This window comes from Tetrao urogallus (assembly GCF_951394365.1).
Source record: "Tetrao urogallus genome assembly, chromosome: 1".
Taxonomy (NCBI): Eukaryota; Metazoa; Chordata; class Aves; order Galliformes; family Phasianidae; genus Tetrao; species Tetrao urogallus.
In genome coordinates this window covers 132,004,476-132,148,654 of record NC_136813.1, presented here as the reverse complement: position 1 = coordinate 132,148,654, position 144,179 = coordinate 132,004,476, and the positions used below count along the sequence as shown (strand labels likewise).

Genomic DNA, 144,179 nt, shown 5'->3' with positions numbered 1-144,179 from the left:
ATCAGTCACACACGTGCAGTGTTAGTGTGGTCATGAGTGCTTGTATCGCTAGCAGTGTCAGTGCTGAAGATGAAACCATTAACCAAGAGTTAAAAATGATATTCTCTGATTATCAAGAAAATGAGAATGCCTTAAAATTAGGTAGCTCTGTGTGGTGCTGCTTACTGACCTAAATTTCACTTTTTTTTTTTTTTCCCCTGCAGAATCTATAAATACTTTGGAAGGGAAAAGGGAGAGGCAGGAGAGGGAGGCAGGGAGGGAAGGAGGGGAATGAGAATGAAATAAAATAACAAAATAAAATAACATTCCTTTTTTTTTTTTTTTCCCCCTCTTCTTTTTTAAATGGAATGCTAACCAATCCCTTGGCAACAAAGCCCATGTTTATTTTTAATTAAAAAATAACATAGCTGGCTTGACTTCAGTTTTCCCAGCTGCTATTCTTCCATCACAACAGCTCTCTGGCCTGTTTTCCCTTGCTGATTTCTTTCATCATTTGCACTTAGCTTGTATGTGTTACATGGATTTTATGTAATATTTCCTACCATTGAAAATAAAGCTAGCAGTCTAAACAAGTAGCTGGAGCTCAGTTATCTAGATTCTCATCTACAATACCTGAGCATGCCCTTCCTTTTGGAAAAGTAACAGGTGTGACCAGGATAACAACTTTTTTTTTTTTTTTTTTAATGTGCACATTCCATGCTGTTTTATATGGCTGCCAAGTGAGGAAAGATTTAAACTGCATATTGAATTTATGAGTTGTAGTTCATTAAAATAAATGACTTGGGTTTGGCAAATTTCAGGTATCACTGAGCACACAGGTAGTTTTTGAAGACTGACAAGCAGCCTTGGTGGTTTTCGTTTGGGCAAGTGATTGCAAACTACCAGTTTTTGTGTTTAAGCATTAGCTGAGAAGGGAGAAAATAGGCATGCTTAACAGGCCTCATCCAAAAACTTAATCTCTTCCTCTTGTCAGGCAGAACAGGAAGAAGTCAGGATGATCCATTTCTCAGCATGTCAGGACAGAGCTGATGGTTTGTATAGTGAAGGTACTTTCTCTCTGTAAAAATCAGTCCAGTTTTCTTGAGTGAACTGAAATCTAAGATTTATGTGGACAGTTAGAGGTTTCTGAGTATTTAGGAGTATCTGGTGTTTTCTTTGAGTTAAGATAATTAAAGCTGAGATGGTAATGCTGTAGCATTAAAGGCTCACGCTGGAGTGCCAGCAGCAAAGGGAGCTGACAGCATCAAAGCTAGTGTTATTCCCAAACAGAAATACAGTTGCTGGAAAAAAAGCCGTGGTTTGTTGGGTCACTGAACCAAATCATGGAAGAAGACATAACTACATGTATTGATTGCCAACAATGTTGCTATCAGGACTGTCTTTTCAATGCATTATTTGCATTCTTTCCATATATAATATAGCCATTTAAAAGAACGAGTTATTTGCACTGGTTGTTCCAAAATAAGTGGCAGGCTTCTGATGTACTGTATTTTTCTTCTGTGAGCTCTGCTTACCTTGCCTTAGTTAGAATCCAGAAAGGCAAGGATGAATGTGAATAATTCTAATCTGAAGAAATACTGCTACCCACACATTTTTAAGATCCCAAGAGGAGTGAGATTGGAGATTTCTGGAAAAGGCTAATCTTTTGTTTTCTAAATTCCAATTTATGTTTTGGCATGTATTGCTTTTCCCTTCTAAAAGATGGTTTACTTTGGGTTAGTATTTAAAGATCTGATGGTAATTGAGTAAAATGCAATGCTTGTGGCCAGTTGAATGATTTGTCCCAAGTTCTCTATCATGGATCAGAGTAATAGTGAAATCATGTGTTTTGCACTGACTCTTACTAGGAGAGTACTAGAAGACTGTCTTAAGATGAAGGTGGTGTGGATTGGAAAAACGAAAGTAAAAGGTATCCGATACAAACCCAAAATAAATCCTGAAGCATGGAAAGTGGAACCATATGTTCCCCTCCACAGAGTTTGGGAACATTCATTCTTTGAGTTTCATTTTGGCTCATTATAGAAATGTTCCCCAAGGACTAACCTAGAAAACTTGAATCAATTCTTCTGCACTCCAGGGAGACCATCCTCCAGGGACTTTGTTATCCCATCTCCAGTGAAAAACCCATGTGAAGGAAAGCCACATAAAGAGGTTCACATGAACTTTCCCTGCTGAGGGAATGCCTTCATTTGCACAAAGCTCTTTTCTAAACTGCTTTATTTTTATGGGAGCTATGAGCTCCAGGATCTCCAAATAGTAACTTTTAGTGCTGGCACTAATCCTGTCAATCAGAATTCTAAAAAATGCCATTAGTTAGAATTCTCTGAAAAGTTTGCAACTTGCAGATTGTTCCCTGTAACTCCCTCTCTCCTACACCCATCCCAGCAGTATGTTCATTTTCGATAACTTCAAAAGACATAAAAGTGAAGAAAGTTGGAGCTTTCACAAGACACAAGCTTTTTGTTATTACAGATATTTTTTAGCTGTACTTCTGCAGTTCTTTACTTTTTTTGAGCAAATTCCTTCATTTGTCATGTTGAATGATGCTAGCAGCTGTCAAAATATACTTTAAATCAGTCAGTTTCCATTTGCTGTCTGTTGCAATATTTTTTTTTGAATTATTATGCAGTGATTTTTATGAATTATTAACATTTGGATCAGAGCTCTAGGCTTGCTGTAAACCTTCTCTAAATGTGACGATGAATATCACTCTTCTTGCAGTTCTTATGGCAGTTGATAGCAGACACTTCAAAAGCTTTGCAGCAGCCAGTTGAGTGTATATCTCGGGAGATGTAGATTTGCAGGGAATTTGAGAAGTCTTATCAGGAAATGTTTTCCTCTGACAGCATGCTATGTAGCAGACACGCCTGTGTGAACTGCCAGTGATGTAATGGAGCTCATGTTCAATCTCCAAATGATCAGAAAGGAACATGGTAGGCTTTGATTTTTAAATTTAAAAATGCTCATCCTTCCAGATCAAACTGAAAGGGAAAGACCTTGCCTAAATCAGCTTTTCCTTCCTGCACATGTTCCTTCTTTGTTGGTGGGACAGGCTTACATGAGAACAAATGTTCTGGAACAGATTTGGTCTATTCCTGCTGCCATTGATATCTATGTGACAGTAGCCCCTGTGTGAAACAAGCAAAGAGCACAAACCTCTGTTTATTCCTGTGCTTAGTAAGCCCTGAACAAAGCAGGAAGAGATGAGGACTCTGTTTTTTTTTTGCTCACGTGGATGCCCCTGCGGTTAGCAAATGGTTTTTGCTTAGTGCACACGGCCAAAGAAGGAAGCAAGTGCTATATTTGAGTAGCAGAGGATGATGTTCCAGCCCACATCTGCTCAGACGTACACATACTTTGCTTATTTTGAGGAATAACTATGCAAAGAACTTGAAGTTTACTTCCACTAGTTATGAGCTATATCTAGTCCTGCCTTTTGGTCATGTTTTACCTCAGTTCTTTTGTCTCACTCATGCCAGGCTATGTAAAACATAAGTCTGTATATTTGTATACATCAGTATATCTAAAAGCTGCTCACTTACACTAAGGGTATAATACTGTGTGTGGAACTGTGATTGTTCACCAGACTCTTAGGATATTCTACTGCTGTGATCTATGTAAGGAAAACTGGAATTTTAAGATGGTTGACAAGAAATATGCTATTTCCTGAAACCTTGTAGGTCAGATGAGTTGCTGTTGAAAGGACGTTAGCAGCTGGGCTGAAGGGAAAAGATTAATCTTTTTTCTTCATAGACTCTCTCACCTAATGTATGTTGCTGTCTGGCATTGTTTAAAAAAAAAACAATCATGATTATAAGCTCTGATTCAGACTGTAATAGAGAACGTTCATTGGGCAGCTTTCCCCATGGGATATGATATGCTCAGGTTCTCGCAGAGCCCTCTTCTGGCAAACAATTTTGTGTACTGCTATGCTCATAACATTGGGAGTGTTCAGCATTGAAAGTGTTCAGGAAGTTGAACTTCAAAGAGCAAGTGAATGTTAGACAAGGAATTCTTTCCTCTCTGCTCTTCAGATATCTGATATATTTTCCAGTTGGGCTGGAAGAGGCACTGCTGATAGCATGATTTTCCTTTTCTCTGACCTCCAGACCCTGAACACAACTGGACAACCAGGACCATCAGCCCTGTATGTTGCACAGCCTGTGTTGTTCCTAATCTAGAAATGAGAACTTACATTTTCAACCAGAAAATATAAGAGTGGGAAACTTTTTCCTGCAGCTCATGCTCTCCATATGTATCTGCACTTACTTCATCACCAAAATCCTCTTTACGTGAGGCTGCAGAAAGATAAAGTAATGGACTCAGGGCTTCATAACATTTAAAAACTGAGTGATAGATACATGGAGCTACATATTTAGAAGATGAAAATATTTCACTCAAAATCTGTCTTAATTATATTTTTTCTTTTTTTAACTGAGGTTAAGATAGCACTTGAACTTTTAACTTCTTTAATAATGTATTAATATAATAATATTATATTAAGTTCTCTGAGAATACTACAGGATCACAAATTTATAATGTGTAGTTTTGTCCTGCCTGTACTTGGATTATAAACTCTTTGGAGGTAAGAACTACGTTTTTGTCCTGTTGTCTTTATGATACCCAGAAAGTTGGGGCTTGGCAATACTACTGTGGTCATGGCTCCAACAGTAACAGAGAAACTGAGAACTTGAGGATGGCTGCTGCCTTCTTGGAAGTAAAGATCAGAGAGGGCTAAATTGCATTCAGGAGAACATGCAAGTGTGTACTTCGCCTGAAGACAATGAGCCTTAAGCATGACTTTAAAACTAATCTCTCACTTAAGTGTCTTGCTGCAAGTGACTTACTAGGCGTTTTTATTTACTTTGCTGATGTTATGTAGCGATAAGTTTTCAGAAGTGGTTAGGTGAGCCGTTTACAGGAGATAACACACCTCCCCATTCTAGCTCTTCCTGGAAAACAAATTCCTGGGGCATCTGTTTGCATAGTAATGGATGTGTATCAGATTTATTTTGCCCCTCTTCTGTTGACAATACTTATTTGCTAAATACTCTAATGAAAATCCACCTTTGTGCACTAGCATATAGTTCTCTCTGTGATTGTCTTCATAAGTAAATAAAGTATCTGTCAATCCTGAAACAAAAACCAAAAGGGGAAAAGGAGATCTGGAAGGAATGGATAAGCAAAGAAATACCTCATCTATATGATTTATTTAAACATGGTTTGCACAAGAGCCAGTGCTGTAATCTACAGACAAAGATTATGGCTGTAACTGGAATGAGATTCACATTTAACAGCTGCTTTCTGTCTTTTTGAGGGAATGAGGGGGGATGATGGCAAAAAAGATGGAACTAGATTATTCTCAGTGGTGCCCAGTTACACACCGTGGTGAATAGGACACAAATTAAAAACCAGAAGATAGCAGTTTGACATAATTCATATATATAACTTTAAATGATAAAGACTGGAAGAATTTGCCCATAGAGGCTGTGGAGTCTCCATCTTTTGAGATTCAAAACCCAATTGAACATGAACCCAGGCAAGCTGCTCAGAAAAAGGAGTTGGACTAAGTGATCTCCAGAGGTGTCTTACAAGCTAAACTGATGCAATACTATTTTTAAAGACCAAAGGAATCCTTTTATCTAATTGATTGCTAACGCATAGCCCATTAGACTGGGTTACTTCCTTTGTCCAAAGAAATTTTGGAGTCCACTCTCTGTAACTATAACGAATAGTTATTTTTATGGTGCTTCAAGTCTCTCCTACTGATGTTATTTCACTTTCCTAAATGATTAAATATGTAATTGGGACTGAAACCCAGATGTGCTATTTCCGTAACAGCTTATTAACTATGTTGCTATTGGGTAATTTGGGGTTGCTCCATTGTATGTGGTGCAATGAGGAATGCTTCCTATTTGGGTACCACAGCTAGCTGTGCATTAGGTGAGTGAACCTTCAGCTGGGAAGCGGCATAGCTGAGCCTAAGTGTCACTCTGGAGGTTTAATTACATGTCCAAAGTGAACTATATCTTCACACAGCATGTAATTATGTTGTGGGACACTCTGCTATGGGATTTTGCTGAATGTTTGCAGCTACTGGAAATAATAATGGAAAAACGCTGCCATGGAGAACTGTAAATACACAAATTCCACCTTTGACACAAACATTCTGGAGGTTGCCAGTTGTAAGCTGGAGGAATATTTGTGGGAATCATCATTCTGTCTTTTCCCTGTTCTTATGCTATACCGTAAAGATTTTATATGGGCCACTATCAGAGCTGATTGGGCCTTTACCGTGTTACAGCTTCTCCTATACTCTTAACACTCATGTTGACAGGAAAGGTCTGGAATGTACATCCAAGTGCTAAAGTGTTCTTTAGGAAGATGTAGGTTAAAATCCATCCTGGAAGAGATTTGATTCAAACCCTATTGTAACCCTAGCCATTGAGATATTGGAGAAAATGGAGCACCTGAAGAATATAGTTTTGGCTACTGAGATTGGTAATTTCATTTCTATTCAAGGCTACCCAGTGAAATGGAACTGACCTCATCAGTAAAGCAGGGAGGAATGAACATGAGGGTATAACAGTGTTTATTGCTGGGGGAATTCGGAGGACTGAAAAATTAGTATGAAGAAAAAAATCTGCCATTTTTACCACAGAAAACTACAGCCCCCCATTTTGTCCAAACCCTAGTGATATCTCTTGGATTGGAGAGCTTAGATTAACGAAGTCTGGTTTTTGAGCTCAACCTGAATTTCGTTCATGCTTAAAATCTATGGAAATGTCCTGTTTGTTTAAATGTTCTTAGGCCTTCATAGTAAGCTCACAGTAGAACTGTGGTGTAACAGATGTTCTTTCAGAAAACAAATAGTGAACAAATATATTTCAGCTATTTTATTGATAATAAAAATTCTGCTGAGTTTAATTCAGAAAAATGATGCTTTAGGATGGAGCAAGTTAAAGAAAAATAGCAGTAGAGGTCTTTGTGATTGTACATGAGCTGTCTCCATATTTTTTTTTATTTTGTTTATTTTTAATCTTGAAGAGTTTGGAAGAAAGCAAAGTCTGGAGCCGAAACAGCCTGTTGTAACCAGGACCCCATGTAACATATACCTTCACAACATTCAGACCATGTCTGATATCTTGCTGTGCATTAGGTGATGCATATTAAAAAAACAGAAATGAGTAAAAGTCAACTTTGCTAGTTGGTGAAAAAGTACAGGTGAATTCAGTGACTTGGAAGGGTTTTATGCTATACACAAGTTAGAACCCTGTAAGCTGATATAACACACACATTCTCTTGCTTGTAATTGTTATTAACTAGTGAGCTGATGGTGATTTGGAGCTCCTGGTTGTTCTTCTCAGACCTTGAGGGTTAGACATGTGCTCTTACTGTGCTGTGTTCTGCTGTGAGACACATGCTTTGTAACAGTAAGCATCAAAAGGGGATTCTGATCTCTTGATTCTAATATGGAAAGTTTTAATGAAATTAATCAAAATCTTGCTTTTGATCAACCTCAACATTTTCAGTGATACAAATCACAGACAAGTGGCTATAAAACTTAAGAGATCAGACTGTAAAATCATTTTTAAAAATTAATGAATAGCTATTTATATCAAGAATCCCACAGAGTCTGTGGGTTTCCTGTAAATAAGCAGACATTAATATGGTCCCACACTGTGAGCTTAAATTGCACCTCCTAACTCCACCATTTCTCGGGGCATCCGATCCAATGCCTAGGGAGGTCCACTGGAAACCTTTCTCTGTTGAGGCACCTCACTACTAGTGTGATGCTTTGCTTTGTATCTTATTTATCACAAAAGATAGTTTTGCTTAGCCTATATCAGCTTCACTTCTTTAAGAGGTTTTTGTGACATTGAGTGCTTTCGGGAGATCAGTCTGCTTTGTTAATTTGTAGCTTATAGAGCTGATACTGCATTTCATCTGTTGTGCAGAATTTTTTCCATTTTATTCTATTTTATTCTATATTAAAAAAAAAAAGGTTTTTGGGTTTTTACTGAGAAAGACCTTACCGAAGGTATATATTTTTCATATTTGCAATATGCTAAATGACATTCTTTACTTTCATTTCTCTACAGTGACCACCTCCAGTTCCTCGGCACTTTGATTTCGTCAGCATCTGGTTCATTACTGAAAGGTCCAGAATATTTCCACTGATTGCTTTCCTGTGAGTATGATTAAAGTATTTACCTCAGACTTCCTTGCCAGAGGAAATTCAATAGTGTTTCAGCACTTCTTTTTTATAATTATTTTAAAACTTTTGTCTCTCTACTTTTTTTCTTGTGTGCTTACCTGCTTTTTCAGGGGCTCATCCAAAGCTAGTAGGCAGATCTGCAATCAGGTCTTGAACATTTATTCATTTGGGGCCGCTGTTACCACAATCTGTTTTCAGAGTAGATGCTATAGGATTTTATTTTGAATTTTATCTTCAAGTCTGAATCTTTGAATTTTATAATACTCACTTTGTAGGCATTTGGCTGTTCTTCTAGTAGCTATTTTTATTTCTTCATTGGATTTCAGCAGGTTTTCTGCTTGCTGTGAGATTCTTACATTGTATTCAAATCAAATTCACTTGTCATTTTGGAGCAAGTGTGGGCTTTTAGGGGTCTTGAGATTCCAGGTAACCATGTTTTCTGACTATTCCCAATATGTGTATCTTAGCTCTATTTTTTTCTTCTTTATGTGTTTATGATGTGCATAAACTTCATCCCCTTGAATATATGGAAATTCTAGATTGAAGACATACAGATGACTGGCTCCAAATTTAAGCAGTGTCTATGACAGCAACCTGGTGGGATCACAGATATTGCACCAGGTCAAGGCAACTCCCTTAGGCACCACCATCTTTGTTAATTCAGGGTACAGAAAGCTTTTAAACCTCTCTGCTGGGTCCCATACTCTCTATTTGCCTATTCCACTCTACCTCTGCTCTGTTCCTCTTTTTTTTCTTTTTTTTTTTTTTTTTTTTTTTTTTGCAAGAGTGGTGAGGAGAGAAGCATGGCTGAAGACTGAAGACATGTTGTGTTTCCTTTCATCTCCAGCAGCCTCCCTCAATCAAGAATGCTGGGTCTGGGCCCCTTTTAGCTGTTTTTGTTGTTCTCCTTGGGGAAGCAAATTTAAGTTTGCATATGCTTCTGAGAAAGTTTGTGCAAGTGTTGAATGGACTGATAATTGTTGCAGGCTGTTCTCTGCTCTGATTGCTGTTTTGGAATTCTACATTACTTTTGAGACTTGGGGGGTATTCAAGGCTGAAGCCAGACATAAGGTGGGCTTTACAGTTTGTCAGAAGTTTTGATATTTGAGGTTGAGAAACTCTGATTCAGGACAGGACTAAATGTTCTATAATTTCCCAAGAAGCACTTCTTCCAGTGAGATTACTGAATGTATGTTGCCATGTCCCAAGGGATAGACTCTTTAGGAAGGTCTGTGGTGATAGAACAAGGGAAAATGGCTTCAAGCTTAAAGAGGGTAGATTTAGATTGGACGTAAGGGAAAAGTCTTTTGCAATGAGAGCAGTGAGGCACTGGAACAGGTTGCCTTGTGATGTGGTGGATGCTTTCAAGGTGAGGCTGAATCAAGTTCTGAACAACCTGATTTTGTTGTGCATGTCCCTGTTCATTGCAGGGGAGTTGGACTAGATGACCTTTAAAAATCCCTTCCAACTCTAGGGATTCTTTGATTCTGTGATTCTATTCTATGTGCTTTCTTGGGTGGTGCATTCATAAGTTATCTAAATTCCTTAAAATTTTGATCCAAGGACAGAGAAGCCATAGTTTCCACCCTCCAGAGTTTTTATGCCAGTTCAGCAGCTGGAGCTGTGTCTGTAGATACACCTGAGCATGAAGACTGTGGTATTGAAATAAGCACTTCAGTTGTTCAAAACTGAGACTTACTCTTCATTGTATTTCTGACCTGGTGTCTTACTTTGGTGCTTAAGTTGCATCTGAAAATATACTGTCCTTCAGTGAGCAATTCATCTGCTCCAAGTGGAGGATGCAAGAGGAGCCTCTTCTGTCGATGCACTTGTTCTGAACTTGTCAAAGTGCTTGGAGAATTCTGTCAAGAATAAAAAGCAAAACCTGATAGAAACTTCCACACTTAACCTTCTCTTCCAAATTGCAAATCTGTCCACATGGAAGGATGAACTCTAGGGGACATGGAAAATACCACAAAAAATGCAAGTAGTTGCCTTTAGAAAAATCATAGAAGAAGATGGTGTGGACCATTACAATAATTAGGAAAGGCAAAAACAAATATTACCTCACTAAAGTACTAGAAACAGGGCATATCTCCATATGTAGGTATGAAATACATCAGTATAGTTCAGTATACGTGTGGTGGATCTGTAACTCTCTTAATTATCACATAAAGGCAAATCTGACTTTGGAAGACAAACAGACATGCTTCTTCAAATTACTTTCAAAAAGAAGTGATACCATATAAGGTTAAGGTTCAAACACACTGGCTAGTGATGACTGGTTTTTATCTTTTTCATCTTCCTTGGAAATGTACATTTTGTTAAGACATTTGCCATTAGGAAAGATTGTGTAAGAAAGGTTTTATCCAGCCTTTCTCTTGATTATTCAGGACTGAAAGCATTTCTGTATAATCTCAAAAGATTAATTTTTTCTGAGGCTTTGCTGTGGTGAGTTACACAAAGATGAGTGGGTGGTCTCCTTTCTTTTATCCATTCTCCCTGCTGATTGGAAATGGATATGAAGCACCAAAACTAGGTGCGAGAACTTCAGGCAATCTCTACACATAGCTGGGGCATTTTTTTGGTATGGTGAGAACCTGGTAGTTTTTGTGCAACGTTGCATTTCTGAAAAGGCTTTAATGCCAATGGTTTGGAGTTTTGCTTGGTTTAAAACCAGGGAATCAAGCCTAGGGAATAATAGTGTCCTTTCTGATGCAGTTCACACAGCCATGAAAATCTGATGGCTGCCATTCAGTAGCTGCTGAGCCAAATTTGTGGGTGTCATTTTCTACAAGTCTTATCACTTGGAAGAAATTTGTAGCTAAGAGGCAGCTGAAACAAAACCAGAGCATCATTTTTGACGTAGAAAGTCATGCTGCATTTCAGGGTGACTCAAAACAAGTAAACCTGCTGTGACTTATCAAAAATTTTCAGTGAAGAACATTTTTTATTTTCCAGGAATTACACCACCTAAGAATTGTAAAACTGACACTGAGTAGCGAAAAAGAAATCTGCTTCTAATAAATTGTGCCTTGCAAGACAGAGGTTTAAGTACAGAGGAAAAAAACAAACTGAACAAGCTCAGGGATCGTATATAGGGGCAGATTCACTGCTGTGCTTGGAGTGAAGGGAGTGGAGTTGATTATCTGCAACTTCCCAGCAGGTAGGAAGCAGATATAGCTCGCTGGAGAGGATGTGGCAAGAGCATGCTGTGCGTTGGCTCTGTTAGCTGGCAAGGAGTCCATCACAAACCTGTGCCAAGCACAGCTTAGGCACAGCAGAAGCTGTATCTTACTGTCTTCTGTGCAGTATTAACCTTCTAAGGCAGGAAATGCATGCACTGAGGGAAAGATGGGAGCTGGGATTCCTCACTCTTCAACAACTGCCCTTTCTCAGTTCACTCACAATAAGATCTCCTGCCACTTTAGAAGCGCATTACAGATACTGCTGCTATGAAATTCCCAGGGATGTTGTTTGCTACAAGTACTTAGATGGGTCCCCTGTGTAAACTTTATCTCAGATACCTGGAGCCAATTGTTTGGAACCCAGATAATGGTACTACTGAACAGCATTGGGAAACAAAACTTCCAAAGCAGTATTTCTCTCTTCTGAGGATGTTGTGAGATTTTTCTTGTATACGTTTTGATGGTGTTTTTGCATCATGGGAAGAAAGAGGCTTGGTCCAGTAATTCTAGTTCATTGGGAAGCAGAAAGAATCTGAAGCCTCAAGAGAGTATCTCATCTAAAGAAAATGTTGTAGTCTCAGGTGCTGTGGAGGGTAGCCTCGGGAGTGCCCCAGCGCTGTTAGATGTTTATCTGAACTGAGCTTGAACTCCTTGTGTCTGGAAGCTCCTCTATGTCTATTTTCCAAGAATAGTCTGATCTTTGCAGCTCTTTCTCACAAGAGCACTGCAGGTTTGGAGCTGTTAAGGGCCTGAATCTCCCTTTCACGTGAGTCCCTTTGCACAGCTCAGGCATTCATCTTTGGGCATCTTAAAATGAGAGTGGATGACATTTAATACCATAAATGAGAAACAGCTCCCTTTAAAAGAAAAAAAAAGAAGAAGAAGAAAAAGGAAAAAAAGAACTAAAATTGGCCTCTCCTGAATTATTGAGTGCTGACCTTGAGAAAGCCCTTAAAGTCTTTGCAGGCAGACTGAAATATATTTAGGACAACAGATACCCCAAACGCAACAGATTACCTGAGGCAAAGTTGTTGGTTTTTTTTTAAAGAGATGTTTTTCCCCACTTTTTTCCACTCCACTTGGTACCCACATGTCTGTCTTAAGCTCTATTTATTTGTCACAGACCTGCAGAACCACTGGTGTAATTTTCTCACTCTTCTTCAGGAATTTTGACTTACCGATTTAATGTTAAACTTTTTTTTGCATATGCTCATTTTGTAAAACATAAAAGATTCCATCTATATTTTGAGAATTGGGGGTTTTTATGAGGGGCACTGTTTGGATATGTTTTGAGAAAGGGGAAGGCGAGAAAAGCTGTCATCCATCAACTGGTATTAAGTCTAACTTTGAAAGTTTGATACAAACTGGATCTGACTGTTAGCACAGACATGATACAAATTAGCTGTGACTTTATGATACCAGCTGTTTCTCTGTCAGGGTAAAAGGGCACATAACTAGAACAGCATCTTTTGTTGAAAGCAGTGTTTCTCTTTGTTAAACGTGGGAGCCTCAGGCAAAACATTGTAGTCCTTAGTTATGTGACATGTACAGTCTGCAACATGTTCGTGGAGCTCGAGGGGCTCTTTGCTGATGTTTTTCAAAGGCTGGGTTATCATAAGTGTTCTATTTTTGCTAGCTTTATCACCGAGAGACAAATCTCTGTCAAGTTTTTTCCTTGCGTTAAAATGGAAGATAATCTAAGTGCTGTTTTCTTTCCAAGCACGAAGAAAACACTGAACAGGAAACCCCAAGAAAAGTCTGAAAAAAAGAAATCACAAATCTCAAAGTCATATTTAGTTTCATTAATTATTTTCTATTCTTTGATTCCCACATTTATTTTTAACTTACCAGAATTTTCAGGTGTTTTTTTTTTGTTTTTTGTTTTTTTTTTTTTTTAATTTCAAACTAAGCCTAATACAGAGTTCTTTAACAAGCTAACAACCAACAGCTGGTTATTTGATAGCACAGACACCAGAGCCAGCTCTGTGCAAACACATCTTGGGTCTTAACTTATTTCTGGTGCTTAGTGGCTGCACGTAGCCTTCCTTGCACGTAGCCTTCCTTGCACGTCCAGAGCCAAAGCAGGGTGGGTGCTGGGAGCCCAGAGGATGGGAATGTGGTGCTGGGAGCCCAGAGGGTGGGAACGTGGTACTAGCAGCCCAGAGGATGGGAATGCGAAGCTGGGGAGCTCCGTGTGAAAGCAGCCTGGGCTTTCCTTGTTACCAGCACTCATAAAGCCCATTCATAAACCAAAACAGCTCTGAGCAAAGGCACTTGTGTGATTTCACATCACCGTACATCTGCGTCCCTGCTGTGTATCTCTGTATGACCTTAACATATCCTCTGAATACTTCAGGCAACATAAAATTGGCTGCTGTAGTAACTAAACTAAAATTCTGTGATTTATTAAGCGGCTGAATTAATCTTACTTCTGCCACTTGACTAAGAGCCAGTAAATCATTGGTAGGAGTTCAAAATGTAGTATTACAGATAGCAGACATGCTCCGTTTGAACAAATATGGGTAATATCAACAAGGGAGGCATGATATCAGTATGCTGGTGTCTAACTAGGAATACTAAGAGGGAACACATTTACACTCAAATTAGTAGGAGAAACAAAAATTGGCAGAGCATCTTACAGACTTTTTTGGACTGGTTACTGATGCCGGTGTTAAACTGTAACTTTAGGCCTATGAGCAATGTGAAGGAAATTGCTCCTTCCAAATTTTAAATTATTCTCCTCAAAGAAAAGATACCACTGCTGAGGTGAAAATGGGAAAATTCTCCATAGAGCATACATACTTTCAGGTGCATGTTAGAATGATTTGATTGTATTTTGTCTGTGGCAAAAATTGTCACACAAGTTCTGCATGAGCAGAGAAGCCTCTGTATAAATCCAGCATGAGATAGAACAGAGGACAAATGCAAATGCTACCAAAGTAGCAGTGAAAATACGATATGTGGATATAGAATTATAGCAGATGTGAATGAAAAAGTAAAGTTAAGGATGTTGCAAAATAGTTTTACTCATAAACTTATTGGAATACACTTGAATACATTTCCAAAGGAAAGCTTAGTATGTAATGGCTGTTGTATTTTTGATGTATTACTGGTGATAAAGTGAAGCACAACACTGAAAATTCCAAGTGCTAATAAACAGGTCTTAGCCATCTCTGTTGCAAACATGTACTTTTACTATATAGCATATGTTTCTGAAATTATATGAAGTATTTATTTAAAATCTGTGTTACCAAGATAGTCTATGCTACTAGAGAACGTCTTGTTTTCATGAACGTGTAGAGTCAACAAGGGTCCATCCATGACATTCAAATAACAAAACCCAGCCACAAGAAGTTCTAGAATATGAATTGATTTTTTGATAAGCTGAATGTGGGAGCAGATTGCTGGTTATGGAAACAATCGAAATAAAAATGGGTAGAAGATGCTGAAGGACATGTTTATCGCTAATGTGCTGCAACAATTCATAGGAAAAAAATATTGCATGGAAAATTAAAACCAGTTGCATTGTAGCAAGCAAACGATGCGCTATCTAATGTCTGTTAGCTGAAGATGCTTTTATCATGGTTGAATTTTATACCTGTGATGTCAGAACCATCATAGCACCTTTTACAATGTCGTATCCAGAGCATCGTATACTAGCTGCAGTAAGATGCTAACCTTCATCTTCCTATTTACTGTGTAAATAAATTATTTGTAATGAACTAGACTTTTCCCCTCATTTATACTCTGAACTGTTGAGTTTTATTGTTCTGAACTTCAGTAAAGTTTCCATATTTCACTACAAGATGGTCACAGTCAGTAGTGAATGATGTTGGCTCCTTTCAGTATTTGTGAAAGAGAAGATCATGTATTGTCCTTGGCTATGCCATCTGCCTCATGTCCTCTGAGGGGAGAGAAATTTCAAGAACTCGAGGACGACTGGGACTACAAGAGACCACTTTTCATTTCAAACGGCAGATATAAGAGTATTCTTCATGTATGGTTTATGATAAGGAAAGTCCCACTAAGTGCCCACTGTTTTGCAGAAGCTAATCATGCAAAATGACTCACAGCGTGTTCCATGCTGTAATTCCTCTGGGTAGCTCACCACTACCCTCATTTGTGTCTTATCTAAATTAACTCAGATGGGTCAGAAACTGTTTATTTTTCATGGTCGTTTAGTATCACATTCTTTTTTTTTTTGTCTCTTTGTCTCTTTGTAAGACTCTGCAGGCAAAAAAAAGGTAAATTTGTTCCTTGAAAAGGTAAATTTAATCCTTGAAAATGAGTAAATGCTAAGGACTTGATTCTTCCACACACATTGGTGCATTAAACATTAGATTAATCCTTATATACCCATGATCATAATCAATGTCATTTCCCCCCTCCCTTTTCCTTTCCCTTTCCTTCCTCCATCAAAACCAAAGCAAAATCTTCCTATCCTTCTAATTTAAAAACAAAATTAAATAATAATAATAAAAACAAACTAAGAAAATCTCCCAACTAATCAAACCAAGAAAAAACCTGAAAATCTCTCCCCCCCCTCCCCCCCCCCCCCCAAAAAAAAAAAGGAAGGATAGGATGCATATCTCAAAACAATCGGACTCCCTATTAAAACAGAGCTCACAGTGGTGGAAGAAACTGCTTATAACCAGTGAACTTGGACAGAGTATGGAAGCAGGCTCCAGAACCTACCATATCTAACCTTGTTTCTGCTTTAATAATTTGCTTGAGGAAACCAGCCTCTATTCAATGACTTCATTTTCAAGAAATATGAATCATACAACAACTGCAAAAGCTCTGGTTATAATATATTTTTCATACGCTTGTTCTTTATGCAGTGAGAAGCGAATACAGAACTGGAGGTCATTTGAGTTACAGCTACTTTGGGGGATTATTTTTTTTAACATTCCTTCTAACAAATGCGGTTTAAATGGGTTTGTTTATATGGCGTGGAATTGGAAAGGCCAAAACTAACCAGGCTTTACACAATGTGGCCTTCTTCCAAATTAATCTAAAATATTTTAATCCCTCTGGAGTTTCTTTATCCTCCGCATCTGTGCTGTAGTGGAGACACATTTTTAACATTTCTTTGAGGAAAATTACCTTTCTTTCCCTCCAACTGTATTCAGCAAGGTCAATGGAGCACTGTTATATGCTATTTAAACATCTGAGATTCATCATATCTCTGCACACCAGAAAGAATCATTATGAAAGGTCTAATGAATCCCGACTGCTAGCCAAGCAAGGGAGTCCCCTTAAGGATACTGGGCATTAGAAACAAAGCATATGTACAAAATGCAATTTTTACATTTCGTACAATTTAGGATTAAGCTGCCCCCAAAGAAGCAAGGAATATTTCTGACTCCTGAAACATTTTCAGTAAATCAAGCTGTTTGAGCCAAATTCAGAAGTCAGTATATAGACCAGGATCATTGCTGGATGTTGAGGGGACTGCTCGCCCTGTGGGACCAGCAGGATTTGAGCAGGAGTCAGAAGCTCCTCACTTGTGCAGGGAGAGATGTTTGGAGTCACCAGCAACTCCAAACCTGACCATTGCATTCTCTGGCTGTGTGCCTGTACTTGGTTTAAAGACCTTTTGTTTTCTAGTTCAGTAGCAAGTTTACATGGCTGAACTCATTTCACTACCCAGGAATGGAAATTCTGAAGAAGTAGATGTGGTGGTTTATTTTTTATTTTTTATTTATTTTTTATTTTTTTTTAAATTACAGTTTAATAAAAGGTATTTTCCAGGCATTTCAAAACCCAGTGCTCTTCTTACAGCTGCCAGTAGTCCCAATCATTCTGAAATGCCCATAGCAAACAGATACAACTCTGATCTTTTGAAGGTTTTCTCTGAAATGTTCTTGTAGGAGGTGTTTTTATCTGAAATATTACGTAACTTAAACTGTGCAGATTATACTAGGGCAGGTTTAATGCCAGAGTTTATTGTAGAATCATTCTTCCCATGAATACTGCTAGGTCATGAAGTTCAGATAGTTCCAACAAAGTTCAAATAAGCATTTGAACCTCTGAAGGAAAAATGATATGCGGAAGGCCTCAGTTCTGCGAATTCACAGGGTTTTACTGCAGATTTATTCTCGGCACTGAGGCCCTGCAAGGTCTGCAGAGAAACTGGATCTTCTCTGCCATCCTGTTGGAGGCTCATGTTGGCTTTGTCCTTAACCTGGGTGTGCTCTGCTTTTCCCAGCTGTAACACATGGTAATAGTGCAGGGTTTGGATTGTAGGGAGACATACCTGGATAATGATGGTGCAAATAAAATCATACATTCAGACCAATCACCTCAGGCTGTCCCTGCTTTTGAATGATGAACCATACCTACCCTAAACACACTTTTCCCATCTTTTCATATAGTTAGAGGTATTTTGGGACCACTGCAAGCCATATAGTAATGGAATAAATTCCAAATGCAGCAGGAGACCACATTGGAGGAAAAACTCTCTAAGTGCCAAGGGCATTTCTTTTACTTTTCTTACTGGGGCTGGAAAATATTCCCTAAATAATACATCTGGATGTAGTGGAACAGAGAGGGAAAAGATGAAAAACAATCCTTTAAATTCAGTAGGAGTCTACTTTAATGGCTTCTTTAATCTGCCAGCTGGCACACTGTTGACTTCTTGCTACACATACTTTAAGGAGACCTATGTAGTTCTTGGAACCAAGTTCATATTAAGTTGTAGAAACTTAAATATTAATCAATTGGCAGGACTACTTTTTGGTACTTAGAAATCAAGAAACTGCTTAGCCATCTTCAGAGATATTTGTCTCCCTTTTTAAAATATAAATGCTGTAATGAAGACATAAAGCAGGAGTATAGATAGCAAAAGTTCAGATCTGTCTCCTATATGTCACCTCTCTGAAGTAAGCGAACATCCTTTGGACATTGTGGTCACATGCATTCCCTATACAACACTTTTCTTTGGGCAGTTTTCCTAATGTCTTTTGTCACACCATTTGGTTTGAAAGAAATACATTACGAGGTTGTGCAAAGGAGCCTTGGCCAAGGAGAACTGGTGCCATCTTTGTGTGGATATTCATTTTCAGTATCTTGCAAGTGATAACATTTAACAGCCTTAAGGTATATTGTGCATGTATTTTATGGGCCTATAAATGTTCATGCATTTGTTTTTAACCTTGTTTTGTGTGAAGGTATGTGGTTGCAAACGTGAAGTACAGCTACATAGCTAGTATTTGTACTCTCTAAGTACTCCTAAAAAGCTGGGATATATCAAGAAGCATGTCTTGGGTTTTCAACTGCTTTCAGCATAGGAAAAGCAAGGGAGAAATGATTTAACCGCAGACCAACCTCTCTTTTATGTTTAGTGAATCCTTTAGTAACATCCAAAGTGACACATCTCAGTATTTACAAGTTGTGAAGGTTTGATTCAGCCCAGGTAAGCACTGAAAAATCTGGCTAATTTACTCATGTTATTAATGAACTCATAAATTTATACATTTTAGATATATTTTAATTTCTCTGTTCACCTTGAGGGTGCAAGTTATTTTGAGGATTTTTACGAGGAGTATGAATTGTAAAAATCCTCTATGTTTTCAAACGTGATGATATGAAGTTTAGGTTGATCCTTTTCTATATTCCTTTTCCAGGAATATTCTTTTTGGTTGGTTGGTTGTTTTGTTTTTTTTTTTTTTTAATTATTTTTTTCTCTTGTCCTTGCCTGTTGTTCCATTGACTTACTAGTTCTTCTTCCACATCTTGAATAGGGTGTCCTTACTGAGATTGTCTCTAGTTGTCTTCCACCTCTGCCACGCCATCAAGTCTCGTGAGTAGTGACGCATTCACTGAAGGGAGGCCTTCATACACATGTGCCTGTTGTTCTTCATGCCAAGCACAGTTGTGTTTCTACTTGCATCATTTTGAAGGTGGTGTAAAATTTGAAGGTGTAGGTCAACCAATCTTTTTCCTAGCAAGCCTGTAACTAAAGATGAAGTTACTGAGCTGTGAAAGATAATGTGCTTAGTAAACACAGGCTGCTTTCCTACTTATAGAACATTTATGACTGATTGGAAGTTGTCTTCCCTTCACTTTAACCCTTGTTTGGTTTTGGTTAACACTTTCTACGCATACTATCTGGCTTTGTCTCTTGGTGAAAAAGGTGCTGTGTGTGCATTCAGAGGTGCTTTTTCAGTGCTCAGAACTGTGACTGTGACTGACCATGTGTTCTCTGTCTCTCATTCCTTGCTGGATGGGCCTAACACCGCAATGAGAGAGGCTGGAGGAGCCCCATAGGGTTTTCAATTCCTATGGCAGAGGTCTTAAGGAAAAGTAGCAGATCATACAGAGATTTTTTTCTTTTTCTTTTTTTTTTTTAAGGAAAATCAAACATTTCCTTTCTGGACCACACAGATATTGTCTGAAGCGCTGCTTCTAAAAAAAAATGAAACAACTGTAAAATTTGTTGGCTTGATATAGGACTCAGGCATAACTTTCCTTCATCACCTTCCTACAAAATAAGCATATATCACAGAATCACAGAATGGCCAGGGTTGGAAGGGACTTCAAGGATCATGAATCTCCGACCCCCTGCCACATGCAGGGCCAACCTCCACGTTTAATGCTAAACCAGGCTGCCCAGGGCCCCATCCAACCTGGCCTTGAACACCTCCAGGGACGAAGCCACAACCTCTCTGGGCAGCCTGTTCCAGCACCTCATCACTCTCTGGGTAAAGAATTTCCCCCTGATGTCCGACCTAAATCTCCCCTCCCTCAACTGTATATGTCTGTCTGCTCCCAGCATTAAGTGTATAGGGTACTGTCAGGCCTCACCTGTCTTGTTTAATTGACTCAGAGCCAGGTTCTAGTGAAAGTTTTGTTGATGCTATTTCCCTGAGAAGCAACACACAGTTGCATAAAACATTATTGAGATGTCAGTGTACTGCTGCCACTATACTTGCTGGCAACAAGCATCTATGCATGAATGTCCAGATAGCAGTCAGATTGTTGTCAAGATTATTTAGCAGCTACTCTGTACAAGTCTTACAAGGAGAACTGGAAATATTGCAATTATGTTGTGTTGGATTTTATGCTGGTTTATGCACAGCATGTGGGTTTCGTCTTGCCCATCAGTTTTCTGTTGTACCGAAGTCTCACTGCTGTTGGCTCTCCTGGCTTGGTGGTGGTGTTATGTCATTGTTCCCTGGCTTTCAGCTAAACTCATAAAGATAGGCCTGTATAATATAAATTCTGTATGTAGGAAATGGTTCAGTGTGCTTCTATTTTGCAGTACCTTGTTTGACTTGTCCTGTCAAAAGACTTTGCATTTTTTGCTGCCCTGCTTTACCTCTTTGAAGCTGTTGCTGACATCATGCCTCAGCTGTTAACTGAAATGACACAGAATTGCTGTTTATTAGAGATAAATTACTGTAGTCACTTGGCTGGAACAATCTGTGTTTCATTTTTTAAGATGACTTTGAAAGTGTGAGCTGGAAAAGCCCACTAGAAAGCTCTGCAGCTGGATTAATTCCTAGTGGAATTCCACAAATTTCCATGATGTTCTGCCACTGACTAGCTGCACTCTTGGCTGCAATGTATCTATCATTTGGGGGCAGGCGCTATGTCTTTGCAAAGTAAACGTATAGAAATCAGGAGAGAAGATTAATTCATTAAAATAAAAGAGCAACAAGCAGAGGACATTCAGTATTTGTCTTTCATTTTTTCCAAGGAACTGTTTGGGTTCAAAATGCTTAGTATCACTGAAGGGGTAACAAGATCAGCAAAACAAAGAACTTAAGGTGTATTTCTTTTTTTCTTTTTCATTTAAAATTGCAGAGAATGACAACTAAACCTTGGTATTGCTGCTTATTGCTGGTTTAGTAAACCAAGAAACAGAGTCCTCAACCCTCATTAGAGTTTACGATGCGCAGCACTAGGCAGAGCTGGATCCTAGGGCTGCATGTTTTAACAGGAAGAGTACTTGAAAAAAGCAAAAACGAAGCCACAGTAAGCTGGCTGTATTTATCTTCATATTATTTTCTATTACATTTTTATGACTGGCTGTGTAGCTTAATATATCATGATTTTGTATTTTAAAGCGTTCCAGAAAACATGCGGAGTTTGCAGTCTGGCTGAGTGAATGTTTCTGTTGGAGCTTTACCTTAGACCTAGCTGGATATTTTATTATTTTTAACAGCATTACTTTAGCTTTCTAATTCAGGACCTGAGAGATGCAGAGAAAGAGTATGAACAGACTGCTGAAGTGCTCATAAAACATACTTGGGCACAAATAAGTTTACGCAGTGTTCTGTTGAAATACTGCATGTGGAGATGAAGATCAGCAGAGGTGGCATGAGGGTGGGACATGAGAAAAACACAAAATGAGAGAGACAGGAGCAGAGTGGGAGATGTCAGGGAGGCAGAGGTTGGTCATTCCCTATGTTACCAGTTGCTGGCCCAGATCAGCTCCTTGCTTGGGAAGGTATAACCTATCTTCCTAGCAGAAACATGCATGGAGAGCTGCACTGCTACTGCTGGCTTCTGAGCCAGGTCTGGTGCAGTAGAAATGCTCCCTCACTTGGACAGAGCAGCATCCTCCCTGGTGGATGCCTGATCAGATATTAGTCTAGGCCCTGTATGTATTACCACTGCATTTTCCATCTTCTGTATAGCCTTGGCCACCTGCTCTGGGCCTAATCCATTTCTTGGTGATGTTTGTCAGTTGTTTCCTGTTATTAAAAGACAAAAAAGGTTTTGGCTGGAAGGTATGGCTTTGGCCCATGTTTTTTGCTCTCAGAGATTTCAGTAGGAGATGGAGCTGGCTGACAGCCAGGGCATTGCCACAAGTTTCATCAGTCAGGCCACACATTTGTGGAAGAGGATGCAGGAGAGGACAATACATGATGTAGGCATTTTTGTGATAACATTAACATGATGAAGCTGAATGTCTTTGCTGATAAAAGTAGCTGAAAGATAAGGGTAGTGAGTGAACGATGCCCCCCAAACCCATCTCCCAGTGTTTAAATGCAGAGAAGCAGTGAGTATAAGTCTGAGTTTTTCTTGGTTCTAAACACTTTTACAAGCTGTTTTGTAGACGTAAAATGTCTCCTATTTTAGTGTTTTGTCCTTCTGGATTGGGTCTCATTATCATTCCTAGGCTATCTTAATTATCATGAAACAGTAGGAAAGGTCAGTGCACTTTTAAGCTGCCCTTTGTATCTGTAGCAAAGGTGATTTCCTCAGTGATGACAATGTGAATAAAAATATTCTTTTCTCACAAATAAGCATTGCAGGAATAAAAGAAAATCTGTCTTTGCATGCATACACGCAAGTGTACAAGAGGACAGCATAGCTATGTTGGCACAATCTGAGAGCACACCAGCTTCCAGCATGCATGGAAAGCTCACTGATCTTTTCTAACATGCATAACTGATAAACTTGGCCTGCTAGGATGGAATCCCGTTCTGACTGAGGTCTCTGGGAAATCTGCCAGGGACAGGACTGGGATTTCAACTCTAATCTGTATATGAATAATATTTCAGTGTCTTCAGACCTTTGGGGACAACATATTTGAAATATTTTGGAGGATATTTGATGGGGAGAGTCAAGGGTCAATTCTTCTAACGTGAGAACCAGTGGTTGTACCAGCAGCTTCCAGCTAAATGTTGTTTCTTCCTTTGTCTGCTAATGGGAAATGATAGACATGTCACTGAGGATTGGAGTGGAACCTGTATATGCAAATCTGGGAGTCAGGGCAAAGCTCTGCCTGGTCCTTATGTCAAAGTGTAGTAGGAAAAAGACAAGGAGTGGAAATGGCATATCCATACTCAATCTGCCTAAGAGAGTAAAGACAAATGGACACTTTGCATTGCAGCTGACTGATTCTGCCACTGCAAGTGTATTAGTGTGCTGCAGTGTTAGCAGCAGCAAGATAGATGTTTGCTGGCACATCCAAGACCACACAGCTCTGTAGTGTTCCTTTTGCAGTGCTGTGTGGATATGAGATACGGACCTAAACATGCATCTAAGTCTTCCAAGATTGTCTTAATGATTACCTGACCAGATGTGTTTAAAGATAGGAGTCTTTTATTTGCAATTCCAAATAGTGAACTCTGTGGTAGGGATAATGTCCTATAAAAAGCTCCATGACAGCATTTTCATATAGTTCACTCTGCAGCAGCAGGAATTGACATAGGGCCTGCCACCAGCAAAGAGATCAAGGGCCTGGATTGTGATGTGGTCTTGTGGGCTACCAGTGGACTTCCATCTAGTGTTCTTCAGGACTAAAAAGCAAGGTCAGATGAAACATAACACAGAATAGATTGGGATAAAATTGTATTCAATTAATTGAATTCTACCTTCTGACTTCAGTGAGGTTGTGCTTGGTGCTGAAAGATCTGAGCGGTGCTGGATGCTCCTAATACAAAATTAAAAGGGGAGTGGGGAAAATCATTTCCAAATGCTTTCTGACAGATATTCATAGAAAACAGATTTAGTTGTTTTGACGGGACATAGATTAAGGAACTTTAACTCTCTCAGATATGGCACTAGAATATTTGTCTTATCTGCATTTCATGGATGCCGAATTAAATAATTTGCACTGGGACGATGAGTGTTGCTCTTTGACTTGCTCTCAGCTACAAAAGGGGAATGAAATTCTATTTTCGTATTTGACAGGAAAGGCAGGAAAAAGATGGCACTGATTATCATGGAGACAGTGGATGTCATGGCATGTATCCAGCTGAAGCAACGTACTCTTCATACTTGTCACTGGCAGGTTTTTTACTGACATTTGAAAGAGCCACACCTCCAAGCCATGGATTTGGGACATTTGAAGTAGAGACAGATGGGAAAATAGGATATTTGACTTAATGGGGTGCAACTCACAAAGTTGTTTGCAGTCTCAAGTTTATGTAGAGACTTTATGAGACACTTGATCCTTTTTGTAAGAATACCAAAAAGAAAGAGAGTGATGACAGTGTAACTGAGTCTTGTATTACCACCTGATCCTGCAGTGAGGACAGGTTGGAAGACAGAATTTCAGCTGCATGCATGCAGAAAAACTGTGTAGTTGGGCTGGAATTCCTCCCTTTCTTAACCATCTGTAGGAAAAGCCCAAAAAATTCTCCTTTATCTGTAGGGTGTGGATTTTTTCAGTACTGATGTTACAGTTACACTTCTGTGACCAAAAGAAGGGCCTGGTTGTGCTTTAAGGAATTACAGAATCTTAGATGTTGGAAGGGACCTCTAGAGGTCATTGAGTCCAACCCCTTGCTACAGCTGCTTCCCTGCAACAGGTTGCACAGGAAGGTGTCTGACTGGATCTTGAGTATTGCTAGAGAAGGAGACTCCACAACTTCTCTGGGCAGGTTGTTCCAGTGTTCTGTCACTTCAGCATTCTGAAAGTGCACAAAGAGAATTTGCAGACAGCAGAGTTGATAGAAGGACTAACAGGCACAAATACTAAGGCTCAGTGTCCAAGGATGTAAAGTAAATCAGAGGTAGAACTGAGCAGAAGTATCCACAGTTGCTGGTACACCCTGAATGCTAGGCAGTGGACTGTGACACCTCATTACCTTCCCTATTCTGTATTATTTCTGTTCTTCTGGAAATCCTGCCTCATTCCTGTTTCCAGCTGCTCAGGACACAAAAAAGAGAGGATAGAAACTGGTCATGGTTTTTTTTAGGAAGACTCTGGGAATCATCCTTTTTACTAATCTAGCCCTTCTCTTTGTTTCCTTCTAAAAGCAATGGAGGATTGATCTGTTTTGTTTCCTCACTCCAGCCACTAGCATGAGGGGCATGTTGGGCTGTGGAAGGGAGGGGACTGTACGTGGTGTAGACAAGAAGGGAAATATAGCAGAAAATCTCTCCTGTTATAAAGGAACCTAAGGCCAAATCCCCTTGGTCCCATCCACCAATAAAGCTGTATTCTGCTCTCATGTTTTACTGAAGAATATGTCAACCTGCTGAGAGGGAAGTCCAGTGTGAGTACCTAACACTAACTCACATAGGTTGTAGTCACTTTGCCATCTGCCTAGCAGCTGTTTCTACGTGAAGGTTGCTCTGGGCAGTCCGAGTGGCAGAGCAGTGAGAACGATCCTGCTGTGAGGAAAGAGGCATGACTTTCAGGCAGTTTGTCTAAAGGCCACCAAGAGGAAATCTACAGTTGTTTCTTTGTGCTGGGAGGGAAGAAAGATGGCATGTGCTTGCACAGTGCTGTCACCAGACGTGGCTGACTTACAGCCCAGTGCAATGAGCAGCCGCACTATATTAGGGAATGTGCTCTGCCTTGATGTTTCTTGGCTCTACTAGGTTGAAGCTGTTGCACAGGCTTGGCATTAATATCATGGTTCAGCACTCATTCAGTGTAATGGAAAGGTGTGTGGCAGATCTTGAAAGAAAAGCCTCTCCATTGGTTAAAGACCTGACTAGCAATCTGCATTTTCACTTCTTGTTATGAGCCTGGCTTATCCATTTTTGAGGCCTACTGAATGCTGGGTTATCTGCATCACCAGTGCTGGGGAGAGAGTGTGAGGACAGTATTAAACCTCAGCCAGAGCAAGAGGTTATTTATCTCACTATACTGGCACTATATGGCTGTGTGGTTGTGTATGTATTTCCACTTAGCCAAATTATTGTTTGCCTTTGAAAAGTAGACTCCTGACAATTACCACTGAAGTATTTTGTCACGTAATTTACAATTCAATTTGCAATTTACAATTACTGTGTATTCCTCTGATTTACCACCTTGCTGAAAGCTGCAAGAAGGCAATATTTTAAACTCAGTCATGAGATGAGCCGTAAAGGGGAGAGGGATTTGCATGTGCATGTTTTGTACCAAAAAGGATTGAGTGTGTCTGTCCTCAAAGGAAGCATGCTTGAGCAAGACAGTGAAAAACTCAACACATTTTAGTAATAAACACTAGTCAAATGAATATCAAAGGCAATATGTGAAGCACACAGATGAAAAGGAGAGACATTTTGGTTTAGAAGAGTGTTTATGTATGGAGGTAGTATTATTTGCAGGGCACACACTTTGTTGTGAATCTGATTCAAATGATTTGGCAATAGTAAATGTTGTAGGTAAGCCACTTCATTTATCTGCCCCTTTTCAGTCTTCTCATCTCTTTAGGAAGACTGCAGAGTTCATAAAATGTCCTGTGTTCTAGGTTCCATTTCAGAATCAAAGATGGGGACTCTGAGGAGACCCACTGATACGAAAGTATGGAAAATCTGAGGTCCTGAGCAAGAATTACATTCAATAGCTTCTGGGAGGTATTAAAAAAACATAAATATATATATGTGTATAAATATATATATGTGTATATATATATACACATATATAAATATATATATGTGTATATATATATATTATAATAATTAAATTTAAATTAAATTAATATAAATTTAAATATTAATATAAATATAATATAAATATAATAAATAATAAATATAATATAAATTCAAATTAAATAATATAATTAAATTTAATTAAAAATTATATATATATATGTATGGAAAAAAAAGATCAATGTTTGTAGTATTTTTCCATAAGTACTTTCTGAGTCTGGTGGTAGAGAAGTCATAAGAATTCACTACGGATTCTTTCAGTGGTATTTCAATTATGTAAAGGTTGAAATGGTGCTAAGGGTTTTGTTTTGGTGCAAGAACAGCAAAATGACAGTTTCTGTGGTGCACCCTTTCACTATATGTGTAGCCTGTATTCTGGCAGTTTGTGTATGTACATGGATATCAGGGATGATGAAACAGGTGAAAAAGTTTCAGATAGCTTTTTCTATTTGCTGTAAAAAGATATCATTAAAATTTTATGACTTCTTGTTGAATTTGGAAACAAATCAGAGGAAAAAAAAGGCAATATCAAAATATTTTCCATCGTACTCCTGGAAGCAAAATTTATACATTTACAATACAAACAAAGTACTATTTTCTTAGGGATAGTTTTCCTCTTGTGAGAAAATGAATTTTTTTGTTTGATATCAAATTATTAAAAATATGTAACAGAAGAAAAAATGGATATAAAGAATAATAATAAAAAATATCTTTGCATACCTTTATCAGGACACGTGAGGCCCATTATTGTTTCTGTTCCAATACACCCTCTATATTTGGGAAGGTTACACAGAGATGTTTTCGCATTTGTCTCTGTAGGCAGGCCCTAGAGCTGTGTGGAATGTTATGCTTTGACCCAGGATGTTTTCACTCATGACCAATTTTCATTAAGAAAAAAAAAAAAAGAGCATAAAAATGTGTGCATTCCTCAAAATGATTTGTAGGAAATACTTCAAATAATTGGTACATCCATCTATAAGCAAAATGATTTTTGAGTTTTCTGAGAGGCTAGAACACTTTGAGAAACTATACTCCTTTTCAGCGGATACAGGAAACATTTTTAGAGAGATTAATTGAGATGAAGTTATTGTCTAGTAATTTACAAAGGCTGAAAGATAACAAATCATTTTGGGGAAGACAGTGAACAGCACTGAGTAGCTGACTTCTCCCAGGGGACCATCTGTCTATCTGATGACTCATCTTGCAGTGATGTAGCTTTGCTAACTAAAGGTTGGACTGATGACCTGACCTTAGTCTCCTGTGTATCTTCCTCATTTTTGAAAAAGTGATTTGGCTTGTGAGTCTGAATGCAATGAAGAGCCCTCAGTCCTTGGAGAGAAGGTAGCACACTTTAACAAACCTGAGACGTACTCCCAAGAGGTTAATTGATCTGAACTGTGTCAAAAAACAGGAAAGCACCCAGAAGATGGAGGAAGGTCATTGAACCAAAGATTATTACCCTGTGTAATCTCTCCTGCATCCCTGGGAATAGAAAAGAAGAGAATTAATTGAAACAGTTTGGTGTTGTTGTTCGTCCTCCTCAAGTTTCCTCATGAGGAAGACACCTGGAGCTTTTGGAGATGAGAGATGGTGCTGAGGCCATGTGGGAAGGGCCAGAAGTGTTTTGGGCTGGGACATATGAAGAGGGGATGTGAAGGGAACTGGGTACATAGTGCTGCATTTTTGGGGGAGAGAAGGAACATACCCTGGTCAGGAGAGGTGGAGAAAGGGAGGTACCTCACTGGGTTAGAAGGGATGAAGGTGCACATAAGTTAGATGCCAATGCATGTTTGCCTTGGCGACGGAGAGAGGAAGAAAAGTTTGGAACTCTCAGTTTCTAGCATGAGAGGTGTCAGCCTAGCAAGCAGCTCTGTTTTAAGGCCCCAGTGGTGACTGCCCTCCACAGAGCAAACACTGCTGTGTGATGCATGTTCACCTCCTGTAGGCTGCCCTCTGCACACAGAAACCAGGATCCTGATTGGAACTTGCTGTCTGCCATATTCCGCCCCCCCTCTGATCCTTGCCTTCCAGCTGGGAGAACCACATTGCTCCTGCAACATGTGTCCCTCTAGCAAGGGCTCTGGGGCAGAATTTAGCTGCATGAGTAGGCTAAGATGAAATGAAAGAATGGCAGATTTGGTGCTCTTTGCTCTTCAAGGTGTCCACGGTGCTAAGTGTAAATAAACACAAGATTAAAAAAAAAAAAGTCTTGTTGCAACCTGCTTTTTACATATATCATATAATTGTAAATTGAAAAAAAATAAGAAGAGCTGCAGACATTGTAAAGCCAGTATCAGATTTGCAAAATTAAAATTCCCTTTGAACCTCTGCAGAATAACCCCAGCCAGCCAAACACATAGAAACTAACAACAACAACATTTTATATCCCCCAATCCAGGAACAAATGAGAAAGAAAAACACCCCCAGGAAAAGTAAACTAATAAAATAATCTTCGCAAAACCCCTGCCCTCAGCAGTGTTTTAATCTGAAAAAGGGGGGCAGAGAAAGCCACAGATTCCCTTAAGTCATGGGAGGTTTTGCTAATGCCAGTGGTGGTTTTACGGGGAGTGCGCTTGGACACTGCACCGCTGGGCATGGTTCGAAAGCCGCAAGACAGATCCGTATCTGCAAACAGAGCGCTTCAAATAGTTCCCAAACGCACCTTGGCTTTGTCTCCCTGTAAACTGCAAGCAGTTATTAAGACCCCTTTGAAGGTCGGCCCGCATCTGCAGGCTGGCTGTGCGGCGTTCCGGCCAGCCCCATACTGCCGGGCTGGAAAATGGTGGGGGGGGGGTGTGGGGGGTGAGTGCAATGTGGAGGCTAGGATTGCAGAGGAAGCTGAGGCCTCCAGCCCTGCACAGGAAGCAATCTTAGAGCAGGCCTTAAATGCCAGATTCCAGGCAGAGTTTAACTAACCACTGACAGCTCTGTAAACAAAGCAGGGACAAAAAGAGAACAGCTTTCCCTTTTCTGGTAGTCATTTTTGGTTTGGGGGCTGCAGGGGAATTCTGTAATACTCGGCTTGATGGGATATAAACCAAGGCTGAAAAGGCTTTGTATATGAAGAACTGTAAAGGGGAAAATATTTCATGGACTAAATCATAAAGAAGAAGGTAGGGTATGGGGAAAATGCACGGATTAAACTACAAAAAGATATCGCTACTTTTGTTTTTTTGAGCAAGATTTATATATAGCTTGGCTCCTCCTGGGTGGTATCAAAAGCTCCGGCTTTCTTTCTTTTCTCTTTTATTTTCTTCTTTTTTTCTTTTGCTCTGTCCCCCCTTTCCCCTCCCCCCCCATCCCCACCCCCCGATTTTCTCAGTTTTTCCTCTTTTATTTTTCTTCTTTTTTTCTCCTTTTTTTTTCTTTTTCATTTATCTCTTCTTTTTTTTCTCTTCTTTTTTCTTCCTTCTTATTTTTTCTCTTTTCTTTTTCTTCCCCTTTCCCCCTTTTTCTTATTCTTTTTTCTTTTTTTTTTTCTTTTTCTTTTTTCTTTTTTCTTTTTTTCTTTTTCTTTTTCTTTTTCTTTTTCTTTTTCTTTTTCTTTTTCTTTTTCTTTTTCTTTTTCTTTTTCTTTTTCTTTTTCTTTTTCTTTTTCTTTTTCTTTTTCTTTTTCTTTTCTCTTCTTCTCCTTCCTTTTTTCTTTTTCCTTTTCTTTTTCCTTTCCTTTTTCTTTTTTGAAGGGGGGATAGGGACACAAGGACGGGGGCTAGCTTTTGAAAAACTTTTCATTATCTTTGCAATTAGAGAAAACAAGCAATCTCTTGTACAGCATTTTTACTGATTCCAGTAAAAACTGGAAGCTACAAGTTAAAATCCTGCTGAATTGTTGCTTTTGTTTGTAGGAAAAGACCTGTGACGTTACAAATAGCTGGTCTGCGGCTAGCAGATGTATACAGTCTTTACTTAAAGCATATTGATTTAATTTTAACTAGGAAACTAAGCTCAGGCATGGGCTATGTTTATCCTACAAGGCATTTCATTTATCTTGTTTATCTCAACAATACTGAGGAAGTTAAATTTTTTGATAGAAAAGGAAAATTGTTACAATGAAGTTCAGAAAGCAAAACAAAACTAAATGAACTCAGTTGTATAAATGCATTCATTGTGCTTTCTCTCTGATCTGAGTGGTCATCTCCCTTTTAGATTTGGATCATTCCAGAGCTCTGAACACTTGAGCACTCACCATGGATGACTTTGAACGCCGTAGAGAACTCAGGAGGCAAAAGCGTGAGGAAATGCGCCTTGAAGCAGAGAGGTGAGGTTGTATGGAAAATGGTGTCGGTGACTTGCCTTTTATTAGCAGTGGCTTTGAGGATTTTTCTTTTAAATTCAAAAGCTTGCTGCAGCTAACTGAAGAGTCCTTGCTAAAAATATGTGCCATAAAATGCCTTTATTTAATATCATGGGAGAAGCTGGACATCAGTGGTATCTGTTGCCTATATCCCTTAGGGCATTATAAACTGGCTTCCAGTTATTTTGCTGAATGGATGAACGTGAACAGTGAAGGTGAACTATGGTAATGTGAAACTACTGATAGGAAAACTCATGCTAAGATGCTATGTGAGGCAGTGTTTGCTGAATGGAACAGATTTTGTGTTTTTAGATGTTGAGCTAAAATTATAGGTTTTCAATTGAAAGCTGAGATACCCTTGGTGGATGTGGTATAGCATATCTGTGACTTGTGTGCCACTGCTTTGCAACTGGTACTATGTTTGTTGTGCCTGTCATTATTTATTTACAGCCACTGCATGTGGGCAATACAGACAGCATTTCCTATCAGTTATTGCAGATTACAGCTTTACTTTGGTGCAGTTGAGAACAGAACTTGTCATGGGCATGATGATGTCTATGAAAAGAAACAGCGTGAAAATATTAAGAATGATATTTGTTGAACTTCCATTTCATATTTATACAGATCCATTTGCTTTAATAGGATTTCCCGTGTTTTACAATGGAGTAAGTAGAGAGAAAGTCAGGCTCTATTGTTGTAATATTTATTTTGATATAAAGATTTGATGTAGTTTATTAACAACATTGTGATTTTAAAAAAATGAAACTTAGGTTTAAGCATATTTTGTTCCCACTTCTGTGTTTAATTTTGCATATGGACTTCTTTTTTTTTTTTTTTCTTGACTTTTCCATTCACTAGCAAAACTATGGTGTTTCAGGTTCTGTGTGCTTTAGACAAAATACTTTTTTTTCCTAAGCATTTTAAAATGAAATGAAATCAGAAGTCAGCAGAATGCAATACCAAATATATTTTGTAAGTCTGCACTGAGCTTTTTAATAAAGCCTTGCTTACATAGCAGAGCTCTTTGATGGACTCTGATAGTATCTAGGGTGAACTGCCAGACAGATGAGATGGAATAGTGACCTTTCTTTTGAAAGGAAATGTTGCCTTGCAGAACTGAGCTTCTGAGCTCTCATCAGGCTATAAGCAGAATCCATGAGCTCTGGAAGACAGCAGTGCTGCCTGCAGGTAAATAAACTTACATGGGGCATGGTGACCAAAGGGAAATGAGATAGTCTTCCTTTGCAAACCAGCATCACCTGGTTCGTGGCTAATCCCAACAGAAAGAGAAGCAAATGTGCCGTGTCACAAAGTGGCCTTCTTATCCCAGAAGGTTCTTCTCCAGACCAGTAGTAATATATTTTGGTTGGACAGAGTGGGAGGAATTTCAGAGCCTGTGCCAGTGCAAGCCTGGCCTGCTGGGTGAGCAGAGCTTCTGCTTCCAGCGGTATCTGGCTTGTGCTTCCTATTGCAGCATTTATTTAGGTAGAAATGAGATGAAATGAAGGAAGGTGTGTGATGTTACTGTTGATGTGGGCATAAATGCTGGGCATGTGCACCAACTGGAAAGAAGTCTGCTGTTTGTCTGAGAAGTCAAATAGCTCAGATATATTGCATGCTGGAAGTCCAGTCTGAGGCCCATTTCCACTGAATGTGCATTCACCACATGTACATTCATTTTAGCAGAGTTTTAACAGCATTGTATAATGAGAACATATAATATTCATATACTTCTACTACACTTCTACTCTACAAAAAACCACATGCTTTTAAAACAAAGGCTAAGAGTCTAAGGTTTATTGCTAATACTCAGATGCTGTTGAGGATTCTGGGATATGTAGTCTAAAAGGTATTTTCTACCCTGGAAAAAGTCATATGAATTTCTCTGTACAATCATTCAAACTCTACAAAAGTATGCTGAGACTGCTGAGTGATTTGGGTGCCAGTGATGTTGTGTGTCCATTTTGTGGATGTGGTGACAGTTGCAGGGGATAACGGGGTTGGCTCTTGCTGCCATAGAAATAGAAATCCAGTGTATCCAGCATGTCACTAAGCCACAGTGTAATACATAGGCTGAGCTGTCTCTGTTCATGCAGAGGGAAACTGGAGCTTTGAGGGGACAAAAGCTGCAATGAACAGCTCAGTGGTGGCCTTTGAAGGACCATACCTGGGAAGCCATGAGGGTTAATGTCTGTACCTCCCTTCCATGAACAGGAAGTCAAGCGGTTGGGGCAAGAGAGTGATGGCCTCTGAGGTGGGATACAGCCCCAATTTACCCACCCATGCATCCTTTTGGGAAGTATTTTTTGCAGTGCTTGGAGCCACTGTGCTGTTTTTTGTTGTTGTGGTGGTGGGGGGTGGGGGTTTGTGTGTGTGTGGTAACCTTTGTGGAGGAGACAAAATTGATGCAAGACTGGCTGGATGAGTAGGGCTTGGGTCTGTTTCCCTGTTTTCTGCTCAGTCGCTGCAGAAGCACTCCGTGCCCTTTCCCACACATTTGAAGACTTTCAGCAATAAATTGTTGTACGCTAAATCTTGCTGCACTCCCTGTGCTGCTGCCAACTTCAAGCATTCAAGTATTATGAGTCAGACCTCTTGAAAGTCACAAGACTGCTTTAAAAATCTTGAGATCTTAAAAATAATTTAGTCTGGCCTTTTTATTTTGGGTTTGCCATAACAATAACAGGGCCTGACTCTCAAGTTTGGATGTCTCTTGGAGCTGGGACTTCATGAAACCCACCCCAGCAGGGGCAAGGTCAGGGAGGAGCTGCGCATTGGTCCTTTCTGCGTAGCAAATGGAGCTGAGGGCCAGCAGGATTTAGGCATTTATTAGCAAATGAATATGAAACTCTGAGTTATGTGTAGTGAATTCACACTTCAGGGATTTGTGGATCATTCTCACCTTCAAAAATATGACTACAACATGTTTGCGTACCTGTCTGTTCTTCTGCCTTAAACCACAGCAATCTGCTAGCCAGACCTCCCTTGATCTGAATACTTTTGGGTCTTTTGTCAAGTAAGAATAGTGTGTTCCTGAAGAGCAGCATGGGGGCTGAAAATGCAGTGTTTGCTCTGAGCATTGGTACCTGATGTGTAGTCTGTATTTCCTAGGCCTCCCAGAAACAGTTTAGGCTTCTTTGTGTCAAACAGTAAACACAGAAATGAAAACACCATATGCAACAGCACTATTTGTAATTCAGTCAGCTGCAGTGATGCATTTTACCATTTCCTGGGTTAAAGGCACATGGAGGGTTTACCTTCTCATCCTGACAACCACACCCTCCAGAGATGGAGACGTGCAGATGGCTTTAAGTCTGTAAGGCCTCATGAACAGCATGCATGAGAGGGGGTGCCCTGAATACTGCCTCTTCTGCAGGGCCCAGAGGTTGCCTGAGGCCTGGTCAGGGTAAATGTACCATCAGCTTCCCAAGTGACCATCATGCTAGAGCCACTGTTGCCCAGCAACATATGCCTGATTTCTGGAGATGCTTATGGTGAGTGCAGTCCACGTGGGCTGATGTTTGGCTTTGTTGTTGTTGTTGTCATTCCCCTTCCTTGTTAGAAAGCTGATAGAAATGATGATGCTTTGTTGTGGTGGGTAGCTCTGCTGTTTTGGGTTGATATGCTCAGGAGTGATGATGAGCAAGCTACCTTTGTCTTTTAAAGACCAACAGAATGGTCCACTCTTGGCATGTGCTTTTAACGTTAGTTCATGCCATGGCAGCTCAGATATAAATTGCTACTGGTCCAGAAATCTCGTGTTTCATTAGCATTTTACACTCTTCTCATTTCAAGACATACTACGTCGTCTGGTTTTCCCATATACAGGCCTGTCATATCCACCCAGAATTAGCCTCAGCTGGATTTTTTTGGCTTTTTGTGTTTACCTGTTACTTCTGGAGGTTTATCATCTTTTCTGAAGTAGCACCACAGACCTGTCTAGGGGCATGTGTCCTAAAATGGAGGTGGGACCTGCCCCCAGTGTGTCAGATTTACTGCATGTGCTCGTGCTGCCAGAACTCTGCAAGACTTTCTAGACACAGGCTGGAACAAGGTACGGCACTGCTAACTGCTCCATTCTGGTAGCATTTTGTGTGTGGTTTCTACTACACAGCTGTGAGGGCAGGGAAAGTCAGACTCCACCAGCTATTTGGGTGACCTCTGGAACTATTATGTGGTGGAGCTGAGGATTCATCCTGATCCTTGGTGGCAGAGAGAGACCTGTGCATGGGCCCACACCGGCTGAAGTCACTTGGAAGCTTTCCATTTATTTCACTGGGCTCTGGGCTAGGCCCTACCTGAGTTATTCCAGCCAGATGATTTATGAGGCAATTTCAGCAGCAGCCTTGAAGGAGCTGGATGAACACTTTGCCTCCTAGTCACAGGGTACATACCGTGCTGCACAGGCAGGGCTGTCACAGAAATGGTTTGTGTTTACTGATGAAAAAAAATCCATCTGTAGCTGAAGCACAAGGGGCTGGCTTCTTTCAGCAAATGACACCTGCTTTTTTTTGCCTCTTCCTGGGCAATAAAAGATGTTCCATGGCCATCGGGTTTTGTCGTTTTGATGCTGTAGCTGACACTGGAAGAATTCAGCCTGGGGTTGGCTAGAGTGTGCATGAGTGAAGTATTGAGGTGAAACACGTCTTTAAGTGGGAGAAGATCTACTTCCATGACTTCAGAAAAAACTGCGAGTGAAGACTTACCCTTTGAATTCTTTGAAGAATAGCTCTCAGATTAATCTATTTAGCACATAAGCCATGAATTTATAATTGGCTGACTTGCCAATTCCCCTGCAAAGTATTTTCACCTTTCCCTGGTATCAGGACTCTTTAAAACATTATACTAGCAAGCAGGTTGAATTTGCTTCCTTGCCACACCATCACCACACAGAATACCGAAAAGTCCGAGGGTCGGTGTCAGACTGGTCTCTGTTTAGCTGATGCTTAACTGAATTTGAACCACAGCTTTGCTTTGTGTAATGCTCTTCCCCAAAGGACAGCAGGTAATTTCACAGTGAAGGGTGATCCTGGTATACAAATACAATGTAGAGAATTGGCTATCTAGCAGCAAATCTCAGGCCAGTAAAAAGGCTCTCTTTAATCATGATATTGCTGGCTATGTAGGATCTCCTGACAGGAGTTGTAGCAGTCTTAACTAAAGAACTCATCTCCTTGCAAATCAATAAGGTATTAATAAATATATGATAAGATTCAAGTGTCACCCGCATTTCTGCTGCAAATAATTACAAATGGAAGAACATTTCATGCCATTCAATGCACTTATTTTATCTTTTATTGCACTTGAATCAGTATTTACATCACAACAACTGTAGCAGGAAGCTGTCATTAGGGTATACACAGAAAGATTACCATTAAGCTTAATCGTTCATTATGTCATTAATTACTAAATGTAGTATGTAAGGATTTTTTCTTAACTATTTTTTAAAACATGTAACGGTTTAATTGCAAACTTTCTCCAGCTTATCATGTAAACAGTTTCATAAGGCAGTGTGGTTCCCATTTGTGAACATAGGTTAGGGAAATTTCACAGAAATAACCTTGCTTGTGGACTGTGGATAGAGGCAGCTTTCAGCTGGCTGGAAGTCTCCTGGAGTGTTCCTGTTGAGGCTGATGTAGCTCAGGAACTCAGGTAATCATAACAAGGGCTGAACCTACAAGTTAAGAAGGTAAGGACAGCAGAATCAGACAGTGTGTGTCCTTATAAGAGTTAATGAGAAGTGTCTTGCTTGTCTTCTCGACAAGTAAGACAGAAGATATTTGTTGCCTGGGTGTCTTAGTACATTTGTAGTGCAAGGAAAGTTCATCGCTGTGAGGCACAAAATAGGCAATTTCTGTGCTTCTGACTAAGACAGCTTAAGTGAGGATAAGTAAGTATTAATATTAGATCAACACTGAATGACCACAAGCAGCTTTTGAAACTGCTTCTTATTGTTGAAAGAGTTATCACTGAGATAGGGTATAGAGTGAGGAAAAATGTTAAACATTGTTCGAAGTTTAAAAATGAGCATAAATTGATACTTCTAAATTATCTCCTACGTTTTGAAACGTTAGGGATTGTCTATGCCTGGTTGCATTTTCATTAATGGTCTTCAGAGATTGTGCTTTGATTCAGATTTTTGTAACTGAATGAAGAGAATAATCTTAACAGAGTTTTCAAGGATGTTTAAACATATGAGAGGCTGACTGCATATACTTAACAAAGAATTTCCCAGTGTTCATGATTTATTTCAGAACAGTACTTCCAAAAACGTCACCCTCTGGCTTCCAGAGGACTGTGCTTTGTTTAATTCAGCCTTCTTTTCATACTAAAACACAAGCTACAGTGATTTTATCTCTTCATGTTCTCTTTATATATCCTCAAGTTTCAAGTTCAAGGGTATCTGCTTGTCTTTCTATAAAATACCTTCTACAAGAGCTGAGACGTGACATATTCTGCCCAGAAGTTAATTTTTTTTAAAAATGACTAAATAAGGTTAGAAGTGCATGAGGATTGAGCACAAATTGAAACGAAGTAGTCCAGCTGTTAATCTGTCTTCCCAGCTACCTTACATTTCAGGACTGACAGAAAATATTTGGATTGTCAAGGTGAATTTGGCCCTGCACATTATACTGATCACTGTTCCTGGAATTCTTGGAGCTCATTCTTAACACAGACAAAAAAACGTAATTGATTCAGTGCCTCCTTAAAGCCTGCCCTAATGTTGTCACTCTGAAGTGAGAGTGGATATTAGACAAATCTTTGCTTTGCTGGCATTTCAGATGCCCTGGAGATAATAACCAAACATACACAAACCTGAGTAGAGCCCTACCACTTAATTTTACAGTGACTGTGCATTTTGCAGGTTGTATTTTCTTTAAATGTCCTAATGGAGAAGTGTTTTATAAAAGAAGCCTTATTCTTCCAAATAATTAGACATGAAAACTATAGACTTTACTCCACTAACCCCCCTACAGTTCCTAAGCAGACAACAAAATGGGCTCCTTAATATTTCAGATATGAATCCCACATGTATGTTAAGATTTCTATAATCTCTATACTACATCTACCATAGCAGCTAAACTTTTAGGAGGAGAGCATCCAGGCAGCTGGCAAAATGCCATGTCTTTCACCTCTTTCAGCAAAGTGGCAAGTTTGCTTTAGAATCACCAAGGAGTGTTAGAAATTCTTGGGTGAAAAGCTCCCCTTCCCATCCTATAGCCAGCTAGCCCACCTATCCCCAAAATAAGTCTATCATTCTGTTTTCTACTGTATTTTTATTAGCTTAACTACTCTAAAGCCTTTGATGAACTGGATCTTATTTAAATGCCTACTAAATATGGGCATTGAGCCATGCCTTTTGGTGCTTGTTATTGACAATTTTTAGTATGCATATTTAAAAGGGTACCAGGAGTCGTAGGACAGTATGGTATTTCTTCATGGTTTTAAGAATTACTGAGGCATAGGCACTGCACGAAGGAAAACATGAGGCTGAAGGAATGTAGCTGGCATTGTACATATACGTCAATGGCTGCCCTGTCACATTTATGTGAAAAATAACATCTCTTTAGTATCTTACGTGCAAATCGGCAGAATGTAGTCAATTAAGCTAAGATAGTCTGTAATGTTCTTGCAGCTCTGTGAATCTGCCATTGTTTCTTCAGACACTGTAAATCATAACTAGCGTCAGAATTTTTTCATACAAATGACTTCAGAAATTCAAAATGCAAAAAGCTACATTAACTCAATATTAGCCTGAGGTTTGTGAAGGCTCAGAGACTTGGAACTTTCTGTAGCAGCCACAGATGAGCTGTGTGGTACCTCTGACTACAAATATCTCTTCCCCTTGTAGGCAGGCTGGCACCCTAGTGCCCCTGGCATTGTTTCCTGTCCTTTGGCAAGGAATCATAGAATCACATGAATGTATCAGAGTTCATCAGCCCTTCATGGAAATCACCTTCTACAAAAGCTCAGTTAACTCAGTATGGCTGTGGCTGTGGCTACTGTCCTAAAAAAAAAAAAAAAAAAAAAAAAAAAAAAAAAAAAAAGCCAGAATAAAGGACACTTGATTATTGGTTATTGGTTCCTGGGTCTACTTTCTGTCATACATTCTCTGATAGATGGGGAAATCTCCCATCTTCATTGATCTAGACAGTCAGTGTCAGTTGGCAAATGAAACTGCAGGAACCATTGCTAATGTTTATTAGATCCCCAGGCTTGTGCCTGTTCATAAATAAAAACAATTGATCTGTATTTTTGTTCTAGACAGTAAGTATGTGATCAAGCTCTCATCTGTGGTTACTTCCCACATGCCCAACACCTGCAACTAGTGAAGAGGAAGGGTCAATTTAGTTCACTGCCAGGCCATGGGATTGTTTATATCTTACGGCACAAATATATCTGCTTATAAGCAATTTGGCCAAAAATGCCCTGTGTGTGTGGTGACACAATATTGCATCTGAAAGAGGTGTTGAATATAGGCTACTGTGGATGGAGAGTGATGTTTAATTTGCTCTTTTCCTTTAAGCAGAAGAAAATAACTGAAAACAAGTCTCTAAAACTTCAAATTTCCAGACTGGTGTACAAATTATCTCTTAGCTGTTACATCACAATGCCTTCTTTTCAATGAATAAGAACATTGTTAAACTTGTTGCTTTATTCTGTGGCTATTCCTCAGGGCACACTGGACACAGGAAAGGAAAAGTTATAAGACACAAAAGAAACTGTAGTCATTACTCAACTATGATACTCTTTCAAGAGTGACATGAACATGACATGGGTTTAGCCAGTGGGTTTCTAGGAACATCTGCTTCTCAGTGTGAGTTAACGTTTTAATAACATCTTAATGAACTGATATCTGAAATTAAACTGGAAAATCAGATTTCCATTTAAAAAGCTGAAACCAATTTGTTTGCAGGGATAATAGAAATCAAATGCATTACATGAATAAGCATTGTATATAAGCACTATCAAATTGCTGGTAGCGTGGGCAAAGTTACCTTTTTACTGTTCATTGCAAAGAACTACAGAGGGAAAAATATGATGTGTAAATTATACTCCAAACTGATTTCAGCTTGCAGAAGCATCACATTTGGTTAATTAGATCCTGCATTTTGGCTTTGTGCCTTTAAACAAATATATCATTACTGAAGATAAACGCTTATAAGCAGCTTTATTTCTCTCATGATAACCTACTTATTAGCTTGCACTAAACAAAGAAAATCCTCCATGCCAGCAGATTGTCTTTGTGTGATCAAGCTCTTTCATGAGACATCAGGTGTATGAGTTTCTTGGGCAACTTAATTTATCAGCACACAGCTGCAGAAATATTCCTGCCAGAAATAAGATCAGTGGGCAACTATGCCATAGGAAAGAAGTCCGGTGACTGCAGTCTCTGTGGATGCTGGCACACAGAGTGAGGAGGGGCTGGTAACAGAAGTGGTACAGCTACACATGAGAAAGAGCAGTAGTTCTGTCAGCCTTGTGGTGGGGTCCTAATCTTCCTGGGAAGCTGTGAGGGTGATGAGAAGTGGAGAAGTAAGCAGGATGTTTCTCTATTAGTTTATTGGAAAGTATAAACTAATGGGTTGTGTATGTGGCAGTTAAAGGTCAGTCTCATTGAGAATGACATTAAGAAAATATAAATAGATGCTGTTTTTCTCTCTTTCATGTCAAAACCTGTGGGTGAGACCAAAACTTGCATATTAATAATCTTTTTTGGGTGGAATTTTGTTGGATAGGCCATTGAAAAATGGCCAGCAAAATTTGATACAAAAATCAAGGGAAGAATGTAACTCAGCAGCTAGTTGTGACTTTTTGTTTCAAAATGAACAAAGAAACCCAAAAATAACATTTTTATTTTTTAACCCAACATTTGCTGAATACATGCTTCAGTTTCCTTTAAGATAACTTGTGACCCATTTTTAATTGAGACAAAATCTAAAAGCCAGCATGGACTACTTTAGCGAGAGATTATGTTCTAGGTAGACAGTGTTCTTCTTGTGCTGAGGCTGTAAGAGTGTTGCTGAAAACTGGTACTGAAAAGCAGGGAGTCTTCAGTAATATTAAATTAATTCTCTATACTAGTGCTTTCCTCTTCCGCCAGTATGAGACAGCATTTTGTCTGCTGGTATTCGAACTGACTCAAACAAGTAATCCTTCTGTGAGCGCTCTTTGTATGATATAAACCTGATGCATATCATGCTAAATGTTTAAGTCAATTAAGTGCACACAGTGGAGAGTAACCACATGAATGTGGCTCAAGTTGCTGCTTGTCATCCAACTCTCTTGCAAGGGAGGTATCTTACTGTGAAACTGTGTGGCAGAGTGAGCTCTTTTATGTTTAAACTGAGAGGTTTGCACAGATTTAATTCACTTGAGGTAAACTTCTGCAACTTCTATGTACAGACAAGGCCTTCGTGACTGCAGAGAGGCATGTTGGTATTGGAGACCTCAATAAGGAACTTGTGTTGATCTTCAGGGTTGGCATTTTCCATACAAATCTGTCTCCTCTCATAGTCGCTTTTGTCTACTGGTAACATGAAGCTGCGGAGAAATGGGAGGTATGTGCCATGGATGCGGAGGCTCAGATAACTGACCTACTTCAGCCCCTTCCAGGAGAAGGCTGATATGAGATGGGTGAATGAGGTTTTATGCATATCCACCAATTGCTGCTGGCCTCATGTCAAGAAAAGCATCTCCAAGACTTGCTGTAAGCCACAATGGAGTTGGCAAATGCCTACAGCTATTCCTGGTCCTGCAGCAGGCTTCTTGCAGTAGCTTGGCCTGTCATTTCTAGCTGTTTCAGAGGGACATCCTGCAAAGACAGAGAGAGATACTAGAGAGAAAAATCATGATTTTGCTTTTAAAGTGAGAAAAGCAGTGCAGGAGTATCTGAGAACATATGTATTCACTTGTTCAAAAAACATAGTGCTTCTTACCACAAAAGGATTTCCTTTGCATAATAGCTTAATTCTTAGAAATGTCATTTTTTTAAATATATTTACTTCTTTTTAATGGAAGGAGGGATGCTTTTGTTAAGCAAAACCTTGACCTCAGTGAGCAGACAGTACTTCACAGGAGCAAACTGTTTTCATTTATAACATTGCCCTCAAGCAATACGAGCAAAATCACATGTCCTGTGTACCAATCCTGTGTATTTCTGAAAAGCATAATTATAACACGGTAGTGAGAAAAGATACAGGGTTGGAAGTTATCCGTAGAGCAGAACTGCTTCCTGATATAGAAAAAAAAACCTTTTTCACTTGCATTTTCTGAACAAAGGTAAAGAAGGAGATGCTATAAACAACTTTCAGTGAAGTGGAATTTTGATGAAATAAAAACAAACCTCACAAACTTATTTTTTTCAGCAGCCTTCATAGAAATTCAAAAAGTTTTCAGCAAAAAACAGCTGTCAGATTTTCACAAAAAAAGCTTATAGCTGTGAGGTTGACTACCAAGTAAGACTGTCTTCACTTCTCCTACTGCTTATCTTCTTGTGAGAGGTCCAGCATAAAGTGAAGACTTAGGAGGGTAGCCCTTCTGATCATCTTTATGTAGATGTTACTTGTAACTATACCACATCATGAGATGGTTATTCCATTGCATTCGTATGGTACATCATGCAATCCTTTGAGATAAAATTCTCAACTCCCAGTCTAGTTTTCTCCCCTTCCCCCCTGAAGAAAACTTTTCTAAAAAAAAAAATTGAAAGGAAGAAACTTGTGTGTGCTTTCACAGATAAAATGGCTGAACAGATATTTTCACAAGAGCACAGAGTCCTCAACAATAGCATTGCTACAGTTTGTTTGGAATAGGTTTCTTTTTGCTAACCTGCACCTGCTAAACTGAACAGTTCTTGTTGCTTTACCAGTTTATTGTCAGCCCATACAAAATGACAAGCTTTTTTAGGCACTACTGCTCAGAACATTCCCAAGATTCTCCAGCTGGCTATTAGTGCACTGTCTTAATAAGGCAGCGCAATAGTCACAAAAGACAAGGAGATGACTTTTCTAAACATTGGCTACACATGGATTCCTTTTATGGTCCAGCTTGTGCAGTGGGGTATTCCGCTGAAGGTCAGCGACATGGATAACAAAGTGCTTCCCACTGCAGCTTGCCTTTTGAGTGGAGGCATCACGGTGCCACATGTACAGCTTGCTCTGAGAGGGAGAGAAAGAAATAGCTGGTAGGCAAATGTAGAAAAAGGGCAAAAAAAAACTGTGGAGTGCTGTATATTTTGTATGGATGCTATTGCTTTGTTCATCATGGCTGCAGGATGAAGCTGTAAATGCTATGTGCAGAAGAAACGTGCATGTGTTGGGCTGCTATTTTATACAAAAAAAAAAAAAAAAAAAAAGCCCAGAAAAATTTCTCAGTAGGGTTTCAGAGTTCAGGTCATCCCTCAGGAACACCAAGGGCAAATTTTTATGTCATGCTCATGACTATGGCTTTTCATTCTTGCAACAGTATGGGATAGTGAGCTAATGACCTTTTCAAACCAGTGAGTTATGATGGCTGGAGGGGTTGTCTGTGCTGCAATGCCACAACATGAATTAATTTAAGCAAAAGGTTTTTTTTTAATTTTTTGAATTTTCCCTCCCACCTCTTTCTCTCCATACAAGCTAGTGAGTCTTGAGTCTTTTCCCTCATTAGCATTTAATTGTCTTACATTGGAAAGTTGAATAAGATCCTTGAGGGCTATTGTCTTATTTCTTACAAAAATATTTCAGGGAATGAGTGACTCATTTCAATGTTTCTGAAGAGAAAGGATATATTGGCTATTAATTTAATATGAGAAATCCCCTATTAAGTAATGAAAATCTACCTCATCTTGTTTTGTCAGGCCTGAATGTATGTACAGGATATACATAAATTGAATAGAAGAAAATATATCTTCAAGGCAAAACAGAAATGTTTAGGCATATTCAATAGGTCTGTAATCTAATTTTTCTTCTTCTGATTATTGTCAGATGGGCTAATACGATACCTAATAAACCATGTCAATGCAAGACTTTGTGTCATCAGCTCTGAAAGTGAGAAAGGAGAAGCACTTGAAGGTGTTTTGGTGACTCATCTCTTAGAAGTCAAACTTTCTTCATCTGTTTTGCTGTTCCTTCACTATCCCCATCCTGACTTCACCTATCACGCTCACAGTATATTTACAATGAAATCCTGATGCAGTGACTTCGTTATCATCATGTCTTGCATTTTTGTGGTTATGCTGGGTTTGAAAGGAATGTGACTTCTCAGTTTGTTGGCTTCTCAGTTTGTATGGTTTTACTGGGTATAATATCTCACGTGGAGAACATAAGGGATAAATGTGCAAGACTGGAGCAAAGATTACAAGACATGCAATTTGGTTAATGAGAGCTCCTAAACTCTTGTCAATGTCTGCTGATAACAAAAGAGATCTGAAATAGAAATGATTATTGAACAATACTTTTTAAGGCAGAAAAGAGCCAGGTTGGCCCTTAGTTAAACTCAGAGGGTGAATTTAGTAGGCTGCGTCATTCCTTCATAGCTGTTCCATGTTATATTGCATTCACTATTTTAAAACTTGCACTCACATGTTTCAGTCTGAATCCTGTTTTCAGTGGTTGTGAGTGTTTAGCAATTACTCTGAATTTAAGGAATTGGTATAACGGAGAACAGAGATCATTTGTCCTGTCGTCATTATACTGCTGGAAGAGAAAATATTGGTAAGATGTCTTGGTGACTAAGAATGACTTTTCCGTCACCAACCTGTCTTCCTTTATTTATTGGTTGTTCTTTCCTCTAGGGAAGAACTTGGGCTGTACCCTGTCATCAGTTTTTAAGCCAAATTCTTTATGGAAGTCAATAGGGAGTCCTGCGCAAAGGGAAATGACATAATGTTGCCCTTTAGTCCTACCTACCGAGAAGCAGACTTGGGAAACATACACATTTTCCTAATTACTGAGTACTGAATTTACAGCATATGTTCATTTTCTATCGACATCCGGCAGCTACCCAACATATTGTAAATTGGGCCATTTGTATTCAAAACAATTGTTTTTAATAAAAATATTCTGAATGTTGTCTTTATTTGGATTACACATGGTAAGTATTGAGGTCTTCACTGTTCTGAGGTGAAGAATGAGCCATTTTTATGAGAGACATTGACTGTTCTTAGCTAAAATGTCTCCTTGTCCTATTGGAGTACATGATGAGTTAGTAGGCTGCCATGCTTTACTCAAGCAATAAATGCATTTTGCTGAAGATGCATCTCTGTAGTTTGCAATGCACTTTTCATAGGAAAGTGTGAACGTATGCTGATACTATCTGAATTGTCAACTTTTACAGGAGAAATTCTTCAGGTTCTGTACCTAATGGCCTACTTTTACAGTGACATTAAGTTGCTCCTATGCAGGGCAGGATGAATAGAGTTTCAGAACGGTTTTAAAATTGAGACTTTTAAAATAAAATAATCAGTTTGCTTATTAAAATTCAGACTCTTTAAGTGCTTAAGTAGATGAAGGAAGTCTGTAAACATAAGGGATATAGATGAAACACAGCCCCTCAGGGAATGCTTCAAAGATACCTAGAGGAGACTCCTTATTTTGGGATTAAAACCATTATAACTATTTTTACCCCTTTCCTTTAGTGACGGATTGCGTTTGTTATGGCATAAGCTGTTTGTATATACTTCATAACCTTACGAACTGAGATCTAGACAATCTTTTTTTTCATCATCCAGTAACATGGTAATGCAATTCACTTAGCTTTGCTGAAGCGAGCTAAGAGCGATTCATTGTCACAGCCAAAAATCTAGCAGATGGGATGGATGAAACTTTTATTCTTGCCTGTTTATCTAATAGATTTTTCTCCAGCCTACAGCTGCAGAATTTTGAGAATGTGGAGAATCACCCAAACCAGAATTTTCAGCATCGGTATTTTGGTATTGGTCATTTCTAGAAGGCATGAAATATTGTCTTCCACAGTAGGCTGCAATAATCCACCTCCGTATGTTTTATGGTCTTTATGGCGGGATGGCCTGCATCTATTGATTACATTTAAGTAAAACTTCATGCACATTTTGTGGCGTGGAAAATTGGATGCAGACCCTTTGTTTATCTCTGCCACTCACAGCCTGTTGACTTCTGGATATTGATACGGAGATGTTACAGTGCATGTGGTGGTGACTTCTTGGGCTGACAGTCTGATAATGCTAGACTTGTTAAATGTTCTGTGCCAGGCACTGAGATGGCATGAGCTGTTTTGCACAGCCTGCAGTCTGTTTGTGGGACTGCCCTGCTCTTAATCTGTTAAATACTTACAAAGACTGGAGATGAGCAACCTCCTTGTAGCCCTTTTCCTCTGGATTTTATGAGTTTTCACATGATATGGCTTTTGTTTAAGGCAGTCAGAAATGTCTTTCAAGTGTCTACAAGCTTTAGAGGCACATCTTGAAAAGCCAGTTGATGGGGTACTTTAATGTATTACTGATTTGTCTGTGTGAGAGAACGATGTGGAAGACATCTGGAGACTTGTTCTGGCCAAGACTAACAAACACGATGCTGATTTTTTTGGGAAAGTAATCAGAAAATAGGGCAGAAATCATACCAGACCCTTTGACTGAAAGTACTTTTGTGCCATTTGTGAAGCGGATTCACCATCTGGGTTAGCAGCTATGGTCATATCAGATTATTATTTTTTTCCCTGATTTTGTTTTGCTTGTTTTATTTTCTTTTTTTTCTTTTCTTAAAGCACAATCATGTCCTCGTTTCTTGTAAATGTGCCTTTGTCATCATGGGTTTAGGCTGTCAGAATACATTTTTCCTCGAGCTCCATCTTTAATCACTTAGTGGCAGACGTGGGAATAGAGGCCATGCCTTAGAGACAGGACCGTCATCTCAGTAAGGCAGAGAACAGCTGTGAGCTTTCCTACAGAGCAGCCTGGTCTGCGCTTCACCTGCAAGCTGTTTCCAGCATCTCGTAAACTAGGACAAACATGGCTTCACCTTTTAATATACGGAAGTTTGTCTCAGAAGACATAGAACTGCTTGCAACCTTCACACAGAGAAAGGGAATAGGGCAGTTGAGCTTATATATCTAGTGAACATTGTGAACAAATAATAAATTAAGACTTAAAGGAAAAAAATAAGTCACTTATGTAACTCAATTCCCTTTGCTAGACTTCCTCCTCCCTAGCCATGCTCCCCATTATTTATCAATTAAATATGCTAGGAGTATTGAGCTGCTGACCACAGAATTTGGAAGGAGGTGGAATAATGGTTATTATACTGTTCTAAAAGCCATAATACTGAATACCAGAAAGAATGAGAGTCAGATGTAGATGATGCTGTTGAGTTGCCATTGGTAGAACAGAATGTACTGTACTATCCAGCAATGGTTGCTGCTTTGTGTAAAACCATATACTATGACTGAAATGTCATGTCAGTCTGTAGCACTTGTGTGGTTTATAGGCTTCTCATTACGTCGCTAAACTGTGTGCAATAGATTAAACTGCCATTAAAATTCCATGTCTCAAAACAGTTTATTTTGCTGTGCTAACTTCCCTCTGCTTCCACAGAAAGTTACGTGTAAGACTCTTAGCATTCAGGCAAAGGTTTCTGTTTGCTATTCCTTCTATGGACAAAATTCTTACTGATTTCATCCTTTTAAAAAAAAAAAAAAAGATAAAAAAAAAACGAAGGGATGGAAGTACATTGGTTTTTTTTTTCAGCAAGCCACGTAATAGTAGGAAATTTTGGTGTCTGGGAGATAGAAAAGAGTACTGAAAACTGGAAAAGCTATCTCAAACCCTTTTTTACGAATGAAAATGGGGGAGGAGGGAAAGTTCTCCATTTCCTGCAAGGTAACAATGAGCAACTCCAGTTTTCTCCAGGTGGAGAAAACTCTCTGAAGTGGTAAATTGTTCCATTAAGAAATATAGGTAGAGGCCTTGCATAGGAATATTGACTAACAGCATGTCCTGAGAGAGGGCAAAATGCTCTGTTTCTGGAGTAGAGGAAGGGATGATGTTATCACTGTGAAATATGTGCTGCTGCAACATGAATCACATCGGTGCTTGGGTTCTCTCTGTGTTAATTAAATCTTCCTTAGCAACCCCTCTTTTTCTGCTATACTTAATTTTACATCAGTGGTGTTTCATTACTAGCTATCTGGAGTCACAAGTTAGAAACCAGTACCAGAGATTTGAACTGAATCTGAACTTAAAATTAGTTTAAGCTGTTATTCTTTTCTTGAAATGAAACTCAGTCCAAATCATTAATTTAAAATGTCTCTTTTTAATTCAAATCTTAACTTGAATTGAAGGGACCCGACCCAAGACAAACCGAAGCTGAGCTTAAAAATATACATTACTTGAACTTCATCAAGTACTTATACCCCAAATTCCTACAGTGAAGAGAAGGCGTCTTGTCTGAAATTCTTGGAGAGTGAGTATGGCTGATGGAGAAGTGCTGAACATTCAGTAAGAGTGAGGCAATTACAAGTAACAACTCAGCTAATTAGCTGTGGAGTCATTAGCATATGTGCTCCAGGCACATTAAATATGGATTTCATAGGGAGATCTAAGAAGGGAGAAAACAGGATCTTTGATGCCTACCTTTGCACCCCAAGATACAACTGCTGGCCTAAGACTGGAGGTAGAAAAAAAAGATGTAATTCCTGGGAGAGTACACAGTGAGCTGATGGTCACACTGTTAGAGCCATCTGATGGGACACACACACTTTACTATATATGTGTGGTGAGGGCACTGGCCTTTTCCTCCATTCATATTACAGGTCTACACTGCCCGAGAAAGAACTTGGCAGTACCTACCCTCTGATACCATGAGGTATCTCTGCAAAATGTTCCATGGATTTCAACAGTATATTTCCAAATTAATTACTTTTTAAAAAGTGTTTAGACTGATTCAAATTTGAAGGCAAACAACACAGTAGGGATATATATCGGTGCTACTGGAAGTGATCTTTCTTTCAAGTGTTGCATGCCAACCCTATCTGCTTTGCTTCTCTCTGCTCCCATTCTATTCTGAATGTCAAATGCCTCAAAACAGGTTGAAGCTCTCCATGTGTGCCAGCAGTTGCTTACTTGCTGCACATGTGTCTTTTACTTTCTGAAGATGTATGGTGCTTTGTATTCCATTTTCTTTTAAACTTAAACAGGTTCCCCACATTTCCCAGTCATTCCAAAAGGCCAGCAGTAGTAGAAAAAAAAAGTCAAAGAATGGGAAACTGAATAAAGTTTTAAAGATTCTCCTGTCTGATGGGTTCCCAGCAAAGCCTGCCTGTGTCACTCTGCTCTGGGTAGTTTCCCAGCAGCTTGGGATTATATTCATGGCACATGGCTTGACTGGGAGTCCCAGCATGGTCTTTTCCTGGTTTGTCCCAGGCACCCTCTGCACTATTTCAGCTCTTCTTTGCAGGAACTCTGATGTTGGCCCTTTATGACAGTGGGTCTTTGGCTTGTGATAAATACAACTTTTTTTCCTTTCCCTCTCTTTAGTATTTAATGGCCAGTTGTCAGCATCCAGAAAAGCTGTGTTTAGATGGCATTGGAAACAGATACCAATATGGCTAGCTGACGCAAGAGTGGTTTATTTTCCATTTTAATAGTTCTTTAAACAGGTCGTGCATTGGTATACAGCTCCTTTGTTGGAATAAAAATCTTTGTCATAGGCTACAAGACAGCTAAAAATAGCTGTGGTGAGTATTTATGCTGAGGATAATCTCAAGAGAAGGTATTTTTAACTTTGCATGCTGTTTAGAATAGGAAATTCTTTTAATGCCCACATTTTCCATTCCCGGTGCCATTAGCTTTTCCCCACCCCCTTATGATGTGGGCCTTGCACTTTCTTCCTCCCTTTCATTTCTTTTAAGATTGAAGGTTAGAGCCAATCTGCTCCAGAGGCAGACTTGAGTTTATTATTATTTTTTAAAGAAAATGCTAACTTTGGCCTTTTGCGACTGCATGGGAATTCAGTTCATTTCATGGGTCTATCAGAATGTAAACGAGATATCTCACTAAGCTGTCAAATTGGGTAATGAATGAACACTTTATTTCTCTAGCACATGGAACTAATGCGCTTGTTAGAATAACAGTGGGCAATCTATTTTATACTCCCATGGAAAGTATTCCACTTTTTTTTGGCAAGTTTGTATGAGCTGCTACTTGTACCAATACTCAAGCTAATGCTGAAGGAGAGAGAGAGAAAAAAAAAAATAGTGTCAGGCTGAACCGTGCTTATAATTTTAAAATATGGCTCCCAGCAAAGCTCAATCCTACATGACTCAATAAATAACTGTGGTCTACCCAATAGTCAAATGTTGGTTGAGAGAAAGTGCTGTGTAGACTTAGGACCTAATTCAGTGCAGGTATAGGTTGACACAACTTACTGTGTAGCCTTTGAGAGGAGCTCATAGCTGAGCTGCGAGCAGTTGTGCAGCCAAGTTAGACTATATTTTTCCCTAAAAAGAAAAAATATGTACTGTTTTTAATCTTACAAGAGGCTAGAACCACACAGTTAATGGAAGTTAGGTAGCTTTGCAAGTGAAGCCAAAGGTGATCAGTATGAAGTTTCAGCTAATTACTCATTTCATGCTTGTAGTCATGTGAGATATGTCCTGTCCAGACAGGCAGATTTTTAAAGGTATTACAACAAACAGAAAAAGAGAGAAGTGCCTCATGATACTCTCTGAAACCTCTGTCAGTCTCTACAGGGGCTTTGCAGAAGCAGATCTGCATGTGTTCCTGACAGTGTCACCTGTGCTCTCTCCGACTGCTGTCAGCTGCAGAGCATCCTTTTGGCCTCTGGTTATTTTCTAGGTGAAAAATACGTTTCAAGGCTCTCCTCCTCCTCTGTGGAGGTGATGAGGACAGGTAGAGTCTGTGGCCTATGAACCGCCTGCCCTGTTTGACAAACAGTGCTGTTGGCTTTGTGGAAATAGTGTTTGTGTTTTTGACAGATGCATGTTGCTGTCAGGTTGGATACTGTGTTTGCAGTTGTTGCATCAATATGTAGGTAGATGTGTGCACATGCCCTGCAGTTCTGGAACTCTGACACCCCTGACAAAAGGGATGACAGCTGCACAGCCTGCCTGCAGTGCTGACAGTGTGAGAGAAGAAGCTTGGAGGATAGAAGAGCTTTTTAGCGCAGACTGCACCTTGGCTTGAAAGGCTTGCCAAGTGAGCAGTGTGACGTTCATAAAGATCACAGTTTAGTTTCCCATGTATAAAGCTGTTTCCCAGAAGATAAGAGGTTATTAAACATTACTGCTAAATAGAAAATACAACCTTCAAAACAGTTGTAAACGTTAGGGAAACATGCTGTCTACTTCCTAGCTCGAAAGAAGCCAGATAGGCCTTGCTGGAGAAAGTTTGGTAAACATCAAGTAGCCAGGCCAAAGGACCGAGGTCTCCTGCCCAGAGGTAGCTGATGATCTAACATAGGCAGGTTTCTGTAGTCCTGGGAGGTCTTTGCTGAAAGCCATCGACAAAACACATGGGGAAGAGCCTAGGGAGTAGAGCTGATGAGCATGCTATAAGCTCAGCTAACCTGGGGCGCTCTTGCCCTGAGTGGGCAAAATCTGTGGGGAACAGCAACCAGTGGACTCAGCTTTGTTTCTTGCTCCAGGATCAGCACTGGCCGTGATATTCCACCAGCGAGGCCAGAAACTGTCAGAATCAGCAAGGAGAAAGCTGGTGGACTGCAGCCATGCTGAATTCTCTCAAGAAAAAGGTGCAGGGAGCATCATGAAATTTTTCAGCATGTGCCATAGTCCTCACAGAGAGGCAGCTTTGCTGAGTTAGCTCTCAGGGGTGCCAGGTGTAATGTGTCCACTAAAATCTGGCTGGAGACCACCAAGTTTCTCACATTCTCACTTTATGGGATTTAGTCAAATGATTTCTTTTGCAGTTACCTTGCCTTTCTTATCTGATGAAGCTATGACTACATTAAATTTTAGGATTTTACTCCTTTCTCTGTTGTCTAGAATGTGACAAGATCAAATTTCCCCCTTCTCTCATGAGCATTAGTAGCTTAATTTTTTTTTTACATGAAGTTTTTCAACAGTAAAAATCCCTCCTAGCCAGCTGTTATATAATATTCAAGGTCACAGTAATCATAACAGAATCCATCTCACTTAGTAGTATGGCACTCGTGGAAATGAAAATGCCCCAGCAGGACTATTTTTTTGCAGAATTTTGCTACTGCATACATAATTTGTAAGACTTGATCCATGAATGATGAGTCTATTTTTAGGCCCATTGTATTGAGCTGTTTCTATCTTCCATTTTTTTTTACTTGCAAGATGGAAGCAAAAGGAATGTTGTTTTAAAGCGAGAGACAATATTGTAATGGCAAAATTTCTTTAATATTACTGTTTTGCATACATTCTTAGGGACTTTTAAACCAGAGCAGCGTGGAATTAAAAAGTAGCATATCTACAAGTGTGTAGGGCATAGGGTCTTCTGAGACGTTCTGTGCCTTCATTTCATGTGCTCCCTCTATTTTCTCCCCACTATCTCAGCCGCCCAGTCCTACATTTATAGTTTTCAGCCTTTATACCAGTAGTTACATCAGAAGAAAAGCTTTAATGTGACTTGACTTGCAGGAGAAGAATAGTAATCTTGGGAAAGCCATCAAACTGACTACCTCGCTAGCTGTGAAACATGACATTTTGTTCATATTTTTCTATATCTGGTAGTCCTTCGCCTCTATCCACAGAGCCTGGAAATGTGTTTTGTCTTTGAAAGTAGCAAGGTTGTGACTATTTACAGAGAATGCCAAACAACAACAGGACAACAAATTTAGTACAGTGTCAGTGAAAGACAATCCTGTTGCTAAAGGGACCTCCTGTTCAGGTGAGGCATAGTTCTCTGGACAAGATGACACAACTCAGTCTTCAGTATTGAAAAATACATTTCAAACAAAGAGCTATATCCACTCATCATGGAGGGCTACCCTCCAGGAACTGAATGCAGGATGTGATTGAATGGAGACATTGCCATCAGTGAAACTGCATAAAGATTAAATTTGGCTTGATCTTTCTCAGGGACATTGTTGTGTAGCTCTTCACTGAAGGAGATTTGAGCAGACATAGAAGACTGCAAAATACAGCCAGTGCATTATCAAAACTTCTGGTTAGAGTTCTTAGGAGCAATTAGGGCAAGTAATGGTCAATTTAACACATGGATAAGAATTTGTGTTACAGATATTCTCCTGTGCCTAGTCTGTAGGATGAAAGAGAAGTATTTTAATGGCTAATTTTAATTTTAGTTGTCTCTAGGATGATCTGTAATAGGTTGAGGAGCTATCTCTACAGTCCTTTCCATTCCATGCACAACATGCTGTCCTTGATTCCTTTAGCACTGTCTAGAACTCTGCTAGAAGTCTTCCACTGCTGCTCCTGATCCAAACTGAACTTCCTACTCATGTAAAAATACCAGCATTTTAATAGCAGTAGACATTTGCATCTTTGGATTGCAGTGTGTTGTGAAATGACAATATCATTACCACACTTTCCTTGGTGAAGGATGACTTCAGAATTTCTGTGACAGTTTCCAGCTGACTTATGCAGGCTATAGCACTTGAATGGCTGTCCACAGGATTTAAGCGGGGTTTTGAAGAGCTTTACTACAATGGAGGCTGAGTAGGTTTGTAATGTCACCTTGCATTTCTTCTGCAAGAGAGTAGAGTTAAATCTTAGCCTGTTCAGCCTGTTTTGATCAAGCTTGTCACAGTTTTAATTCCACTAATGCAAGTATAGGGGTCACATACATCATATATCCTATGAAGAAAGGTTGGGGGAACTGGGCTTGTTTAGCTTGGAGAAGAGAAGGTTCCAGGGAGACCTCATTGTGGCCTTCCAATATTTCAGGAGAGAGTATAAACAGGAGGGGGAACAACTGTTCACAAGTGTGGATAGTGACAGGACAAGGGAGAATGGTTTTAAACCGAGACAGGGGAGGTTGAGGTTAGATATTGGGAGGAAGTTTTTCACACAGAGAGTGGTGATGCACTGAAACAGGTTGCCCAAGGAGGTTGTGGATGCCTCATGCCTGTAGGCATTCAAGGCCAGGCTGGATGTGGCTCTGGGCAGCCTGGTCTGGTGGTTAGTGACCCTGCCTGTGGCAGGGGGGTTGAAACTAGACAATTGTTGTTGTCCTTTTCAACCAAGGCCATTCTATGATTCTATATGATTTCTAGCACTGCATGGAATTGCCAAAAGGGGTGTGGAGAGTCTTCTCTATAGTACAGCAAACTGATTGCTTGCTGTGAGATGGATGGAAGCTGATAGATTAGAAACACTGAAAAAGAAAAAGAAACTTTACTGACTGGTCTGTGTTGATGACAGCTGTGCCATCTGAATGCACAGGTGAGAGATTGCAAATTTCTCAAAATTCTGTGTTAAATTTTGAAAATATTATCTTGATGTCAATATTTTTTTTTTGTTGTTGTTGTTTTAAATGTTCAGTGTAATTTGATGGTAATTTAAAAATGGTTTTAAAATGTTTTACATCAGAGAAAATGCTTGTCTTTATTCTTCCTTTTAAACTTTTGCATAGCTCATGACTTTAAAATTCAATGCAGAATCTTATAGATAGAGACAAAGGTAAAGGCACAGTAGAGTATCACAGTAGCAGACTAAAGGATATACTAATAATGGTTAATTTTGAAGGAAGCATTGATTTCCTTTTCCTGTTTTTCAAGATATTTTATGTGTAGGAGAAATGCTTCTGCTGCATAAACATTTTTAAAATAATGGTTTTAAAGGGCACGACTGAATCCAAATGTTTTGCAAAGTACTTTGTTTAACTATTGCTTCCTTTTTTTTTTTTTTTTTTCTTTCTTTTTCTTTTTTCCTTTTTTTTCTTTTTTTTTCTCCTTTTTCTCCCAAGCTATAATATGACTGGAATCAAAATCAGTATAGGGCAGGTGTTGGAAAAAACATATAATATCTGCCTGTCCATCATAAACTGTTCTGTTTATCTGGCTAGTATTTTACCCAGAAAGAGAACCAAAATGACAAGGGGGAAGGCATAGTGGTCTCTGCTCTGCTTTTTGTATTGTCAACAGAGCTGTGGTTGTTACAGATGATTGTCTCCTTTCTGGTGCAGATACAAGAAAGGAAATGAACACAGCCATCAATTTGAGATGACAGGTTTGAGTGCACTTCTCAGAATATTTCTTCTGGGTACATTTATCATCCAGCTTCAGGAGTAACAATGTGTATGGGGGTGTGAGGGTGGGACAGGAGGGAACCCTAACATTTCTTCAGCTAGTAAACAGTCCAAATAAAATATTGTGTGTTGTGAGATGATTAGTTGTTGCTGTTTTACCTGCACTAGGTATGTTCTTGAAGGAGGCTGTTGACAGTTACAGAAGTGCACATGTAGGAATAGGGCATGACATCTTACTGGCAACCTGCTGTCACTCTGTGGAAAAGTGGATTAGAAATACAATCATCCAACTTATGATTTTAGAGAAGAGTCACACCATAGAACAGGGGACAGATGGTAATATGCTTTGATTTACTCAGCCAACGTCTTTTTCCAACCTATATTTGTAAGTAAGCTGTTCACAAGTGAAGAAAGATAAAACAGAGAGTTTTAAATACAACTCAATGTTTAGCCTGATTTTAAATAACGAGGCTGAATTTACTGAAAATAATTTCTGAATTCATATGACATGTCTCAGTCTCTTATGAGAAAGCCAATGGAGTGGTTCTTAACATATGGTACCAAAGATATGTCTGATTATGCTTATTGATTAGATCTTGGTCCTGTTTGTTTTAACCCTGCTTCAGCTGCATGATTACCACAGCTGAGGACCCACACAGGCAATGCTTAAGTCGCCTCTTCAATGCAGGAAATTGCCTGTAGAGTTCTCTTCTTGACTGACTATATGCAGCCAAGATCTTTGTGTTTACATGGATTCAAAAAGACAGGACTGTATAATGGCTTTTCTGATGCAGAGTTCCTAGTTATCTTACTTGGAGATTAAATGCTGCTGATTTAGGGTAACTTCTGTGAAAGAACTGCCTGACAGGACACTGCCATAGGAAGGCAACATATAGAGAAAAGGTCTCTGGCAATGAATTTCCGTTATCGTGATTCTAGTCCATCACACTGCTTACATCTGGATTCACCAGGTCACAAAGAACTGTAATGCACAGGCTCAACATTTAAAAATTAAGGATGCTTTGGGAATCTTATTTTGCCTTGTTGAAGCTGTACTCTTATCATACATAACATGCTTTTCTCCTTGACTCTATGCTTGATATTTGTAGGCAGTCATGTAGAATGGTATATTGCAGATTGACACAGAGTAATGTGTGTACACGAGATAGTATCACAAGCATGAATCATGTACACATGTGGGCAAAGAGTTTGTTATGTCTCTAGCCAGCCACACTATGGAATTTTAAAAACTATAAGGATCTGCCTTACCGTTTTACATACAAATTGTGTAGTCTATTTTTAGCTCTGTTTAAAAGCTGCCTTTATTTAGTATGAGAAAGCTCAAAATTGATAGTCTATTCTTTCTTTGGTTGTTTTGTAGGGCAGGGGCTGATTTTTTTTAAATTTTTTTTATTTTTTAAGAACTATCAATTTTATTTTTTTTTCCTGTAGAAAGTTTTGGACAGTCTTTTTATAAGCTCGAAGTCCTCCTAGAAGTCTTTCACTTCTAAGGGAGCTAAGAGCTTTTGGAAAATTTCACACAGGTAATTATCCTATTATACACTAGAGATAACAGGAGAGAAAGCTGGAAGTAACTTGCTGGAAGTGGTGCAGGTAGAGCATGGTGTAGGTTAGAAGTAAACCACAGTCCTCTCTCCAGGCCCTTCAGCTGCTGTTTACTTTTTATAATAATGTTTGCTCTTCCTTTTATTGTGGAATTTTGGCACATCATAGGGGAGGGAGCCACAATAATCACTACTTAATTTAGCAGCTTTACGTTGTAAACGGTAGCTTATAAGGTGATGGGATAGAAAATGTAGACTGTTGGTCCACTCTTCGATGGAACAGGGAACTCCTGAGAACAGAGCAATGGACCACTGCCTCTTTGATGTCAAGCATGTGGTTGGGATACTGCCTGGTCTTTACATAGAACATGCAAGATTAGGCAAGGCTCTGTCCACCCACTTCTTTAACTGCGCTTTTAAGGAAGGATCATGAAGCATCTGGCCCTCAGCTAGAAAGTCAGAACTCAGGAAATGCCTTTGCATGTAGCCTTTGCCAACTGCGGTTTCTGGTATGTTGGTGGGTGGGTTCTGAACATGGCCATCTTGATAAGAAAATGCCTAAAGCCAGTCCCTGTTCATGAAAGGATCGTTTTCATTATCTCTCATTTCAATTAAATGTAGAGTTTCTAAAAACAAAAACACACCGTACTCTTCTGAGAATCACATTTACCCTCTTAAGCTTTGTCATGTGCATCATGAGTAGCCAGGTCACAGTCAAGGATCAAGCTTATCTTCCGAGATGAATCAATTTCCCTTGACTTTCTCTGAAGAATTTTTTATCCCTGAAATTTTGAATGTTACATCTTAATAGAGATGATTTTGCTTTTTTTTCCCAGAAAGATTTTAGAGGAAAAAAAAAAAAAAAGCCATCAACAGAAAAGATTATAATGTTTCAAATAGCATTCCTATTTTGATTTTGTAAATTATAACAATGTAAATATAAAAATATTCTTCAGCCTGGGGATTATTAAGGCTCATATTTTCCTTCCTAAGGAAGAATGGAGAAAGAAAATACTATATAATTTGTGTTATTTGAGAGATATATTGTCTAAATTTTGTTTTTTGAGAATTGCATTTTCAAAAAATGAACTCGGGATTCAAATGTAAAAATGTGGATGAAGCTGGGTTTTGAAAAGGCATTATCTTTAGGAGGAACACGTTTAAATAATACCGATAAGGATAAAATACTGGTAAAGGATCATATGAAGTTTCTTCTTCTTTTTTTTTTTTTTTTTTTTAATTTCTTGCATTCTCTCCGAGAACGTCTGCTGTTTACTATTATTTGGATTCAAATCTAGCTTGGGCCAGATGTTTATTTATAGGATCCCCAGTGTTGCTGTTGTTCATTTAAATCCTATTAAGTGACGCTGAAGGAGTCTTTGAGTCTTTGCTCATGATGGTATTTGAATGAAGTAGAACCTGCTGTTGGTCCATTCCAACTTGATGGCTCCATCAGGGCAGGTTCAAGGCCCGTGGAGCCATGGCACGGGAAATGAAGCCCACACAGTTGGAAAAGAAGCCCACACAGCTGCACATTTCCCATTTGCCTTGGCTGCATAAATGCTGTGCTTCCCTTATAAGGGCTCAACATGTTGTTTTCCTTTTCCTTGGTCTGCATGTGCCACTGCCAGCTCCTCCTTGCACATACAGGAGGGTGGCTGGGATGCATGGTGGTTGAGGAGGAAGGGAGCAGGGTGTCCTTTGGGCAGCATTTCCTACTATGACCACCTAAGGCAGGCTGCCAGAGGCAGGGCAGAGCCACACAGAGTGAAGAAGGAGTTACTTTCCTGTTCTGAATCCTGTGCCAAGGCGGGAACCCATTAAGCACCCACCCAAGAACTGTTTGGCTTTGATTATGCAGTGTACTTTGCACAAGTATCGGTGTTCTTCGTGGTTTTAATGAGCATATCAGTAGTATGTATCTTGGCTCCCCTTCCTTTATCTAAACACACTGGGAAAGCCCAAAGATCCTTGATTGGTTTCAGAGCACTTCGGAGGGTTTAGAAGCCCTTGCTGAGATAGCATCTGTCTTATTAGAGTCTGAAACAGTCTTTTCAAGAGATTCAACATTAAAAAAGATCTAAGTTTTATCGCAGGACATCTTATCAATAGTTTGTTATCTTACTTGTTGGCAGAGTGTGACGAATTCAGTTTAATGCTTCCATTTGAATTTTAGGCATTCAGATTTTTTGGCATTTGAAGCTGATGGAATTTTCTGCTTTCTACTTGATCAAATCCTGAAGTCTTCCTTTGGTTTTAAGATCAGAGTTTCACAGCATTTTCAGAGCAAATGAATTAATGTTGATAGAAAATCTGCAAACCTTTTTTTTTTTTTTTTTTGGTGAAAAAAAGTTGTTCTCAAGTATTACAGATGTTTGAAACTCTGCCAAGTTTCTGAAAATACTTCCGATTTCTCTCTTTTATGTTCTCCTGAAATGTTTATTGGAAACATGATTTTAATAGTTCTCAAGAGCTTTAGAGAGTTAAAATTTCTAGTGGCCATTTTAGAGAGATTTGGTAATTATCTCTCTATAAAAAACTTCAAGTGTCAATCAAGTTTCTTCCCAGATTTTTTTTTTAAAGCACAAGATTGTCAATTCTGCTATTTTTTTTTCTCATTTTGATGAAGATGTTTTTTGTTTGAAACATTGGCACCAGCTGAGATGTATTTAAAACTGAAGTTTTGTCCCTTTGTAAATGCAAAGATGGTACTCTAAGAACTGGTTTGTCTCCAGTTGTCTGCACTTTGAAGTGACAGAAAACGTTCACTGTCAGAACGGATGTTATTTAAACTGGAAGGGTATGTTCCTGTTATAATTACTCATTCCAGAAAGGAGGTTATGGTACTGCATGAGCATTAATCCCTACAGAACATCTAAACCCCAGAAGAGCCCATGGAAAAGGAGCTCCTGGAGTCCTTCCCATGTCATAAAGTTTATTCATAAAACGTGATGTTCTGAAGCCATCTCTCAGTGCACAAAACATCACTGCGAAGCTATAGCTACAGCTTTAGAAATATGATTGCAGTTTTTTCAGATCTGAAGGAAGGTTTGCCATTAGAAAATGATCATGAGTTTTCTTTGTGGCCTGTGACTGACACTTCTCTCTGCAAGCTCTACTCCTGAATTTGCTTTTAAGGACTCTTTGGATAGCTGTGTTATTGAAATCTCCTTGAACACAGGTTTGTCAGCTGTTTTTGGGAAAATGTTAAGTTTCTGTTTTGTCATTTCTTGACAATTTTTCAGTCTTACTATCAGGAACAAAATGGGAAAGGGAGAATACTGGTGGGTGGCAGATTGTGTGGGTTGTAAGACTGTCCCATCCAGCAGGGACTGCCAGTGGCTTCCCTGAGTATAGTAATAGCAAAGGAACAGTTGAGGTTGAGATCCCTTCTCCACTTTCTTGCAGAAAAAAACTTCTCTGGCTAGTGTAAGTTTGTGGACGGTGTCTTTTCATACACAATGACTGCTGTGCAACAAGTGCTAACAAACACAGAAGAACACATTTGCTTTCCCTGCTCTCAAATCTCTAATCTCTTTTCTCATTTTATTACTTAGCTTCCTGAAAAACTTGCTTGGATGCTTAACTAGGAATGTGGTAAGCTTGTGTGTAACACCCACTGAAGAGGTGGGAATGTTGTCACCCCATTGTGGTTCAAGTGTTTCCAAGGTTACCCTCATCATATGACCTCAATTTCAACAGAACTCTTGAGTGTTGAGTTGATGGTTAGACTTTGAAGGAGGGGATGTGACCCTGATGTGTCAAGGAAACATGCTCATATTGCAGTCCTGCAGATAAAGGACTTCGCCTGCTACCTGCACAGTGCTGCCTCAGATTTTAACTGTGGGCACTGGTCTGGAGGAGAAGCTTGCCGAAGTCCATAAGCAATGATAAAGAATTGAGACAACCTCTGTTATAAGAGTACTGCCCAGATGTTTGTTTACAAATGCATTTCTTCATGGATGCCTTTACTTATAAAATTTTTACAAATGAAAACCAAAGCAGACATAGAAAATTAAGAAAACAAGCCCAGTAGAGTATGAGGGATTACAGCTCCTCTTCTGGGCCTGCCTATGGTGTGGCTCACCATTTTATGCTCTCCAGGGAAGCCAAGGCTATGAACACATCCAGTGGACTGAGCAGATCAGAGCTGTGTGGCTTTCCTCATGCTCTGCTACCTGACTGGCAAACAGCTCAGATGCTAACGCATTTTGGTCTATTATCCAGGACTTCCCATCCATGATGCTGACCAGCAACGATGTGCTGGGTGGTGCTGAGGAAAATACGCTTGTTTTTTTATTATACTGGACTTATTTAAGTCCCCAGATCATTACGTCCTGATGTGTAAGCTGTGATGCAAATAGTGAACGTTATGATGATTTCATTTTAGCTGCTTAGTGCCCTTTTATGTGTATTACCCTGCAACAAATTAGGTTTTTTTTTATTTTATTTTCAAGATCTCTGGAGTGCATGTGGCAGAGCCCCAGCTGCCTGCCTGCAGGAGGCTCAGAGGAATTTTACTGCGTAGAGAGAGCTTTTCTCAGTGGGCCAGGTGCAGTGTGATTTGCCTTTTTTTTTTTTCCCCCTACTGCTTTACTCTAAAACATTAGGCATGATCCATAGCTGGAGGCAAGAATCCAGCCTTGATGGAGTGCTGTCCTGACCTGATATGACAGGCCTTGTGGAAGAGTTCAGCCTTGACCCTTTGTTGCTTTCAAAAGGGAAATCCCATTAGATAACAATTGTACCGATGAGACTGGAAGCATTTGTATAGATTTCCTAAGACCTGAAGACAGTGAACAATTAAGTGGTTTTTTTTTACTCACCTCCTCCAAAAAAAAAGGAGAATTGTTGGAAAGATAGATGCTGGATGTACTTTGTTTCTTGAATAGTCCACAAAGTGTTATACTTCTAATATTGTTTCATTTCCTATTTGATTCCTTCCTGGAAGAAGATGGAAAGGCTTGCTGCACTGGGAGAATATGTTTCATGAGTTGCTAGGTCATCTTGGAAAGTGAAAATGGATTGGGACAGGATTGCTTATGAAGTTTATCAGACAGCAGGAGTCTTGTGTGAGTCAAGTTGGCCTCAAGGTTAGTGTGCTTGAGAAACCTCTTGTGAACCACAGCAGTGAATGGATAATGGAGATGGTTCAGATCCACTCCTTGCCAGTTTGCTGAAGCGGATTTGAATTGGAATTTAATGTATAACTAGCCCCTAATTTCCAAAGCATTTTTCTGTGGATTTAGCAATCTGATTCCTGTCAAACCCAATGACTGTCATATTGACGCAAATACCAGGCAATATTTAGAAAATTTGGGAAAGGTATTTTGCCAAGCAGGGAAAAAAAAAAACCCTGTCTTTTAACATTCCTATAGGAGTCAGAAATACAGAAGAGGAAAAAACCATACTGACGTATTGGCCATTCTAACAAAAATCATACCGTACTGGTCTTTTTTGGGAATGCTTTTTGAAGTTTTCCACTGGCTGGAGGCTTTTGAATGAAAGAAAAGACGCATCTTCTGTCTTCAATTAACTTTGTTAATGATTAACAGAGCAGTGCAGTATGTGTGGTGCATTTTAATTAAATCAGAGGAGACATGATTTGGACAAGATTTTAGTTTCACTTTGAAAGTTATTAAATAAACTGACACTGTTTGCTCTCTGAGGGTTCCTGGGAGCATCCGGTTAGTCGGTAATCCCCGTGCAGCTAGTGAAATAAAGTCCATTCCAAAACACCTAAGGGCCATTACCAGATATTAAAAATGAACAAGCCATCCAGCCAGGAATTTAACTGATTGTTAATCTGTGTGAAGCACAGTCCTGGTCTGAGGCTCCATCTTAATATATTTAAACTAAGTTCAGGGACAAGGAAGGCCCAGGCTGAATATTTTGAGTCTAAGCTTTTCATTTTAAATGCCTCTGAGTTGTTCAAGTGGCATAAGATGTTGAACAGTCAGTGGCTACAGTGGATAGCTTTGCTAGCAGAGTTTATTGGGTTGTTTGTGAAGCTGAGGTCTGGACCAGGGCTTGGATGCTGTTCACCAGTAAAATTTAGAGAATAAGACAGCAGCTCTTGGTACAGGAATGTCTCCATAAATTGGCCCAGCAGGAAATGCTCTTCCTTTTCCAGAGCTGTGTGTGTGTCTGCCTGTGCACTCATTTATATAAACTATTCCAGCAAAGAAGGACCAAACCCAAAGCTTGGACTCAGACCATGGCTTCAGACTGAAGTGAGACAGCAGATAATCTCACTGTGGTGACATACAAGAGTGAACAGGTCCTATGCTTCACCTTTCCCAGTTTTCTTGCTGTTTACTGGGACATCTGTTAAGGCATGTGCATCAACCCATCCCCACTCAGAAGAAGAGTGAGGGCTGTAAATTCCTTTGGCTAGACACATGAATACAGCATAGTCTGTATGCTTGTATCTTGTCTACCACACTGTGTCTCTTTCTGGGTTTTGTGGCTAATAAGGGATTAATACTGTTCAGAGCATGGCTGGTAGTGTATTAAAAATAAGGTGAATAATTTTAAATGCAACCTGTTCTTGAAAGTGTTATTGAAATTAAATATTGCCAGAAACAGTTGAGGTGAAGAAATCTCATATTGGCACTACTGACAGTTTTTTCAGCTTTCTGATTTGTGGACTCTGCAAGTATTATAATACATGGCTGCAAGCAGAAGTCCTACAAGACCAATCACAACTTTCTGAGATTTGAATATTATTCTTCTTCCTGTGAAAGCTGAAATTTATTAATAGTAGTTACTGCTCCAAGCACACTACAGTTCAGGTATAAATAAGAGCCAGCAAATTTTAAAATTTGCCAGCCAAAATAATGTTTGCTTTTTATCTCTGTGAGAATTGGCAGGCTTCCCTGAAACTTGGTAAAGCACAATGATATGGAAACGGAAGCGAGTAGGGAAACAGGCCCTGTCCTGCACTGCTGCTGGAGGCTGGAGCGAAATGGGATGGCTCAGGGATAGGGGACAGAGCCGGTCACTCAGGAGTGGCAGTACGGGAGCACTGGGAAAAGTTAAAGACAGCTCTGTGAATGCTTCCGTCACATGGATTCTAGATGGGTCTTCAGTACTTGGAAATATATTATTGCAAGTGTTTAACATTTCAGGGGCTTCAGGCTCTCACATTTTGATGTTCAGATTTATGTTTCCAATCCTGTAGAATTTGCCTATGCAGATAGTTCTATTGCCTGCTAAGTCATTAGCTACATGGTAATGTGTCTATGTGAGCATGCAAACTCTGTATGCATGTGCTTCCATGATTTGCACCTGCGTAGACCCAAAACCAAGACTACAAATTACAGTTTGAATATGCATTTGAATATATATATCTACTTTTGTGGCTAGGTTAAGTATTACTTGCAGTTTCCACTAAGTACATTCAAATTTCTGGCATTGCGGCAGTTTCCATAGGCATCCAGGTAGAAGTAATGACAATTTACCATTTGAAAAGAAAAAAAAAAGGAAATAGATGTCATAGCTGTAGTATGGCTTCTCATTACTGAACTCTGTAAGACTGCAGAAGTCTTCCCACTGAGAAATGCAGATTCTCCATTAATTGAGATATTTAAAACTGGACTGGAACGAACAACTGTAAAGAGACAATTCAGCATTATTTGATGATGAAAAGCATACTCTTATTTTTATGAGTACTCAGGAGATTTCCTCCAAGACCTTACGTATGGGTTGCCAGACTCTACCTACTGCCGATGGGTTAATATGCCAACTGTGGTTCATCTGTTAAGTTAAATCTCTACTCACATGCCAGTGTCCTAAAGTGAAGTCTTAGAGGAGGATGAATACAGATTCTTTTTGCCCTGTGAGATGCATACGCTGAGTTCCCTGCAGTAAACTGCTGGGGCATTTCAGAACAGACCTTAAAAAAGCCAACAGTTTTTCTGCTCCATGAGAACATGAAAGACACTGTGGCATCTTTCATTTTCCCAGAGAGGGAACAGTTAAAAATATTCTTTAAATGAGGAGCAGATGTTGATGTCATTAGAATGGATTTTCATGAAAAACAGAGTTCTGTTTCTCTTGCAAAATGCCAGTAGCTTTGCAAAGATCTCTGCAAGTCTACCTACTTATTTCAGGCTAGTGGCACAAAAGGAGGGATGTGCACGGTGAGCTGCTTACTGTCACTGAAACAAATCAGGTGTATTTCTGCAAGTTGTTGGCCTTCCTGTTTTAAAACTGCCTTGACTTGGGAAAGAACTAACACAGAGCTATAGAAACCTAGGAGCATTTGAGATACAGAACAAGAATAGTGGGCAGAGCAGTGAAAGACAGAATCCACTGTTAACAAACAGAAGCAGAGAGGAATAGGGATATGGGAATATGGGAAGTCATGGTCCGAGCTATGGATGTGCCTTTGTCAGATTCTAAATACATTCTAATCTCAGAAGAAATAGGGTTATTGAGATCAGCCCCCTGAAAACTCTGCCTCACATGCAAGAATGGTTAAAGTAAGAATAACAAACAAAATGTGAAGTGGCTCTCTGGATGACCTCTGGACATTCCTATTGTTAGTATGAGGAGATGTTGGAACTTCCCAGTAATAATTTCCTTTTGGAAAGCTCTCACATCTCCTTCCTCCTCCTCATTTTGCTAGGCTTAATGTTGACAAGCTATGAAAGGCCCTGTAGTTTGTTGTAACATATGAGCCCAGACTCTCACAGAGCTGTTTGACTTGAATTCACTGGTGTGAATGGCTCCTTTCAAGTGCCCTGGTTTTGTTTGTGTTTACCTTTTTTTTTCTTTCTGTTTTCTTGCTCAGGGATCTTAATGTTCTAGAGCAAGTAATCATCTCAGAAACATCAGAACATACAAAGAAAAAAGGTTGTGAGACATGCATGCCCTGTCACCATCATTTTTCATCCTTTAGATGCCCATGTGAATATTCAAAATGTTCTAAGGGAAGGTAATTTGCCTCTTGCTGCTCCATATGCAACGTGGGCAACGTCAAGGCCACAAGACAAATTATACATCCCTCTCAGTTAATTTACTGAAGAAAGTAAATAACAAATATTTGACTTTAATATAATGTAATGATTAAGTGCAAGGATCGACTCCTCCACCCCTTCTCTTAAAGGTGTTTGCAAGCATAGCAAAATCTTGGTTGAGTGTCAGTCTCTTTCAGGAGAACAAGTTCAGCATTGCTGTACATTTATAGAACTGTTTAGTCTGCACCCAACTGCATGTGTATGGTTAGTATTACATGTGTTGTCCGTGGTGATTGCTCCTTTGTACTGCAAAATGAATTACAAAATGTCCATGTTAAAACAGTGATGTTCCTCAGCTAAAAGGGCCTTACGACTTAAAACAAAGTGCACAACTCTGAGAATGGCTGAAGGTGAAGTCTCTTGGCCACTCACCATTTTGTTATGCCACTAAGCACAGGTTAGCCCAGCCACATTTGCCAGCATGCTCATGGCCTGTATGCAGTAGACTTAACAGGCATGTGTCTAGAATTGCATGCTGAGTCTTGAGACTTTGCACATGTGGTGAGTCTTGCTTATTGAATTTTCTGGGTGGAAAAAAATAATTGACACTAGTGCTGTTGAATTCAAAGCCAATACTTGGTATGCAAACCTGCAGAGTTTTTCAAGCACTTGCTGACAAGAGTACCTTTTACAAATGAATGCTACAACCAATTGGGCAGAGAGACTGCTACAGTTTGGGACTGGAGGTTTTCTCGCCTTATTATATTCAGTTTTTCTTCTGTAGGCAAAGGAGGCGCATAAGTTGAGGATACACTTATGTGATCAGCACTGATTGATTAAGAATTCAGTAGACAAAAGCCATCAGTTCTCAGTAGTGCTGTAGAGATGGAAACTATAAGCAAGGAGACCCAATTCTGTGTTAGAAGTCTTGCTTCAAGTCAAAAATAGGCTACGTAAATCACTGTGGTTCATCTAGACAGGAAGTGCTCCTCCAGACTTTTCTAATTCAAAACATTATTTGGGATTTTAATTGGAATTCTTTTGTCTGTGCTAGACTGAGGAGGGTTTAAAACCACTCTGGGGTTTACTACAAGTGCAAAAGTCTTCTCCTGCTCATAATGACCCAATAAATAGATTGGAATGCCACACATAGCCAGAATTTGCCTGGCAATAGTGACAGTGGGATGTTAAGACAAAGTATCTGGAACTGTTCATAGAATCACAGTGGTCGAGCTAGGGAGGGACTCCTGGAGGCCACCTGGTCCAACCCATTCTGAAGCAGGGCCACCTAGAGAAGGTTACTCATGCTCATGTCCAGTCAGGGAATATTTTTTCTTTGAAGAAGTACTGTAAGATTTTAGCAGATAATCAGTTTCCACTTATTTGTATCCCTTGTGAAAGCTGTTCTGTTTATGAGCCAAGTGCAGTAACCCCAATAATCCAGAGTGGATCGAAAAGTGTTTAGAACCCACTCAAAACAAAAATTTATCTGTTTCCATGACACATTAAATAGGTCCGTAAATACAGACCTCTATCTGAAATCTGTAGGGCTGCTTTGGAGCCCAGTCTGCAGTTTCATAAACATCATCTCTTGAATCTGGCATCTGATTAAAATGTATATTTTGGCAGAACAGTGATACAATCTCTATTTAACTAATGCACTTCTAGAGGGAAGAATTTTGCTTCTGTAATTCCCCAGTCTTGAAATGCCTTTTCCAGGAGTCTTCTCAGGAGAATCCCTTTTAACCATTATTTTACAACAACTCTACACTTTCACACTGCCTTACATGTCCTCCTTCCCTTGAGGACAAGGTAAAAGAATTGGAGTGGGATTGCCTGCTGTAATCTCATCTCATTTGCAGATCTCTCTACCACCACAAAAACAAAATTCATATTTTTCTCCATTTTCATTCAGCAGTGTAGGCTTTTTCTTACTTCAGCCCAGAATTCCTCTGGATTTTAAACACTGAAAGACAGATAAAGCAAGTTTTATTTTTAAACACTAGATCAAGAGTCTGAGTCTTCAGACAGTGTACATGAAATCACAGCCATTTCTTGGAGTATGGCAAACCTGTGCCTAAGTGTGTGAAAAAGCTGAGCTTTTGCATGAGAATCCTTTGCTTATTTGTAAAGCACAAAACTTCCTTTCTCCCAAAAGTAATCTCCGGGAAACTGTAGAGAAGTTTTTTGGGAAAAAAAAAGTACTAAAAATAAATTGGCTGCACTACTTGAGCATCAGTGCCCTGTGCCAAGTGCAGTTGTAGGTTTCTTGCACAGAAACGTTCCATCCTTCATGGACTCTGGAAGAGGACTGCCTCAGCTCACTCCAAGAGAAGAGTGCCACCTGCTGAGCACCCTCACTCTCCCACAGAAGGGCAAGCTTACAGGACAGATTTCTCTTTGGAGAATTAATCCATCCACACCCACCCCTGTAATTTATGAAATTTAACACGATCGCAGCCTGGGGTGGAATGGCTGCGGGACTGCACAGTAAATTGTTTCAGTTTACTCGCAATATGAGGGCTCAAAGAGGTATGAGAGCCAAGCATGTGAAATCAGGGGAACTGATGGTGCCTCCATTTAAATTACTTTGTTTGCATTTCTGTTTTCTCCTTCATTCACTGAATTAGATGGAAGAACAATGAGGAGAGTCTCTTAGGACTGATTTGGCTCCAGACCTGTTTTTAATCCCATTGCTACAGATGAGATGGTTTTATCCTAACTGCCGTTGAGCTTGCAGCTACTTCCCACTTCCCTGGATCTGTTCCTGCTTGGCAGTCACCCTCTAGTCTTTTGAGCTACCTTATCCAGCGTGACCTTTCTCAAGTCAGACTGGATGCAAGTGCCTGCAATATGTTCAAGCAATGATTTATGATGAAAAGGGAGGACTGTTTCCTGGACCATTGTTTTATATTCGGGTCCTCTCCCCTCATCATTTCTCTGCAGGCTGGAATGTGACTTCCCTACAAGCAAATACTTGTGAGGGCAGATCTGCGCAGCACTCAGGCTGCTCCATGCTTGGACTGACTTGCTGAAACAGAAGCACTTTTTTGTGAAAGTTGGATGGGGAACATGCACTGGTCGATCAAGTTGAGCAGCTGAGAAATCTGCAGGAATTTCTGTTACTGGAGGTCCAGCTAAAGAGCATCTATTAGAGAGAATACAGCACAAAAGCTAATAATCATATGATCTCGGAGCAGAGGGGGGTGAGGAAGGGGAGGAGGATACGGGATAGATAATGAGCCTCACAATAGGCAAATAGAGAGTGTCATTACGGGAGCGGCAGGACCGGCCAAATGGTTAACCTGTGGGGTGGAAAGAGCATCCAATGAGTCTCGCATGCCTAAAAGGATAATGGCATTTTTATTATCTCATTCCACGCCCTGATCATCTGTCCATTTTCTCCCTGGAGCTGGCAGCAGTTTGCACTGATTCATTCGCTACAGACATGATCAGCAGATCATACTGCAGGCAGAACTTGTCAAGCCTTTCCAAGTGAGTTGTCAATTTATTTTGCTATCTGTATGGATTTAGCCTTTTAGCATTGCATAGGAAATGCTGGATGATGGTGATGGCAAAGGCGTGTAAAAAGCTGGAAGTTGGTCGAACTGGGGAGTAAGTAAGTGTTCGATGTAGGTTCTCTTACTACTCTTTTTGCTTTGTTGTCTGAAAGAAAAGACTTTGCATATATACATCATTTTTTATCTGAATTGCAGAATTTGAATTGCTTTGTTCAGTGGCAGAAGAATGAGTTGGAAAGACTGGTTGCTAATCGGAGTTGCATTAATTGGAAATTTACACAAGTTTCATAGCTTGTGTGAAAACTCGTAGCTTAGATTGCTTAATTCACTGAGTAAATAATGTTCTCATAGCACATTCATCCCTGAATGTGGGAGGGAAGCAAGAGAAGAAAATCAATTAGCCTGTGCAATGTGTACAAATAAATTATCTAGTTTATTTGGGTCTTGTGCTGTTTTGTTTTGTCTGCTTCATATGTTGATGAGAGGGAAACAGAGCACTACTATCTTTATAAAATACTGTGATTTGTATAGTGGTGTTGTTTAACACTGGGGAGAAGTTTTCAGAATTGACTGAGATTTTTGGGTGCTAGTTTTTGGAGTTTCCAGTATCAAATCCTGTGCTCTTGGAGAGAGCTCGGAGATTTCTGGAACTCAGCCCCCCCAAGAAGTCCCTTCCAGGAATCTAAAATCCTTTGTTATGATTTCAGATATGGAGTAATAAGTAGCAATTTAGCTAAGAGCATGTCAAATAAATTTGTTTTTTGTTGGTCCATAGTGGAACACGGCCACAGGCTGCAGCAGCCAGCCCTCCCATACTGTTAAATGGGAGCAGGGAGTTGCCCAGGCAGAGATCCATTTCCACCACCACCTATGTGAGGGTAAAGCAAAGGAGTGATTTTGGCATTATAAAGCTGGTATGGCGGGTGGAAATCAGAACTCTTTGTACCTGATGTGGAGAGCTGAGCCTCTGAGATAACCTTCAGGCCCTTTTCATGGACCTATTTTGCAATCAGATTAGCTAAATCAGTTAGGGTATGGCTGTTCTGCTTAAAAAACGAAACAAAAGAAACAAAACAAAAAACAAAAAAACAAAGTATTTGGATATCCTTGCTGAGGGAGATTCTTCTCCAGTCTTCCCATGGGTGAGAGAGGGAACCAGCAATGAGCTGGCTCTGTGCCTTGTGTGTCTCTGAAGCAAATGCTGGGAGGAATGTCTCAGTGTGCGCCTGCTTTATCACCCACAATTATGCTTGTGAAGTGAATTCACTGAAGTCAGTGAAATTATATCTGGATGAAGACAATTTAGTCTTTTTCTCATGAAACATTACTAGCTACTATACCTTGTGTCTTGGGAGACTTGTATCCCATAGCAGCTTCTAAACAAGAGCAGACACCTGACAACCAGGCATGGATTTTCTTTTGTCAAGTCTTCCAGTAGCATATCTGAAGAAGAATAGCAAAGTTCTCTTGGGGAGAGGTCTTTCAAGAAAAATGAAATGCGTGGCCAAAATTTGGAAACTGATTTATTCCCTTTTTACAAGCATGCCCATGACCTCAGGCCAAAAGTGGGGAAGACACCTTTAGCATTACCCAAAAGGGCTTCTTCAAAGCATTTCTCAGTGAAATATATGATGAAATACTGCCCTTCCCAGGTGGAGGCATAACGTAATCATTCCAAGCGCTCATGCCTTCTCAGGAGATTGCAATGGAAAAGAAATATAAAAATTCTTATATACTAACTCCCTGGAGACTCTCCAGGGAAAGACAGGAGTCTGTTATTAAGCTGCTTTGAATGAGGCATAGTAAGTTTTCTAACTAACTTCTTGCAAATGTCCTCTAATTGTCCCTTTATGTGATCATTTCAGCTGCATCATTTAAAGGTACTTTCTACAGTTTTAGTGTGCTTGTAGAAAATCCTGTAATTGCTAAATAGTTGAATATAATCCTGTTAACATTTGATACACTGGAAATTAAAAGCAGAGGCTCTCATCATAGCCAAGAAATCATTCCGGTTGGCATGAAAATGTAAAGACTGCTAAGTGAATGTATAGGAATTGAATTGGCTCTCTTTACTGGACACTAAAATGCTGTGCAAGTTTCTAAAGAAAGCAGAAGTATTCTTTGCCAACAGGTAGAATGTTTTCTTCCAGCCAATGTAGCTTTTGTCCAAACTTTACAGATTTTTTGCTGACAGTTGGGATGCTGGAAGTTGACCTTCACAGTATTTTCTGATTGGTTCCTCATATTCTACATTCTCAAATGTAATTCTCATTTTTTTTCTGTTTCTGGGCTAGATGGACAAGACAGATAATTGACTTTTTTTAAGGAGAAGGATTGAGGAAGCTGGCTAGTTCTGCTCTAAAAACTGGTGCTGCTCATTTTCACTCAAAGCCATCTTCCTCCTTCTTTCTGGTCTTTTCTGTTTGCACATTTCATTTCTGTTCCTTAATGGGAAATAACCAGAATCCTTAATTTTTAAAGCTCTTTTTTTTTAATGTTACTGAGGAAAAAGAACATGTGACTAAACACCAGATGTGCTAAAATGTTAGCCTGTAGCAAAGCCTGTTTGTCTCCATCTTAAAAACTGAGAACAGAAATCTGTCTCTGAACGTGGCTCATCCCCCTACACCATCCTGTCCATTTCTAAGCTGTACAGTTTATTTATATCCACGTTGCATAGCAGTGCCTGATGCTTAAGAATGAATGTAAAACACATAGAATAACAAATGAGTGCTTTCAGTGCAAATACATTTCTGTCTGCCTGCACCATATTTATGTTAAATGCTCTGGTAACAACACTCCTTGTACACAGAGCATTAATTGTCCCACTGACTAAGTGAGAGACTTAGGTGTATGGTTTACACATCATCAGGGACAGTGGCTACTGAAGACTAAATGTCCATTTTAAGATTTCGTTGCTGGATTTAGGAACTTCCGTCACAGAGTATCAAAAGAAAATTTCTACAACAGCTGAAACATTTCTGAACAAAATTATCCTTCACAGTGGAGGAAACATTATGACGGAGAAAGGGCAGTTAGGTAACAAAACTGTTGAGATTTTGGAGGTGCTTCCTCCAACACAAGAAAGGCACTGGGAGACCAGTGTGCGGAGTTGGATTAATCTATGTGGAGTTCTAGGCACCTATCTGAGTTTGAAGTCATGAGTTTTAAGAACCAAATTTCAAAGATTTAAGCCAGGGCAGTGCTGAGGTGTATCAGACTTGACTTGATGCTACTCTCTGGAAATCCAAGTGCCTGAGATCAGGTATGATGATTGTTTTTCATGCACACTAAAATGTAGCAAAACCAAGAAAGATACAGAGAGTACCAAGCAGAGCAGAACTGATTCAGAGTTGATTCTCAGACTTGCTTTATCTTAAGGGAAGCAAAAGGAAATATTTATTTTTTAAAAATTGCATTTTCAACACTTTCTAAGTTACAAATTGCTGAGCTGCCTCTTTGCAATTTTCTTTGTAATAAGAGATTCTGATCTTTCAATTCCAATCTGAGCTAACCTAAATTTGAAAGAAAAAATAAGTTAAAAGAAGAAAAAATAAATGAAAGATTTGCTGCTTTCTTTCAGACTGAATTAAAATAATCCTGAACATTTTCCATGTTACTTTGCTCTGACAAGGGTGTGTTTTTTTTGTTTGTTTTTTTTTTTTTTTGTTTTTGTTTTTTGTTTTTGTTTTCCTGCTTTACCAAAACTAGAGAATTCAGTGCTAGTGCAGATCTTAAATCCAGATAGTTCCTCTACAGGAACTTCCCGTTGAGACAGGTGTGCCAATGTGGGATGGGGGGCAGCAGACATTCATCTTGCTGCTTTCTACCCCTGCTTCCTTCCCTGCAGAACCTGCAGACCCATGCCTCCTTCTCCACCCTTTTCATGTTTGGAACACAAGAAGAAGGTACAGAAAGGCCAGGGAGGAAGTCTCTGCTGGTTATTTCAGGGTCTTTCTGCTCTTCTGTCCAATGTGAGTAGTGCAATAAATGCACTACTAAACAGATACAGTAAACTAGATGATACAAAATTGTACAGTTAAATCCAATCAAGAAAATATCTCAAGTTGAATAATTGAAAAACTCAGATAAAATTTTGTAACTTTTCACTCCTTTTGATTTTACTTTGTTAAAGAAAACACAAAAACTGCCTTTCCTTTAATATTGTAATTTTTCTAACGGTTGAATTGCTTTGAGCTTTGTAAGCATTGAAGTTTATAAAGAGTTTTCTCTGACTTCAGTAAGGCTGCTTACATGTATAAGTAGCTACAGGGCCAAAATTATAATTACATGTCTGTATAATGTTAGCCTTCATGCATTTATTCCTTCCAATTTTAATTCTCTATTTTATAAAATCTATGATCAAATTTTGGAGCCCAAACTAAGCTGATGTCGTCCCTTTTAATTTAGGACTCAGCCCTTTTATTCTCCTCCTGTGTTTTATTTTTATTAGTTGCTTTCTTTTTGTGCTGATGTGCAGCACATATTGTTAAAGCCACTTATTAGAGCCAGAATTTTACGGCATGGAGAATGTCCTAATAAGGGAAAAAAACCTAGCTCTTTATTGGTGAGGTAAGAGAAATCAGGCAGCGGATAATTTTTTTGCTGATTGAGAAGGATAAGGTGCGGTTTGGCAGGTACTGCATTGGTTTGGCATTTGCTGACATGGTTCCTCTTTTCTGCAGTTCAAATCCTTTGCAGAGCGGACAGTCAGGGAGGGTTTCCCCCCTTCCCTCTTCCTTCTCCTTTTCAACATTACAAGTGTTCAGTAGTGCTGTAAAATCTCACTGTGACACACAAACTGGAGGTGGTAGCAAGAAGATTTTGCAAGCTTAACAGCATAATTTACCGTAGTCACCTCTGAGCAAGCAGCAGGCATGGTGAAACATAGGTTTCTATGGAGTTTGTTATACATCTGAAGCATCTAAATGGTTTATGGAGTTGTCAAAAGATCACACTTTGGTCTAAGGTATTAAAATGCAACTTCCCTCTTCTCAGACATCCATCATTGGAGGAAAGTACAAATTACAGGAGTTTGTTGACACTTTAAATTGCTCTGCTGTTTTTCTTTCAAACTGCTTTGAAGGCTCACATTAAATTCCAGGGATGAGCAATGCATCCCAGGCTTAAATAGAGGCTTCAGCACAGATCTGAACTCAATAGAATTCCTCAAGCTTTCAGTTGAGTTACGATGAGCAAAGTTGCAAGCAAGGGCAGAAGCTGGTATCGAAATTCTTTCCTTCTCCAGTCTCTTTGTGTCTCTTGGTAAACGAAATGCCAAGCCAAGTGCTGGCTATGCTAGAATTCACTCTATGCTGCATCAGGAGGCCAAAACTGATGCAAAGCGGCTGTCCCTTCCTATGTGGTGTCCCTTGTGTGGCTCCTGGACAGCAAGAGGAATGATGTTTTACCTAGTAACTAACTGTCCAGTTTTCTATCACTCATTTATTTTTATCAGTGTATTATGAGTTTGATTCTACTCTTTGTGAAACCTTTTTACCCATTTTTTTTCTCGACATAATTTGAGAGTACATTTCCTGTAATTGCTGAGGTTATTCACTGTAGGCGAAACATGTGAAAGATGATTTTCATGGTAATAATGCAGAAAAGATAAGTAAACAGTGTTTGTAGCAGGGATGGATGAACCAGATCATGTTAAACAAAATGTACAGATATGCTGCTAGAAGTAGGCTACACCCAAAAGGTTGTTGCACAACCATTTTATTTTTGGGTGTATATATATATGTAATTTTGTCTGATATCTATTTGTCCTCAGATTCTTCTTCCTCAAAGTCAGAACCTCTTTAGAAGATCAGGGATTTGGTTGACTTTGTTGTCACATTTTTTCTTTTCAATTACCATCCACCACATTTTTCTATATGTTGACTAAGCATTACTGAGAAATATGTGGATTCTCATGAAAAAAGTGACTCTAGCATAATTTAGCATGCTAATCTGTAAAGATTAATTCTGTGCAAGCAGTTTAGATTCTGAATTCAGTCTTTTCCGGATCACTTTTGCTCTGCTTTATATTTCTGTTTAGGAGGTTCAGTCCTGGTATGGAACCTGCATGTAATAGTTGCTGTATTGCACAACAAACAAAAAAAAAAAGGATCCCTCTTCTTCCAGACAGTTTAAAGCCTTATTAAGAAAACATCTCTTGACTTCTTTGCTGTACATTTCAGAAAATTTGAGCAAGTCACTCCTGCAGAAGCAGTCCAAGTGCACTTGCTTTCCTACCCTGGGTACTCTAAGAAATGTGGATGTCTGTCCTAGAGATGTATCCCTAAGACCAGCACACTTGTCACTACAGGATGTGAGATCTTGGCTTCCATTTGTCTTTTCATAGCCAAATTGCCTGCACATTTTTTAATCATAAAAAATATATTACATGTTTTTGAACAAGAGATTATTGGCTTGCCAAATTCCATCTGTAGTACATTCAGTGCTGGAGTTGCTTCAGTGTAATTAAAGATGTACCTTCTAGCATCACATATATATATTGGTGTCCTGGCATCATCCTTTTTTTTTTTTTTGAGATGGGGAGGGAAAGAGTTTGTAACTGAGCAGTTGGACTGTGGGATAGATGAGCCTCACAAGGTACAGTTCTGTAGGTTTAAGTATCCCCAAATGGCGCAGACCATCATCACACACTGAAATGGCCATAACAGAACCTTTGTAAACTTTGTTCACTTTCAGGCAGTCTCTGGCTTGCCAGCTCACAGGATCTACAGTCACCTGTCCTTTGCCATGTGTTTCCTTTCCCTTTCTCTTTAATTCTTACCTTTAAGCACTCTTTCTAATGTACGACATGATATTTTACAAATAAAGCCTGAATTAAAGGTGTCCCATTTTTAAATTACTCTCAAGGAATAGCCTCACATGTTTTGTGCAACAGCATCTTTCTTCTGTGAAGCAGAAAATTTTTAGAATCATGCTTCCCAAGAATGGAAATCACTGGCATGGATTCTGGGTGTGTATGATAGAGTTGTGCATCTTGACCTTAGTCATCTGTCCCCTTCTGGAACAGAAGTGGTCAAACACAGCATGTCAGCAGTTTTCTTTCTTAGGATTTCAAAAAGTCTCAAAGCCTAATTAACAGAGGTAACATCTGTTTCCAAAGTCAGCTAAGCTTTTACTTTAGTAAGGAAGATGAAGGCTGAGAAGTGTTTTTCTTTTAGTTTCTCTATGATTTACCATAAAGCCTACAGTGACATAGCTTGGAAGTTCTCTGCAAATGTAACTTTTACTCAAGAGTTGTTGACATGCTAAAAAGCTACTACAGTAATGCCATCTTGATTCTTCTGCCAGTCCTTATCTGTATGGCCACAAAATCTTCCCACTGACAGCATATTCATTAGCAATAATTTGCAGCCCATCCAGTTGAGGAGAAATATTCCTTTTTTGTGCATATCTGATAGCTTCACTTGATTCTTTGTCATTTGGAGATAGCCGTCGGGTTAATTCCTTGCTTGATTTCTTGGATTCTTCCCTTTTAGCCTCACCCGATACCCTAAGGAGTGATCAGGTGAGAGACAAAGTCTAGCTTTGTTACATACCATCTAGCTATATGCTTGTAGTCCCTAAATGAGAAGGATGAATGCTCTGAATGCATAAAACAGTTCTTGTTTCTGTTGCATTCTATGTATGCTTGTTGTTCCCTATGCAGTTCTGCTGTGGAAATACTACCGATCTGTTTTCTCATTCCAAAAAGGATATGATTGTACTCTTTACTACACTACAGCAGGTAAAGATTATGCTGTTCACTGCCTAGCTTTTGGCTCTTTCCAGCAATTCTCAAGATGTACGACAAGTTCAATGTGATCTTGAGCCCTGAAAAGAATATAATAGAGTAGTTCATTTGGAATGGACCTTCAAGGATCATCTAGTCCAAATGCCTGACCTCTTCAAGTTAAAGCATGTTATTGAAGACATTGTCCAAATGCCTCTTGCGTATGACAAGCATGGAACATGAACTATCTCTCTAGGAAGCCTGTTTCAGTCTTTGACCACCCACACAATAAAGAAATACTTTCAAATGCCCAGCTTTCTTGGTGCAATTTTGTGTTCTTCCACTCATCCTACCAGTATCTGAAGCAGAGCTTGGCACCTCCTTTTGCTTCCCCTTTACAGTCCACCTCTTGGCCTCCCCCTTCTCTGGGCTGGACAGTCCAAGCCTCCCAAACATATACATGCCTTCCAACCCTGTTACTGGGTTTTTTGCCTCCCTCTGGACACTTTCAAGGACCTTAACATCCTGTTCATATTGTGAATCCTAGAAATGCATGCAGTATTCCAGACAATGCCACATAATTGCTAGGAGAATAGCCTCTTGTGACTGACTGGCTTTGCTGTGTTTAATGTACCCCAAATGCAATTTGCACTCTTGGCTGGCAGGCACACTGCTGGCTCTTGCTGAACTGCTGTTACCAGCACCCCCAGGTCAGTTTCTATAAAGCTGCTTCCCAGACACATTCACCAGTCTGTACCTGTGTCCAGCATTGCTCCATCCCAGGTGCAGAACCTGGCATTTTTCCATTTTTGGAATATCATCCAAAGCTGATAGTTTTGCAAGGGTATGAAGCTGGGATGTTCAGGCTCGGGAGAATTTAGGGCAGGGCTCACAGGTGTGGAGTAAGAAGATGGAGACACCCATTAAAGTGCCATTAGATGAGAAGTGACATGATCTGCTTGGAATGTGAGAAGAAACTGGAGAAGGAACTGGAAAAGCTTCTGGGGAGGTGAAACAGAGAAGAAAACCCTTTGGGAGTTTTCTTTCTGAAGTGCAAAAGTAGGTAGTGCGGTCTGCCCTGGAGTTTCCTAAATCTTTGGTAATTTTGTGGGAGTATTTTGATCAAACTGTTGGTGAGAGTGCAGAAAAATTATTGGTATACACTCATAGCTATGCACTAACAATGAAAATACTCCTATCTCACATTCATTTTAAGCTGGCAGAAGCACTCATAAATAAAAATCCAAGATTGCCCCATTGGCAGATAAATGCTAGTGTTTGTGTCTAATTTTATGCCTATGTTTGTATTAGACTGATTGGTCTTATAATACCTTATTGATGTAGGTAATGCCCATCATGCCAAACTTTGAATCTCCCAAAGGGATGATTTTTTAACCGAACCCTGCTGTAGTCGAATGGGAACTTATACACAAGTGGGTTTAAGCATCTCATTTATTCTTATTTATTCAGTAATCTCAATCAACTGAGTTATGGTAACAGGTTGGACCGTGCTCTGAGAACAGGAATTCAATTTCTCTTATTCTTGTCCCAATTCTGGTGCCAAATATTCTCCAGTTTACATTGCTATATCCTCATTTATCAAATGTTGTATTTTCACAAAAGACTATTAAACACAGACTTGCTATCCAGTGCTTGTTTTCTTGGCTCCTTCCAGTGCCTGTCAGGACACATAACTGAAATTCAGTAAGGACTTTCGTAGAAGGATAAAGTGGATTGCATCTCTCTTGCAATTGGCTTGATGTACATGTGTGAATAGTTTGTACAGACTGCTGGGAAGAAGACACTAGAATGAATCACAGCAGGTCTGAGCCAAGCCTAAGGCCTGTTCTCTGGTGGTGTTATTCTGAAGGGTCCTTATGTTGTGTGAATACCTTTCCATTAGGAGCTCCAGTGGCTTCCTAAAATGCTCTTTCATCTTGCATTTCATCTTGCGACAGAAAATGTTGCCCTTTAATCAAGAGGTAGTTTGGTAAGGGCTGCTGTTGACGGTCCTGGCTCACATTCAGGTCAGTCCCATCTACTGTGTGGCACTGGAGATGGTGCAGTGAGAGCTGCTGAGCACAGAAGCCTTCTCAAGCAAAGTCTTCAAGAGTTTCTGCATAACTAACTCAGTGGTAGGCAGGCGATCTGCACCCATATTTTCCATATTTTCAGGCACTGAGGTGTATCTTAGTTCACAACTTGGTGCTTGAAGGGGCTGCCAGGCTGTGTTGAGGCACACTAACCCATGCATGAAGCCTGAGGTTCTTTTGCAGTGACATGGCTGCAAGTTTCCCCTGGGTAAAGAAGCTTTCTGGGTTTCCTTTCCCATTTTACACCAGGCAAATCTCTTTTTAAAATGTAAACTACTGATTTGGAAGTACCTGGAAACTGAAGGCACTGCATAGAGGAGGGGCAGGCTGCCACTTGCTCAGAGGGAACTCAGGGGAGGATATTTCTTTGTTCTGTATGCCAGCAAAAATTGTCCCAGGATAATCAGTTCCGCCTGTGGCTTTCACACACTTTTGGGTGCAGCAATGGAAGTTGGCAAGGTGTAGCTGTTGGGCCTGGGAGAAAGAGGTTTGGCCTACCTGTAGCAGTGGCCTTTGGAATCTGCTAAAAAAGCTCCTGTTAACTTCCACAGTGTTTGGACTAGGACTGAGGTACTGCAGCCAATGCACAAATCTTATTTGCTGTGGGGTTGAGGCTGAAACAAGTACATTTGTCTATGTCCCTATTTTTCCATTCCATAAACCAGCTTTATAGTAGGAATAATAATCAGCATGCAGCAGTCAAAAGGGGTTGTGAGGATTAATTAAATTTGTAAAGTATGTTGAGACCTTTTGATAGAAAGTTAGTGAGTGCCAAGTGCTAATATGATGAGGAAAGGAAAATAGATATCAGTTTGTGCTCACTCCTGGAATGTAAGAGATTATCCTAAAAGCCTTGGCTCAAACATAATTTTTTGTGCATTTAACAACAATTTTTTCAATTATTCTTTCCTTAATAATGTCAATTCAGTCTCCAAAAAACCTGTGCTTCTTGGTGATGAAAACTTAATTTCTCTTGTTTCCTCAACTTTGGAATTAGGTTCTCTTTTGCCTTCACTTGCATCTGCTCACTTTCTTGCCACAGCAGCCCTTTGCCATTCTCTTCCTCTAGCTGACTAGCTTCTCTGTTTCCTTCTCTCATTGGTCACAGTCATCTGCTCTGTGGTTAGTGCCATCCACTTTTCTCCTTCACCTTTCCTTCCCTGGACTCACCTGGAATTTCTTTTCAGCAAAATAATGAAAAGCAGCTAAAATAAAGAATATATTGCATGGCATCAAATTAATTGTTTTGGGGCTGGCACTTTGATCACTGAATGCTGTGGCAAAGGATATAATAACACGAAATAATTCCATGGAAGCAACCTGGAACCCATAGGTCTGGGCCTGGTTGGTGCTGCTTAGCCTGTCCTGCAACAACTGCCGGTGGTGGAGGAGTGTGAAAGCTGGTGTCTGATGGACAAGCCTGAGTTGGGACAGGGCCATGAAGCTCAGGGCCAGGTTTTGTATCTGAAGAAGGCTGACTAGGGCAAAGAACAGCTGTTTGGCAGTGGAAGAGCTGTTAAATAGCAAACAGGACCTGATCAATAATTTGCTGTGAATGTGTAACTGGCAGTACCACTCAGCTTCCCCATGTTCCTGCAGAGCCCATCTGTGTGGGGATATTTCAGCATGAAGCATTTTGCAGTCACTATTACTCTGTATATGGAACTGCTGTTCCAGATTGAAAAATTAATGCTTACCATAATAGTTGCTGTTATTTGTGAGCATGTTATATACTGTGGAAAAAGACCCTTATACTGGCGTGGTATCTATGCATGGTAATTTATGTGAGCTGTTTGCACCCATGTGCCTTGAACAGCTGCATATATTCCATTGGAAGTCCATGGACCACAAGCACAGTCAGGACAAGCAAATTATTATTTTCTTGTTTCCTGTTTTTTATCTGGGTATTTCCTATGAATAACTCACCATATGTAAATAATTTGTTAGTGAATATTTGAAATGGAAAAGGGTTTTTGTTGGGCTATAGAATTCCATTAGAAGGTATTTTTGTTGTTGTTCTGTTTTTATTTTTTATTTGTTTGCTTGTTTGTTTGTTTGTTTGTTTGCCCTTTCTGAAGTTCCATGGCTTCTATGTTTGTATTTCCAGTGTGTTTGGTCATCTGTCATGACTTCAGAGTCAGCTTTACTCTCTAACTTTTTACACTGAGTTTTATGCTAGTTTCTTAGGAGTAACTTTTCCTGGAATAAGCATCACAGAGAAGCAGTGCGAGGGGGAACAGGCACATCTAAGGGAAAGCTAATTAAAAGAATAAAGCCAGGATATTTTATAGTGTTTATGCGTGTATAGTTGCAATGGATACATGTCAAATTTCCAGCTGTTTAAATTGCGCAATGCTGGTATACGATGTCTGCAAATCATTGTGACGTTAGCGTGCTGTTCAAAGTGCTGTACGTGACCTTACATATCTGTACAGGCCTGTTTTATGGAAGGGTTTTTTTGTTTTTTTTTTTACCTTTCATGAAGGTGAAAGACAGATCAGGATTAACGTTCAGAGAGATGCATGGAATGTATCTAGCCCTAATCTTGTTAGCAAATGACAGGATCTGCACTCATAATTCCTCCTGTGTCTCACAGAAAATGTCTCCTAATCACCTTAGCTGTTGACAGTAGGTTTCTTAAGTATCTGAGAAAGAGATAGATGCTTGTCCACATTAAAAGTGAACAGTCATGAATTTCCCTTGAAACCAAATCTGCACCTGCACAGCATCCGTGGATTGTGAGTATGGGGAATCAGTACTAGAAGACTTTGAGACATCTGATTTTCATTATTTTTTTCCCTGTTTGCCATATGCTGTAGCAATGAACGTATTTGTAATGCTGTATCTCCCCTAAAGTGGTTTATTCCAGTTAGCATATGGCTTTGCAGTCTGTTCTGTTTCATTGCAAGTCCTCCTCTTGCACTTCAGCTGCCTTCCCATTAGCAAGTGTTTATTTCAATATTTAGTCTGCTGAGGTACATTAAGGCTGTGCCGTCCTCTTGCATATTTTGTATCAGGAAGAGTAGATGGAAAAATGGTTATTCTGTGATTATCTGTATGATTATCTGGTAAAATTACTTTTCCAGGTTCCCTGTGTGCAAATACATGCCTTGTACCTTGTTCACACAGCACAGATTTTGCTGCGTATGTGAAAGCTACAGCAGAGAACTTCAGGGACTTTTCTGGCCCTGAGTAATAGTAAGTTAGTTACAATCTTGAATCCCCTGGGAAATATATAGGAGTTTTGATGTTTCACAGAGCCCAGACTAGTGCTAACACCCATACTTCTCATGAATCGAGCAATACAAATAGCCATCTCTGACCATTTATAGTCATTTCAGATTATGCAAGGCTGAAGGAGTAAACAGATGATGTACAGGTAACTGAGTAACTGTGACTTGCTGTCCTATTGTTTCGATTCTGTCAGTCATGGTGGAATTTGGGTTTCCAGGTCCTTGTGCAGCAGACTTAGAAGCCATGGGAGAAGTTCAATACTTTGACATCAGAGCTGCTCACCCAGCTCTGGTTCTTTCACTGTCCCAGCTACCTCCTGGCAGATCTCTTTCCTCTTCGCTCCCTCTGCTTTCTCCATCAAGCTTTATCCACTTTCCACCACCCAGGCTCCTCATCAAATTAATAAATTGGAAAAGACCTCAGAAATCATCTAGTCACCCGTTGCTACTAGCTGGCTCCCCCCAGCTCAGGGAGGCATATTGTTCCAGTCCCCTTTCTACAGACACATTCCCTATATCATCTCTGCTTCCATCTTCCCTGCCCCACTGGCTCTCTAGCTTTGTTCTAATCTACGCTCAGTTTTAGTATCAATCTTAAATCAGAGAGTGATGCTACCGTTCTAGAGTCTCAGCTATAGCCTACCTGCTGACCAACCCTAGACACAGCTGCATTTCCATGATGGATGAAATAATTCCTTCTGAGTTGGGTTCAGTGCTATTGGTAAGTGTTGTCCCTGATATTGATCAGCGTGGACTTTGTTTCCCGCAGGATTCACCTGTGTGTAAAGTCCTGACCCCTGGTTCTTTTTCGTACCCTGAAAAACCTGGCAGGGAAAAAATGCTAAAAGGGATTCTTGTCATTGAGAAGATGTGTCATCTTAGAAAAAAGACATCTTTCTTCTCAAATTTCATGTCTTGTTTTGACAGGATGGGTGGTGAATGGAAGTATGCTGGAAATTGATCGTGAGTAGGTTGGGCAATGCGATGGAACATTAGAGTATGAAGATATCCTCCTAGTGCCATTTTTCTTTTTTTTTATTTAACCTTTATTTAAAGATCTTTGATCCTCTGCAAAGGATAACATGAATTTTGAAAGGGTTAAAATGATTCTTGGAGGGAACGCAGAACTTTGTAGTTTGAGCATGAGGAGGCATCAGTTTGCTTAAAGGTGCCGTAAAAAATTCTTGATTTCATTCCTCAAAACTTTTACATATTTTCTAGAAAAACCATAATTGTCAGAATGTAAGGGTTCTTTTTAAAGTCACAACTCTTGATTTCTTTCTTCATTTTAATTCCTTCTGTCTTCCGTGAACTTCTAATCACATTAGTTGGATCTTTGTTTGCAATTCAATGCAAAAGAGGAGGAGTTAGTCCTTAACTTTGTATACATTTAATATGCTAGCAATTTGAGGGTATGAAAGTGCCTTGAAAGCCTTATTGAATACAGGGGCCCAAAACCACAAAAAAAAATAAATTATGATCTGGCTTTGTAGCAATTGTGAATTGTATGTTCTGGGGTGAGTCCTGTAACTCCTTACTTATGCCTCAGCTAGGCAACATGCCCACTATTCTCAACAGGGAGATGCCTGAAATATTACTGGGTAAGGATGTGGCATAAGCGATACTGAATTTTATATGCAATAAAGCACTAGAAAGTGGAGGTGGTGGCAGCAAGCAGCAAGCAATTTGCTACAGAGGCAGCAAATACCGCATCAACCACAGTGGTATGCACAGCAACTGGGCTTTGCTTCCACATTTTTAAACTGGAAGAAGTAAACTTGTTTTGTATGCTTCTTTTTGTACAGAGAGACAGATTTCTGTGTGAATTCCAGTAAGTGTCAAGAAAAGCAGTAAAGAAGTAATAGCTACCTGCTAGAAGGAAATTAGCCAATTACTTTTCTACTCAGTGACTTTTTTTTTTTTGCTTTTTGTGTGAAACTTCTAAATAAAAATGGGTTAAATGCACTGGATTGTTTCCTGACTGGTCAATGTCAAATCTATCGTGGTTGAAGGAAAACTGCTAAGTATTACAAACTTCACATATTGAGAAAATTACATGCTTTTCCCTGGGACATTTCCAGCAAGCTCTTTTATCTAAATATAATATATGTTGGAAGCAAATTTAACATTGTTTCAGTAGCTGAAGGTTTTACCCTTCATGTTAGTGGTCCTGCATGCGATTTATGCTGAGGTATTCAGAGGCGATTTAGCAGAGTTATTTGGATGTGGTTGGAGAATCTGCTTGCATTTCACATTATGAAACAGATCATCAGTTTTCAGCCATGAGGGAAAAAAAATAGGCGCGTGCATGACTCATTCTGCCTTTGTGCAGAACCACGCGGTGATACTACAGACTGGCTCAAACTACAAGACCCAGGTTTCAGGGCCTGAATCTAAAACCAAAGCAGCAGCATTATCACAAAGAGAAGGCTGCAAGAGATGAGACAGGACATTGGAAATCCTGGGCTGCAACTAAACTGAAACGTACATTTTCAACAGAAACCACTAATTCAGGAAGCCAGAATCTGTCCTGAAAGCTTCAATGGCAGCTTCAGCAGTGAAATAAATTCCCTGGTTACTTTTGGCATGAACTACTCGGTAATTTTTTCATCAATTTGGAGTCATTTTCACTTGTGGTTATTGGCTTGCAAATCATTTTTTATACTTTTTTTTTTTTTTTTTTTTTTTCCCAGGGGAGTTGCTTTCTAATTAGTTTTTTAGAATCATACTGTTAAACGGACATGTGTACCTATTCTTTTCTTACCTGTGAACAAAACTAAATGTCAAAGACAACCAAATGAAAGAAACCACAAAGAAGAATATATAGAAGAATCCCATTTCTTTCCCATACTTAGTTCTTTCGTCATACAAACAAAGCAACAATCACATGGTCAGATCCTTAACCAGTGTAGATCATCTGAAGATTCTGCACAGAGGAACAATAGTTTAATTGTTAAAATACACATTGTTTTATGTTTTAGATATTTCTGATCAAGAGTTAAGGTAGAACAAAGGAGACTGCTAAAGTCATGGTAGGAAAATATGGATGCCAGGTCCATTGGAAATAAAATCTTTCTGCTAACCCACTGAATAGATGGTTACTCAGAGGGAAAAAAAAAATCCCTTAAACTTTTTGGAGCTATTAAAAAAATAAAGGATACTAGAAGCTGACAATATGAAAATAATGTAAACGAGAAAGGACTACATTGAAAGGTGTGTCAGTCTCTGTTTTTCCAAGAGAACATGTGCAAACATTCTGTCGGTAACATGCCAAGTCAGGAATATTGGCTGCGTAGCTCTGGAGAATGCGTGGGTGAAAAGAGCAAAAGTATTTGTGAGACAGAGATGAGTTGTGAAGTGAATGAGAAGACACGTACATTCTATAAGTAGAAGACAATTTTTAAGTCCAGCACAAGCCACAGCATAATCTAGCCTGATTTTCTATACATAAGAGGTAATGGAAATCCACCAAGTTGTGTCTGTAATGATCCCAAGAATTAGCACTTTACTGCAGTATCACTTCCAAAAAGGCATTCATCTTAAGATGAATATTCCATCATTTCTTGTATATTTAATCAACCTCACTGTTAGAAACATGTGCTTCATTTCCAGTTTAAATTTGTCTGGGTTTAATTTCCATCCATTGGTTAATTTTATCCATTTGTCTCTCCTGTGCTCAATGTGAAAAAAGTGGTGCATGTCTAATTGAGAAATATGTGAAAAATATGGGTGTTAATAAGAGCATTCGTGCACAACATTGCACTGAGAACTGCGGTGGCATGTATGCATGTCTCCAGCATAATCCCCTGTTTTCACTCACTATATCTTTCTGAAACATGAGCATTTTGGATTGAAATTCTGCTTGTTCCATCATAAAAAATGAATCTTCTTGATCAGGTCTGAGCAGAATGCTGGCAGCTCTCACTGAGCTATGGAGAAATTATTAGAAGAAATAGTTTTCCCCACAACTGCTCCCCCACTATTCACCACATTTTTTGATGCAACTTGAACAAAATGCAGCTAATCTATGACATGCAAAGCTTGATAGAGATTTAATGCCCTGAAGGCATGTACATTTTCTGTCTTTTGGAGGTAAGGATTGATCAGTTGTTTATGTTCATGTTTTGAAGCGTGCCTATGATAACACAAATTAAAGTAACAATAAAACAAAACACAAAAACATATGGAATCATAAATAAAACTTGACCAAATATCAGCAGTGACATAAAGAGCACTCTCCAGCGGGTGTTGTAACAGCCCACCCTCACCCCACCCATCCTTTCAGGAAGAGCCTGGGTAAATAGATAGGTTTTCTAAGAATGCAAAAGACCAATGAGTTCAGCTGCTGTATACCAAGTCTGGCAGTGAAATTTGTCATCAAGGATATTTTAATGATGTCTTCCCTCTGCCATCAATTAGGAGACACACAAGTGCAAAGACATCGGTGCTGTGGTGTTAGGTAATGAAAGGTGAAGTTCGTAGAAAGAGGTTAAGCTGCATATGGAGGTGAGGTAGTTTGATTTGGGATGAATGATCCTCTTTCTGGTCACTGGTTCTATGAATGCAATCTGGTTTTTGCAGATGATTGCAAAGACTGATTGGCATTTGAGCGAGTCACGGGAGAAAGAGGAGACAGACCTGAGCTGTTTAAGTTAAAAATCTATGCTCAAAGGCTTTTGTTTTGTTTGAAATTCCCCCCTCCCCCCCCATATTTCTGACACCCTTCCTCTGACTGTGGAATCAGTCTTCTTTTTCCCCATCTCTTCTAGAACGGAGCAGTTTAACCCATCTTAAATTAGTATTGTTTTTCCACCATTGTAAGAAATAGAAAAGAATAATTAGGTTTAGCTTATGGCTCACTGAGGGTAGGTACTGTTTCAAATCATTATGTTTTTCTTCTATTAGTATCACACACTGTTTAGAACAGGGACCAGATTTTCCCCTGCCTTTATAAATGCCTAGTATAACAGGCCTTCAAGCTTGATCAGAAAATTTCAATGCTGTCATAACTCAGATAATAATAATAATGTAGTGCTGGCAAGACATTCTAAAACCAAAGTGCCTCAGATAATGTTTGAGCTGATTGGTGGTTTCAAATGGAAACTAGTAGAAGCTGGATTGTATGAAACGGTTTCAGCCTCGCAATCATAGAATCATAGAGTGAGTTGGGCTGGAAAGGACCTCAAAGCCCACACAGTCTCAACCCCCCTGCTGTGGTCAGGGCTGCCGCTCACCAAACCAGGCTGCCCAGGGCCCCATCCAACCTGGCCTTGAAACACTTCCCGGGATGGGGCATCCACAGCTGCTCTGGGTAACCTGTTCCTGTGCCTCACCACTCTCCGAGTAAAAGTTTCTTCCTAACATCTAAATTAAATCTTCCCTCTGTGAGTTTATCCTTTACATGCCTCACCCTTGTCCTATCACTATCAGACCACATAAAAAGTCAGTCTCTATCTTGTTTATAAGATCCCTTTTAAGACTAAAGGGCTGTAATGAGGTCTTCCTAAAGCCTTCTCTTCTCTAGACTGAACAACCATATTCACTATTACCAGCTTTCTTAGTGGGTTATAAGTTGATCTAAATTCAGTGCTTGACATAAAATTCAAAGGGTGCAATATCTGAGGCAAGTGGTGCCATTCATAATACAGCAGAGTTATTTTCTGTAGGGTCATCACACTAACTTTGAGTGTAATGTTACTGAAATAACTAGAACATTTGTTGTTGACTTCAACATATTTGTAATTATCCTGCCTTCCCAGCGAGGCAGAATGTGTGTAATTATCCTTACCTAGCATGGTGGGATATACTGCTGCATTCAGATGTGGTGCTCAGTCTCCTCAACATGAGTTGTGCTGCACTTGAAGTATGATAGACTTGGCACTAATGCATTACCAGAATGGCTTGTCAACAATGCTTGCAGGTTATACTGCCTTTTCTCAGGTCAGAAACACAGAGGGATAACAGGAGATGTAGTCAACACTGCTATTTTTTCCTTTTGATTGTCATTTAGATCAGGAGCATACACCTTTGGTAAGAAAGTATAGTCATCTTTTTGTTTGAATATTTAATAAGAAAATTAATATCAGAAGGCTTGGCATACTTCTTTGAGATCATGCTGTGCTCTCATTACCCGAGACAGTGGAACAGCTAACTGTAGAGAGAGACTTGAACAGTTGTGGAGAAGGGGAAAAATGGATGTAATGTTAATTTAATTTGATTGTAAGGTGTGTACATGCTGGGCTGGAAGGCAGTTCTCCAAAGGTGAAGAAACAACACAGGCCAGCGTGGATCATTGGATTTCCATCTGTCTGATACAGACTGAAGTCCTGGCTTCACGCTTGGTTATTTGTTTACTCTTGGTCTACCCAATGTCAAAAGATGTAAGCAAGTGGAAATAAAGACTTGTGATGTGAAGTTAGGGAGAGCTGTAGCAATAGGAAAGGGAGCCTCAGTCTTCTTGTAATCTGAAATGTACAGTGGAGAGTACATTAATTTATATGCTGTGTTTTAATCTCTCTGTGAAATTAGCTTGTCACTCTAAGGAGAAGGGGAATTAGCTAATCAAGGAAGGTGAACGATGTGCCAGCCAACATAGGGTGAATGACCTCAGTGCATGAGGATTAAGAGATCAGTGGGAGGAGCACTGTCATCAGAAGCGCGTTTTTCATGCGAAGAAGTGGTAGCTGTTGAGTCTGTATCATGCATTGTTGCTTTGACTGCGTTTTTCATGGAATGTCAGTTGCAGTTCAGGTGCCTGCTGAGTCTCTTCATAATTGATCACATTACAAGTTTGCTCACAGCATGCTTATAAGCCTGCTAAGGCTGACCTTAGCCTGCAGTTTCAGCTTGTTCTACTGTCAATCTGTGATGGCCGCTCCCTATTTCCAGGTTATTGAGGATGTTTTGTGCATCCATGCTGATGAACAGAATTGGATGCTGTGATCCTTAAAAGTGGAGCCCCTATCTCCACTCTCCTGCTGCAGGAGAACACTCTGATACACAGTGTGGCAGCATTTACACTTACAGGGATATTGAGAGAGATTGTCAGCTTTCTTATGCGATCTATGCGATGTGTCCAAGGACAGGAAATACATATCTGCTTTCATTTGACTTATTTAATGAGTACCATTTGGTGGAAGTTTTTTGTTCAGAGTATGTTTCGTCTTTCCTTTCTTAGTTTTCTGTGCAACTGGTTGTTTCAAAAAGGCATTTTAAAGAACTTCTTAAAAATGGTTGCTCTCCTCACTATCTAGGAGGGTTCTTTGTGGTTGCAGAGGGTAGGATAAATACTTCATTCTCTTGGGGTCTCTCTGTAAAGATAGCTCCTCAGCCATTGGCACTGGGAACTGACTCAGTCATGGCTATTATCCAGCTGCCACAGGCTAGGAGCAAAGGTCCTGTGCCCTTATGTTTGCAGTTCAGAGCTAAACAGATCATAGGCTTCTTGCAGACAGAAAATCTTTCTAGTGAATTGGCTTTCTGTAGTCACTTTGCCAGTATGGTTTTATTCTCTTTCCTCTGAAAATTAAAGACATCATTGGTTTATTATTATATTCCTATTGTTCTTATTATATTGTTATTATTATTATATGCTTTCTGTCCAAGACCTCGATGAAGTACTGAACCCTTTTAAAATCACTTACAAACAACAGATAGTATTTTTCCTTGCTTTCTCTGCCTCATCTCTTTTTAATTCTTCTTCTCCCCTTCTTCCCTTCCCCACTACTGTAACCCTTCATGGCTGCACTCCTGGTTTTCACCTTCTTTGAGAAGAGCTACTGTGCACAAAGAGAGAGATACAAGCTCTTGAAGCGGAGCATGAAAATAACAAATGAAATCCTTCAGTGCACTAAGGCCAAGGAAAGTTGCACTGGATGAAAATACTGTTCAAGGTCTGACAAATGACTCAGACATGTTGAGCTTTAGCTTCCTTTTTAAGGCAAAATTAGACTAATTGAATGTCTGCAGAATCTGTATTTCTTTGAGGGGAAAAAAACAAACAGTACTACAGCAAGGCAGTGGGAGAGGCTTGGACCTGAAGAGTCTGATTCATGACTAAATCAAAATATTTTTGTTTACTTTTAATATTAAAATATTCTTTGAATTGCAACTGTGGTTGTTTTGACTCTGCACAATTTTTTAAATAAACAACTACATAATTAAGGGTGACTTCTCAACCATCATATCTCTCTGCTGGATGCAAAGTAAATGACTACCCTGATTGGGTTTGGTACACGTTAGCTTCCTATTTCACTTTCATTGCACTAAAAGATAACAGGAATGCAGGCCTTTCACTTTATCTTGTGCAGTGGTATGCACTTTGCCAAAGATTTGAATGGGTCATGGGATTATTAGGATTGTAATGTCTTGCTTTCTTTTTCAAGTAGGATGAAACTAATTGTAATCATCTACTGGGTTAGAAGAATACAATGGATTCTCAGCTGTAGCCTTTCATCACAGCAGAGATCTTGGATGATTTAGCCTGGCAGGGCTCTGCACTCACAAAAGTTTTGTAGGTGTCAGATGTTTGGCACTCAGAACCGAGCACTGAGAGTCGTCACGCTTGTGTCTCACAATTTTGTAGTTCTCAGTTCTAGAATACTGTCAGCATTTAAAACAATGTGTTGTCATGGATTCTATGATTCTGTCATTCTAAATTTAGAGGGGTTTAATGAAAAGTTACTTAACTAAGTCCAATCTCAGTTATGGGACCCTGAGTGATAGTCTGCTCAAACTATTGAGTGCATCCTGGCAGGATCATGATGAAGTCCAGCAGGATGTCTGCTTAGCTATTGGGCTGGGGTTTTATGGTCCTGATATGTTCTAGGAGCAAGCTGAAAGTGTGGCGAGGCTGCTGCCTTCACTGTCACCACTTTGTCATTTTTGTTTCTGAAAAAGAACACAAAACCAAGCCTTGAAACGAGGTGTCTCAACTCAACAGTTTATTTTCTAAACACTATATAGAGCAGCCAAAGTAAGCCATCTGCTTTTTTTGTGATTTTTCAGACATGCAGTCCTACATGCTACAGTCCCCTTATTTCCCTCTCTTTCCTGCTTTGTTGCAGGCTGTCCTACCAGAGAAATGATGATGATGAGGAAGAAGCTGCCAGAGAACGTCGTCGACGAGCTCGACAGGAAAGGCTGCGGCAAAAGGAAGAAGGAGATGTATCAGGGGAAGTAACAGAGAAATCAGAAGTTAATGCCCAGAACAGGTAAATGGTTGATATTTACAGACAAGACAGCTACACTTTTTGTTCAGAGGAGAGAAATGTTTTGAAAGGGCCTGTCTTGCTGCTTAATTTTCAAGTGCTAGATATGGCCATCCTTGCTGTGAGGAGAACCTAACCCCATGAGAAGTGCCACTGGCTTTGTCTGCACAACATGGTGGGAGCACTGCTGAGACTGGCCTTGAGGTCTAGCCCTGTGACACATTCCCAGAGTGTCTGTAGGGCATCCATGGGATAACTCATCTGGTGCTTAGAGAGGGAAATGCCTCCAATACATTCTGCTCCCTCATTCCCTTAGCATTTGGTGTCTTGCCTCACAAAGCTCCTTGTATTCCAGCTTTTGTTTTGATAGACGGACAGCCAGAAAAGTGTAGTGGTCCTGCTTACTGGGGCCATGGTGTCATTGGGAAAATGCACATGAGAAGACCCCAGGCCTTAAGCTATGGCTGAGATGTGCCGGTGAGGGGGGTGTGAGCATTGGACACTAGCCCTCACCTGTCACTGTCAGGGCCATATAGCTCTAAACAACAGAAAAGCTGATGGAGTTAGCTCTGCATGTCACAAGCTGAGAGGGCAGTGTTGGCCTTCCAGTCTGTCTGCTATTGGTTTAGTCTCATATAGTAACAAATAATACATCCAGATTTCTATTAGCCGTAACACAATTGATAGAAGAGACCAGAAATACATATTGTGATAGCAAACTAATAGTTACTGAGTTCAAGCAGCATTTTGTTAAATAAAATGAGGTAAGAAAATGGCAAACATCTGATTACAGGTTAATTTTTTTCAAGTATAAAATAAATAAACAGAAACAGCTAGAAAGAAGGAACAAACATGCATATAGGAGAATTAAAGAGCTGAATTTTGAAGGAGTCAAAAAACCTCCAGGTGCTGAGAGTGAGATCCAGTCCTGTTAGCTGTAGGTGCTGAATGGCATAGCTTAAATTAAGATCTGTGTTCACTCCAATCTCTAAGAAATTCATGTCCCTGAACAGATGATCACAGCTGCACTGTACCCTAAATTGCGAGGTTATCACATTATAGACTGTGTCTGTGGATTTTGCTGCTGAATGGGATTAACCACTTTCTCATTCTTAGAGAATGTCACTGAAGTCAGAAAGTATCTTGATTGTGTAGCATCTTCCAAAATTTCATCTGTGCGTGGTAAGGAGTTCTCATGTATGCCTCTGGCCAAGCTGAAGGGGGAGGTTAAAGATAGCAGAGATCTATCATATATTCTGCAGTGGAGTGCAGAGTGGGAGGATGAATTTTTGAATGTTGTTTTTTATTTCGTCTGTTCCAAGCATCAGGACAGTAAGGTTAGTTAGGCTCCTGGGGACTGTTGGTGCGGCTGTCAGAGCTTGCCTATAAGGGAACATTTCCAGGCTCTGAGATTGTGAAAAGCCACATTCCTATACATGTAGAAATGCCAAAATTAATCCCCCAGAACCATTTTGCTAAAATTTGAATTATGCAACCTGTTGTATTTTCAAACCATGGAATGATCTTACAGTGATATTTTTTTTTTTCTTTCTAGAAACAGCTAAGTGCATACATTGTTAGAAAACTTTCTAATGACAAATTGTCACTTTTGTGCAGTGTGGCAGAAGAAGAAACAAAACGTAGTACAGATGATGAAGCTGCATTGTTGGAGAGACTGGCAAGACGGGAAGAGAGACGCCAAAAACGTCTACAGGAAGCCCTGGAACGTCAAAAGGAATTTGACCCAACGATCACAGATGGGAGCTTGTCAGTGCCCAGCAGGAGAGAAGTAAACAATGTGGAAGAAAATGAGACCACAGGGAAAGAGGAAAAGGTTGAAACACGCCAAGGACGCTGTGAGATTGAGGAAACAGAAACAGTTACCAAATCGTACCAAAGGAACAATTGGAGGCAAGATGGAGAAGAAGAGGGAAAAAAAGAAGAAAAAGACATGGAAGAGGAGAAACCAAAGGAGGTACCCACAGAGGAAAATCAGGTAGATGTGGCAGTAGAAAAGTCCACAGATAAAGAAGAGGTGGTAGAAACAAAAACTCTAGCTGTAAATGCAGAGAATGATACAAATGCTACGCTGGAAGGGGAGCAGAGTATAACTGATGCTGCGGATAAAGAGAAGGAAGAGGCTGAGAAAGAAAGGGAGAGACTTGAGGCAGAAGAAAAAGAGAGGTTAAAAGCAGAAGAAGAAAAGAAAGCAGCTGAAGAAAAACAGAAAGCAGAGGAGGAAAAGAGGGCAGCTGAGGAAAGAGAGCGAGCTAAAGCAGAAGAGGAGAAGAGAGCAGCTGAGGAAAGGGAGAGGGCTAAGGCAGAAGAGGAGAGGAAAGCAGCTGAGGAGAGGGCTAAGGCAGAAGAGGAGAGGAAAGCAGCTGAGGAGAGGGCTAAGGCAGAAGAGGAGAGGAAAGCAGCTGAGGAGAGGGCTAAGGCAGAAGAGGAAAGGAAAGCAGCTGAGGAAAGGGCTAGGGCAGAAGAGGAAAAGAGGGCAGCTGAAGAAAAGGCTAGGTTAGAAGCAGAAAAATTAAAGGAAAAGAAAAAGATGGAAGAGAAGAAAGCACAAGAGGAAAAAGCTCAAGCAGATTTGCTAAGAAAAAAGGTACAGTAAACATTTTGCACCAAATTAAGACACCTGTGGTTTGTGAGAAATGTAATGCAAGAAAAGATTATTTCCTGCATTTAAACAACTAATACTCTTTGTTTGTTTGTTTTAAAATAAAACTCCTTGCTTCTGCTTACCAGTAATGGGATGCATAACATGCCTGTCCTCACTTCATTGTTCAGAGCAAACCATGCATGTTCAGACCTTTGCATGTTCTTTGCTGCCTTTTTTCTCAGTTGCTATAAGCTGGCTTGATGAAGTAAGACATAAGGTTGAGGCAAACACAACTCAACACAAAATTTTATCAGCACCTGGTAAACTGTGTGAGGAATGTGTGTGTTAAATGCAATCACAAGAAAGGGCTCTCTGCTGGAACACGTGAGCATGATGCCACGCGAGTGAGAAAAGCCCTGATGGGGGAATGGAAGCATTTAGAGAGGGAGGAGGGAGCACCGCTGTACATGCAGATGTGGGCACAACAGCACGTGAAGGACATGTGGCTGCACACAGGATTGGTACGTGAGCACAGTGTGGAGAAACAAAAGTGCTTGTAGAACAATGTTTTCATACCGTATTTAAAACAAAAATTATTAAAAACTCCATAACAAAGGAGGAAGACAAAGAGGTTAAAGCGGAAGCTAAAAAGGAAAGCTTACCACAGAAGCTTCAACCTACCTCCAAAAAAGAACAGGTAATTTATTAACCGTTGATTTAGTTGTTGTAAGGAAACTTGAGTTAAAAAAATAAGGGACTTATAACTGAATTTTGCTTGTTCAGCAAAGTACTTAAATATGTGCTTCACTTCAAGAACATGAGTAATCCTGTTGAAATAAATAGATGAAGCTACTTGTGTGCTTAACATTAAGTATATGCTCAAGTATTTTGTTCTTTTGTGGCCTTAGAACCAAGTTCTGTTTGTCTTAGAACAAATACTTCAGTCAAACTCATTTCTGTCAATAGCGCAAGGATGGCTTGCACCGTAGGGATGAATTTTTCAGGACTGTATCAACTAATCATCCTTCCCTTGTTTCCTCTCACTTTACTGTGAACTTTTCTCCTGTGACTGAGACCTACTCTTAAAATAGTAATAATAATAATCTAGGCCCTTTGGCCGCTTGAATATCTTAACTAATCATTTTCCCCAAAGCTGCAATATCACATGATATAAACTGTGCATACCCAAGATTCTTCTTTTGTTTTAAAGAGAAAATCTACAAAAATTACTGCATTGCATTTCCACTGTAAACACAGGAGCTGGTGCCATGGTGTTTTACTGTATGGTAAGTAAGATTTGGGAACCATTTACTCTTCAGGTTACAGCTGACAAACAGGGAGCCATATTCAGTGTGCTTTTGGGTCAGTGCAGAAGGTATCAGAATAGCCTCTGATCCTGACCAGACATTGAAACCAGTCAGGTTCTTACAGGATTGCGCCGGTATGGGTTCAAACAGGTTCATGGGGCTCTCTTAAAGAGCTGCAACACAGAGATTTAGCAACAGGTAGTTTGTGCCTGGGAGTTTGTGCCTCCGTCTGCCTGGGAGTGCTGAGGGCTTCAGAGGATCTTCGCTATTGTCCTTAGTTGTTGGAAAGCAACTTGATCAATGTAGAACATGCTGTAGAAGCTTATCTCCCCCTCAGAGAGAGGTGAAGGCAAGTCACGCCACCAGGTTCTAGGTCCAGTTGCTAGAGTTATTGTCCATATTTTTAGTAGAATATTGGTGAGATTGAAAAGATAACGTTATGAAGATGACTGGAAGAAAGGTTCCAAAGGGAGAGAGACTGGCAATGTGCTAAAATAATGGTCTAGAAAGGGAAAGAGTTCAATGAGAGCCACAACAGGGCTTGAGACACAATATCCTATCTCTGTTTGCCTGGAGCTCACTCAGCTGTCAGTGGGACTCCCACGATCCTTTTAAGACATGCCCACAAGATTGGATTTTCCAGGGAATTGTCATGACTTTTGAAAGTGACTTGTGATTTTAGTGCTTCCATTTTTGGATGCTTAAGTTGAGACAGTTTAAGGAATCCCACTTCTGGTGCAATGCTGAATGTCCATGCGCTGAAAGGTGAAACTTGTGCATGTGTATCAAGCTGAACTTTTGAAATATCCTGCTCAGTTTTAAAAATCTCAGTTGTTGCTTCTTGGTTTGTAATGAAAAATTGACATTCTTAGACTTCAAATAAAGTAATGATCAGGTTCCTATCGCTACTTCTTCCCCTCATGCAAAGAGCAAAATTCAGTGAGACTTATTGTAGACCCATATATGCAATTAAGAGGATGGCGATATATTGTGAACAAGATCCCTGAAGGCATACTTTCTTCACATAACCAGATTTTGCTTTTGTAACTGTGCAACATGACCACATATCCATTCTTAATGTGACTAAAGTCTGGCCTTCAAATGGCAGATTTTGATCAAACTAGCAAAGAAATAAAAATAAAAAAAATAAAAAATCTGTCTCCTTCTCTGAACTGCCCCACGATTTTGGGTACTCACAACTGTCCTGGAAAGCTCGTAAGAACAAGCTTTCTCATGATGTGAGGCTCCTGGTATTTCCTGCTTCTAGTTTGGCTAGACATGCTGCAACAGTTGCTTTTCTCATGGTATTTGGGTGTAGCAGTTCACTCTAAATGGAAGGCCTAGACCCAGGTGCCCACAGCTTTTAAGACTGCAAGAAACTGTGTCCAAATAAGAGCTCAGCATGCCAAAAGGTTCCATCCTCAGTAATCCAGTGTAGTGTGAAGTTGTTCAAGTTCTAGATTTAGAAATCTTGACTCTCAAATGTTAACATAAGAGCTTAACAGGAAAGATGTAGTACAGAGAAAGATTAGAATATAAATTATGTATATTGAAAATTAGCTAAACAAAGCATGGTTTTGTCCATATTCTCTTTTGACTCGAGGCTCGAGATTTGAAGGGAGCATGTGAATTGTTTTCAGTTCAGGTAGCACTACCCACCCACTCCAACTGGAATCAGAGCAGTCCTTTTCACTAAGTTCAGCAAAAACTGAATTGGCCTGTAATTCAGGAAAGCACTGAGACAAGGGAAAATACTTTTTCTGTTGTCTTCCTCTGGAGTGGGACATAATGGTTGTCTGTTCCTGTGCTATCAATCACAGTTTTGGCATTAAAATTAGTAGGAGAATTATTGGACCTGAAAGCTGTGAAATATTTCTTTAATATCTTGTTTTATCATCTTTCTGAATAAGGGAGCCAAGCTGCATTAATGGTTTTCTCAAATGTGTGCACATTACCATAAATCCTAGCTAGCTTCTGAAATGCTATTTCCTAACCTATTATTTTTTAAATTATGTTGTTTTAATATTAGTTTTCTCAGCAATTTCAATTAAGATGTAAGAGATATGACTCTCCCCAGTGGACTTCAATACATCAGGCAACTGGAAGTATCGGCTTTTTAATGAGACTGAGAAAGGTCTTGATGAAAATCTCAGCAAAGGAAATACTATGCTCTCAAAGTCCCAACACAGACATCCTGGCATTTGAGATCTTACAACAATCAGTATTGCTGTTCTCAGTATCTCCCTGAGCTAACAAGCAGCAGAACTTTTTTGCTGTGAACATGTCACAAGCTAGAATCTTGCCCACATCTGGGAGCTCCCAAAAGTCATAGCTGTCTGGCAGCGTACATTAGACTCAATGAATAGCACTGGTTGTCTCAACACAGCTCCTAGAAAAAAAGAAAACCTTTCCTCGGGGCACCAAGTAATAATGGCCTTGCTTGCTAGCAGTCACAGCATCACAGCCTAAGAATGCATGGCCATGGAAACTGAGCTCCCCTCCTGTCTGTCAGGGTGGGGATCCAGGTTGCAACTACAGCCCATTGGCAGGAGCCTGTGGGGAATGTCTGTGCTGGTGCTGCTGCTGCTGCTGCCTGCTCTCAGGACAGAGCAGATGTCGCTGTGGGTTGTGTCCTACATCCCTCATCAGTGGCAAGCTCACTGGAGCAATGTAGCTGCTCAGTACTGACGTGCAGTGTGTGCCGCCTCAGTGTGGTCTGCTGTAGGTTTTTATTTCCTCATGCCGCATGGAATGCCATAAAAGCAGTTGTGCTGCAGACAGGACTGTTATGGAAATTATTCCTGCTTTTTAATTAGCAAATAGGATGGCAAGAAATGAGAGTATTTTTTTCCTTTCCTTTCTTGCTGGCTTCCTCCAACACTGGAGAGCCAGGGAAAAGAGATATTTTTGGGATAATGTTTTCCTCTGCTGCTGTTGAAAGTTTATTTAGGCTGCTAGGTCGACTAATTTTCATCGTGGGAATAATTCTGGCTGAGGACAAAGGACTTAAGTAGGTCTATATACTCCACTTCTCAGCATCCAACCATGGGCATGCTGAGATCAGGCTGTTTCTGGTTTTGGTAAATACTTCAAGCCCATAACTATAGGGGGATACTAAAGAATGAAATTCATGCAGTCAATATACTTGATTACTCTTAAAAATTATAGGGTAAAAAACTGTAAGGATAGGGAGAATTTTTGCTTTAGTGTTTCCTGAGAGAACATTTGAGAGAACTTTTGCTTCTTCATAGGATTAAATATTTGAGCCTGATAACACTATTGGTGACCATCCTCTGACATGACTGTGCTTTTTGACAGAGTAACTTATACTCTGATACAAAGATCAGCTTTTTATCTTTTTCATTGTTCCTGTAGTACTGAGGCATCCACCTGCTGTGATGCTGAAAATACTAGCTCTGTTCTGTTGGTACTCCCTTGCTGTGCTGCAGAATGATCTGCCTACATCCAGATAGCATGAGCTTTGTTCAAGCAAACTGAAGGTTATAAATGATTTCTATTGCTGCAATGCTCTTAACCAACAACATCTGAGCAAGCCTAGCCCCAAAGATTGTGCAGCCCACGATCTTAATGGGCTGCACATGAGTGATGCTGCAGTGGAAGTAAGGAGGACTGAGGTGACTGAGGTGCCTAAGGAAGGTGCAGTTACAGAAAGAAGATGTAGTAGCCAAGCCCCATGCTACCGCATGTATAGCTGCAATACACTTTCACAGAAGACTGGTTATTTTAGGTGTTTTCATTGTGAATTTGGATCAGAAAGGCAGGGTGATGGATGATCCTATTTTTAAACTGTAAAGTTAAAAAGTCTACTTCTGGCTTAAGGCACATGATCATTTTGAAGACAGTTGCTGAGTTAATCACTAATTCCGTTTAAGGAATTCTTGTTCCTTGACTGCTATTGATAATGTCTCATTGTGACATTTTTTTCCCCTGTGATTTATGGTATCTTCTGAGCAGGTAAAAGACAACAAGGATAAAGAAAAAGCACCCAAGGAGGAAATGAAAAGTGTCTGGGATCGTAAAAAGGGAGTTCCGGAACAAAAGGCACAGAATGGAGAACGTGAACTCACTGTCCCCAAACTTAAATCTACTGAAAATGCTTTTGGGTAAGTTCCAGCTAAGCACACTGGTCTTTGTGTTAGAGTAGAGCAGGGGGCCTTCCTGGGGTCTCCAGTGAATAACCTTGTAGCAGCTGTGTGCAAGACTTAGGTTGGCACCGTCAGAGGAGGCTCTAGTGTTCACTGAGTGCTTAGGTCTGATTTAAGGCTGTTGATTAGTTTTCTAGCAGGCTGCACCCACATTTTTACAGTGATAAAACAAGGTACAGAAAACAGATGTAAATAGAACCTTGGTAGAAATTAGTGGCTTATTTTTCTTTGCTGGATTTTTTTCTTCCTTGAGAGACATTTCGTTCCACTATCTGCACAGAGGCCAGTGAAGACTGCATTCCAGATTTTGTGTTCCCTAAATTTTTAAAATCAAATTCATCCTGAAATTGGATTTCAATGATTTTTAGTTACACATAATTCCTTTTAGTAATAATGCATATCAGCATGAAGCACAATTCAGTTGGTAACTCTTGATAGCTAGAAATTCTCTTGATTTCAAGGCAAACCTTGTAGTTAATGTTTTTGCTATAAAAGTGATATTTTTCAGTTAGAAGAGAAAATGTTCTTTTTTTTTTTTTTTTTTTTTTTTTTTTCTATACACCTCTCTTTCTCTTTTACATTGGCACAGGCAAAGAGAAGGTTAAGCTCTCCGTGCACATTTAGAAATGTGTGGGGCAGATGGATTTTGCTGTTATATCTCAGCACTCCCCTTGTGATTCTTCCGGGAAAATCAAACTTTCTCAAAATAAAATGCAGTTCAAAAGACCCTGGGGACACCCTGACCTAAGGCCAAAAGACAGAGAGAGTCAGGCAGCACGGAGATGGAGTAGCAGGAAATGGTCCTTCCTTAGAACTACCCTGCATCATGACTGGGGTCACATCATCAATAACATGAGAAAAGATTTCTGAAAATATTTTTGTTGTGTTCTCATTTGTTTCACTTCCTGTGGGAGACAAGCCTTGGAGGCAACATGTAGATTTGAGTTTCCACTCTGTTTTTTCTTTTTCTGTTTTTCTTTCATGATTTCCAAATGTGTGAAGAAGGATGGCTAACGTAAGGCTTTGTTTGGAGCTTTCTTCTTGTTTTTGCATGAACACATCAGATACTCGTTAAGAAGCATTGTAACTTGGCTAAATCTCAGTGGTGATGACTGAGAACAAAATAGGGTAGTGCAGGCTAAAGGAAAATCTTATCTGCATCTCATTTGTTCATATCAGCCAGAAAATTGCAGGAAAAAAAGGCGTTTTAGATCTTTCGTTTCTCATCTCCCCTCCTACTTACCTTCCTCTCCATTCTCACACAGGAATGCAAAAGTACTAAATATGAAGCAGTGCTTTTTTTTCCACATTATTCTGACTTTTTTTGGCTCCCACAAACCACTTCTTTCCTTTTCCTCCTTGTCTGAAAGCTGGCAACTGTCTTCACTTCTTAGCACCAAGGAGGTACTTATGAAATTCTTCCTCCACCCAGCATCTCAATACTAATTTTTAATTGTTGACAGTAAGGAATGGAGATTCCCAGAATCTGTTGAGAACAGAGGATTTTGTGGAGGTGGAGGAAAACAAGGAGAATGACTGCCAGTTTATTGTTTCCTGTTTCAGATTATGCAGAACCAGAAGTGAAAGGTTCTATGAGAATAAAATTAGCTAGAAACCTGAAGTGATCTCCTTTGTAAGGAGGACACTTGGAGTCTTCAAACAAAAATCCTAAGACTAGATTATACCTTTGTTTTTTTATGAGTTGAAAGTAGAGAGTAGCTGTCGATTTCTTTGAGGCTGTCTGCACTGAAGTCACTAAGGATTAACCTTTCTTGTGTAGTCATATAAAACAGAATGGTTATTTGTTAAGAGAAACAGATCAAATATTCTCAGTTCTTTTAATTTTGGGTGTGAAGTATTTGCCCTGGCAAGTGATACCTTTGTCATAGAGTCATAGAATATCCTGGGTTGGGGGAGACCCATAAGGATCACTGAGTTCAACAACAGGCTCCACACAGGACCACCAGAAAATTGGATCATTATGTCTGTTAGAAGTGACTTCTTGGATTTTTGGGGACCTGAAACTTGCAGGTCTGGCTGGGACAAGCCAGACTTCAGATAGCAAGAACAATTAATTAATTCAGTAATTAGGTTCCTGGGATGTTTGTTACAGAGGTTGCAACCATGCAATGAAGTGGGAAAGCCTTAAAAACAGCTTTTTAATGGCTTGGGCAGGATAGATGGATCTTTAGAAATAACCTGTGCCCCCTTTAAGTTCATGGGTTTTTGTAATCTCTGCAAATGATATTAGAAACATTTCAGGCTAAACACCCAAAAGCGTGCCTTAAACCACAGGAGCTGATCCTCGCTTTGTTCTTTGAGCAGCCTAAGTGAAAATTCAAATAGTTTACAATATTTTTTCTCAGTGTTTTAGTTTTATGTTTTTGTTTTTTTTTTTTTTAATTAAAAAAGGGCTTGAGTTCCTTTCTCTAATTATACATCACTACCTGATGCAAACCCTTATTAGTAACTACTCACAACCACGTGATGCTTATGATGGAGGGTGATTTTATGGCTCTGTTTCAATGGGCTGAGTAACTCCATGGCAAAAACACATTCAGGATTAGGACCTAGAGCAGAAAAGGACTGTGATAAAGTAATATTAGAGAAATGTATACTATGCAGCTATAACTCTAGAAAATCAGGTGTGACAATGTCCTGGGGATACAGAAGTTCACATACCTCTGGACTTTTTTTCCTTTAGCTTTGCTTTGTGGTGTTATATATAGAAAAGCCTTTCCAAATAAACACATTTCAAAATAAATGCCAGGTCTTACCACGCTGATGTTGAACTTTCACAGATGAATTACAACAGCTGATAAGCACATCACAATGTCAGTTTGGCTATGCTGTTTTACCATATGTTTTTTTAGTATTACAATTTCTAAATGATACATTCTGCCCTGCTGCAGCTGAGTTTTTTCCCAGTCAGTAATACCATGTGAGGGCAGAGTAATCTGTTTTAGCAGATCCTATTGTGATATTGAAACCACAGATAATTCAGCTCTGATCCTACAATCTGTTTTATATGGCTAAGCCCATCTAGATGAGAGATCTATTTGAATGAAGAGTGCCTTTGCAGGATTGGGTGTGATTCAGCAGACTGCAGATTTATGTATTTGTTCTTCATGTTGTCATCTCTAATCTCATCATCTCTAACAGTTATTGTTATTGTTGGAACACTTGATTTGTTCTGTCTTGTGGCATTTAACTCCACAACACTGGCTCCATTAATGAAGTTATTAATATCCAGCTTTTCTAAATGTCAACAGAACAGAGCAGAAAGATCTTTAAAAAAATCAGTAAGTACATTCCTTTTCTGTCCCTTGTGAATAGCATACTGATACCTCTGTGGTACCTATCTCCTTGTCAGCAGTAACACTAAACATGCTCAGGGAGTAGACGTTTGACTAAACACTGTTGTGGTAATTGTTTAACTAGGTGATACTATCTGACTCTGTTGAGAGCATGCACTTCACCTATACAAATACTCTCCCCCCACTCCTCACTCCTTTTATTCTTTCTGTCTGTCTCTCATATTAGAGTTGGCTGTAAAACTTAGGGTTTTCTCCTGTGGAAAGTTGTCATTAACAAATAATTTCCACTTCCTTAATTGAAGGCATATTTTCCCTGGAAAATGTCAGCAGAAGTTCTGATGAACCTTTCTATTCATACAAGCTTGCTGAGTCCAAGCGATAGGTGCTTTAGATTACGTAGGAACATTTTTAGGCTTTTAAAAGCATTTTATGTTTTGAATCGGTAAGAGTCTCACCACTCTGTTTCCTTCTGTATCTGGTTTGGTCCCCAAAGATACTTGCTAGGAAAATGGCCATGCAGTCCACCTTTCACTGACCCAAACAGTTGGAAGTCACAAGGTACCAAATCTGAACTATACAGTAGGTGTAGTAGGACAGTCCAGCCAAGACTGGCAATGTGCTTATGTCTTCAAACTGGTATGGGCCTGGTGATATCATGCTGCAAGAGAAAGATGGTCTTCTTCTCTGGCCTGACCCTGGAAGTTTGAGCCCTCAGCTTTGTCAATGTTGTGACGCAGCGGTCAGAGTTGATTGTTTGTCTGGGTTCCAGGAAATCCAGAAGAATCGCCCCTTTCCTATCCCAAAAGACAGTACACATTGCTTTACCTGCTCAGAACTGGATCTTGAATGTTTTCTTTGATGGTGAATTCAGATATTGCCACTGCATGAACTGCTGCTTTGACTCTTGCTTTTAGTGGTGATACCGAGTTTCATCACCAGTAATATTGTGATTCAGAAAACCATTGCCTTTAGTATGCTGTTTGTTCAATAGGTCCTGACAAAGTTGCATATGGTGTTCCTTCTGTTCTTGTGTGAGAATTTTTGGGACCCACTATGTGCAAACTTTGTGATATTCCAACATTGCTTCCATTGTTTCCAAGGCATTGAAACATTTATTCAGCTCCATGAACAGTTCCCTGGTCTGATTTGTGTGGATGTGCTGATCAAGAAACACTTCACTTTGTGGGGTGACTACTGTGCATGGCTTCCCAAATGTGGCTTGGTTTTTGTGTCACTATCTCCATGGTTGAAATGCCCCATCCACCACCTCACTGTGCTCACATCCACAGTTTGGTCTCCAGAAATGTTCAGCAAGCATCAATGAGTGTCAGTGAGTGCCATTTTTTCCTCATGGAGGACTTTGGTGACACCTTTGCTTCATAGGCAACTCCATATCAGATGCCATTTTGTCAAACTGCCCTGTTGCTGCCACCTGTCACACGACTGCAGATGTAATGAAACACTGTCAGGAAGGTTCAACCTCTACTGCCATACCATCAAAACCTACCTCTGATGTCATGGACCAACATCTTAAACTAGGAGGCATTACTTTCAGAGCAGGCCTTCAGTCTCCTCATGAAGATGCTGATAAGGTGCATCTTGCTGATGTTACCTGAGATGTTAAATATACAAAGCTTAGTTGTTGAGTTGTGATGAAAATGGAGGGAATCTGAGATGTCAGGCAGGATGGTCCAGCCCCTGTCTCGAGTACATGAGCCTGCTTCCTCACTGGCAGTGGATGGGAAACATGCTCCTCCAAGTGTCCAGACTTATCTGGCTCCTACCCCAAATGCTTTGCTTTGAGTTTGATGGAGTTTACAAGGAGTAAAAGATCTTATAAGGAGTATCGTTGTGTTGCTGGTGAATGTGGGTTATCAGGTTGGCTCTGGCCAGGAAGAGAAAATTTGTGGTGCATTACCTCGTCTTTTCTTTCTTCCCCAGCCGCTCCAACTTGAAAGGAGCTGCAAATGCTGAGGCTGGCTCTGAGAAGCTGAAGGAGAAACAGCAGGAGGCAGCTGTGGAGCTGGATGAGCTGAAGAAAAGGCGGGAGGAGCGCAGGAAAATCCTGGAGGAAGAGGAGCAGAAGAAGAAGCAGGAGGAGGCTGAGAGAAAAATCAGAGAGGAGGTAAGTGTACAGGAAAAAGTATTGCTTTCTGATTTTAATTCCTCATTGTAACTCCTTTGCTTCCACTCATCTCAGATTAGATGGTAACTCTTTACAACAGTATCTGTACAGTACAAAGCAGTTAGTGAGGTTGGATATGGATGAATCTGCGTTTAGCAAAAGGGCAGAATGATACCATGGGAGACTTGCACATAGGTGAGGAAAAAGTATATGACAATGAAAGCAAGACCAAACTCAAACAAACCTACAGACCAGTGTGTGCTTCTCCTTCGTGAATCTGATACTGCCCGAGGTCTGTGTGGGCATTTGCTGGTGGATTTTGATTCCGGTTTTGTCCTTTGTTTGAGCCCTCTATTTGGATCATGTACTCTATCAGAATGGCTGTTTCTTAGCCTGTGTCAGGAGATGGTCTATCACAGTGGATAGACCATATCACAAATATGCCATGGGCATTAAAATTACCCCATTCCTCTAACTGACAGGTTTAACTGCAAGCATGCTGTATTTCGTATCAGTCAACCACATCACATAGACGTTCTAGTGAGAACCCAAGGTAAAACATTCAGGATACGAAGAAAAACTGCAGTTTTAGCCTCAAGGAAGACAAGGCTCTAATAATGTCTTAATTAGTCAGGATGCCATCTGCAGCAGCTGCACATTTATACTCTTTTTGGGTAACATTTTGGAGACTCTTATAGCCACAGACTTCTTAATTTATTTTCAGTGTCTCTTTGATGTTGCACAACTTGAATTAGAAAGGATGTGGCAAAAATTCATCTGCTGCAGATGAACTGGAATGCTAATGTTATATACAGTTATGATGGGCAAGATCTCATTAGGAAGATATTTTTGCCTGTTTAAATATTGAGTACCCAAGCACATCTGTTTGCTTGTGCTTCCTTTGCCAAGAGACTTTATAAATAGAATTTTAAAATCTCTGGTGCATCATTAAGGAATCTTACTTGTTTGGAAAACAAGTGGTGGAAGAATAATAATAGTGCTAGTAGATAAATGCCAATTGCTTTAACATGCTAAGCTCTTTATTGTAGAATTAAATAGATGCTGAAATTGCACAGTGACTTACTGTGTGGAAAAAAAGACTCTGCTAACCAGCACTCACAATGGTTGTGCTTCAACTTGCAGTTCTGAAAGTAAAAACTCCTGTTGTCTCTCTGGAGGGGAAACTATAAGCATTTCAAGCACTTCACTTTTTGGGCTTCTATCAATTTTTTCCACATTAAATATTAACCTTGGCACAATTGCTAGAGAAGATGGAGAAAAAGAATACAAAGGTGAAACTTGAGAGTACAGAGAAACTGAATTTAGGAAGCAAAATGAGACTGTAGGATTTTTTGGTTCTTATACCATTTTAGACAAATAGTAGTCTGTACAAGCTGGTTGACTAGTTCACTTCAAAACCTGTTTGCTGTATCTTTCAGCTCATCTAAATGTTCCTCAGAAATATTTTTAAATACAGACACCATTGCGAAAATTTAACATTAAGTTTCTGAAATTGAGTTCTTAATGAAATAATGTTTTTATAAATGTGCTTTGTTCTCTGTAAGTGACACTATTTGGCGGTAAATCTGATGACAAGACTGTGAGGAGAGATTAAAGGAGCATGGAGTAATTGTCTTCTTCACTTAACACTATGATGTATTGTCACCAGCATGTTACTGGCATTCAGACAGCATTCACTGAACTGTTTTGGCTAGCATAAAAAAAATCTATTAGATAATCTGATAAATTTTTGCAGGACAGCAAAGCCTTGTAATGGTGATGCAGTTTCTGAAAGAATAAATTAATACTTTTTAGGAGGAAAAGAAGAGGATGAAAGAAGAAATTGAAAGGAGAAGGGCTGAAGCAGCTGAGAAACGTCAGAAAGTACCAGAAGATGGCGTGTCTGAAGAAAAGAAGCCATTTAAATGTTTCAGTCCTAAAGGTTCATCTCTGAAGGTAGCCTCTCTGTTAACTTCTGTATAGTACTGAAAAACTAATTGGTGTTGTAGTCCAAACCAACTACCCAACACCAAAGCACTGTGGAAATACTTGATATCATACGTGGGCCAATGCTTTGAAATAGGTCTTAGCCTAAAACCTGCAGCTGAAAGACTTCATTCATTGGTATGGTTGAGGATAAGAGACCCTTTCTAAAAATTGTCTAGCCTGGGAGTTACCCAATAATGTCAGTAATGTCCAAAAAGGTTCATCACCTTCAAGAGGAAATGGGAACTCAGAGTTGTGTTACTATAATAATTTCTCAATTTATTGTAGAACTGATTTGTGAGCTGGGACAGAAAAGATCACAAATGTTCTTTGTCTTCTTCCATATCCAGGATTACTTTCTTCATTGCCACATTACTTTGTCTTTTAATTATATTCAGCCTAAGTATCATTAGTTGAAACTGTCTCATATGGGAGGTCTATGTTATGCCTAATCCCCCCTCTGAAACAATGTCTGGAAATAGTGTGCTCAATTTCATTTTCTTACATAATATTTAAAAACAAAACAGAACCTTCTCTTGCTGCAGGAATTTCTAAGTGGTCTTCTGTGGCCTGTATTATTTTGCATGTCAGATAAATCATTGAAATGATCTTTCAGCATGGAAGAGAAATCTTGGTGCCAATGAAATTATTGGGAATTTTGTTTTGGTATTTATTCTAGTCTCCTTCTCAGCTCAGGCCCAAACTACAGATCTCTTTATCATTTTGACCTATCTTTTTCTTTTTTTGCTTTTGAGGTATTAGTCAAATAAAAATCCAAAATGTCTGTCAGAAAGGACCATTTAGTAGGACCTAGGAGGAAAAGGAACCAGGCAGGAGGTTGTCAGGTAGAAGCTTGCATCAGATCATAAATTGGATCTGCATGGGATGAAAAAATGCCATTAATGAGTGGCAAGCTGCATTTTGTCAGAATGACATTTCTGCTTACCATGTTCACTCTTCAAACTGATGTGGAGCTTCAGTCCTATATGGTTTTGGGTCCTGTTCCAGCAAATACAGTAGCCAGATACTTTTGGCTGGACTTGACTTTAACTCCTCAGGCACATCTGAACCTGAAATTTGAGGACAGAACACATACAGCTGTAAATGAAGGTTGCCAAACTTCACAACTCCATTCTGTTAGATAAACCTGGTCTTGCAATTTTGGTTGCAAAAAACTGTGTCAGGAATGGACACTATAATTGCACAGCTTCTTCCCAGTCTTCCTGAGAGGGCTTCTTTTTCTTCCTTCTGTTTCTTAAGATGCCTTTTATGACATACATTTGGAGCTTTAGTTCACAGATGACTCAGAAGAGAGAAAATTATACTTGAAAATGCATAATAGCAAGATACAGATCATAATTTGGGGGAGAGTGGGACAAAACAGTGGATTTGGCAGGAGGTTCATAGCTTTCAGAGAACTTTTGGATTGACGCTACTAAAAGTATTTTTAGAGGAAGGCTGGGTTATTCCAAATGTTAAGTATTTGAGGTTCATTTTTTTTATTATGATAATTGCTGCTGCTTTTATAGCTTCGTAGCTAGAATTTTTTTTATTTTTTTATTCTTTTATTTTTTTTTTGTTACAAAAACTGATATATGCAACTCTGCACATGCTTTTCTTTCTCTCAGTTTCTCTGGAAATTGGTGATACTGTACATATTTCAGACTGGTGTCTGTGGGTGGCCAGAATATGTATGTAATACTGTTGATCTTCATGCCCAAAACAGTTTCTTGGCCTTCTGTGGTCAATAGCTAAGGAGAAAATAATCTAGTTTTAATAACCTGGTGCCAAACTCTGGTTTTTAGAAAAAAGTAACTGTCATCACCTTTTGTTTGGACAGACTTCTCCAGCTGGCCTAACCTGGTTAGTGTACAGCCTTTTCATTTGGTTGTTATGCACTGACCAAGCTATCTTTTGACTGGTAAAGCATCTGGTGTGTATTTTCTCCCTTGATAAATGTATCCTCTGGTTGGATGTGTTGTGAATCATGTGAGAGCTATAAATGCTCAATTGCGTGGGCCATTGGAATTAAGAAAGAAAAAGGTGAGGTTCAGTATTAGAAGACTGTATGATACATGTGCACATTCTGACTTCTCCTAGATCTTTTTCTCCTGTGTTCTTTCTGATGTGGTAAACTTTAGGGAAGAAAAAGAAGTTCCTAAGAATGACTTAGGTGAAGAGAGCAGAATGTGTTTTTTACCAGGTGAACACTAGAACAAAGGAAAGAAGAGAGAGAGGCTGAAAATAGTATGGTATATTATCATCTTATGGACAGGGCGTTAATCCATCAAGCAAGGCATGGAATAGCATGATGAGCAGACTCAGAATTTAGAGACCAAGATACATAATTCATCTCCATGGATTACACAGTTTACATACGTAAAGATATAAACATGGACTTAATATAAATACATGTATTTAGAAAGTACTACTGTGGTTATCTAGTTTGGCCTATAACAGATCACAGTCTTTAAGGCACTGAACTCCTTTTGTTTCAACTGTTAAGTAAATACTTCCCTAACAGCTTAGACGCTGTTTCAGCAGAACCACAGAGGGCACCACAGCTGGTTGCTGTCATGATCAAAACAGGGGTCTGAGATATGGGATGGATTAGAGCTCTGCTGGCCCTAGAAGCTAGGTGACCGAATTTGAAGTGAATGGAATAGGAAAAGAGAGGTAGTGTTGACTGACATGGTACCTTCAGGGATTTTGCCAGTTAATTTTAGGGGAGTTGCAAGTGCTGAAGCATGGAGTCTTTCTAGAGAGGGCACAGGGGCTGGGTTTTTTCAGAGGTGACAGTAAGAAGGAAGGATGCAAAGTAAATGTAGGCTAGATTCATTCCTAGCTTAGGGATAGAGTAACTTGGATTTATTAAGGTTTTGGATTCCCCATAGGCTCTAGCTGCAGTGTGATTCTGCTCTCTTCTGTGCTGATTCTGCTCTCCCTCTCTTTCTCTCTTTTTGTTTTCTTTTGGTCTTCATAAGAGCAAAGGAAAGAGTCTCTGGGACAGCCTTTGCTGCTCGCTCATCCACTCTATCTTATGCTCTCTCTAGTTCTCACAAATGGTGCTGCAGTAGAAGAATGAGATTTCCTACTCATTGTTTTCCTTTCTGTTTTAGAGAGGTTAATTTCTCATGTTTTCTTTCGGAAAGAGCATTATTGACATCTCGATCTCTAGTTTAATCAGGAGAGAATAGGATATTTCAGTATTGATTCTCCTCTGGTGATAGTAGAGATCTTCACCAGTACAGAAATGCAGAGGCAATTAGGTACTGAGGGGAGGAAGCAGAAGCAGGAGGCCAGAAGCCTGGGGATATCTCCTGCTTTTGCTGCAGACATCTCCTGCCATGCATGGGCTGATGTGGCAGCCAGCTTTCCACAAGGCAGCACTGGCAACTAAGTGAGAAACAGGACTTCTCAGGCTTGAGAATTTTTTTTTTTTTTTTTTTTTTTTTTTTAAGATCTGTCTGCTCATATCTCATTGTTGCTCACTATCTGAGAACTGACTGGAAAGAATTAGACTCTCTCAATCAGCGCTTTCTAGGAAATGATCTTGTTCTTGCAGCAGGAAAAGAGAGGGGCAAGGGCAGGATCTGTGATGCTTGTTTTTCTTTTCTTTGCTGCTGATAGCAACACTATAATCTGCCAGGTAGACTGGAGTAAGTTGTCCCATTCTGCACAGATGCTAGTGGGGAAAAAGCCCAACAGCTTAAAGAAGCAAAAGAGAATGAGAGGCAAGGCTTGGGAGAAGCTATTTACTCCCAGAAACTACCAGGTATCACACAGAGTGGATTTCCATGAGGTTCTTCTATCTCTGAGACATGAGATGAAATTATAAGAAAGGGATTTCTGTTTTTATGCGTGTTTCTTCTTCCCTCTCTTTCTTGACACATTTTTTCTGAAAACAATTTTTCAGTATGTCAGTTTACAATAAATCTTGTTGCATAGTATCCAATACACAATTTTAAATTCCTAATAATCATTTAAAAACTATGCAAGAAACAAACATTGCTGGAAATATTTAGATGGTACGTGTTTCCCATGTCATTGGCTCAAACTGTGTATTAACTCATTCCTTTTTCATTCGGTTTCTGTTCTTGGAGGATGTACAGATGGAACAGAGCACACTTTGACTCCCACACTTAAATTGGATTTTTAATAAGCAACTTCTTGCACATCAGAGATCAAAATGCGTCTATAAAATATTTAATGTGCATAAATGCATACCTATATTGTTGTGTAACATCATGCTTAATTTATTTCTTGCCACCTGTGTGTGCTGTCCCTGTTGAGAAAGGCCACAGTCATCTGTAAAACTGTTTGTTTTGCATTTATGTCCATTGATGGCTGCTGCCGTGATTAGGGAACCTCGAAGCACTGAATAGGATGGAAACCATGGCGCAAGTTACTGCTTTGTAGGGATGCAGTTAAATGGCTGGGTACTTTTGTTGACACACAGTTATCATCAAGCTGTAGGCAGGAGCTAGTTCCTGGGCAGGAGAGGGTTTCATTTCATCTAAATTTACCGGCAGAAGAAAAGGTATCCATCTAAACATTTTGTTGTCCAGTCTGGGCTTATTTGGCAGTTGATAGATTAAGAAGTCAGCCTTCTTGGACAAGCAGGTCCAAACTTCCTTAGGGTGAGGTGAGATCTCCTGTCTCTCCACTGACTATAGAGGGTAAAATGAGTAGTTTGGACTAAATGCTAAACTTTCAAGCAACGAAGGTTAGGTGGGAGGGATGCAGCATGAGATCCCATGTTCTTTTTCTCTGTAGTTTAATTAGAGACTGGCAGGTTGACTTTTCAAAGTATGTGTGTTTTGTGCTAGAGGTCTGGAAAGCATTCCATGGTGACAAAACATAGTTCCAAAGTGTTTTACAAGATTCTTTTTACTTCTTATCACATCTTGCGATAATCACCTTGCATTCCCTGTTTGTCTTACAGATCTATTTTGTAATATTGTTCACTGTATGTGTCAAACATTTAAAATCATTTGCATGGAGTTTGTGTGCTGTGCAGTAGTACCTAAACTTTAGATATTGCTGTGCAGTCTAAATGTATTTGAGCTGTATGCTGAATGAATCTGTGTGCACAGGGTGTGTTTGCAATATATTCTTCTGTGCATGGCATGCAGAACTTTGAGGCAAATGCTCTACAAAACAAGCCCTTATCTGAATGTGCAGAAAATATGTTACCTGTCCACACAAGGCACATGCTTCCTTAGGAAGAGGATCATGTCCAGCTCTCACAGTGACTTCCTAACTACTCTCCCATTTAACTTAATTTCTGGTTTGCTTCCCCATCCTCCTGTTCTGAGCAGTTCACAGCCTATTTTTGATACCACAGCAAGTGCTCAGAGTGTTGTTTCCAGAGGGTAAGGAATAATTCCATGTCTTCTTACTATGACCTCAATAATCCATGTCCCTCTTCCCCATAGGCTGTTCTCTTAGCACCCATGCCAGCCAGGTTTTCCTGCTGTATGGAAATGTCTCTCCTTTATGAACATAGGAAGTTTTTATAGACTCTGGTGTTTAGCTTATTTTAAACGCTTTTAAGATCTGTCTGTTTTGTAAGATTTCAAGTGGAATCTGAGTTGATCTGAACTAGAAGCTGCTGTAATTGATTTATAGTGTTGTTACCTGAAGCTCTGGTTCGTTGGGATATTCCTTATCGTTCTTTCTACAAGCCAGTGTTTCAATGATGCAGCTGTGGGATTTACCCCTGCATGCAGAGAACGGGAGAAACCAACAGCTCTCATTGACACAGCGCATATTTTGGTTACTGCTGTTTATGGCCCAGAAATCAGTGCTTTGGGAAATTTTTCATACTATACTATAATCGAGGTGAGGTGATGTGTTTTAGCATCATAAATCCATCTAGTCGCTTTAAATCAAATTTACTTGCTTTATTGCAACGCTGATTATGTTTCCTTCGGGAAAAAACTAACTTGCTCACTGTGAGGATGGAATGGGAAGAGCTGCCGATCTGCGTCCCTGTTTGTGTGCATGTGTGCTGCTGTGCTCTGCAGCTCCTCTTTGGTGTATTGCTGCCATCTTGTGAGAGTGAAGTGAAACAGCTGATGCATGTTTAAGCAAAAGCCCATTTTTCTGCCTCGGACTGCATTGAGATCTTTTATTGGTAACTAAAACTCTCATAAATTACTCTGTAAATTGTATGTATTTGTTAAAACTTTAGAGGTGCTTTCAAGATGGATGTGCAAATTCTACACTGCTGTGAAACACCTGAGTTTTTGGTCATATGATCTAAAGAAGGAAAACATGCATGCCCTTTGATGGGGTTGGTGTATGACTGATGAGTCTCATACAGCTTTAATGCTAAAGGGCACCAAGGAGAACCTTGTAAAGGAAGGGCTCTCACTGTCAATGTTAAAGTGATTTGAGAATGGGCAACAGATACTGAGAACAGGGAATCCCTAGGAGTATGACCAGGCTAATTAACAGTCATTTCTGTTCCCTGGAGTGGCATGTTTTTGTACTCTTGCATGAAAGTATAGAGCCTAGACAAGAAATAGAGCAACATGATGTGGAAGAGACTTGAGGAAGTTGATTTTTTGAAGTAATTCTGACCTGGAATGCAAATATATTTTTCTATCATGGAATGTTTTAAAACTTCATTTAGGGAGGTAGTCTTCATGTTTTCAAATTTTCAAGAATTTTGGTATTAGTTTTATGATACCTTCATGATTCTTTTTTCCCTGGAAATGCTACGATATTTTCCTATATGTGGAATAGAAAATGATGAAATGTAAGATACCAGTTTGTATAGTAGTAGCTGGTAGGTATCGACTCCAAGTCTGATGGCTTTTTTTTTTTTGAGCTCAGATTGTTGATGTCTTGAAAAAACATGCATGAGGAAGAGCACGTGGCTGAGCTCTAAACCTGGACAAGTCTGATATCTCTCAGACAAACTTTATTAAATTTGCTGTCTCCCTCAAGAGGCATACACCTGTCCATGTGGAGGAGATATGCGGAAATTTAGCAGTTTTTGTGATATCAACCCCTTTCATAAGGACAGAGCACAGCCCTGCAGAAAGGGGCTTGGAGTCCTAGTAGATGGGATGCTGGATAAGCGCCAGCAATGTGCTCTCACAGCCCAGAAGGCCAACTGTATCCTGGGCTGCATCAAAAGAAGTGTGGCCAGCAGAGTGAGGGAGGTGATCCTTCCCCTCTGTTCTGAAGTGGTGAGACCTCACCTGTAGTACTGCACCCAGATGTGGAGTCAGTCATGTGCAGTACAGGACAGATGAGGACCTATTGGAGCATGACCAGAACAGGGCCACTGAAATGAAGGAATTTAAGGAAGAAGTTTTTTACTCTAAGGATACTGAAGCACTGGAGCAGGTTGCCCAGAGAGGTGGTGGGTGCCCCATCCCTGCAGACACCCAAAGTCAGGCTGGACGGGGCTCTGAGCAACCTGATGTACCTGTGGGTGTCCCTGTTCACTGCAGGGAGGTTGGACCAGATGGCCTTTAAGAGTCCCTTCCAACTTAAACAATTCTATGATTCTATAAACTTCTTTCCTTTCTGCATTGCTGAATTTAAACTCTTGTTACAAATGAAACACTGCAGAATACACACAATACAAATACATTAATGCAGAAAATTATATCCATTCTTAATGCATCTGTTGAGGCTCCCAATTACAAACCTCTGTGTGTGTCTGTGGTGATCTCTGTAGAAACTCATCTCTTTTAGATTGATCTTTTGTCATTTAACATTGTGTTTTATTCTGGCCTTGTACCAGTTGCCTGTGTATTACCTTTAAATTTGTAACTCTTGTTTCTTTCTCTTATAGATAGAAGAACGAGCAGAATTTTTGAACAAATCTGCTCAGAAAAGGTAAAAAAAAAAAAAAATAAATAAAATCCAACAGATTATAGATTCAGTCAAAATGTTTAATCAGAGAATTAATTTCTTTCTCTTTTCTGCTCCCTACAGTGGTATGAAACCTGCCCAACCGACAGCAGTTGTCTCAAAGATTGACAGTAGACTTGAGCAATACACTAGTGCAGTTGTGGTAAGTTAATTCCAGGTCACAATCAATGACTTTATTTACTAATGGCTTTTAAGATTCAATAATCACCCTGTATTTTACTTTAAAATATCAGTTTAAAAATATCAGGTTTTTTTTTTTTTTCTTTTCTTTTACCAGAAGCTCTTTTCAAAGAGACTCCAAAAGCAAAATGCTTGGGGCATGCCAATACCTAACCTGTATATATACAATTAAACATAATCTTTGATTCTTGTCTTCCCTTTGAGGCTACAAAATATACTGTCTGCTTTGTAAGCTTGGAGAAGCCCTTGAAGGATTCAGTCAGCATCTCTTGAGTGATATGTGTATCTAGTCTATCAGCAGAGAGATGATAGTCATCCTGAGCTAATTTGTTTGGGGTCACTTAGCGTCTTATTTAGGGGACCAAGGAACTGGGCCTGTTTTGCTTATTGCTACTTCGGAGTGAAAATCTAGAGAAGAGAGAGACACTTCAGTGAATTAGGAAGATATGAAGTGACAAAGAAGAAACAGGTTAATGATAATGAAGTAGGATCCAACCCCAGGTATTTTTGACAAAGAACAGCTGATGATGTTCTTTTAAACTGGCATATGTATTTTTTTCTTTTCATAGTTCAAGAAAAAGTAGTTTTTCTTTGAGTACTCTTTTGAGTATTCTTTCTATGAGTTTTTCTTTCTAAAAGTAGCTTGTTTATGAACTACTTTTGTAAGTCAGTGAGTACAAACAATGTGCAAGCCACTGGTTAATGCAGCAGAACTGAGGTGATAAGTATAATGGGAATAAAAAGATTATTAAAAGGAATATTATGCTGATAGCTCCATGTAAGTTTCTCCTCTTATAAAAACTGTGTTATAAAAAATGTTCAAGAATTTTGAAGAGAAGGAACAGGCTATGTTTGACCTACTTACTTTGGTAACCATGCAAAAGACAAACTGCCAAAAAAACCTAAATCAACACCCACCCAGCCCACTCCTAAAAAGCTGACATAATTCCAAATATAACGTAATGACTTAAATTTGCCTCTGCAATCACAAGCTGTGAGTTTAAATTGTTTGGGGCAGGTAAAGCGTATCTAATGACGGATGATGAAGTCTCCTCTGCATAACGATTTCCCTATTGATGTCAGTGAAAGAGACATACTGACAGTATGTCAAGTATGACATACTGGTATGGGTACTGGTAAGGGTAGATAACAGCAAGACAAGGGGAAATGGCTTTAAGTTGAGGGAGGGAAGATTTAGGTTGGATATCAGGAGGAAGTTCTTTACTATGAGAGTGTGAGATGCTGGAACAGGCTGCCCAGAAAGTTTGTGGATGCCCTGTCCCTGGAAATGTTTGGGGCCAAGTTGAATGGGGCCCTGGGCAGCCTGGTCTGGTATTAAATGGGGAGGTTGGTGGCCCTGCCTGTGGCAGAGGGGTTGGAGATTCATGATCCTTGAGGTCCTTTCCAACCCTGGCCATTCTGTGATTCTGTGATATTTGAGTGGTGTGACTCAAAAGAAGACAAATCAAAGCATTGGAGCAGTTACATTCAGATAAGTGCTTTTCTGCAGCCTTTAGAAGTGTAAGAAATGGAAAAGTCTGTATTATTGTAGTTTTCATAGACTCTTGTGTCAAGGATGCCTGACCAATGGCAAATTAAAAAGAGTCTCAATGGCATCTTTCAGAAGGATCTCCTCTCTCCATCTTTGTGTGGTTACTGCTAGAACTTACAGCTACTGCATTCCACAGCACTTACTGCAAATTTGGCTCTTAATGCCAACTGTCTCAATTCTTTTGCAGGGCAACAAGGCTGCAAAACCAGCCAAACCAGCAGCCTCTGACCTTCCTGTTCCAGCTGAGGGTGTCCGTAATATCAAGAGCATGTGGGAGAAAGGGAATGTTTTTTCATCACCTGGGGGAACAGGAACACCAAATAAGGTATGTATTTAATTTCACGTGGTGATTATACAAAATTATATCATGGGCCTTATCTTACAGTTCATGTTGAGCAAGCCTGTCTGCTTCTGTTGGTATCACTAGTGAAGAATATCACAAAGGATCTTAAACTCGTCAGAAGTCCACAGAATGATGTTGCTGCAATATTGAGTGCAATTGAAGAATTTAGTGACACACTGTGCTAAGTTATGAGACATTCCAAAGTCACATCAGATATCTTAGACAAATTTATCTGGGTAGTTCAAGCTGGGTACAAAGAAATTCTTTGTGTTGGGAAAGATTCCTTTTAGGGGCACAGTAGGATTAAACAGACAAACTACTGATGTTTTATAGATCATGGATAGAAGCATTTGTGAGACATTTATCTACTCTACATAAATTCTTAAAGCCAGATTTCCTTTCTATAAATTTATGTGAGCTCATGAGAATTCATCTCAGCTGAAAAGCCAAGCCATAGACTAAAGGAGGATACTTACAATGAGCGAAGAAATTTTGATAATTTGTTCTAATCTTAAAAGATTTCTTCAAATGATAGAACTTTTAGCCCAGTTAACTCCTCTATTATATGTTTCTTGAAAAAAAAAATGATTGACAAACCAAAAATCTAGACAAAATAACTTGTTGGTGTCCTTTCTTCATTAGTCTATTTTTTTTCTCCTTAGAGATTGAAGTTACGACCGAAATAGAATGTTTGTGTCTGAGGTTTATTTTTGGCTTTATTTTAGTTAGCACTTAAAATAAAAATGATTCTGTCAGACCACATTTATCTTCAATGAAAACTAGAGGGAAGCAGTACTGTGTAGTTCATAGCGGCAGTATCTTCAGAGTAGACAGGATGACTCTCAGCCGTAACCTCGGTGAGGATTTCTATATTAAAGATGTTTGGCTTTGCTTTGAATCCAAACCATTCAAAATAAATCAAAAGCTATTCTGAAAGTCTTCTGATAAGATTTTATTATTTTGTAGGAAACTGCTGGACTGAAAGTTGGTGTCTCCAGTCGTATCAACGAATGGCTAACCAAGACCCCAGAGGGTAATAAATCACCTGCTCCAAAACCTTCTGTAAGTTAACCTGCAACAATCTCTTCAGTAGCTGGGTTCTCTCCTGGGACAGAGGTGGTGACTCTAATTAGGTGCTTCCCTAATTGACTAATGTTCTTTAGAGGAACATTACTGTCCATCCTCTCTTAGAAGCTCACAGTGGCCCTCTTACTGTTAATTCTTGGACAGTCAGAAAAGAGGATAGGGAATGGGGTGATTCAGATCTTAAAACCGAGAGTTGCTTTAGAGACACAGTGCTTCCCTAGCAGAGAAGGACATTTCTGTCTGTGAAGGCCTTGTTAATTCAGGAATTACCAGACATAGACTTTGAATGAAACACTTGTGCTTTGGCCTTTGCCCCATAAAAATCTTCCGAGTAATTTTGTAGACATAGCTGAAATACTGTAATCCTTTTAGGGCATAAATGTCATTCATAATGAAGGCCCTTTACCCTGCCTATTTCTTCAGCAAGAATGAGAGCAGAAAATGTGAACAAATGAGTAAAGTAAGAAAATGAGAAGCAGCAGTGTAGATAAGGAAAGGAGCAGAAACAGGTAATTGTTGGGTAGGTAAGGGCAGAGATGAGGAACTGAGGCACTAGGTGTACAGTTCCCCAAGGGGAATGGAAAGACATCATTCATTGTGTTAATGATTCAGCTTTGGTCTTTTATTAAGTAACTGGTTTCTTCCCATATCTTTGTGTAGTTTATTTCTGCTAGTTCACTTGCCCGTTACAAAAGATGCAGCTTGACATACGCTTTCTTCATTCATGTGCTTATTTGTACCAAAGAAGAACTTGCAGTTTGTGGTGTTGTCCCTTAAATTTGTATTTACTGATTGCTGCATAGAGACTGTGTCTTCATGGAAAGTAATAAAAAAGAAGTCATTATGGTGGCTGTATTTAATTGCAAGTGTTGCAATTAAAAAAAAGCCAGTACAGAATCTGCCTCCAGATTTTCTAAGTTTCATCTTTTAGATAACATAAAATTAACCTCTAGTTTTCTCCTCAGACAACTGTTTCTATCCATGTCTTCATTTCCCTCTTTCTCAATAGATTGTTCTTTCTTCTTTCAATATCTCTGCTTGAAGAAAGCTGCAGTCCTCCTCCTCTTCTTTGTGGGTCTCTTTTCTAAGTTGGTCAGGTAAATCTGTCTGTAACAGACCTTGAAGAATGGTGTATATCTGTGTGGTTTTTATTTTTTATAAGGCTAAATCAAAGGGAAACTTACAGTTCCATATTACTAAATAATTCCCTGCCACATTCCCTCACAATAAATAAATATTTTGAAGTATTTGAGAGCAGACATGCAAACAGTCCACTGCAGTTTTGCTATCTCGTTCTCCCTCTGTTACTGCAGAACTCACTTTCTTCAGGTCTTAACCATATCTGGTTAATCTATGATTTCACTGCTGGGCTCAAACACTCCATTTAGAGGTATTTGTGCATCATTCAGCATGTTTCTATGCTAAGTTAGAAGTCCTCGTGTGCAAAAAACTCAGTGGACATTGTACAATGGAAATTCAGATGGACAAGAATGACTACTGTGTTAAATCTTGAAATGTTTATTTAAGAATGCAGAGAAGGATCTGCTGAATGAAAATATAACTCTATTTTAAAATTATTATTTTAATGAAATATTTTGATTCTGATTTAACGTACTTGAGAGAAACTTCCTTAGAATTCCTCCATAACTGAAATACTATTTCAAGGAATTATATTTTCCTTAAAAAAGTAACTTTTCATTGTACTGCCTGGGATGAAAGTAATACATTACAGCCTGTCTGTGAAAAAACAAATAGATGCAGCAAGATTTGGTGTTTAAGCATGTATAAATGAGAAGAGATTTATACTTGATGAACAATATAATATTTACCATTTGTAGATGGTCCTCCACTCTTCTTGTGAACAAGTCACATTCTAACCTTTCCTTTATCAAATTAAGATAAACCTGGACTAAAGCTTTTTTGTTATGTTCTCTGACATTAATTTAAAAATCCAGGATTTAAGACCAGGAGATGTATCCGGCAAACGTAATCTCTGGGAGAAGCAGTCAGTTGAAAAGCCAGCTGCTTCTTCTTCAAAGGTAACACATTTGCACATGGTTAAAATGTTGTCTCTGTGTGAGGCTTTTTGTGGGGTGGGGGAGGCACTGTTAGCCATACTGTCAGTCAGTTGGAATTAGACCTCTACATGTCTTGTGTTATTAATGTACCTTCTTATCTATAAAAGTGCAGTTCAGTGAGGCACCATAAGCTGTAGATAGCACATAGCTTTTATATTTCTATTTGGAAGAACTGAGTTGTGCTTGGAACTATGCCCTTAGAATTGGGATGATTTTACCCCCCATTATAAATAACTTTTTTCCACATTCAACTTTAATAAGGGGTTATTACTTTTTCAAACAGGTAACAGCTACGGGGAAAAAATCAGAGACTAATGGTAAGTAATTCTAATAATTCATCTGCCTATTAAAAAGAAAAAAATGTTGGCACATTTTTGTACAGACACAACAGTTCCGGGTTTTTAAAACACTACAACTGTTAATGTTGATGAAAAAAAAAAAAACACCTTTCTTTTCCTTTGCCAAAAAAGGGGAAAAAAAGCTTCATTGCAGTATCACCAAAATACGGCTACCATTTTGAGAAGTAAGCCTGAAACATCTGGGAGGGCTGAGGACAAGAAACTCTCCAGCTATGTTTGCAAGTATTGTGCGAGTGACATCGCATCAAGGTTGCTATAGCTGCACAGCATCATTAAACTGAGATGTCTGATGAATGGGATGGTCATTTAACTAATTGCAGCAAATACCAGGCATCTGGGAAAGGCTCTTTTAAAGGCTGCAGAGAGAATGGATATACTTTTCACAAGTGGAAAGGGAGAACCCAAAAAGCAAAGCTATTGTGGCCGCATCATTTGAGCAAAAGTAATAGTATAGTAATAAGTAATATAGTAATAGCAATAGTAATAAGATCTCAGCACTGCTGAGAACAAGCCCTGCATCTGATTTTAAGTACTGCCACTGGGCAATAATGAAGCTTGCTGAAAACTCTACAGTGTTAGTGTTTGAAAATTCACCTTGCTGGTCACAAATCCCATCTGCTCTGGCACATCCTGATGGGGATGGAGCTCAGATGCACTCAGCAGTGTCACTGCTTTTGCTGGAGCTGTGCACTGGTCTTTGCAAGACGAAAAGAGTCTTACTACTGTCATGCTGAAATTACTAGTCTAGGAAACAACTTAGTTGTAGGTCAAGAAGTCTCTGAAATTCTCCTCCTAGCTTGTATGCACTCTTTTAATTTTTGTTTTAATCTAAGACACTCCAAAGAAAACCAACTAGAGGAAATATATGTGCCTAAGGACCACTTGGGAAGAATGAAGATTTACTGGTCAGCATTAAGATACCTTGCAATATCCCTTGATTTTTTTTTTTTTTTTCATTAGGAATGAAATGATCAAATGTAGAAAACTTCTGCTATGTTTCTTTTTTACACATTCTTCTTCACCTTCATCTGTGAAGCAAGAGCTATGCTATACTTATGGATGATTTTTTGTCAGCTTGGAACTGCACAGAAATAGAATTGACTTCCACCTTCTCTTCTTTTTCAAATTGTAGTGTTCAGAGGGTTTTTTCCAGGCTTGCTCAGTGTTAGTGCAGCTCTGTTCCCATAGCTGTGCCATTGAAACCCCGCAGGAGCAATCCAGCTGAGTAGAAGCAGAGAGGCTGAGCCCTTCTCTAAGGCTGAGATGAGGGCTTCAGCAGAGGAACAGCAGCAGAAGGCTTTCAACTGTTGGATTTCTGTTTTACTGTGGACTTGGACTGTGTGTGCCCAGCACTGTAGCTTTTTATGGTAGCAACCCATGGATGGCTTGGGAGAGGTAATGTGCTGGGTGCAGAATGCACTATCTTTGTGGTGGGAAGCTCCTGGGCTGCTTCCCAGGACTGCTGGAGATGAGGGAGGCATCCCAGTGAAAACCTGCTTGCCTGCTTGGAAACCATCTCTGAAAGAGCCCAATACCCAAGCACAGCAACATCCCAGTCATGTCCTGCCTTCTGCCATGCTATGCTGTAAATCTAGTCATGCCCTCTCTAGTTCAGAGGTACGTTTGGGTTATTTCAGGCCATCTTTAATCTTTCTTTCTCTCAGCAGGTTTGAGACAGTTTGAGAAAGAACCGTAGAAGGCTACTAAAGATGCTGGACCAATCAGTCGGGGGAAAAAAAAGAAAGAAAAAGTGCTAAATTGTTCTTTTTATATTTATGTTTATTTACCAAAATGTCTTTTTGCATTATCCCATTTAAAACCATGTATATTAGCACTATATTTAATAGTCAATCTAGACATTCATCATAATAGTACTGCCTTTGCACAAGAACCTCTATTCCTAAAGAAACCCATGCTGTGAAATATACAGACTCTCCTACTGACAGTCATAACTAACTATGGATCGGAACAGTGATTTCAGCTGGCATAAGAGGTCAACCCAAAATGCATTTAAAGTGAAGTTGCTCAAGAAAGGTGTGCAGTAAACCTATGAAAACAATGGTTACTTTTGGAATACAGAAGTCTTTCCTTCTGCACTTTAGACTGAGGCATGGAAGAAATATCTTTAGTTGACAATGTAATGTTTTCTGTAAGTTGCCCATGTCATGAGAAATACTGCATCAATAGCTTGTTTAATTTTTTGTTTTGTACTTTTTTTTTAAAGTATCAATTTTTCCATTCTAGTTTAAGTTAATGCATAAATTTGGATGATTATGTTAGCTGACAGCGGTACTGATATTTCTTTTTGTTGTTAGTGACTAGTAATTGATTGCAACTTAGAATATATACACACATAGCTTCACAAAGTTTAGCCTAAAGGCACTACTAACAGTAGAATGCTTTAATACATGCTAGAGTATTATATTTAGTAATAAACATACATAATTAGCCAATATCACAGCTTTAAAAAGATAAAGACAAAATCACACACTTTCCTATAGTAAGATTTCATAATTGCCATTAGAGGTATGGCAAGATAAGTTTTAAAAAATTTAAATGTCAATTGCCCAGGAATGGGTAATTAAAAAGAAAGTTATAGTTTTTAAAAGAGGAAAAGGTAAGGGTATAGAGGGTCAAAAATAGGTCACTTGTATAAAACATTGTAGTTTAATTTATATAAAACTACCATAATTAAAAAGTGAAATAAAGCACAGTTGGAGCTTGTTTCAAATGACTGTACACTAGATCTTGCCATTCATCAGTGCCGTACACCAGGTCCACCTAAATGAAGTAAACCTCTATCTTTGTAGTGCTTCTTTTTAACTCTCTCTCCCAAATATCTTCTTTACAGACGTTTTGATTTGTATATAGTAAACACGTGGCTATATGATGTCAGCTGGATTTGAATGTACATGCCATACAGTTTAGCATCGACATCCTACAGTGTATGGATGGCATAAACTGAGCAGCTGAAGTAGCCCCCGAGTGTGTTGTTAACAGCTTTGTTGTGCATCGAAACTAGCGGGATCTCCCTTTCACCACTTCCATCTCTTACAGCATCTGACTTCTTAGTAACAGAGAAGAACCCGAAGATGAGCTTCCCTGCTTGGCTGAAACATCTTGTTTACATAGAGATGCGTGTAGTTATCTGTAGGGGGTGAAACTATGCCTGACATTGTCTATGAGTTGTCATGTTTTTTGTTTGGGGGTTTTGTAAACACTCTTCTGAGTCTTTCAAATAGCTGCAATAAAAATGATTTGTTCAAACAATGTATTCTGAAACCGCATTCACAATAAATGGAATATTTCCATCAGCAGCCCCCTGTTTGTTAATGAGTAGGAATTGCAACAGTTGTCACTGAGATAGGAATCCCCTCTAAAGCCGTGTGAAACAAGGCATCATTGCCATGAAGCTCGAGGGATGCATTTCCTGATATACCTCGTACACATCCTACACCAGACAGCTATGTCCTGAAATCATCAGCTTTACTGTATGTACTGTTAAAGGGAGAAAAATAATTATCTTAATTATCACATTTGCCAGTGTGAGACAACATCCAGAAGTCAACATGCCTAGAAAAGCAGGTACTTGACCTCAGGCATGGCATCTGCGTTGTGAAATGTTCTCTGTGTGAGCTGTAGCGTTTGCAGTGTTTCTCCTGCTTCCCTGGGTGAGGCAGCTCAGGGGGTATGTGCTTCCAAACCTGGGCTGGAGTAATGCTTTTCCTCGTTGCTGGGAAATTTTTTGCTTTTAGGAACACATCGTCGTACAAGTGGTTCCTGGCTTGTCCCCTGAACCAGAACCACCTCCCCATGGCATCTGCTGCAGAGAAATCCCTGTGATGGGTCAGTGGCATTGCGTGTTGTGTTGGTATTTTGATGCTATGGTGAGGAGATGATTTTTGAGACACTACCCAATTGGCACCTTAACTCATGCCTTACTGTTGCTCACCTGGCATCCCAGTCAGACTTTCTGTGGTCAGTGTGCTGAATGCCACAGAACAGACTTTTAAATTCAGCCTTTGCTTTGGTCTAGTATCATCTATCTGAAAACATTTAAAGCAATTTTGAGTCTACTTCAATGCTTGCATTGGTGTTTTTAAATAAAAAATATATTTTTTGTATTTATCTTAGATAAAGCTAGAGCCTGTTTGGATAGACTGTTACCAGCAGAACTGCAAAAATCTAATTTTGTTTGAGATTTCCGGGACCTGTGATCTGCTGGGTCTATTTTCTTGTGAGTTATCACTGCCTATGTTTCTGTCTTCACTTTTTCCACCTTTAAATTGTACAAAAAGTTGATTTCTGGTTGTTCAGAGGAAGGTCCGTTTTAGGTACAGCTCTAGCCTGTTTGATACCTAAGTCCCAAATTAGTTCCTGGGACAGGAACCATAGGAGCCTTTCCTTCCTGTATTAAAATTTGAAAACCAGACTTCAGGCGTGTTTTTATAATTGACTACATGAAAAAAAATCTAAGTGTCAGACTGATGAAGTTATTCAGACTTCTCTTTTTTGTTTGCTTTTATTCAATCTTTATTCATATAAAACTTTAAAGCATTAATTATTCATACTGTAAAAATCACAACTATATAAAAAGCAAAGTAAATAAGCACCGCATTCCTCAACAGCCACTCATGAGCCAGTAAGGCTTACCGCACTGAAAACAACATAAAAACTCTGGTTACTTACAAGGGTTTTCTTCATTTGCTAAACATGTTTTCAGTTAAGCAAGAGAAGGAAAAACAGAAATGAGATGTTGAGTTTAAAAAAAAAGAAGTAAAACCAGATTTCTGCTAAACCTCTCAACAAAAGACCCATTTCCATTGATGCATTCTTTCACCAGCTAGCGGTGTCCTCCTGAAAAAGAAGGACAAGTGACCACTCCCAATGGCTGTTGAGTACAAAAGAAGAAATCAGGACTCAGCTATAGAAGTATTATATATATATAGAAGCTATTAGAACTCCCTAATCCAGAGGGTTTGCGGTGGAGGATGTGGATGTTGCTGAAAGTGCAGGTGTTAATACTCTGCATTGAATGGGTAGTCCTTGTGATTCACAGACCTAAGAAGAGAAAGAACTTGGTTATTTAAGTGTTGGACCAGGTGTCTTCAGCTGCATTTCCCTACTGTAGTCTCCATTCTTCACTGCCAACATACACAAGCCTTGCAGCTGGTAGCTGTCATTAGTAGTAATACAGGCTTGAGAACAAGCATATGCAACAAGATACTGAATGGAAGGCCCTGAAAACTCTTTCTCCTGGTGTCCATTCCAGGAAATGTCTTGTTACCTGACCTCTAGAGTTTTACATGAGAGACCTCTCATTTTGGTCATGTATGCTTTCAAGATACAGGGTACGAAAACACAGAGACAGACAGCCCTGATGGATAATAAAGATAATAAGGAACATACCGCAGCACTTGAATCGCTCTCCAGTTCCTGTTAAAGGTGAGGATGACATCCATCTCCTTTTCAGACAGCTCGAAGTCAAACACCTCGTGGAAAAAAAATAAACAAGAAAATGCTCTTTTTATTTAGGTTCATAAGTAGTTGGATACTGTGTGCTTCCTTCATTTGTTATAGCTTCAGTTGGGAATATACTGCATGCACACTAGGGGTAGTTGGAAAATCATCTTATTTTGCAGCCAAACAACAGTTTACTAATTAGTCCTTTTTCTCTGAAGTGCTGTTCGAAGCAACGTCTCATAGTTCTAGGTGATTGAATGCAAACACCACTTCCATTTGCACTGTAATACATCATCAGAGAATTTAGGTGCCAAGTGTAGATTACTCCATGTGTCAAATACTGGAGCAGTAAATATTTCTGCTATGACAAAGGACTCCTGGGTACCAACTGCAGATCATTATCTCACAGTAAATGTCATCTAAGGATTTTTGCTGATGGTTAACAGAAGAAATGAGTCCAAATTTTGCAGCATGAACTGAAAGTAAGAGAGATACAATCTGAGATCCAGCTGATTCTCACCACCAACAGGAACCACAGCCTCAAAATGATTACTGGGTCTAATGTTTACAGTTCCTCCCTTTTGCCCCAGAAAAATGGGTTTAATAAGGATCTCTGAAAGTAAGACCCAAACTGGGATTCCACTTCCAGTAGTGAAGATCTCCAGCCTTCCTGTTGTAACTCATTTCTCTTTTGACAGGAACAAGAAAAAGAATTCTGTCTGGTAAGGTAGTGCTAGGACCTGATCTCTACATTTCTGTGCTCCCCTTCCAATGCCTCTCCGACCAAGTGCTAGAAACACTCAGGAGCTATGGCTGTGGTTGTAGTAGTCCCAACAGAAGCCTCACCTGCATGTTCTCCTTAATGCGCTGCTGTTTGTCAGACTTGGGAATGACAGCCAAGTTCCTTTGGATAATGAACCGGATCAGAACCTAGAAAAGAACAAGTATTATGAATACAGAGCTGCCAAGGAAGCTATTCTAATGCATTTTGTGTATTTTTCCCTATTCCCCCCCCCCCCCCTCCCCCTTCTTTCCCCCTTTATTCACAGATTCTTCTTTCTACACCCGTGTTTGCTTTTTGGAAGACTGCAAGTTTGCACAGGCCAATTATGATGATCCAGCATTTATTTATGGTCTAATGAGAAAATTATCAGTTGTTTCTGGCTTACGCTGTTTCTACATCTTTGCTCCTCAAGATTTTTTCTTTCTTTTAGGGTTGTGGAGGAGAGAAAAAACAATGTTGTTACTGGCTTGTGTTACATGGGTGCTTAGGCCAGATAATCACAATACTGCAGACTGTTTTGGCTCACAAATAAGTACCTCACCTACATAAAGATTTTTCAAGTCTTTAAATTATATACATATATACATATATATATATATTTAAAACTTTCCCCTCTCATTGGTAGCCTGTTGGATACATTTTTTTCCTGCTCTGCCTTTCTTAAAATATGACTATGGTTGATTGCCTGTGAACATAATGGATTTGTTTGAAGCGCAGTTCCTGTCCACCATTGGCAAGATCTCTTTAGTGGGACAAGCAAAGAAGGAAAAAAAAAAAAAATCACCTTGCATAAATGAGCAAGTTTCAAAGATTCTTTGTGAAGATGAGCAGTTTGCTCTGTCAACACCTCTTACCTGGGCAGGGGTTTTATGATATCTTGCTGCAATCTCTTTAATCTTAGGATCCTCCAGCAGCATAGGTTCCCCTGGTTTGGCCCTATTAAAAACACAAGACAGGATACTGAAGATGGAGATGTATTAGCATCTCTGCAGGAAGAAAGGATTTGCAACAAAGCAACAGCAGTTTTCTCATTGTAGCTGCATCATTTACATATTTTGCTGCAAAAATTATAATTAGAAGTGGCAGTCTTTTGTGTGGAGAGGCTGCCATGCTTTCTTACCATGGCCGATTAGGAGAGCCCAGGGGGCTGTATGCAGTCACGGCGATTCCTTTAGAGTGACAGTACTTGATCAGCCTCTCCTGGGTCAGATATGGATGGCACTCGATCTGCAAGCACAGCAACATGGCGGTTGGCACGGAGGCAGTCTGCACTGGCCTCCAGAGCATAACATTTTAACTCCTCTTGAGTCACAGATAATGTGAAAACACTCCCAGGTTTACTATTAAAATGATCTTTTAAAAAAGTCATTCACATCACAGCAATGTGTAAAAAAATTAGGCAAATCAGTCTTCTTGAACTAATCGGGAGAACAGTGCTGCATCTCCAGAGGGACAGCTCAGAACACCTGAAGTTTCTGCTCTGAGCCATCCACTCTCTCCTCAGGGAGTCCGCCTGATTCCCAATCATGCGGATTCATGGGAATCACCCCAAGAAGCCTGGGGGCATGAGCTTCCTTAGCGTAGCCTTTCTGGATATTTTCTAGATGATGTGCAGAATACACAAACAAGCACACATTGCTGCTTTGCTGTGGGTTCTCTGACCTTCAGAATGTTGCTGCAGTATGTTCCTTGGCTCCTGAAATTCCTACTCAATCACAAAGCCAGGATGTTCTTGCTTATCCCTTCTTACAGAAGCATTATATAAAGTTTAATAATATTTTACAGGTGCATAAGCTTTCCTATTTTCCTCAGTGTGAAGCCAGTGCTTTAAAAACAACGTATTTGCACAGTGCTGCTTGAATATTTTTCCACATAAAAAAGGAGTTTGTTGAATCTGTGAACATGATATAAATGTTTGCTTCAAGCCTGCTTCTTATAATTAATTCTGGTGTTTTCTTTTATTTTGAAAAATAAATAAATTCAGTGAATGTGCTAAGGCATTCCTGTACATTGCCACACTTGTGCAGTAGCTTGCACTGGAGATCAGGCTGGTTATCCCTGAGCTGGCACAAGTGGGCCTGTGACAACTTGCGCTGTGATGTGAGTGGTACTTGGGAGTGTGAAAGGGGACGTACAGCAGAAAATTGCAAGGACTTACACAAGGCCAGAGATATTTTCACTGTTTTTTGATGTTTAAGAACGAAATAGTCTCATCTGTTTCCTATTACTGTGGTATGAATAAGCCAAACTGTTCATGTTTTAGATGGTATTATTCTCAAATGTCCACAGCATTACACACATGCAAGTCTACCAAAAAACAAAAATCTTTTCTTTCAAGACTTCTGTGAGGTAAAAACCATTAGCACTGGTGTAAAATTCACTTGTAGTGAAGCTCTGTGTATTTCAGGCAGCACTGACCTGGAGGATCTTCTAGACAATGAAAGGTACCCTACTGCTTTGTGACATCTTTCCATGGCACCAAACTATTAAAAAGTCATGGCAGAAAACAGGTTTAAGAGCTGAAATGTAGCTTGAATTTATTTAGGAATAAAAATCAAAGTCTTACCTGGTTAACTACAGGTTTGTATTTCAATCCTGGCTTGTTTAAGATTCTCTCAATCTGCTCGTGGTTAAAGTTTGAGATTCCAATGGCTTTTACCTTGCCACAGTCCACCAGCTCTTCCATGGCCTAAAGAGGAGGACAACAATTGTTTACTTGTGAGGTGGTATTAACTGTCAGCCATGATACTGTATTTCACTAAAGCTATTGAGAAACCAGCAAGCAACTCATAATAGATTTAAAAATGGTATATTCAATTTAAAAATTGAAAGTCTTTGTGTCTTGTGTTATCTGAGTACTTTATATCATATTGATGGGAAAGTAGCATAAGAATGAGTTGGTCAACCTTTTAACAGGGTACATATATTTTGCTTAGGCTCCGAGAGTCTACTCTGAGACTCTATGTTAGCTGTAAGCTGGTTACAACATACTTTCTTGAAATTGTACTCTACTGTTGCAGAGAAAAACTGAATTCCCAGAGCCACAGCATCACTGTTAGAGGTAGCAGGAGCAGATCCTGAATCCTCTCAGTCCACAAAGAAAGTAGAATTGAAGGATGCTGATGCCCTTTGCTGCAAAGTGCAAGAATTCTTATCTGTATGAAACTCACAGTAAATTAACAGCCACACCTGTATTAATCTATACCTCAGCTCCACCGTTTTGCATATTTAAATATTATTTCAGTGATAGCATCCATAGTGCTGTTAGGTTTGTCCTCTTTATTTATAGGAAAGACATCTCTTTCTGGCTACTCAAAACAAGAAGAGGAAGTAGCTGTTCTGGTTACAAAATATAATACTGTGTGACTACTCTCTGTGCCCAAACCTATTCCTTACTTTCATTATGCATGCACATCTCTGCTGCATTTAATTTAGACACCCACACAGAAGACCAAACATTAACTTACCTCCCATGTGTCCAGAAAATCTGTGTCACTAGGAATAATCATACCCTTGTCATCTTCAGGCAACAGTTCTTCACCAGCCTGTAATTTCAAGGCAGAAGTCACAGATACTTGAGTTGAATTTTCGACCATATGCTAGATTTGTGACTGGAATTACAGATCAGAAGTTAGCAGTTTATTTAAACATATCATGTAACTAAAAATGATTCACATTCATCAGTATTCTCTTGGATGAGTGCCATGCTTCTACAAATTCATCATTACAAAGAGACAGGGATTAGCAGTAAACATCTTAATGGCTTAAGCGGGTCTGTTGTGAAGGGAACAGCCCCACCTCTACCTTTATTCTAGAGTTTCTATTTATTTTACACTGGTGCAGACTGGGTGAAAAAGAAACACGTTCTTTCTGCGTTATGTGTGTTTTTTCATGGTTGGTTACTCCAATTCAAGCCAACACCTCTAGCTGAGATTTCACACAGATCTAGCCCAGTAGAAGTTCATGATCCTGAACTGCACCCTCATGGACTGCTTACAATTTCCCTGAAGACTTAGAGAGGTTATTAGCAGGGCTTCCAACCACAATTATCTCACTCTAACAGAAATGGACAGCCAGACCCACACTTTCAAACATACCACTGCTTAGTTACTAACTGAAAGCATGCTTCTGTCAGACTTAGGGAGGAGCAAAATGAACTGTAGCACATCCTAGCTGTATAATGAAGTAAGCCACAGCATTATAGAGAGAATGAACTATTTCCACCCAGGTAAGGAGAAAAGAGGAATGTAGAGCAAGACTACCTTGAATCCCATAGGGTAGTGCATTAGGTACAGGTCGATGTAGTCCAGTTGCAGTGCAGTAAGGCTCCTTTTGCACCCTTCCTTTACCAAGGACTTCTCATGAAATGTGTTCCACAACTGTGGGGAGAAATCAAGCTCAACTGTGACTCTACAACTTTCACCATCCAGATCAGAGGACAAGAACCTCTCCCTTGCTGGTTAGGGAAGACAACAGCCTTCCCACCCACTGAGTGCTCACTGAAGACAAGGATGCTAATATTTTAATGGTAGGATACGACAAATACAACACAAGTAAAGAAGTTAGTAGTAAAAATGAACAATCAGATGGACAATCAAGAGATGCTCAGAACCAAATGAAAAAGTGTATCTGATACAGCAAAATTTCTACTGCTACAGATTATTTATATACACTCATTTTTTTACAAACCAAATTTCATGAGCATCGTATAGCTACCCTCCTTCTGTCCCTTTGATCTGGCCACTGTGAGGATTTTTCCATACTTTTGATTACTTTTGAAATGAAAATTCAAGTTGTTTAAGTAGAACTTACAAGTATTATTCAAATTAAAAATTATTCTTTAACAAAAATGAAGAGTGTGTGGAACAGCTTATCTATGCTCAGTGTTTTACGGCTTTTTGCTAGAAAACCCAGAAGTCAGAAGTTTTTTAGTAGATGTGTTCTCATTTTGTGGTAGTAAACATTGCCGAGACAAGTGAATGAGATAAGGAATAACAGTACAAACACAAACTGCTTCAGGTTTAAGTTCCATAGTATAACTATATACTATATACTTCTGTTCACTCTCAGACCTATATTTTCTGCATGATATAATTCTCAGATGTCTTGCACACCAATAGGTAGTACAGTGTCTGTGAATTCAAACATCTGATTTGTCTTGTTTTCCTGATCTTTCTAGAGAGCATACACATGAACCCTCAGTAGATGCAATGAAATTGTTATGATGATGGCAACAGCCATCCTATTTTTCCAAAGTTTTCACCAGTTTCTAATAAAGTTCAGTCAAAATTGAAATAAAGAATTGAATTCATAGCCCACAGGCAAGAAATAAACACTGCAGAAGGGAACAAGCCCTTAGGTTACTTTATAGATGAAAGAAAGGTTTATCGGCGAGAAAACTTAAATGCAGCAACATTCCTGCATCGTTATACCTTAGTGACAATGAAGAGGTCTTCCCGCTTCACAGCCCCCTCCTTGATCTTGTGCTTGATTGCATTCCCTATTTCATGCTCATTCTGGTAGAAATAGGCACAGTCGATGTGGCGGTAGCCAGCATCGATAGCGTGTTTCACCACTTCTTCCACCTTCCCTGGAGGAGCCTGAAAGCAAGCACAATCATACCATGAACCCTCCCTTTGCCACTGGCCAGCACCCACTGTGACAGCTCCCCGAAGTCTCCCTGTACAGCTGCTGCTCCCTGTCACCAGCATTTAAACTGAATTTTAACTTACCCTTTTTGTAGGGAAAGGACTGCAGCACTGGGAGTGGAACAGAAATAAGTTAATTTCTGCCAGACATTAGCAGATGGATTGAACGTGATCTGCAGAGGTCCCTTCCAGCCCCTATGAGTATCTGGTTCTACGATTTTGACCCTGCCCTTTCTAGTAGGCTAACACAGTATCATTTCCCTCCAGTGTGACTCAAGGAATTTTGTCACTTGCAGCCCCATACACAGCAGCCAGCACTGGGACAGGAAGCCTTTTGCAATCCACATTTTTTCCCCTCCCAGCTTCTGCCTTTTATTTGGACTTTCTCCTCTTACTCTCATTTTACTTTTTTTGCCATCTTTCTTCACTTTCCCCCCTCTTGCCCCATGCCTGCTGTCTGACAGTCCATCTGCCCAGTTACGCCAGTGAGGCAGCCCTCCAAAACCTGTTTTTTTTATATTTTGTCACTCCAACCCTACTCTGCTCCCTCCCCTCCCCCCCAACTCCCCTACCCTCTCCTCCCTGCAGCGTCCACAAGAACCACAGCACCACTACCTGCCAGGTGCCCAGCCCCAGGATGGGCATCTTCATCTTGTTGTTCAGCTCCATGCAAGGCACTGCCATCCTGTCCCCACTTGTCTCCCTTGGTCGCCTCCTGGTTCTGCATGCCCATTGCCACTCCCAGGCACTTAAAAAAACCTGGTCCAGCCAGCCCCTGCCTTTCTCTCCGCCTCCTCCAGGCTTTCGTAAGGCGTGGGGCCCATGATGTTGAGGTTTTGGTTGGCTGCCAAGGATTTTTCTATTCATTTATTTTTTTTGTTGAAGTGGAAATGCCTTAATCAGTGGTGAACTCAGTGCTTCACATGCCTTCTCCTGAAGTGCTGTGAGCTTTCAGAATGTTGGGAGAACTGCTGCAGGAGGTGTCCTGTGCAGATATCCTCAGTTACAAGCAGAAACAAACGGCCTGAAACTTCCATCTTTTATTCCTAGAAAAGATCAGATTCACCAGTGCTCAGAAGAATTCATTACAAGGGAGCATGAGCCTCTTTTTACCCAGCTTACGCATCCTCTCTCTTTGCAGAAGTATCTGTTCCTAAATCACTCCCTGTGGGACCACTGGGAGTGTTCAAGGCCGTTGGTTCCCTGCATTCAGCTGAACTGTTGGCTAGCATCAGCAGGATGCCAGGGGCTGGAAAAATGGAGCTGTAAACACAGCTTGCCTGCAGGAGTGCTTCAGTCTGATCAACTCACCTGATGTGGGGTCAGCGCTCGGAGTTCTGACGTGTGAAGGCTGCAGGGAGCCTCATGCAGCCACTGTACCTGAGGTACGAGAGGCAGGGGTCTTGGAGGGCCAGGCTACGCAGCTGTCAGACAGATCCAGCAAAGGGCTACTTTACATAAGGGGCTGAGGTGAAACCCATAAAATTCAAAGGGAGTGTTGCCAAAGGAGAAATATCAAGGGTTCACCTCGGTTCTCACTTTCATGGCTCCAGCTAGTTTTGTTTCCTGTACTGTGCTTGTCACTATGGTATCTAATGCATTTCAACAGCTGCTATGTATGCTGACCACTTCCAAAAGTGATGTCATTTATTTATGGATGTTAATATGGGTTAAGAGACCTCATGTTAATCATCAAAGCATGGCTCCAAGTTTGTAGTGGGTTTTATCTCCTTAGGCACACAGGAGGCCCCTGCCTCTTGTACTCTAGAGGCTTTCAGCACCTAATTGAACCATATCTTTATCTCATTTCTCAGAACTGATTTTCTAATCACCTATAAAATTGCATGCCTTTTTGCTGTGTCTTTTAAATGCTTCCCACCATAATTCTGTATTATGGATTGAATTCTTTCCCACATGTTCCTTTCACTTTCCCATATGTTTCTATTCAACACGTGTTGGCACAATCACGGAGTCCTACACAACAGGATAAGCTCTTTCAACTTTTTCTAAATGCTCTGCTTTCAGGCAAGGACAAAAACAGACATAAATTCAGACACCAGACATGCATTTTGGTTGAAAAAGGAATCATCTCCTGGGGCAATTATAAAGGCAGCATCCATTTGCCTGGCCCCTTCCTTGCTCTGTGACCCCAGGCAGGTGTGAGTGGTGTTCTTTCTCTGGACAGCAGCACAAGAAGCTGCTGTAGATAACTGGATAATTGTGGCAATAAGTTCACTTCCTCGCCACAACCCCATCCTACTCTACACGAGGCTACAGCCTCTCTCCTTACATTTTGTCAAATTAACCCACCTTTCTAGTTCAGAATGCTGATCTTACTGCCCTGTATATTTACCTTTGGTAATGTTTTATTGGTGATTCTTACAAAAAAAAAAAAAAAAAAAAGGATATCTATGGGAAGTACTATAAACATGATATCATGTCAACGCCTTACCTTAGGCATCTTGTGCCTTTGCTTATCTTGCTATACACTTCACTTATCTTGCTATAGACTCCTTGATTGGTATTGACCCCTCCCAACTTACCACCTCAGTCTATGACACTTGGTCTCATCTGGCTAGCAATGATATCTCATCTGATATAATATGTTCAGAACTCAGCATACCCTGTGACACACTGTGTGGGTTATCAGTGATGGAACATAGACAGTGGACTTACCTGTGGTAGGACTGTTGATGTCAACATATTTTGGGACTGCTAACACTTTGTTGCCTCTGGAGAAAACAGCCTCTTACACCAATTCTATGGAGATGGATCAAAAGGGAGTCAGAAGACTCCAGGCAATACTCAACAACAGGAGCTGTGTCTTGCTCACCCTAGTGTAAGTCGTGAAATACGTGGAACAGGTAAGATCAGGACTGTGTAATCGTTTGTGGATCCATCTCCCAGATACTCTTTGCAAGGCTACAACACTGCCAACAAGCACTGCCCAGAAATCTACAGATTGTAAATGATATGTCCATTTGGAAGACATCAGTGAAATAATGCTTATTACAGAAGGTAGAGTATCTAAATTGCAGAAAGATATAGGTAATAGCACTTTGCTATTTCAGATGCTGTCAAGCAGATTGCTTCTTATTCAGGATGCACCTACTCTGAGGTAAAGCAGTGACTAATGGGGATACGGTTCACCAATGTAACATCTTACAGGCAAAATAATAACTGGAATTATTAAACTGTGGCATTGGAAGTGGCTACAGGAGACAAATTTTAACTTAAAATCTGTCAGTCATATTATGAATGAGCATTTTCTCTCTGTACTTTATAGGAAAATCAATGCCAAGAACCTGTACGTGGGATGATAGTTTATCTACACTGAACTAGAGCATCCTCAAGGACTGCTGATATTTATGGTTGAAGTTACTGTGTTATCAATATTGATAGAAATTTAGAAACCAAAATTTTGGTAACTGGTATGATATGCAAACAACTGACTGGTGCATTGAGTGGAACGGGACTGCTGGATTACTGGATGACTCCATACAGATCAATATATAATATGCAAACTTCAATATTTACTGGTCAGATCGACCCATAATTGTAAAAGCCAAAAGGCTGAAATCTAGAGATTGAGAGATTGAGGTTAGAGAACTGAATTTGGGGTGAACAAGAATGTGATTTAACTAACATGCTTATCTTGCACTGGTCCTGAGCCAAGGTGACAGTTGAGTAACTTGCTTATCTTGCCAAAGCACTTGACAGATGTGGAGGTGTGCAGTTTAACGCTCAGATAAGGCCCGGCGGCTACAGTGACTGAGTCACACCTGGGATGAGGTGGAGGCCTCACGGCCTTATGTTGTTTCAGTAAAGATAAGTGGTTATACACATTATCCTTAGACAAAAAAACCTCTGACCAAGTATGGGACTAAGACTGGGCCTAGCCCATCTAAGCTGCTCTCTGAGAAGGAGTTTATAAAGCAAGAGGGTCCTTTCTGAGCTTTCCAACTCAGCAGGAGAGCTTCCCTAATTAGCCATGTATTAGACTCATATCCTTAATGTGACAACTATGTGTGCACTTTCTTCTCAAGATAAGTCTGGATACAGTAAGATATGAGTACAGGAGTAATTCTCACGCTACCTCCTGCTTGTTTAACATTTGGACTAGTTGTGTCCTGACCAAGAGCAGCCTTGTTGGTACAAGGAGCCTAGGGAGGAGCAGTTACAGACATGGGTGTCACATTTCCTTCTGCTGCTCCCCAGCTGTGCCTCCTGATGTAATAGTGGATGAACTGTTCTCTGTGCATATTGGGGACTTTCCTTGAGAAGGGAATGCCAACTGGGAAGTGTCTGGGTCACCCAGGGTCTACCTGGATGCAGGGCATGCAGGGTCATTGCCTCTGGAGAGAAGCAAGGTGTGGCCAGCAGTGGGTAAGCCTTCAAGAGGTTGAAGTGAAATTTCTGGGGGCAAGGGTGGAGCAGGGAGCAGGGAGAGGCAGGGAGAGCTCAGGAGCTCACAGCTTGGGTCTGACTGGGAAGATCTGCTGGAAGGATATGGTTACATGGCTAGGCTTTTCTGCTTAGGCTTTTCTGTTCTGTTTAACTTGACTGCTTTATTTGTACAAACAAAGATAACTGTCATCACCTGCAGCATTTTAAAGCCTACCTTTATGAGAATTGAAAAGCCTTCAACTTTTTCTTTTTTTCTTTATTTTTTTTTTTTTTGGCTGCACTCAGTATGGTTGAACAATGAGATCCAATTATTTCAATCCTTCAGCTGAGTCATGGTGTTTGTGCTTCCTGGAAAACCTGGCAGCTCTCCTGGAACAACCTGCCATGTCATTTTGTGATTTGTAGTGCGTGAATGCAGGTGAATCAGAAGTAACCTTGTGAAGTGGGGTCATAGCTTTCAAAGCATTGTTGTCTCCTCACTGGATATTCACTTGCATTTGATTTTGAGTTGCCCCTCCTGTAGAGTGACATTCAAGGTTGGCCTTTGACAAAATACTAAATGGAGCGGGCCAGCTTTCTTGATAGCAATGCATCTGTTGCCACAATAATGAAATGGCGAGTATGAAATAATAGCAAGAAGGTAATCATCACCATTGATATTTTAATCAGACTTGTTATTTTCTGGGAGTCTAAAAGCCTTCTGGGCACCTTTGCACAGAACTCAGCATAGGGGCACAGCCACAGAGTTGAGGTTGGAAGGGATTTTTGGAGGCCACCAGGTCCAAACCCTGCTTAAGTGGGGCACCCAGAGCAGAGTGCTGAGGCCCATGTCCATGTAACTTTTGAAGATCTCCAAGGAGGAAGACCCCAAACCCTCTCTGGGCAACCTGTGCTGGTGCTCCACCACCCTCAGAGCACAGAAGTGTGCTTCCTGATGTTCAGACACAGCCTCCTGTATTCCGGATTTTCCACATGGCTTTTTGTCCTGATACATGGCACCAATGAAAACAATCTGCTGCTGCTTTCTTTACACCTCCCCTTCAGGTATTTACAGACACTGATGAAATTCCCCATGAGCTTCCTGTTCTCCAGGCTGATCAGTCCCTGCTCCCTTAGCCTCCACTCACTTAAGATGTGTTCTGGTTCCAAACACCCACCTGAAATCACTGTAGCTGAGCCACAGCCCCGTTAAGCCCTGGAAGGCCTCCTCAAGTGCCTGGACATGTTAATACTCAGACTGCAGCATGTGGGTGCAGGAGGGGACTTGCCTACAGGAATAGTAAGTATGACTGTGGTTTTCAAAGTGTGGCTGGCACCTCACTGGGTGTTTACCTGGTTTTGAGTTTGTTCTAGTGCAGAACAGCTGCTGTGGTCACGTGTATCTGCAGCTTAACTGTCAGTTTGGCAAGCTTGTGTTTTGTGCTTGTTCGAAGATGATGAATGCCTCTCTGACAACAAGTAGCTGTTGTAAATCTCCTCTCCTGGAGGGGAGGCAAGGAGAAGTGCCAACGTTTTTCAGCTTAACTGTGCTGGAGAAAGGTGTGGTTTTGAGTGGGCATGGACCTGTCACCCTACATCAAGTCAGGCTCTGCTGTGCATGATTCTTTTCCAGGTTGATAACTTTGTGTTGAGACTTCTCAGGACACCACCTTTTCAGGAAGGAACACTTACTGGAAGATCTGCCAGCTTTTCTGGCTTTGTAGTAGAAAGAGGCTTTTTGGTAATAGTTTTTTCTGTTGGTTTGGTGAGTTTTGGAAGACCTAATTTTGGGTTTTGAGCCCACTGCATGGGCTCACAGGCCAAGGCAGTCTGGGTTGCCAGGCTGCCCAGCCCAGTGGGTTTGCCCACCCAAGCACTACTTCCACGTGTGTTGGCAGAAGAAAATAGCAGAAGTGTATCATGCCACTGTGGAGCTTGAAGCCTTTTTGTTGGTTCATGCTCCATTATGCTTTTTGATGACACCTGTTTTTCAACTATTTTGCCTTTTCAGCTATCTTTTCTAACTAACCCTGCAACATGGGTGGCAGGAACTTCTTCCTGCCCTTTGGGATCTGCAGCAAAGTCTTTTCAAGTGCATGAAGAGGCAATTGCTAATCAGGTTTAGAGGTCTGTGGAAATAGTTAAGGTTGTCAGTGTTTTTTTACTTTTATTTGCCTATACAACCTCTTGACTGTTTGTTGGTGCCAATTTAATGCAAATGTATGTTAGGCCATGCTAAGAAAAAGTTCTACATAGAAGGAGTCTGCTGCAGATGGCCTTTTGTTTTGCTTCAGTTGAATGGATTAAATGGTGAGGCAGCTCCATGACAGTAAGAGATGAGGCATGGATAGTAGTGGTGATTACTTGGAATCATCTCACAAATGCCTTCCTGTTCTGAATGCCAGCACTCACAGAGAGGTGCCTGCAGCAAGCGGATGCCAAAATAGCCTAGGAAGAGGAAGAGGTTGGGCCATTGGTTTCACACCTACAAGGTGAACAAAGTGTAGGTATGCCTCTTGGGAGCATGTTCCTATATCAGGCCACAGGGTTTGCTTGAGAGAGAGATGGCCTCTCTCTCCAGGTAGTCCATTAAGAACTACCTGGGTGCCAGGCTTTCAAAACAGAAATGATCCAGCACATGGATTTCTCTATGGTGAACTTGTTTTCATTGAGAAATGTGAGTGGGTGAACTTCTCATTGCTGTGAATCCCTTTTCATCCCCACCGGACACCCACAGACTATGGGACAAAGTTCATTTTGCTGCTGTCCTGAACTAATATATTTTGTCATACTTCTTTGTGTACTTTCTTATCTTAAGATAAGTCTATTACCACAGATATGTAATTCTCAATTTTCTGCTTGTTAAATATTTGGACAGGTGTGTCCTGCCTTAGAGTAGCCTTATAGAAAACCCCAAGTTGTAAAGAACCCACAAAGATCAAGGATTCCAACTTCTGGCTGCGCAGTGCACCGCATAAAATCCAAGCCCTATGTCTGAGAGCACTGTTCAGATGCTTCTTGAACTCCAGCACTTAGGGTCATGCCAACTGCCCAGGGTAGCCCGTACCATGCCCACTGCCCTCTGATGCAGTACATTTTCCTAAGCCCCACTGATGCAGCTCCATGCCGTTCCCTCAGGCCCTGTTATCAGAGAGCAGAGCTCAGTGCATCCTCTCCTCGTGAGGGCCCTCCAGACCCTTCACCATCTTTGTAGCCCTCCTTTAGATGCTCTCTCATATCTGTATGTCCTTCTGATATTGCAACCCCAAACTACACCCAGTGCGTGAGGTGAGGCTGCGCAGAGCAGAGAAGAGCAGCACAATCCCCTCCCTCACTCAGTGGCAATGCTAATGAACTCCAGAGGTAGGTTTGAACCTTTTGGCTGCCAGTGCACACTGCTGACTCGTGTTCAACTTGCTGTCAACCAGAATCCTTAATCTTTTTCCACAGAGCTGCTCTACAGTCTCCAGTTCCCACTCAGTACATACAGCCAGGGCTGTCCCATGCAAGTTGCAGAATCCAGCACTTGCTCTTGTTAAGCCTCATGTGGATGGTCATTGCCCAGGCCTGAGCAAACACGTACAACAACTGATGTAGTGCAGGGCAACCATGCCTGTGGAAGGGGAGTTGGAACATGATGGCCCTTGAGGTCCATCCCAAACCAAGGCACGCTATGATAAGAGAAGGAAAATGCAGTACAATTCTATAAACAAAAAGCCATTGCAAGTTTAATGGAAAGAGCCAGGTGGTGTACTTTATTAGAAGGAGAGCCAGGTGGTGTACTCTATTACAAGGAATGCCAGGTGGCGTACTCAATTGCCAAGAGAGCCAGGCTGTGTGGTGTATTCCAAAGAGAGCCAGTGGGTCTGGCATACTCCAAACAGAGCCAAGCGGCATAGTATACTCCAAGGAGAGCTAGCCTGCGTGGTATCCTCCAAGGAGAGCCAGCCTGCGTGCTGTATTCCAAGGAGAGCCAGCAAGTGTGGTATCCTCCAAGGAGAGCCAGCCTGCGTGGTATCCTCCAAGGAGAGCCAGCCTGCATGCTATATTCCAAGCAGAGCCAGCCTGTGTGGTATGCTGCAAAGAGAGCCAGGCGGTGTGGAACATTCCGCAAACAAGGCCGATAGTGCTGCGTATTCAATAGCAGGGCCAGGCGGCGTGGTCCATTCCACAGCAGGGCCAGGCGGCGTAGCATACTCCTCAGCAGGGCCAGGTGGCGTAGTATATCCCATAGCAGGGCCAGGCAGCCTAGTATCCTCCTTAGGAGGGGCAGGTGGAATAGTATATGCCACAAAAAGAGTGGGTCGCACAGTACGTTCCAGGAGAAGGCAGGCGGCACGGTGTATTTCAAGAAGAGGAAGGCAGCGCTGTACAGTCCAAGAAGAGGCAGGCGGCACAGTAGAGTCCAAATAGAGGCAGATGGCATCATGTATTCCACGAAGGTGCAGGTGGTGTAGTATATTCCAAAAAGAGGCAGGTGGCGTAATGTATTCCAAAGAAGATGCAGGCGGTATAGCTTATTCCAAATACGAGGCAGGTAGCACAGTGTACTCCAAAGAAGATGGAGGTGGCATAGTATATTCCAAAGAACCTGCAGGAGGTGTAGTTTATTCCACAGAAGCTGCAGGCAGCTTAGTGTATTCCAAAGAAGCTGCAGGCAGCATGCTATATTCCAAAGAAGCTGCAGGCAGCATAGTAGTTTCCAGGCAGAGGCGGGAGATGTGGCAGATTCCCAGAAGAGGTGGATAACAGCATAGTATATTCCCAAAACAAGGCAGGCAGCGTAGAATATTCCAAAAACAAAGCAGGCTGCATAGTAGATGCCTAAGAAGAGGCAGACAGCGCAGTGGATTCCAAAATAGAGGCAAGCAGTGTAGTAGATTCCAAGAGCCAGGCAGCGTAGTAGTTTCCAAGCAAAGCCAGGCCGTGTCGAAGATTGCAAGAAGAGGCAGGCAAGGTAGTAGATTACCAGGAGAGGCAGGCAGTGTAGTAGATGCCAAGAAGAGGCAGGCGGCATAGTAGACTGCCAGAAGAGCCAGGCGGCAGGCAGCAGCCCTGTCACAATAGCAAGCGTTACTTGAGCAATTACCATGCCACTGCTGTGTCTCTATCTTCACATGATTGGAAGTAGTACAGTAACAGAGCAGTGCCCAGGGCAGCTGCCCATCAGAGAAGCAAACTACATGGATGCCTCTTTCTAGTGTTTGTTTCCAAAACGACACGGAAATAAAGTGAGAAGCAAAGGCCAGGAGGGTGATTTTTAGGGCCAAATGCTGTCTCTATTACTTATCCACGGGTGAAAATGATACTCTGGTACTCTCCCTCTTATAGCGGAGGGAGTTGGGGGGAAGTGGATTGGTTGCCCCGACATAAAGGGGAAAGAAAGAGAGCTTGTGTTCACTTGGACTTAAAATTGAACAAAACTTTGGGCAAATTTTTGGGACTTCCTTCAAAATCGTCACCCCAGGGAAGGGATGATGGTAAGTTTTGGACTAGCTCTTCAACCGTGCCCTACACTTCTGCAATACACGATGGTGCCGTCCAATTTGAGGTCCTACTGGAGGGGTTATTTTCTATTTTAAGAAACTACTCACCAGTCACTAACTGATGTGCACCCATAAATACTGCTGATCAAGGCCCGGAGAAAGCACAGAGACCGACCAGCAGCGCCAACTGCAAACCAGCAGCTGCAACCGCTATCCAGCAGCTCCAGCTGCTATCCAGCAGGTCCAACTACTGTCCAGCAGATCCAGATGCTATTCAGCAGATCCACCCGCAGACCAGCAGCTCCAGCTGCTATCCAGCAGGTCCAACTACTGTCCAGCAGATCCAAACGCTATTCAGCAGATCCAACTACTATTCAGCAGATCCAACTGCAGACCAGCAGCTCCAACTGCAGACCAGCAGCTCCAACTGCTAACTGGCAACTCCAGCAGCTGACCAACTGCCCACTGCTCTCAGCATTATGGCATCACGTGACATCACAGGCTACAGAACGGCCCCGGCCCAATGGCGGCCCTGTCCTGGCCCAGCCCCAGCCCCAGCCCCAGCCCAGCTCCCCACTGCCGTCCGTCGCAGCAGCGGCTCCAACCCACCCACCCAGCTGTGATTTGTTTGCCCCTCTTCAGCTGAATCCAGGACTCTTCCTTTCCCCTCAGCCTGTCTCAGGGGCTTTGACCAGCACAGCTCACCTCAGCAGTGCCCCCGGGCTGCAGGTTGAAGGCAGGTTGGGGTGGCAGTATTAAAAATATCCCGTCAGCACCCATCTGCTGCTGTTTGGTCTTCACCACTGGTGCTGTGCCTCTGCTGGCGGAGAGGTGGTAGTTCAGCCTGTTTGCGAGGCCAACAGGCGTGCCTGAGCGATGTGGAGGGCAAGGAATGCAGCGCCTCTCGGCCTGAGGAGCTCCATCCCTCACCTCTGGCCTGCAGAGCGTTTGCTCTGTGCCAGGGCTCAGCAGTGGGGCTGCTCTCAGCCTTTCTCCACATCTACAAGCGTTCTGATTGTTTTCTGACACACGAGGACACTCAGAGGAACTGAGGTTGGGTGCCAGTGGGCTCTACGGGGTGGTGCCACCCGGCAGCCACTCAGGCCCACACCGTCCTTTGATCACACTACCAAAGAGGGAGGAGGGAGAGAACTGGAAATGAAATTGAACAGGCGGGAAGAAATAAAAAGTACCTGCAAAGACAGAGGGCAAAGAAGGAAACCGAAACACAATGGTTACACTGCATAGAGCCTCGGTGCGCTTGCTCAACATTCTCCAGCAGCACACAGCAATAAACAGTGCGCGTTTCTTCACAATCTAATCCAACCGTACCTGCCCTAATTTACCCCCCACCTGGAACGGTGATGAGTCGTAAACTTTTTTTAAATTAATTACTTATTAATTGTAAAAAGAAGCAAGTGCATCTTCGCAAGCCATGTCACAGTGGGATAGTGGCGCAGCAGCCCTGTCACAGTGTCACAGCCCTAAAATGGGCTGCACCTCAGTATACTGCACTATAGCATACCATTGATGGGAATACTGCAGCAAAATGAGCTTGAGGGGAAAAAAAAGATCTGGCTTGCATCTAGCAAGGCCTTCAGTGTGGTGAAAAGTATTTCCTAGGGACGGAGGGGCAGTCTAATCCAGCTCAGAAAGCTACTGAGTTCGCTGGCAGTAGTAGTTCATAAAGTCTTTATGCTTCTATTTCACCTAATGGTCTGATCTCTGAAGGAAAAGAAAAGAAAAGAAAAGAAAAGAAAAGAAAAGAAAAGAAAAGAAAAGAAAAGAAAAGAAAAGAAAAGAAAAGAAAAGAAAAGAAAAGAAAAGAAAAGAAAAGAAAAGAAAAGAAAAGAAAAGAAAAGAAAAGAAAAGAAAAGAAAAGAAAAGAAAAGAAAGATAAATA

At 40.2% G+C, this 144,179-nt stretch overlaps 2 protein-coding genes across 5 annotated transcripts; one reads left to right on the top strand and one right to left on the bottom strand.

Annotated features, from left to right (window-relative positions):
- Nucleotides 1–30,920: 30,920 nt before the first annotated feature.
- CALD1 (caldesmon 1) lies at nucleotides 30,921–122,205 on the top strand (the record flags this gene model as incomplete). 4 transcript variants are annotated; one of them, XM_079540020.1, is made up of 14 exons in its annotated part: nucleotides 30,921–30,991; nucleotides 91,369–91,515; nucleotides 93,130–94,117; nucleotides 94,731–94,811; nucleotides 99,397–99,545; nucleotides 104,846–105,029; nucleotides 106,845–106,985; nucleotides 114,832–114,875; nucleotides 114,975–115,053; nucleotides 116,831–116,968; nucleotides 117,953–118,048; nucleotides 120,028–120,111; nucleotides 120,434–120,467; nucleotides 122,177–122,205. In XM_079540020.1, the coding sequence occupies 14 exons, from the start codon at nucleotides 30,921–30,923 to the stop codon at nucleotides 122,203–122,205; spliced, it is 2,265 nt and encodes a 754-aa protein (XP_079396146.1). The 4 variants fall into 4 exon arrangements, with proteins under 4 accessions (XP_079396146.1, XP_079396145.1, XP_079396148.1 ...); XM_079540019.1 differs by having other exon boundaries at nucleotides 122,174–122,205; XM_079540022.1 differs by lacking the exon at nucleotides 94,731–94,811 and having other exon boundaries at nucleotides 93,130–93,508.
- A 3,322-nt stretch (nucleotides 122,206–125,527) lies between these two features.
- LOC306949985 (aldo-keto reductase family 1 member B10-like) lies at nucleotides 125,528–133,088 on the bottom strand (the record flags this gene model as incomplete). Its single annotated transcript, XM_079540080.1, has 10 exons — nucleotides 125,528–125,570; nucleotides 125,919–126,001; nucleotides 126,819–126,902; nucleotides 127,611–127,692; nucleotides 127,877–127,983; nucleotides 129,323–129,445; nucleotides 130,224–130,301; nucleotides 131,019–131,135; nucleotides 132,189–132,356; nucleotides 133,020–133,088. The coding sequence occupies 10 exons, from the start codon at nucleotides 133,086–133,088 to the stop codon at nucleotides 125,528–125,530; spliced, it is 954 nt and encodes a 317-aa protein (XP_079396206.1).
- Nucleotides 133,089–144,179: the final 11,091 nt, after the last annotated feature.